Source organism: Bos indicus, chromosome 26 (genome assembly GCF_029378745.1).
Source record: "Bos indicus isolate NIAB-ARS_2022 breed Sahiwal x Tharparkar chromosome 26, NIAB-ARS_B.indTharparkar_mat_pri_1.0, whole genome shotgun sequence".
Classification (NCBI taxonomy): domain Eukaryota; kingdom Metazoa; phylum Chordata; class Mammalia; order Artiodactyla; family Bovidae; genus Bos; species Bos indicus.
This window is the reverse complement of record NC_091785.1, coordinates 32,158,429-32,300,582: the sequence shown is the minus strand read 5'-3', so window position 1 is coordinate 32,300,582 and position 142,154 is coordinate 32,158,429. Positions and strand designations below refer to the sequence as shown.

The window sequence follows — 142,154 nt, the reverse complement described above, 5'->3', positions numbered from 1 at the left end:
AGTCACCAAAGTCTCCCCAGAAACAAGAGATAAAATGCTGCTCTTGCAAATTTCTAAATATATTCTCTTGGAATTTTTAGCACCAGGAAATTTAAGAATGAAAAATAAGAGTTTCTTGTAGCTTTTGTTTTTAGAGGAAAAATAGACTCTTTTATCAAGCAACTGTGAGCATACTGTACAGAAGCCACTATATTAAGCATTTTGAGAAGACAGATGTAAAAAGTGTAGAAAAATGCCCTACAAGCAGGAGTTTACAATGTAGTTGAGAAGGTAAATCCTGCACAGTGCCTCAGAGTTAGAATGCTTGTTAAGTCATTGTTCTGTTAACCTTATCACATTTCGTTAGTTTTAAGATACATGTCTCTCCCTCTGACTGCATGTAATTTAAAGTCTCAGAAACATTGAGGTGTGTCTTATAAGCAATATGAATTTACAATATGATAGAGATCTTTATATCATCAAAATCTATTGTTGAATCAATGGTGTAGCTTACAGTGATGTGAGGTCGCTCAGTCATGTCCAACTCTTAGTGACCCCATGGACTGCAGCCCACCAGGCTCCTCTGTCCATGGGAGTTTCCAGGCAAGAGTACTGGAGTGGGGTGCCATTGCCTTCTCCCGATGATACCTAAGAACTGAGGAAATAGCCATATGGCCAGCCATGATAGATTTTTGTGACTCAGTGTCCTTCTCTGTAAATGGAAGTCTCAGCCCCAACCTCAATTCAGAGGGTGGGAGAGCAAAGATGTAAAGGCTCTTGTAAACTTTAAATTGCTAGGTAAAGAAATAGATGACATAAAATGATGAGTAAAAATTTCTGGCAACCAGTATGCATCCCTGAGTTGATTTTTTTTCCCCAAGGGAAGTACCATGAAGTGCCCATGGTAGAGTCATGCAACATGAGACATGTCTATATTGTATAACACACATGCAATGAGTGTTTTTTTTAACATAAAGACTGAATGGGCTGAAGAGGGGAAAAGGAGGGAACACATTAATGCTTCTAATACTGGCATCCAGTTCAGTGTGACCTGGAAGTATCAGCATGTTTTTACTGGTCTCTGCAACTCATTTGGAGAAGGCAATGGCAACCCACTCTGGTACTCTTGCCTGGAAAATCCCATGGATGGAGGAGCCTGGTAGGCTGCAGTCCATGGGGTCGATGAGAGTCAGACACGACTGGGCAACTTCACTTTCACTTTTCAGTTTCATCCATTGGAGAAGGAAATGGCAACCCGCTCCAGTGTTCTTGCTTGGAGAATCCCAGGGACGGGGGAGCCTGGTGGGCTGCCATCTATGGGGTTGCACAGAGTCGGACACAACTGAAGCAACTTAGCAGCAGCAGCAGCAGTTGCAACTCATTACAGGCATTACTTCCTGAGCAATAAATGGCACTTGAATCTCACAGGCATGCGTGGATTCTGAGTTTCTCTTTCCTAGGACTTAGCACTATCTCTGAGCTTCTTCCTCCATCTACTTTTTAAAACATATGTTGAGTACCTACAGTATACCAGGGATGAGGCCCTGGGAAGACAAAGGCAAGTTAGCAGAACTAGGAACTGGGCAGGTGGATGGGGTGGGTGGGATGCACAGAGTGATGGGAATCTGTACAGGGAACATGCGATGGGAGGAGGGGAAAGGGAGGGTCAGCATGCTTGACAGAGTAACAAGTAAGCCTAATGGCATAAGAACAGCCACTCTGATTGGACACAGATGATTATTGATCACTGATAATTCAGTGTTGATCTTCCATGTATGTTAGGATCCTTGTTTCCATTTCAAGATAATTCTTTTTTAAAAAATTATTTATTTATTTTAATTGGGGGCTAATTACTTTACAATATTGTGGTTTTTGCCATACACTGACATGAATTCTTTTCACCGATCTTCAATATGTCCTTCTTTTCAGCCAACCTTGGCCCAGTCCAATCAATAGGATCATCTGAACTCATAAGGAAGGGCAGAATTCACTCACGAAAAGGGTATCAGGGGAACTACAGACCTCTCCCATATCCCAGTGCAAATATCTGGTGGATGCCTACAAGATGCCTGGGATCAAAAGCCCCCCTCTGCCACTTACTAGCTGTGTGTTCTTGGGCAAGTTACTTAGCTTCTGGGAGCCTTAATTTCTTCCTTTCCTGAATGGCTATGATCATATCTATGATAACAGTTACTCAGAGTATTAAAAGAAATATAAATCAGTTTACATATAGTGACTACTTTTTAAAAAAATAAGATTGACTTTGTTTATTTTAAAAATTTATTTCCTTGTTGTTTGCTGTGCTGGGTGGTTGCTGCTGCGTGCGGGCTTCCTCTAGTTGCGGTGATGGGGGCTACTCTCTAGGTGCAGTGAGTGAGCTTCACATTGTGGGGGCTTCACTTGTTGCTGAGCCTGGGCTCTAGGTGCCTGGGCTTTCAGTGGTTTTGGCCTGTGAGCTCGGTAGTTGCTGCATGTGGGCTCTAGAGCATGCGCTCTGTAGTTGTGGCACATGGGCTTAGCTTCCCTGAGGCATGTGGAATCTTCCTGGACCAGGGATCGAACCCACGTCCCCTGCATTGGCAGTGGATTCTTAACCACTGGACCACCAGTGGGAAGGACCAGTGGTAAGTCCTAGAATGTCTTATTGTCCTCTACAGGGGCAGAACATCAGGGAAAACTTTGGTTTTATGTGCAGTTCTACTTGGAAAATCTGAAGCGGGAAGCCTCTTAGGAGTGGATTGTCACTGGATGGTACATGTTAATGTCATTAGTGCTGAATTATGTCATAGGTAACTAAGAGCACAGGTTCTGGAATTAGAGGTTGCGGCTCTGTCACATTTCCAATTGTGTGATATTGGGCAAGGAAATTGACCTTTCCAAGCCTTCAGTTTCCAAGTCTGTATACTCAGGCTCCCCATCTCCTGTGGCTGTTGCAAGGGCCTGATGAAACTATGCCCCTGAATTGCCTAGCACTGTGCCTGGCACACAGTAAGTGCTTGACCCACATTCACTGGTTTATTCATCTGAGGTTGGTGCCTTCAGGCTGGGAAGACGTGTCAGTTGTGTTCCCGTATGAACTCCAGCCATTTTTCTAATGGGAATGTGTCTCTCTTTAGAAGCCCACCTTCACAAAGGGCAGGTGCTTTTGATTTCTAAAGAAGCCCGATGATGATAAGATCTTGCCTACAATTTCTCGGAGGGGGGATCCAGCTAACAGTCAGGTACATGATACTCCTTTCAAGGACAAGCTGAATGAAGTCAGGGAAGCAGAGTTAACTTTTGTGGCAGGCTGGTCTCTAGATGTTTAATTTGCATAAGAAACAGAATGGGACAAAACGTACTCGGGCCAAACAGTATTTGATACTTGCTCTGATCAAATGTAGGAGGCTCCTATTTTTTTCTTGGTAATTACCCACCATTCCATGACCTTACCCCATCCCCTCTCTGCTTTTCACCACTCCTCTCCCTTCCTGAGATGATGGAGTGAGAGGGGTGCCACTGGGAGATGACCCCAAAGCAACATCGCCCACTGAGGTCCACAGCTATGTCTCCATAAAACACAAAATGGATGGGAAGATTTTTAAAATATCAGGATCTTAAAAGAGCCCCTCCAAAATGGCTTTATGGCAGGCTCATCTGAAAGATGTTTTGTCTCTCTCTGTGTCTTTCTGTTGTGAATTGCCAGGCAATAGGAGGTACCAGTTCTATTCAAAGGTCTTGCATGATTGTTGCAAGCTGGCCCAGATGCAAAAGTGTTGCCATCTGCAGAATTCCAATCAACGTTGTCATTCATAGCTCAGGAATCTTATAGGTGATGAATCATGATGATAAACAAACCAGTAAACTCTTACTGGGGTAACAGATGGTACTTTGAAAATGAGACCAATAAGCGTGCAGTAAATTTAAAAGGCTGCTTTGTTAACTCTGTTTTTAAAGCACACTGTTTCAGGTTCTTTAAATGTTGGCTTTGTTGAACGGACTCCATTGTTTCCTTTAAGTCCTGAATCAAGCCTTCTTCTACTTTGTGGGAGACTCTCTTCGCCAATTTGCAAATGAGTGGGTGTTCCCTTGCAGGCCTCGATGGCCTAAGCCTCTCACAGTTCTCCAAAGAAAGTGGTGTTTCTCTCTTAGCAAATGCACTTCATAAAGGAGAATTGAGAAATGAGTAAAGACCCTCTTCTGACAGAGCCTCCGAAAATCAGAACAAGGAGCTCCACCGCCCCCATCACTCCCCAGACCCTGTAACCACCAGTTACATCCATACAAATGTAACTACATACTAATTGGCTTTTCCAGGCTTATCTGGCTCATCTCTAAGCAGGAGATAAAGCTTTACTTTCTTTCTCTGAGGACTAGAACCCTCCTCCAATCATAGGACTGAAGAATTAAAACAGCTCCTCCTAAGATCAAGATTAGGGATATTATTGCTGGTCTAAAACATTCAAGGCAAATAATTTGTTCTGTTCTGAAAACTTCTTAGAGTATCATCTATTTATTCTTTCATTCATTTACTCACTCATTCATTCACCAGATACGTAATGAGTGTCTGTAATGTACCAGGTAGTAATTAAATACATATATATATGAATATCTACCTATCCATCTCCTACTTGGGCTAAATGTAAGGATATTGATAAAGGACACAAGAAGGCTTTAAAAATAAAGAATAATGAGACAGAGAAGAGGCATCTAATTTAGATGATTGAGGAAATCTCTTTGAAGAGACTTAAGATGGGACCTGAAGGATGAGAGGTTGCGGTAGATGCTGATGGGATGTGTGTGTGTGTGCATGCACGCTTGTGTGCATGTGTGTGTGTAGGGACAGAATATTCTAGGCAGTGGGTAGGGGTATGGCACTTAAGGAGGCTCTGATGTAGGATGGAAATAATACATTCACCAACCACCATATAGTTTTTATTTTAAAGCTCTTTTCCCAGACACCCAAGCAAGCTTTCCTTTTTGACTTGAAGCACATTTCCTCTTGCTTGGGCTTTCATATCTTCAGCATTTCCATCCTTGGTAGATAGTGCCAGTCTGAGTTTTCTTTCTCTGGCAAATTAGTGTCATTCTGGTTATGTACTCATTTATGTCTGACTCTTTGCTACACCATGGACTGTCGCCCACCAGGCTCCTCTGTATGTGGAATTCTCCAGGCAAGAACATTGGAGTGGGTTGCCATGCCCTTCTAAGGGATCTTCCCAACCCAGGGATTGAACCTGTGTATCCGACATTGGCAGGTAGACTCTTTACCACTGGCGGCATTGGGGAAGCCCCCATTCTGGTTATAGATTTATAATTAAAATTGGAGTAATTGTTCAATGGATCTTTAGAAACTTAACACTGATTCACAGACTTGCCCTCTAGGATCCATGTTTTGGTTGACTGATTTTTCTTTTCAAAAACTTCATGGGGAGCCTTCTCTTACCCAATGAGCCACTTGTGACTTCTTCCTCACTCCCGGACAAAGTCTCATGAAGTCTGATATCTGTGTAATTGTGCCAGAGGTGGAGTGAGTTTCATCTTCCTTACTGTCTGTGACAAGTTAGTGTAGACATACTGGCTAGTCCAGTTCTCAGGTAGCCAGAGATGGGTGGAAGTAAGAAGCAGCAGAAGAAAAGAACCTATATAGTGATCTTGTCTGCTACTGCTACACAACTGTGCAACTGTAACCACATATCACTTTGTTCTCAAATGCCTATATGCTCTTGATGGATACCAGGTACATCAGGTATATGGCACACATACAGTCACTTCCCCCTCTGTATGCATGCCAGATTCACTCATCAGGAAACTCTTTTCCTTTGACCTCAAACAAGACCTTAGAAGCATTATTAACACTGTACTTCAGACACTGTTTGAATCAGTTAGAATTAGCATATGAGTTGAAACCCATTCAGTTATCTGCAGTATAAGCAATTGGATTGCTTCTTAGACAGAATTACACCATTAGAATGAATACACTTCTCCTATACAGCATGTATCATAGTATGCCTTCAGGTTTTGGAATGAACGTCCTTCACCAGAATGAAACCTTCATGAAGGCAAGGGTTATATCTGGGTGTTTGCTTAAAATTAAATCCTTAGCTCCCAGCACAGTAGCTAGCCAATAGTTGGTTCAGACAATAATTTTTGAATGAGTGAATGACACAAAGTTGTTTTTTGGGAGAAGCCAAAGGACATTTCAAACTGCAAAGCAATTTCCGTCAGACACAAACCTCTATTGAAGGCATTCTGGATTTCTTTGTTGCTGTTGTTATTTGATTGCTAAGTTGTGTCCAACTCTTTTGAAACCCCATGGGCTGTAGCCCACCAGGCTCTTCTGTCCATGGGATTTCCCAGGCAACAATACTGGAGTGGGTTGCCATTTCCTTCTCCAGGGGATCTTCCTGACCCAGGGATTGAACCTGTGTCTCTTGCATTAGCAGGGTGATTCTTTACCGCTGAACCCCCAGAGAAGCCTTCTGGATTTCTATGTGAACTCAATTCGATTTGGCTAGTTAGCATATAATGACCTGATCAGACTTTCCCTGAAGCCCTGAAAATGTGTGTCTCTGGTTTTCCTTCAGCCAGATCTTTGCAGTCAGTACTAGTTCTCAGTACCTGGTATGATTACAGCAGCATCTGCAGGCATCATTGTTTAAGTGTTTCTGAAGAGAGGATCATTTCCATATTGCATCAAAGTGGTTTCTGTAGTATATATACCCACCAATGTTCCCCCTTTCCTCTAAGAACCAAATAACATCCTGAGGTGGAGAAGGAAGTGTTTCAAAATCCTGCAGCCTGCTTAGCACTCTCCTGTAAAATGCATGCTGAATGTTGTGATTAAATGTTTTAAATGGTCTCATGTACCAAATTCTGAGTAGTCCTGTTTTTCTGTTTTCCTTGACACTGTATGTGTGGATCCCATTTGTCTAATAAGCTGGCTGAACAATGTCTTTAAGTCTAATTTGCATCTCAGTGAATACATTGTGCTTTTCTGAACCTTGAGAATTACCATGTCTGTGTTCAACATTTGGGGAAAATTGAAAACTTGGGAAGTTACAAAGGTAGTTTCTACTATTCCTATAAAATAGGCACTCAAAATAGTTTTAAAGACTAAAAGGCAGGGTAATTCCTGGCAGTCCAGGGGCTAGGACTCCGTGCTTGCATTGCAGGGGACATTGATTTGATCCCTGACTGGGAAACAAAGATCTTACAAGTTGCATGGCATGGCCAATAAAATAAATACGTTTTTTAAAAGACTACAAGGCAATAGTTTTGATTAAAGCAACTAATAAATCATGGCAAAATTCCCATCTTAGCATCTATAATTCATTACTTACAGAAGGAAATTAGAGCAATAAGTTTATATTGTAGACTTTCTGTGTATGGTAATGACCAAAAAAGAAAACCCTTTCATTAGGTTGATCAATCTTTTGATTAAAACAAAACCCTCTCATTGAATTGATCAGTCTTTTGATTTCTGAAATGAAGCTCTTTGCTTGTACAGCCAGAGGAAAATGGTAATGCAAATGGATTTATTGATCAATAGCTGCAGAAAATGAAAGCGTTAGTCACTCAGTCATATCTGACTCTTTGTGACCCCATGGACTGTAGCCTGCCAGGTTCCTCTGTCCATGAGATTCTCCAGGCAGGAATACTGGAGTGGGTTGCCATTCCTTTCTCCAGGGGATCTTTCTTACCCAGGGATAGAACCCAGGTCTCTTAGATTATAGGCAGATAATTTACCATCTGAAACACTGCTGCTGCCACTGCTGCTAAGTCACTTCAGTCGTGTCCGACTCTGTGCGACCCCATAGACAGCAGCCCACCAGGCTCCCCCGTCCCTGGGATTCTCCAGGCAAGAACGCTGGAGTGGGTTGCCATTTCCTTCTCCAGTGCGTGAAAGTGAAAAGTGAAAGTGAAGTCGCTCAGTCATGTCCGACTCTTAGCGACCCCATGGACTGCAGCCAGGGAAGCCCAATAACTGCAGGGAGCAAGGCAAAAACCTTGAGCAATGTACACGCATAATTACAGTCTCACTGACCAGTGGTTGACCAGTGGTTTTCTAAAAGCTGTAAATTCAGGGCTGTGATAGACCCAAGAAGAGGAGATTCAAAAATTCTGAAGTGCCTGTCCTTCCTTTCTTGAGTCAGAGTTTTCGGAAGTTAGGTGCTTTCAGAAAGTGCAGGTGGCTGGCATAGCAACCTGGGCCAGACCACATTCGACATCATTAGCAACAGACATGAAGAACAGAGAAATATTAGGTAAGAGTTGAAGTGTTCTACAGACTACAGGGGTAGATACTTAATTATGGGGAGTTTTTTGTTGATTTCTTAAAATGTTGGTGAATGAATGGAGTCTGCATTATCCAGGCAATTTATAGCCAGTCTCCAAAGACAAACTCAGTGCTGCCTGCTATGTGAGGCTGTCTCAGATCTCCCTCCTGGGGATTTGAACTTCCGTCATCTGCATCACATATACTGTGTGCTGCTGTGTGTATCTTGTCTTCTTAAACTGAGAACTTGTAGGTCTTTGTATTTCTGGTAAAACAACCAAAACAGGCATAATGATAATTTATTGAGGGATTACAATGTCAGGTTGAGTGCAAGAATAGAAAGATAGAGATCAGGCCCAAAATCTGAGGAGTTTTTACAAACAGCTGAGACAATAAGAGAAGCAAAAGGCAAAGCAGAAAAGGAAAGATACATTCATTTGAACACAGAGTTCCAAAGAATAGCAAGGACAGATAAGAAAGCCTTCCTCAGTGATCAGTGTAAAGAAATGGAGGAAAACAATAGAATGGGAAAGACTAGAGATCTCTTCAAGAAAATTAGAGATACCAAGGGAACATTTTATGCAAAAATGGGCTCAATAAAGGACAGAAATGGTATGGACCTAACAGAAGCAGAAGATATTAAGAAGAGGTGGCAAGAATACACTGAAGAACTACACAAAAAAGATCTTCATGACCCAGAGAATCACGATGGTGTGATCACTCACCTAGAGCCAGACATCCTGGAATGTGAAGTCAAGTGGGCCTTAGGAAGCATCACTATGAGCAAAACTAGTAGAGGTGATGGAATTCCAGCTGAGCTATTTCAAAAAGATGATGCTGTGAAAGTGCTGCACTCAATATGTCAGCAAATTTGGAAAACTCAGGAGTGGCCACAGGACTGGAAAAGATCAGTTTTCATTCCAGTCCCAAAGAAAGGCAATGCCAAAGAATGTTCAAACTACCGCACAATTGCACTCATCTCATACGCTAATGAAGTAATGTTCAACATTCTCCACACTAGGCTTCAGCAGTACATGAATCATGAACTTCCAGATGTTCAAGCTGGATTTAGTAAAGGCAGATGAGCCAGAGATCAAATTGCCAATATCCGTTGGATCATAGAAAAAGCAAGAGAATTCTAGAAAAACTTCCACTTCTGCTTCATTGACTATGCTAAAGCCTTTGACTGTGGATCACAACAAACTGTGGAAAATTCTTAAAGAGATGGGAATATGAGGCCACCTTACCTGTCTCCTGAGGAATCTGTATGCAGGTCAAGAAACAACAGTTAGAACTGGACATGGAACAACAGAAGGTTTCAAATGGGAGAGGAGTATGTCAAGGCTGTATATTCTCACATTGCTTACTTAGCTTATATGCAGAGTTCATCATGCAAAATGCCAGGCTGGATGAAGCACAAGCTGGAATCAGGATTGCCTGGAAAAATATAAATAATGTCAGATATGCATATGACACCACTTTTATGACAGAAAGTGAAGAGGAACTAAAGAGCCTCTTGAAAGTGAAAGAGGAGAGTGAAAAAGTTGGCTTAAAACTCAACATTCAAAAAACTAAGATCATGACATCCAGTCCCATCACTTCATGGGAACTAGATGGGGAAACAATGGAAACAGTGACAGACTTTGCTTTCTTGGATTCCAAAATCACTGCATCTGGTGACTGCAGTCATGAAAGCAAGAGATACTTGCTCCTTGGAAGAAAAGCTATGACCAACCTAGACAGCGTACTAAAAAGCAGAGACATTATTTTGCCGACAAAGGTCCATCTAGTCAAAGCTATGGTTTTTCCAGTAGTCATGTATGGATGTGAGAGTTAGACCATAAAGAAAGCTGAGTGCTGAAGAATTGATGCTTTTGAAGTGTGGTGTGGAGAAGACTCTTGAGAGTCCCTTGGACTGCAAGGAGATCCAACCAGGCAACCCTAAAGGAGATCAGTCCTGAATATTCACTGAAACAACTGACGCTGAAGCTGGAGCTTCGGTATTTCTTCACCTGATATGAAGAACTGACTCATTGGAAAAGACTCTGGGAAAGACTTTGGGAAAGATTGAAGGCAGGAGGAGAAGGGGATAACAGAGGATGAGATGGTTGGATGGCATCACTCAATGGACATGAGTTTGAGTATGCTCCAGGAGTTGGTGATGGACATGGAAGCCTGGCATGCTGCAGTCCATGGGGTTGCAAATAGTCGGACATGAATGAATGACTAAACTGATGGAATATAATAGAAATTCATTTCTCATGTAAAGTTTCAGACCATTATTCCCAGTTGGTCAGTAGTCTTTCTGTGATTGTCCACAGAATTGGGCTTCTTGCATGTCATGGCTCGGTTCTCTGAGTCCTCAGAGATCTCTGCATTAAGCCAACAGATGGAGAAAGAGTATGGGGGAGCTCCAAGGGGGGATCTGTAAAGGTCAGGCCTGGAAAGAGCACACATCATTTTTACCTACAGTTTATTGACTAGAACTCAGTCATGCAGCATATAACTTCAGCTGTCTGCCCACAGAGAAGAAAAAATGGGTTTTGGTGAACAGATAGCAGTCAAATACATAGAGCTACCTTTGGGAAGAGTCTGTGTGTACCTGTCTGTCTGTCTATCTGTTTATTTTTCTTTCTATCTACCTACCTATCTTTCTAGCTATGAGTGGGTTTTGCTATTCTCATTTTACAGATATGACGACTGAAGCCTGGGATGATTATGTCACTGCTGGAGTCAATGCTGGTGTTTGAATGTGATCCATGATTGTCTAATTCTACAGCCACCACACTATATTTGCCTATTAATGGGTTTATGCCACTGTTCCATGGTTCTCTATGTCCCCTGTCGTCATTTTTATTCATGTCCCACAACATCCAAACTTAACTGCTAGAATAGTCACATCTGTGTTCCTTGATGTCCATCAACCAGGCAAATTATTGACAGATCAATCTCCTTAAGAGACAACTCCAACTTTATCAGTTTATGACCTGAAAAATCTTTAATAAATGCTCAGTAAATATTGGTTAACTGACTGCCTAATGAACACGAATCAAGGGCCTTGGACTTGGTTCAAGGCCCCCAATTAGAGAATTTTGGGAAATAAGCTGAGATTATGCACTGGGTCTTAGACTGTCCTAACTTCTGAAAGGCTGCTCTCAGAAGCATTGGTTCTGGGTTGTTAAAGAGTGACTTCTTTCCTTATCTCATTCTAGAAAGGGTTGGGTATCTTACTCCCCGAAAATCTTCAGGTTTGGCAGAGAGAGTGAGAGAAGAAATCACCTTTGGACATGCCACACTGTTCTTGAATCCACTGCTCTGCATATACTCAGTGAATACCAGCCTCGGCACTTGTTCTATGCAGGGAAAGGATCACAGCATGTTCCGGAGCCTGAGTAGGGGTTCTGCAGAATGAGCCCAGTGATGTACCAGGAAGAACTAGCTTATACACAGTGGTGGCGAATTTTCCATAAGGAAAATATTTAAAGCAGCAATAAGAACGGGATGTTTCGGTGATGGGTAACTTACATAAGACTGAAAAATCTCAGTTGTTCATTTTGAAGACTGACATGGTTGATGTGGATTATAGATAAACTGAGGTCTCCCAATCCTCTCTAGTTTTTTGTACATCTGTCCAGGAAATAGATGTGATGCTGAGATTCTCTGCCCTTCCTTCATCCCCTCTGCCCACCTCTGCTTCCTTTGGCAACATCGCAAGGTTATGCCTGTCAACCCAGGCTGCATTAGAAGTGCCTGCTGGCGGCCATCTCCTGGGCTCTGGCCCAGCAGAACTCCAGACAGTATGATGGCTTTTTGATGGCAGCCGACTGTGTGGGAAAAAAAACATCAAACAAGCCAACTGAAAAGGTCTCATTTTCCCTTTTCTTCCCTCCACCGCTGAAATCTAAAGAGCAGGCAGGCCCCACAGAGATAATGAGAACACGGTTCAGCAGAAAGACTACACACATTTCAGACAGGCCTGGCTTTCTGAACAAAGCAGGTAAGCCTTAGGCCTCAGAGTTCAGGCTGGTGAACTCTGGCCTCTAGGGGACAGAAGAAGTTGGGGTCCTGGGCTGGAGGTTTCATGGGGCTATCAGACCTGGCAAAGGTTTTCATGATCATCAGGCCAGAAGAGTAAATCTCGGCACAATGCTGCTGCATCTCCTTCTAGTTCCCAAGACATTCTGCTCACCTGCTCCTCTGCTTGCAGAGCCCCATGTATTTTCTGGGACAATCCCAGGAGAAGACGTGATTGGTTAGCTAGTTCCTTATTGGTGGAGCTCTTTGCCAGGCCAACTGTCTCAGTGGTTGCAAACCAGCCCATACATTGACCAATCTCTGGTCCAATCAGTGGAGATTAGAGAGTCAAGTTCAAATTGGTTAAAGTATGGTGATCAGGCATAAGGCAATGTTGCCTTTCCTTTCCTTCAGAAGAGGGTTATAAGTGGGAGGCCCTCAGACTGTTATGTCTAGGACATTCAACAGGCCCTAAGGACTGGCTTCCTTATCTTCAAAGTAAACATGTTATTGAAAGAGATTTATTTTTGAAGTTGGATGATGTTAGTAAGATATCTTATAATCCCAGCTGATAGTTATGCCACATTTACAAGCTTAGCACTATTATAAACACTTTTTGTGTATTAACCAATTTATTCTTGGCAACAACCCAATAAGGTGGATATGTATATTTATCTCCAATGTACAAGTGAGGCTATTGAGACCCAGAAAGGTTAAGAATCGTGCCTACATCACACAGTTAATAATGAAAGCCTAAAGATGACCCTATGCTGTGTGACTCTGGGGTAGGCATTAACTAAAGTGCTTATGAATTCAATTCAATTTGTAAGAGGAAAAGGAAAGCAAAAAATTCTGTAGGTCTTATTGGCAAAAGTAGTAGTTAATAATGATCATATCAGGTGACTGGTAAATATTTATTATATGAATAAAATAGCAGAAATGAACAAAACACAGAAGCCTTGGAATGGCAATACTTAGGTATTCAAGTGGTTATTCCTCTCTTTAATAATTTTATTATTGACCACATAGATCCAAGTCATCAGTTCTCAGAAGTTTTGGTCTTAGGATTCCTTCAAGCTCTTAAAAATTGTTGAAGAGCTTTGTTTTTGTGGTTTATGTCCATTAGTATTTTGCCATATTAGAAATTAAATCTGAGAAATTTAAAAAATATTTAAAAATGTATTTAAACATAATTTGTTGTTCTTGCTGTTTAGTCTCTGAGTCATGTCCAACTCTTTTATGATCCCATGGACTATAACCCATGAGGTTATAGAGGAGCTACCCCACGTCCAAGGTAAGGAGCAGTGGCTGCGCTTTGCTGGAGTAGCCGTGAAGAGATACCCCACGTCCAAGGTAAGAGAAACCCAAGTGAGTCGGTAGGTGCTGAGAGAGGGCATCAGAAGGCAGACACACTGAAACCACAATCACAGACAACTAGCCAATCTGATCACACGGACCACAGCTTGTCTAACTCAATGAAACTAAACTGTGCCATGTGGGGCCACCCAGGATGGGCAGGTCATGGTGGAGAGGTCTGACAGAATGTGGTCCACTGGAGAAGGGAATGGCAAACTACTTCAGTATTCTTGCCTTGAGAATCCCATGAATAGTATGAAAAGGCAAAAAGATAGGACACTGAAAGATGAACTCCCCAGGTTGGTGGGTACCCAATATACTACTGGAGATCAGTGGAGAAATAATTCCAGAAAGAATGAAGGGATGGGGCCAAAGCAAAAACAACACCCAGTTGTGGATAGGACTGGTGATAGAAGCAAGGTCTGATGCTGTAAAGAGAAATATTGCATAGGACCTGGAATGTTAGGTCCATGAATCCAGGCAAATTGGAAGTGGTCAAACAGGAGATGGCAAGAGTGAACATCAACATTCTAGGAATTAGTGAACTAAGATGGAATGGAATGGGTGAATTTAACTCAGATGACCATTATATCTACTACTGTGGGCAGGAATCCCTTAGAAGAAATGGAGTAGCCCTCATAGTCAACAAAAGAGTCTGAAATGCAGTACTTGGATGCAATCTCAAAAATGACAGAATGATCTGTTTGTTTCCAAGGCAAATCATTCAATATCATGGTAATCCAAGTCTATGCCTTGACCAATAATGCTGAAGAAGCTGAAGTTGAATGGTTCTAAGACCTACAAGACCTTTTAGAATGAACACCCCCAAAAGATTTCCTTTTCATTATAGGGGACTGGAATGCAAAAGTCGGAAGTCAAGAAACACATGGAGTAACAGACAAATTTGGACAGAATGAAGCAGGGCAAAGGCTAATAGTGTTTTGCCAAGAGAATGCACTGGTCATAGCAAAAATCCTCTTCCAACAACACAAGAGAAGACTCTACACATGGATGTCACGAGATGGTCAATATTGAAATCAGATTGATTATATTCTTTGCAGCCAAAGATGGAGAAGCTCTATACAGTCAGCAAAAACAAGACCATGAGCTAACTGTGGTTCAGATCATTAACTCCTCATTGCTAAATTCAGATTTAAATTGAAGAAAGTGGGGCAAACCACTAGGCCATTCAAGTATGACCTAAATCAAATCTCTTATGATTATACAGTGGAAGTGAGAAATAGATTTAAGGGACTAGATCTGATAGACAGAGTGCCTGATGAACTATGGACGGAGGTTCGTGACACTGTACAGGAGACAGGGATCAAGACCATCCCCTAGAAAAGAAATGCAAAAAAGCAAAATGGCTGTCTGAGGAGGCCTTACAAAGTTCCAAAGAACAGCAAGTTTCCAAAGAATAGCAAGTTCCAAATGCAGAGTTCCAAAGAATAGCAAGGAGAGATAAGAAAGCCTTCCTCAGTGATCAGTGCAAAGAAATAGAGGAAAACAATAGAATGGGAAAGACTAGAGATCTTTTCAAGAAAATTAGAGATACCAAGGGAACATTTCATGCAAAGATGGGCTCGATTATGGACCTAACAGAAGCAGAAGATATTGGTGGCAAGAATACACAGAAGAACTATATAAAAAAGATCTTCATGACCCAGAGAATCATGATGATGTGATCACTCACCTAGAGCCAGACATCCTGGAATGTGAAGTCAAGTGGGCCTTAGGAAGCATCACTACGAGCAAAGCTAGTGGAGGTGATGGAATTCCAGCTGAGCTATTCCAAGTCCTAAAAGATGATGCTGTGAAAGTGCTGTGCTCAATATGCCAGCAAATTTGGAAGACTCAGCAGTGGCCACAGGACTGGAAAAGGTCAGTTTTCATTCCAGTCCCAAAGAAAGGCAATGCCAAAGAATGCTCAAACTACCGCACAATTGCACTCATCTCACACGCTAGTAAAGTAATGCTCAAAATTCTCCAAGCCAGGCTTCAGCAATACGTGAACTGTGAACTTCCAGATGTTCATGCTGGTTTTAGAAAAGGCAGAGGAACCAGAGATCAAATTGCCAACATCTGCTGGATCATGGAAAAAGCAAGAGAGTTCCAGAAAAACATCTATTTCTGCTTTATTAACTATGCCAAAGCCTTTGACTGTGTGGAATACAATAAACTGTGGAAAATTCTGAAAGAGATGGGAATACCAGACCACCTGATCTGCCTCTTGAGAAACCTGTATGCAGGTCAGGAAGTAACAGACTGGTTCCAAATAGGAAAAGGAGTTTGTCAAGGCTGTATATTGTCACTGTGCTTATTTAACTTATATGCAGAGTACATCATGAGAAACATTGGGCTGGATGAAGCACAAGCTGGAATCAAGATTGCCGGGAGAAATCTCAATAACCTCAGATATGCAGATGACACCACCCTTATGGCAGAAAGTGAAGAAGAATGAAAGATCCTCTTGATGAAAGTGAAAGAGGAGAGTGAAAAAGTTGGCTTAAAGCTCAACATTCAGAAAAGTAAGATCATGACATCTGGTCCCATCACTTCATGGGAAATAGATGGGGAAACAGTGGACACAGTGCCTGACTTTATTTTTCTGGGCTCCAAAATCACTGCAGATGGTGACTGCAGCCATGAAATTAAAAGACGCTTACTCCTTGGAAGGAAAGTTATGACCAACCAAGATAGCATATTAAAAAGCAGAAACATTACTTTGTTAACAAAGGTCCATCTAGTCAAGGCTATGGTTTATCCCATGGTCATGTATGGATGTGAGTTGACTATAAAGAAAGCTGAGTGCAGGAGAATTGATGCTTTTGAACTGTTGTGTTGGAGAAGACTCTTGAGAGTCCCTTGGACTGCAAGGAGATTCAACCAATCCATCCTAAAGAAGATCAGTCGTGTGTTCATTGGAAGTACTGATGCTGAAGCTGAAACTCCAATACTTTGGCCACCTGATGCAAAGAGCCGACTTATCTGAAAAGACCCTGATGCTGGGAAAAATTGAAGGCAGGAGGAGAAGGGGATGACAGTGGATGAGATGGTTGGATGGCATCACCAACTCAGTGGACATGAGTTTGGGTAAACTCCGGGAGTTGGTGAGGGACAGGGAGGCCTGGAGTGCTGTGGTTTTTGGGGTTGCAAAGAGTTGGACACGACTGAGTGACTGAACTGAACTGGACTATTACTCACCAGGCATCCTCTGTCCCTGGGATTTCCCAGGCAAGAATACTGGAGTGGGTTGCCATTTCCTTCTCTAGGGGATCTTCCTGACCCAGGGATCAAACCTACATCTCCTGAATTCGCAGGCAGAATCTTTACCACTGAGCCACCAGGGAAGCCCAAATATAACAATACTGAACACTGTTAGCATAAATAATGTATCTTACTGAAAAATAACCATATTTTTGAAAAGAAAAAATTTCATAGCAGTTCTGTTTCAGATAGTTATAAGTCTCTTTAGCATCTAGCTTTGTAGAAGATCGCTGGATTCTTGTACCTGCTTTTGAATTCAGTCTTTTGTGATGTGTTGTTTTGGTTGAAGCATAAGAAGAAAATCTGACTTCACACAGGTTTACAGTTAGAAAAGAAAGGAGTGTTTTGATAGAGTCTTTGGATAGTTGTGGATGTTCTTTTCTGATATAACACCAAAACTCGATGAATTGTAATTTCCTATAAGTTAGCTGCAACATGGGGCTTCCCTGATAACTCAGTTGGTAAAGAATCCACCTGTAATGCAGGAGACCCCAGTTCAATTCCTGGGTCGGGAAGATCTGCTGGAAAAGGTATAAACTACCCACTCCAGAATTCTTGCACTTCCCTTGTGGCTCAGCTGGTAAAGAATTCACCTGCAATGCAGGAGACCTGGGTTCGATCCCTGGATTGGGAAGATCCCCTGGAGAAGGGAAAGGCTACCCACTCCAGTATTCTTGCCTGGAGAATTCCATGCATTGTATAGTCCATGGGGTCACAAAGAGTTGGACACGACTGCAAAAGAGTCACAGCATGGAATCTGAAACCTATAAATAAATTTTTTGTACTCTGCAACTCTGAGTTCATTGGTCTACCTTACACTTTAAGAGATTTTTACTTATGCATGATTTATAACATTTTGAATTGGTCTTTTCAAAAATCTTAGTTCATGAAGTTTTGCAAATTCTCCAAATGCTGACACATTCATTGTAAGTATTTTTTAAAAATCACATTCATTAAGATCACCAACATCTCTTTGGAAAATTCAGTGACTATCAAGAAGCTGTTGAAATCCTGATGGTGGATAGTAGATTTTGGAAATTCTACTTCTCTAGCAGAAGTTCAACTTTTATCATTGACCACAAATATTATCAATTATTTTCCTGTAGTGATAAGCTCACTTAGTTTGTTTTAGAGAAAATTCCTGCCAAAGATCCAAGTCTGAATCATTGTAGTTTGTCTGCCAGTTGTTTATTCAAGTAAAAGTGCTATTCCCTGAAAAAGTGACTAGTTCAGCTTTTCTTGAAAATAATCCTTACACTTTGGTATGTAACAGAAGTGCTTTATACATGTCTCCCATTCTGTTATATGCAATATTAATTTAATGTTAAAAAGTTAAGTACTCAAGTGTTGGTTGTTTAAATTAATAATTTTTACTGCTTCATTAAGCATATATTATCCTTTAGTGAAAAACAGCTTTTTTGCAAATCTAGGAGTGTATTGCTTTGACAGTTACAAAGACTTTTGATATTGTTGGGTGCTAGAGCCTTGATTCTTGCTGAGGCACCAGTTTTATCCACCATTGTTTTTGCACTATTAGTGTAAATGTCAGCTTAGTGAAAAAGGCAATTAATGCCTTAGTATTATTATGAAAAGGATTTTCAATTCAGTTCAGTTACTCAGTCATGTCTGATTCTTTGCTTCCCCGTGGACTGTAGCATGCCAGGCTTCCCTGTCTATCACTAACTCACAGAGTTTGCTCAAACTCATGTCCATTGAGTCAGTGATGCCATTCAACCATCTCATCCTCTGTTGTCCCCTTCTTCTCTCGCCTTCAATCTTTCCCAGCATCAGGGTCTTTTCCAAGGAGTCAGTTCTTCATATCAGATGGTCAGAGTATTGGAGCTTCAGCATCAGGCCTTCCAATGAATATTCAGGACTGATTTCCTTTAGGATGGACTGGTTGGATCTCCTTGCAGTCCAAGGGACTCTCAAGAGTCTTCTCTAACACCACAGTTCAAAAGTATCAATTCTTCAGCGCTCAGCTTTCTTTATGGTCCAACTCTCATATCCATACATGACTACTGGAAAAGCCATAGCTTTGACTAGATGGAACTTTGTTGGCAAAGTAATGTCTCTGCTTTTTAATATGCTGTTTAGGTTGGTCATAGCTTTTCTTCCAAGGAGCAAGCGTCTTTTAATGTCATGGCTGTAGTCATTATCTGCAGTGATTTTAGAGCCCAAGAAAATAAAGTCTGTCACAGTTTCCATTGTTTCCCCATCTATTTGCCATGAGGTGATGGGACTGGATGCCATGATCTTTGTTTTTGGAATGTTTTCACTTCACTTACTCCCAAAAATGGTCTTGGGAGCTCAAAACGGCCTGAAAACAAAAATCCCTTGTGTCATCATTTCCTACGCACTCTGAAGCTATCAACTGCGTGCTTTCACAATCACATTATTGTTTCTTGTTGACTGCTTCTCTCTCCCACTCTGCCGTAAGTGCTGTGACGGCAGGGGGCCCATCTTTGGATTATCTGCAGCCCAGTTTCCGTTATCTGGTGTCTAGCATTCAGCTAACTAAATATGTGTTAGATGATGACATGAAATACAGTGATTGCTGTTTGAGTCTCATCCTGTCTGGGAGAAAGCAGCCCAGCCTGGGTACCTGAGCATGATGTAATTGTTCCAGGAGTGATGGAGGGGCATGTTGATAGGAAGGTATGTGTGGTTGTTAGAGCCAAGGCACGAAAGCGAGAGAAACCAACTGTGGTTCCTTGGATACATTTCTTAACCTCTCTTTTCTCTGACCTCCTTCATTTGGGAAATGACAGGAATCCCCACACCTGTCTCCAAAGAGTGTTGTAATGACAAAATGAGAGAAGGTAGATAAAGACTTTGGCGCCCAGTAAGCACTCAGTAAATGGCAGTATTGCTGAAACATTATCCCTGTTTCTCCAAGTCCTTGTAGGAGGGAAGTTTTATCTGGCACCTTCTTTTATGGAGTTCTGTTCCCTTCATTTAAAGGACATATTTCACTGCAAATAATTTGGAGTCTGTTATACTGAGTGAAATAAGTCAGAAAGAGAAAAACAAATATTGTATATTAATGCATATGTATGGAATCTAGATAAATGGTACAGATGAACCTATTTGCAGGGAGGAATAGAGATAAAGATGTAGACAGTGGACATGTGGATACATGGGGGAAAGAGGAGGGTATGATGAATTGGGAGAGGAGCATTGACATATAGCCAGTGGGAACCTGCTACGTAGTGCAGAGAGCTCAGCTCAGTGCTCTGTGATAACCTTGAGGGGTGGGATGGAGAGATTGGGAGGTTCAACAGGGAGGGGATATATGTATACATATAGGAGCTTCCCAGGCAGCACTAGTGGTAAAGAATCTGCCTACCATACAGGAGACATAAGAGACACAGGTTTGATCCCTGGGTCAGGGAAGATCCCCTAGAGGAGGGCATGGCAGCCCTCTCCAGTACTCTTGCTCGGAGAATCCCATGAACAGAGGAGCCTGGCAGTGTATGTAGTCCATAGGGTGGCAAAGAGTTGGACACAACTAAAGTCAGTCTCTCCCATCAGGAAGCTTCCATAAACTTCTTATCCTTCTCCATCAGAGGGCATACAGGATGAAAACCACAATCACAGAAAACTAATCAAACTGATCACATGGACCACAGCCTTGTCTAACTCAATGACACTATGAGCCATGCTATGTAGGGCCACCCAAGACAGATGGGTCATGGTAGAGAGTTCAGACAAAACATGGTCCACTGGAGAAGGGAATGGCAAATCACTTCAGTATGCTTGCCTTGAGAACCCCATGAACAGTATTTAAAGGCAAAAAGATAGGACACTGAAAGATGAACCCCCCAGGTTGGTAGGTACCCAATATGCTACTGGAGATCAGTGGAAAAAAACTCCAGAAAGAATGTAGAGATGGAGCCAAGGCAAAAACAACACCCAGTTGTGGATGTGACCGGTGATGGAAGTAAAGTCTGATCCTATAAAGAAGAATATTGCATAGGAAACTGGAATGTTAAGTCCATGAATTAAGGCAAATTAGAAGTGGTCAAATAGGAGATGGCAAGAGTTGAACATTGACATTTTAGGAATCAGTGAACTAAAGTGGATTGGAATGGGTGAATTTAACTCAGATGACCATTATATCTACTACTGTGGACAAGAATCCCTTAGAAGAAATGGAGTAGCCCTCATAGTCAACAAAAGAGTCTGAAATGCAGTACTTGGATGCAATCTCAAAAATGACAGAATGATCTCTGTTCATTTCCAAGGCAAGTCATTCAATATCACAGTAATCCAAGTCTATGCCCCGACCAGTAATGCTGAAGAAGCTGAAGTTGAATGGTTCTACAAAGACCTACAAGACCTTTTAGAACTAACACTCAAAAAAGAAGTCCTTTTCATTATAGGGGACTGGAATGCAAAAGTAAGAAGTAAAGAGATACCTGGAGTAACAGGCAAATTTGGCATTGGAGTACAGAATGAAGCAGGGCAAAGGCTAATAGAGTTTTGTCAAGAGAACACAGTGGTCATAGCAAACACCCTCTTCCAATAATACAAGGGAAGACTCCTACACATGGACATCACCAGATGGTCAATGTTGAAATCAGATTGATTACATTCTTGGCAACCAGATGGAGAAGCTCTATACAGTCAGCAAAAATAAGACCGGGAGCTGACTGTGGCTCAGATCATGAACTCCTTCTTGCCAAATTCAGACTTAAATTGAAGAAAGTAGGGAAAACCACTAGACCATTCAGGTATGACCTAAATCAAATCCCTTATGATGATACAGTGGAAGTGAGAAACAGATTCAAGGGATTAGATCTGATAGACAGAGTGCCTGAAGAACTAAGGACAGAGGTTCATGACCTTGTACAGGAGGCAGTGATCAAAACCATCCCCAAGAAAAAGAAATACAGAAAGGCAAAATGGTTGTCTGACAAGGCCTTACAAATAGCTGAGAAAAGAAGAGAGGCTAAAGGCAGAGGAAAAAAGGAAAGATATACCATTTGAATGCAGAGTTCCAAAGAATGGCAAGGAGAGATAAGAAAGCCTTCCTAAGTGATCAATGCAAAGAAATAGAAGAAAATAGTAGAGTGGGAAAGACTAGAGATCTTTTCAAGAAAATTAGAGATACCAAGGGAACATTTCATGCAAAGATGGGCACAATAAAGGACAGAAATGGTATGGACCTAACAGAAGCAGAAGATATTAAGAGGTGGCAAAAATACACAGAAGAACTATACAAAAAAGATCTTCATGACCCAGATAACCATGATGATGTGATCACTCACCTAGAGCCAGACATCCTGGAAGTCAAGTGGGCCTTAGGAAGCATCACTATGAACAAAGCTAGTGGAGGTGATGGAATTCCAGCTGAGCTCTTTCAAATCCTGAAAGATGATGCTGTGAAAGTGCTGCACTCAATATGCCAGCAAATTTGGAAGACAGCATTGGCCCCAGGACTGGAAAAGGTCAGTTTTCATTCCAATCCCAAAGAAAGGCAATGCCAAAGAATGCTCAAACTACCGCACAATTGCACTCATCTCACACGCTAGTAAAGTAATGCTCAAAATTCTCCAAGCCAGGCTTCAGCAATACGTGAACCGTGAACTTCCATATGTTCAAGTTGGATTTAGAAAAGGAACCAGAGGATTTAGAGGAACCAGAGATCAAATTGCCAACATCCACTGGATCATCAAAAAAGCAAGAGAGTTCCAGAAAAACATCTACTTCTGCTTTATTGACTATGCCAAAGCCTTTGACTGTGTGGATCACAATAAGCTGTGGAAAATTCTTAAAGACATGGGAATACAGACCACCTGACTTGCCTCCTGAGAAATCTGTATGCAGGTCAGGAAGCAACAGTTAGAACTGGACATGGAACAACAGACTGGTTCCAAATCAGGAAAGGAATACATCAAGCCTGTATATTGTCACCTGGCTTATTTAACTTATATAGAGAGTACATCATGCGAAATGCTGGACTGGATGAAGCACAAGCTGGAATAAAAATTTCTGGGAGAAATATCAATAACCTTAGGTATGCAGATGATACCACCATTATGGCAGGAAGTGAAGAAGAACTAAAGAGCCTTTTGATGAAAGAGAAAGAGAAGAGTGAAAAGTTGGCTTAAAACTCAACATTCAGAAAACTAAGATCATGGCATCCGGTCCCATCACCTCATGGCAAATAGATGGGGAAACAATGGAAATAGTGAGAGACTTTATTTTTGGGGGCTCCAAAATCACTACAGATGGTGACTACAGCCATGAAATTAAAAAGGCATTTGCTTCTTGGAAGAAAAGCTATGACCAACCTAGACAGTGTATTAAAAAGCAAAGACATTACTTTGCCAACAAAGTTCTGTCTAGTCAAAGCTTTGGACTTTCCAGTAGTCATGTATGGATGTGAGAGTTGCACCGTAAAGAAAGCTGAGCACCGAAGAACTGATGCTTTTGAACTGTGGTGTTGGAGAAGACTCTTGAGAGTTCCTTGGACTGCAAGGAGATCAAATAAGTCCATCCTAAAGGAAATCAGTCCAGAATATTCATTGGAAGGACTGATGCTGAAGTTGAAACTCCAATCCTTTGGCCACATGATGCGAAGAACTGACTCCTTGGAAAAGACCCTGATGCTGGGAACGATTGGAGGCGGGAGGAGAAGGGAATGACAGAGGATGAGATGGTTGGATGGCATCACCGACTCGATGGACATGAGTTTGAGCAACCTCCAGGAGTTGGTGATGAACAGGGAAGTCTGGCTTGCTGCAGTCCTTGAGGTCGTAGAGTCTGACATGACTGAGCAACTGAACCAAAAGTGACTTAGCACACACAGTTGATTCAGGGTGGTTATAGCAGAATCTAACGTAACATTAAAAGACGCTTACTCCTTGGAAGGAAAGTTATGACCAACCTAGATAGCATATTGAAAAGCAGAGACATTACGTTGCCCACAAAGGTCCGTCTAGTCAAGGCTATGGTTTTTCCAGTAGTCATGTATCGATGTGAGAGTTGGACTGTGAAGAAAGCTGAGCGCTGAAGAATTGATGCTTTTGAACTGTGGTGTTGGAGAAGACTCTTGAGAGTCCCTTGAACTGCAAGGAGATCCAATCAGTCCATTCTAAAGGAGATCAGCTCTGGGTGTCCTTTGGAAGGAATGATGCTAAAGCTGAAACTCCAATACTCTGGCCACCTCATGCGAAGAGTTGATTCATTGGAAAAGACTCTGGTCTACGGCCATACCACCCTGAACACGCCCGATCTCGTCTGATCTTGGAAAAGACTCTGATGCTGGGAGGGATTGAGGCAGGAGGAAAAGGGGACAACAGAGGATGAGATGGCTGGATGGCATCACTGACTTGATGGACGTGAGTTTGAGTGAACTCTGGGAGTTGGTGATTGACAGGGAGGCCTGGCGTGCTGCGATTCATGAGGTTGCAAAGAGTCAGACACGACTAAGCGACTGAACTGAACTGAACGTAACATTGTAAAGCAATTATACTCCAATAAAAAAAATAATAAAAGACATCTTTCTTCTGAACTCTAAGAGCTTCCACTGGAGAGGCTCAGAGGTCCCCATGTATGTGGTATTGTGAGTCTCTTTTGCACGAAATCCAAACCATTGTCTTCAACACTCTGTGAGCTTCAGACCTTAAGGTACTTCTGGCCTGCAGTCCAGTATTTCTGACGTTGAGTTCACTTTCAAATCCCATCCTAAGGGACCATTTATCCCCCAACTCTGTCTTGTCAGCCCACATTTCCTCATCGGTTGGGAAATTGGGTCAAAGCAAAAGAACATGCATAGTTAGAACTTATAGGATGAATTTGGTCCAAATCCCTACCACCTCTCACCTGCAAGATTGGGACACCAATGAGCTGTCTTTCTGGTTTCATTCCCATATGTTTTTATTGTCATTAGCTGTCTTTATGGAGCCAGCTGATTAAGTGATTTTTTGTGGTCACTGAATATTTCTCAAGCTGTGAGATATTTTATGGGAGTATGTGGTACAATAATATATATTTTTTCCTTTTGAAAACAAAAGAGTAGCTCAATAAGTTGAATTTGAGCAATTTGGAGAGTTGCATGATCAGGCCTGGACTTGTTTCAAGTATTGCAAATGCTGAATGGTTCTGTGGCTTCCTGCCCTGACCTTTGCACCCTATGGCCTTCACTAGTTACTTCATACTATTTACACAGCTTTAGTTTTGGATTTGCAATCAACCCTATTCTCTTACATCTTACATTGGATTAAAAAGCTGTGGACATCTATCCTCCCCAGTGGACTTAAAAGATGGTTAAAATTGATAGGAAATCCATTTGCTGCTCTGTGCACACTCCAAGGTAACCACAGGACATCATGGTCTGCCCTTGGTCTTGGGAAGCCTGAGTTTCCTCCAACCCAGCCCTCATGCTCAGTTTGGTTCTGCTCTTAACTCTCTGTGCATCCTTGGGCAAATGGCTCCACTTTAAAAACTATAAGTTCACACACACTACAGAGATAACCATTTCCAACACTAAAGCTGGCCTTGTGGCTGGTGGTGTTTTTATCTTGTGGGAAGGCTAGACTGTTGTGCACATTACAATTTACTGAATGTGCAAATAGAGATAAGGCTTAAGTAGTGACTCTGAGCTGGAGCTTGCAGGCTTGGGTTAGGTTAAAGTTAAGTTTAGGTTGGGTTAAGACATGGCTCTTAGCATCCTCTATTGTCCTCTTCTTTCAAATTTCTTACCTTCATTCTCTCTCCCCTTTAGCTTCCTTTTTACTTGTTCTTTCTATAGAAGTAATATTTTCTCTTTGCAGACTATCTAGAAAGTCTATAAAATATTAAGCTGAGAAAATGAATAATTCTAGCCCCTTGAGGCAACTCCTACACTATTCTGTATTTTCTTTCTTTTGTTATTATTATTATTTTTAAGCTATGCATTTAAAAAACATCATTAAGAGTCTATTATTTATGAAATTTTGGTATCCTGATCTTTCTTATTTCTACTGTAGTAGAACCTTGATAATCTTTAGGGATGGATCTCAGGAACTTTTTTTTTTATAAAGATATTTACTTATTTATTTGTTTGGCTATGCTGGGTCTTAGTTATGGCAGGCAAACTCTTAGTTAGCACGTGGGACCTCGTTCCCAGACCAGGGGTTGAACCCAAGTCACCTGCATTGGGAGCAGCAGTCTTAGCCACTGGACCACCAAAGAAGTCCCCCACACCTTCTTGAATCCCAATTTTGATAATACTTGCATAGAATATGGTTTCCCCAATAATGATAAGAGTAGTATCTGACACTTTGCAACCCCATGGACTGTAGCCCTCCAGGTTCCTCCGTCCATGGAATTCTCTAGGCAAGAATACTGAAGTGAGTAGCCATTCCCTTCTCTAGGAGATCATCCCCACCCAGGGATTAAACCCAGGTCTCCCACATTGCAGGCAAATTCTTTACCATCTGAGCCCCCAGGGAAGCCCTATTCACTTTCACCTTTTAAATAAAACTTCTCTATTTCACCAGCAATTGACTCTGCTCAGGGTACTTTCCACAACTTGTCATTAACTAGTACCCACGTGACAATAAACTGCATTGCACTCTGACCTGTTGATGGGGCTCCACCACTAACTATGGAATCAGATCCCATAACCTAGTCCCCCACTACTTGAAACTCAATTCACTTGACTCGAAAGAGCAAATGACTCCATGTCTTGGACTTTCAGGATCACTTGTGAATAGTTTCAACCTCAAATATTCCTGTGTCAAGAATGCCCGCGTCCCCACACTGCTGAGTAGGAGAGGGGCAGTACCAGATTCTGTTTCTCATCTCCTAGGTGGAGTTTGGGGAATTGGAGCCTTGAAGAATCACCTCACTTAGCCTCATAGCCATCCAGGGAGTGGGGGAGCACACATCTTTATTTCCCAGCTGGTGAAAGGGGTTGAGGTAGGGATAACAGCACTGTGACCATAAACTACATGCCTGAATCTTTCATCAGGGTCCAGGAGAGGGTCCCTATCAAATGGCCACTGGAAAAAATGCAAATATCAGTCTCTCCCCTGTGCCCCTGAGCTTATCCTGAGTGGGGATCGGAATTCTTTCCTTCGCATCACTCAAGCCCATGACTTTGCGCCAGGGCCTCCTTTTCTGAATACACTGAAACCATTATCCTGCTGGGCAATCCCTGTTTTTCTACATTTATGGTTTCAAGGGAGCCGATCACGTCATCCCCATTGTCCCAGGCCTTTCAGAGCCCATATTAAGTAACTCCTAGGTGGCCCTTAGAGGCGGCTTACACATTGCAAGTGAGAGAATGACCAGAAAGTGGCTTTTGGGAAAAAGAACAAAGTCAAGTTGGCAAGTTTGCGCTTGGGTTTCAGCTGTGCCTGTACTGCCAAAGAGGCTGCAGCTTCCACTGCTTTCCTTTAATTGTAGTCAACTGGTTTAATTAAGGGGAGGGAGGCAGTTTCATTCTTCAGAAAAGGAGATTCTAGGGATGGCCTGGAGAAGGCAATGGCACCCCACTCCAGTACTCTTGCCTGGAAAATCCCATGGACAGAGGAGCCTGGTAGGCTGCAGTCCATGGGGTCGCTAGGAGTCGGACACGACTGAGCGACTTCACTTTCACTTTTCACTTCCATGCATTGGAGAAGGAAATGGCAACCCACTCCAGTGTTCTTGCCTGGAGAATCCCAGGGACGGGGGAGCCAGGTGGGTTGCAGTCCATGGGGTCGTGAAGAGTCGGACACGACTGAAGCAACTTAGCAGCAGGGATGGCCAGATTTTCAAAGATCTTTCTGCAGGACAATGCCAATCATTTTCCTGCTCAAACATATTTAATGGCTCCTTGTGAATTTCCAGGATCAAATCAAATCCCTGGATATCAATATTAAGGTCCCTCAATGGCCTCCCTTAACTTATGCTTCTGGTTTTATTTCCTTCTTCTCCATCCCTCTTAGTAAATTAATCACAGTTCCTCCGCTGTGTGCCATGGACTAATAACCCCCCAACTCTTGCTCAAGTGTTTCCACTCTGTTGATAGTTGTTCCCTATTTTCTTTCCAGGGTCACTTCCCACTACTTACTGAATCTGTAACTATTTACAGAAGAGCATTCCCTAGATCAGAGGTCATGAGCAGGCAGGCCATTGGCCGATTTAGCCAGCAGGTGACATGACTTGTTTGGCTCTCATAGGGCTTTATGAATTTGAGCCCACATTTTAAAATAAGAATTTACATAACAACTTAACTTTTAATTTGCAATACAGTGCCCACAGTGGTAGCTGTGCACAGTGGTAGCTGTGGTTGCAAAGATGCCCCTGGCCCCCATTGACAGATCACAAACTCTCCAGTTGTCACTGCCACTCAGAGTCTCTAGCTGTGCTTCCACTTGCTTCTGGCTCTCACATTCCTATTTCCTGTCTCAATTCTTAAGGCATTTGTGTTTGCAACTCCTGCTTTAAGTGAAACAATAAAAATTTGAAAATAACATATAACTAAGACACACTCTCGGAGAAGGCAATGGTACCCCACTCCAGTACTCTTGCCTGGAAAATCCCATGGATGGAGGAGCCTGGGAGGCTGTAGTCCATGGGGTCGCTGAGGGTCGGACACGACTGAGTGACTTCACTTTCACTTTTCACTGTCATGCACTGGAGAAGGAAATGGCAACCCACTCCAGTGTTCTTGCCTGGAGAGTCCCAGGGACGGGGGAGCCTGGTGGGCTGCCGTCTTTGGGGTCACACAGAGTCGGACACGACTGAAGCGACTTAGTAGTAGTAGTAGTAAGACACACTCTGTCCATGGAGTTCTCAAGACAAGAATACTGAAGTAGGTAGCCATTCCCTTCTTCAGGGGAAGATCTTCCCGCCCCAGGGATTGGACCCAGTCTCTTGCACTGGAGGCAAATTCTTTACCATCTGAGCCACCAAGGAAGCCCAAGACACTCAGGATATCTTCTAAAGAATTACTAAACACCTAGAACATGACTTTGCAGACTTGGAGGAGATGTCTGGGTTGAGATCTGAGGAAAGCCTGAATCTTCCCATTCTGGCTGGGGCCCATCAGTACTTATGTGGGCAGACCACGAAGAATGAGATGTGGAGTATGGAAGGCAGAGAGGACTCCAGCTCTAGGGGGTTGCCCAGTGTGGACAAGATTTGTCTAGCCTAGAAAGAGACCTAATGAAAGGTCCCAGGTTCTATGGTCTGTTGCAACATGGGAAAAGGTTGCACTTCAGTGAAGGAGGCACTGAAAATTCATTGAAAGTGACTGTTACACCATGTCCTGCCCAAAAAGAAATCAAGTTCATGGCTGGAGGCTTTTCTTGGTCAAAGACAAATGGAACTAAAAGGGAAGGAACTGATAGGAGAGCGATTCCTGGATTGAGTTTTGACTCTGCCCACAGGTGAGCTGAGTCCTCCCTTGGGTTTCTCTTACCTCACTTGTGCAGTGGGAGGATGGCACGCAGAGATCCTGGCCCCACCTTCTTTTATCTCCGTGTAGAATTAATTCTGAACCCTCCTATTCAGGGCAACAGGGGAAATCCCCGTGCACCTTCCGCTTCTCCTTCCGCCACCAGCTTCCAGCACTTTCCACAGCAGAAGGTCCACGAAAATATCACGGGCAGCCTTTTGAAGGAGGAACATGTCACAGGAAGTCAGCATGCACCCCCCACCTGCCCCCGCGAGTGGGTTGTGGACGTGACTGAGGCAGGAGGCAGGAGCGCGATGTTTGACGTAGGAAGAGCTGAGGCCTGGTGAAGTGGTTAAGCACAGGCTGTGTTAAGACTGCAGGGCTTGAAGCTCTTAAAGTCTTATGTCACCTCTTGTCCTATTTGTAATTCAAATATAAATACTAAACAGCAAGATAGATATCAAGAATCCAACGCAGTTTTGAATTTTTAATTTTTTTTTGGAAATATATATATTAAAAAAAAAAGCAAATTCTTTCAAAACTCTCTTCTGGGGTGGTGAGGTGGTGGAGGAGGCTTGTGCATTGCCAAGGTCACTATCACAGCCCTGGCCTCCTCCACAAATGCTGAGGAGTCACCTCCTTCCTGGCCACCACGTCCCTATCTGACCCTGAAACGAGGCACATCTCCTGGTGTCTCCAATGAGCAAAACAAAGAATTTGGAATAAAGTTTCTCTAAAAACACTTGATAGAGTCAGTGTTTTATTATTTTACAAATAAATCTGGTGCTTTGGCTTGGTTTTAAAAGTCTACCGAGGGAGGAGGAATCTGCCTTAAAACAAACATATGCAAAAAAAAAAAAAAAAGTGCCTGGCAGTGTTTTGTATGAGAAGCAATCTGGTTTTCTGCAAGCCCGTCCTATCTGCCCACTTTGCGGGGAGCCGAGGACCAGGAAGTGTGGTGAACAATACTACAATACTACTCTTGGGTGTTTTTTGTTTTTTCTCTTGCAAGTGGATACACTTTGTGGGGCAGGGTGGAGGGGAAATGTGTGAGAATATATGGAACATTCCAGTCTGGTTTCACCTGGCTCCTGTCCCAATATTATGAGAGGGATCTGGTAACAGTTAAAGCATTGTTCCAAAAGGCTTTCTGTTTTCTTCTGCTTTTCAAAAAGCCCCCTTTTAACCTCCCAAAGTGGTGGGAGAAAGAGAGGGTCCTGAGGGAGAAGCTGACAGGTTTGGCCTGTTCCCTTGTTCCAGTGTGACCACCCCCTCCTCCTCTGTCCCAGGGCCAAAATAGAGAAAGGTCTGCATTGGCTTCCAAAAGAAAAACTCTTCTCAGAGTTGGGTGGGAGGGCAGGGGAGCTTCGGGGTAAAAGTGGCCATCTTCCAACTTCTGAAACAGCCTCCTGTGTTAGAAGAAAACATGAGAAACTGGAAGGAAGGAAAATGCGATTTTTATCAGATTTGTAAAAGCGCTAGAGGGTGAGGGTGGTGTAGATGCGGGGGCTGGGGGACGACGGCGAGCATTTCCTCTTGGCTGGTTTCAGGGCCTCCTCTCCACTGGCTGCTTCCACTTTTTCAGGAAGGTTGTGAGTGACTGAAAGATGCAGGGAAATGGTGAGTTGGTTCAGCAACCGCAGTGCCAAGCGCCATTGGAAGCTGAGTGTTAACGCCTTCTCACTTCTTACAGATGCCACTTTCCTAAGGCGCCATCTGAGTAAAGTCCTGGGGCCTCGAGGAAGGTGGTTACCTCCCTGGGATGGTCAATTTTTGGGTTCAAAAATATCTAAGGAGCAGCATCTCTGTCTCTTACTCAGTTCAGTTCAGTTCAGTCGCTCAGTCGTGTCTGACTCTTTGTGACCCCATGAATCGCAGCACGCCAGGCCTCCCTGTCCATCACCGACTCCCAGAATTCACTCAGACTCACATCCATTGAGTCTGTGATGCCATCCAGCCATCTCATCCTCTGTCGTCCCCTTCTCCTCCTGCCCCCAATCCCTCCCAGCATCAGGGTCTTTTCCAATGAGTCAGCTCTTCGCATGAGGTGGCCAAAGTACTGGAGTTTCAGCTTTAGCATCATTCCTTCCAAAGAACTCCCAGGGCTGATCTCCTTCAGAATGGACTGGTTGGATCTTCTTGCAGTCCAAGGGACTCTCAAGAGTCTTCTCCAACACCACAGTTCAAAAGCATCAATTCTTTGGCGCTCACCTAGTTAGAAATAAAACCAAATCTTTGTTTGTTTGTTTTTTCCTGAAAGCAGATTGGATATTTCTGGAGACCTCTGAGAAGGCAGAATATTTACATGGAAAAATGCTCATAATTTAATGCTTAGTGAAAAAAATTGGTTACATTATAAAACATTAGGTATAGTATGATCCCAAATTTAGATTGTACATACACATATACATTATATATATACACATATGTATATTGTATATATATATACTATATAAAATGCTAACAGCTGTTATCTCTGGGAGAAGAGACAGTTATGGACTTAACGTGTTCCCCTAAAATTCCTATGTTGAAATTCTAACCCTGCAGTGTGATGGTATTAGGAGGTGGGCCCTTTGGGAGATGACTGGATCATGAGGATTCAGCCTTCATGAATGGAATCAGTGCCCAGAGAACTCTCTCCCCTTCCACCACATGGGGACACAGCAGGAAGATAGCCTTCTATGAACCAGGAAGTCACCCATCACCTGACATCGAATCTGCTGGTGCCTTGATCTTGGACTTCCCAGCCTCTCAAACTGTTAGAAATAAGTTTCTATTGTTGTAACCTACCCTGTCTCTGGTAGGACTTCCCTGGTGGTTCAGTGGTTAAGAATCAGCCTGCTAGTGCAGGAGACATGGGTTTGATCTCTGGGTCAGAAAGATCCCCTGGAGAAGGAAACAGCAACCCTCTCCAGTTTTCTTGCCTGGAAAATCCTATGGACAGAGAAGCCTGGTGGGCTACAGTCCATGGGGTCACAAAAGAGTCAGACACTACTTAGCAACTAAACAACAGTCTTTGGTATTCTGATATAGCAGCTTAGACGGACTAAAACAAGGATTGTGGGTGACTTTTACCTCTGGTTTATGCTTTCCTATACTTTCCAATTGTACATAAGAAAATGAGTTGCTTTCAAAATGTAAGCAGTGCCTAGAAATGGGAAGACTTCTGTCATCCTTGATGCTTAGTTGACTTGTGAGCTTTCTTTCCATGGCAACATTTATAGCTTCTGGGTTTCCTTTCACACACTATAAGAAGGATGGACCCATTCCCTACCTGCCTTTAACATCATAAAGGCAGGCTGTGGGATGTCCATGAAAGCCTTTCATCCAGGGTACAGAATGGAGATATTCCCCCAGGATCCTACAGCCTGGTGCCAGGAGCTCTTAGTATGCCAGCTGTCCCTGCTTTGGTTGCCTTCAGAGCTAATTCTTCTCAAGGTGAACTTGCATCTCCCCTCACCCCCACTCCCCACCCCCTCCCCCAGCTGTGTATTTTAATGAATCTGTTTACTTTTAGTAAGCTCTGATAGTCCGAGGCAGGCCTGGACCTGACACAGATACACGACCACAGGAGATCTGAGGGAGACTGTTCTGTGCTATGTTTCTCAAATTTTCTCCCTCACAGTGGAATACATGCATGGATTATGCCTCCTCCCTGGTCTTAAACAGCCATAAAAACTTTTGACACTGCATTATTTCTCTCTGTGTGTGTTTTTTTCTAAAAAGCAAAACTAAGGTTTTATATAGCCACTTTAGAAACTTAGCATGAAAAATTAAAGTTGAAAAATGAATTAGAATAAAACTGGTGTCTCAGGAGGGTGAGTTGCTTGCCCTGTGCCTTTGCGTGTCCTCAGCTCCTGCCATATTCCTGCAAGGATACTGGTCCCTTAATTTGAGAATGAGGGTTGTAGCCACTTAATTCTGTCTGTCAAGTGTGGAAAGCCTGGACAATGTGTTCCCTTTGTGGGTGCTAGAGGGGTGAAGGCAGACCTTTCCTATCCTTCAGGGAGTAATAGCTGCAACAAAGATTCACTTAAAAATATCGGCCCGTTTTCAAGTAGCAAATTTTTGTTGCATCATTTTGCTGACAGGGTTTCTGTCTGTTTCCTCCGTTTTAGGAAAGACTCTTCCCAAAGTAACTGGGAGCCACGCTAGAGGCAGGAGGTGACAGAGGCCAACACATGTCTTCTGACCTCGATCTAATTTAACTTTCTCATCTTGATGACCATGAAACTGAGGCCCAGAGAGGGGAATAGGAGGAGACAGGCACCAAAATTCATTTCCATGGGCTGAGCACAGGACTGTGTAAGTCCTTTCCACACCAGTCTTGGTTATTCCTCACAATCCTATGAGTAAGGGGCCATCATTGCCGTTTTTCAGATGGAAAAAACAGAGAAGTCACTTAGCTTCCTGAAGTCACACAGCCCAACATCAAAGCTGAGATGTGCTCTCCTAGTGACCTGACTATAAAGTCACAGTCTCGCCATCCACGCACATTGTGGTTCTTTAGCTCTGTATGCTCACAGTCTGCTGGAGGGATATTACATGAGTTTGTAACACACACTCACCGGAGCACTTGCATCTGGAAACGATTAACTTTTAAATTAAATTGGGAGGGAGTTCTGTTGCTCACCTGTTCATATGCTTTCTTGGATAGAAACAAAAGGAAGGACAGAAGTGGGTGAGAAGCATGGGGACCTGGAAGGATGCAGGTGTGTGGTGTCATAAAGACTGTTCTGGAATATGCTGTTGATGCATGCAGACTGAGTGGGAATTTTTGTCATATTTTACTTTCCTGTACATTAAAAAAAAACACACATACCTGTTTTCCAATGGGAAAGTCATCTGTCATTTGGTTGTGGCAGAATACAGGTTCAGTTCAGTTCAGTCGCTCAGTCGTGTCCGACTCTTTGCAACCCCATGAATCACAGCACGCCAGGCCTCCCTGTCCATCACCAACTCCCGGAGTTCACTCAGACTCATGTCCATCGAGTCAGTGATGCCATCCAGCCATCTCATCCTCTGTCATCCCCTTCTCCTCTTGCCCCCAATCCCTCCCAGCATCGGAGTCTTTTCCGATGAGTCAACTCTTTGCATAAGGTGGCCAAAGTACTGGAGTTTCAGCTTTAGCATCATTCCTTCCAAAGAAATCCCATGGCTGATCTCCTTTAGAGAATACAGGTTAAGAACTGCCATGAATCACCTTGCTTTCAAGGATTTACCTTTGGCTATTTTGACTGATTAACCAACGACTTTAATCAGAATTCAGGTTTCCCAGTTTCCAGTCCAAAACTGTGTAACATTTTCACTTTTAAGATTTGGCCTGTGAATGTTGATTTACATGATACTTGGACTGAGGAAAAGAATTTGGTCACCTAGGAGAACCCCAAAGGCTTTACCTAAGACCAGTGAAATAAATAGTCTGCACTTTGCACGCTTCTCTTCCTTTAACTATTAATCCAGGTTGTCATTGTTTAGTTGTTTCGTCATGTCCAACTCTTTGGATCCCTCCATGGACTTACAGCCACTCCAGGATCCTCTGTCCACGGGGTCTCCCAGGCAAGGATACTGGAGTGGGTTGCCATTTCCTCCTCTATCGGATCTTCCCAACTCAGGGATAGAATCTGCATCTCCTGCATTGGCAGGTGGATTCTTTTATCTCCGAGCCAATTGGGAAGCCCATTAATCCAGGCAGCAAATGGTTATTAAGGAGGCATTCATTCCTCATTGGTTAGATGGATGACTGGGTGTGTACTGTGTACTTAGGGAGGGGGGTCTTCATCCACTCTGGGAATCTGAGTAAAGCTACAAATTCTTGTGGTGGACAAATGAACATCCTCAAAAATACTCACAGACATTTTTAAAGGGTTATTAGACCTGCCAGAGCTTGTGCATTGAGGTCATGGATAAGGGCTCAACCTTGAATCAGATGGTTTCAGCTCTCAAGTCACTCTTAATCTGAGTATTTACTGCTTAACTGTGAATTTCACAGCCCATTTCATCTCAGAATTGACAACAACAATCTGGTAATGAAGTAAAATGTGCTTCTCATTACAGTTCCCATGGTATTGAGAGGAGAGCCATTCATTCTCAAGCTTTAAGAAAGAGACTTTAAGCCAGGTGCCACAGAGGGGGCAAAGATGGAACCCAGACAGTCTCTGCCCCGAGCTGTCCTTTGTCTCTGAGAAAGTGTGGACAGTGGTACTGAAGCAGAGCCATTTCAAGGCCTGGTGAGCGGGACAGCTGGTGAGAGGGAGGGTACCTGGTGGGCTCAGGTGAGAGGAGGGGAAGTCGAGGTCAAATCCTTGCTGTTGGTTCCTATGATGAGACTCAGAGCAGGGCTCATGTGGGGTAAGTGCTCAAATAATGCAGCTGTTAGACTTCACCCCTAGGACCCAGCATCCAATATTACTGGAAATAATTACAGAGTGATCGGGGGTGTCATGGAGCCAGGGCAGCCTGGGTGGGAATCCTGACTCCATCAGTCACTGTCTGGGTGTCCTCAGGCCAGTTCCTTAATTTCTCTGAACCCCTATTTTCTATAAGATCATTGGAAAAATTAGAAATAAGATGTAATACCATAGACATGTGGCTGCCTAACAGGTTAAGGTGTGTTAGTTTTCTCCCCTTAGTAGGTCAGGGGCCAGGGTGATGTTAATTCCTTCAACTTGTCCCCTGTCTGCCCAGCTTCCCAGGCAGCCACTCATTCCTTCCAACCCATTTCACCAGACAGCATTGGGAAGGAGGAAGGAACAGGGCATCTGGAAACTAGAAGTTCGTTCCCAGTCTTCACTCACTAACTTGTGAATAGCTACTTAACATCCCAATCCTCAGTTTCCTCATCTTTAAAATGGGGATATGATATCTGTCTCACAGAGGGCTGTTGTGAAGATTAAACGAGAGACTGCCTGTTGCAAAAAACCAAGCCACTGGGTTCTTATTGTTCAGTTGCTCAGTCGTGTCTGACTTTGCAACCCTATGGACTGCACTATGCCAGGCCTCCCTGTCCATCACCAGCTCCTGGGGCTTGCTCAAACTCATGCCCATTGAGTAGATGATATCATCCAACCATCTCATCCTCTATTGTCCCCATCTCCTCCTGCCTTCAATCTTTCCCAGAATCAGGGTCTTTTACAAGGAGTCAGTTCTTTGCATCAGGTGACCAAAGTATTGGAGTTTCAGCTTCAGCATCAGTCCTTCCAATGAATATTCAGGACTGATCTCCTTCAGAATGGACTGGTTGGATCTCCTTGCAGTCCAAGGGACTCTCAAGAGTCTTCTCCAACCCCACAGTTCAAAATAATCAATTCTTCGGCGCTCAGCTTTCTTTATAGTCCAACTCTCACATCCATACAAGACTACTGGAAAAACCATAGCTTTGACTATATGGACCTTTGTCAGCAAAGTAATGTCTCTGCTTTTTAATATGCTGTCTAGGTTTGTCCAAGGAGCAAGCATCTTCTAACTTCGCGGCTGCAGTCACAATCTGCACTGATTTTGAAATCCAAAAAATTAATGTCTGTCACTGTTTCCATCGTTTCCCCATTTATTTGCCATGAAGTGGTGGGACCGGATGCCATTATCTTAGTTTTTTGAATGTTGAGTTTTAAGCCAGCTTTTTCACTGTCTTCCTTCACCTTCATCAAGAGGCACTTGAGTTCCTCTTCACTTTCTGCCATAAGGGTGGTGTCATCTGCATATCTGAGGTTATTGATATTTCTCCCAACAATCTTGATTCCATCCTGTGCTTCAGCCAGCCTGGCATTTTGCATGATATACTCTGCATGTAAGTTAAATAAATATTGTGCTACTAAGTCACTTCAGTCGTGTCCAACTCTGTGTGACCCCATAGACGGCAGCCCACCAGGCTCCCCCGTCCCTAGGATTCTCCAGGCAAGAACACTGGAGTGGGTTGCCATTTCCTTCTCCAATGCATGAAAGTGAAAAGTGAAAGTGAAGTCGCTCAGTCGTGTCCGACTCCTAGGGACCCCATGGACTGCAGCCTATGAGGCTCCTCCATCCATGGGATTTTCCAGGCGAGAGTACTAGAGTGGGTTGCCATTGTGAGTGATCCACAAAAATGCCTGTTGACATCATGATGATTTCAGGAGGAAGCGTACAGACCAAGGCAAACTGGCCTGGCCTGTTATCTCTAAAGAGAAGATGGGAAAGAGATCAGATGGAGGCCAGAGTTAATGATCTGGTATACTCTCTCTTTCCTTGGACTCATCCAAACCAATTGTGAGGGGCCCTGAAAGGGATAGAATGAATGTTTGCCAAGAGCTTGCTCTATGTCATGCACTGAGGGGGGTGCTTTGTGTATATGAGTTTGTTTCATCCCAAGAGGTCAGTATGCTTATTGCATTTCAGAGATAATCTACCCGAAGCTCAAGAGACCCTTTCAAGAAACTTGTAATCAAAATTCCCCTTGAGTGTGACTGAAAATGATCTTTTCAGAGGGAAGAGATGGAGAGCAGAGACAGGTCAAGTGGAAGAGGAGAGAAGATGCAATCCTGAATCTTTCTGGCATCCTCTTTACAGAGACTTAGATTTCACAGGAGATTAATAGTTTCAGAGCTAAAAAGGAGCATATGGAGATGATTAAGATTAGATGCTGTTTTGTAAGTTGAAGTTCAGAGACTACAGGGAACTTGTGCAAACTCATGGCTACAAAGTATAAGAGGCTAGACTAGAATTTAACCCTCTGGACCCTGAAACCTGCCTTGCTCCTTTGCTCCATCATTCCATACTTCTGTGAGTGTCTGTGTGTCTGACTAGGGAAGAAGAATCTGGAGAGGAAAAGCCTCTTTTGAGAGCATCACTCAAGGAGAAGTTCAGAGATCACTTTTCAGCATTGCTGAGATGATTATTGGTAACACTTAATGGGTTGTGTTTATGTCCAGGACTTGTCTTTCTGGGTTTGGGGTAAGCAGAGTCAGGTGGGCTCTGGGACACTTGGCATTCACACGAGCTAAGAATGCTTTACTACAACTACACTTTGCTGCTTGAACATTATTAGTTGTGAAAGATGCTGTCTGGTCTCAGAGCCTGAGTTAAACTTGGAACTGATAGTCAGGTCACGGGAGTGAAATGCAGTATAGATACAGTGAGCTATGGATGAGACACACTGATTATTCATTCAGCACGTGTTTGTCAAGCACCTATGTTTACTCTTGCCAAGCTCTGCCGTAGACCTTTCTAATGGGGGGAGGTGATCATAAATGAATAAGTAAAATATTTAATAGTGATAAGGAGAAGGTGACAGGAAGTTCAGGAGATGAGGAGTTAAGAGTAGGCCTCACCGAGAAAGGGACAAAAACTTGTAGGAGGCTGGAGAAGGAGCCACATCAGTGACTGGGGAGGAGTTATTCCGTGCAGAGGGAAGAAGAAGCACAAAGTTCTAGAGACAAGAGCCATCCTGGCAGATGGAAGACTAGCCCAGAGGGGAATGTGGCTGGGTCAGTGCCTTAGGGAGAAGTCACACAGGATACGAGGTCAGAGTTGTTGGTACCAGGGGCCAGAACATTGCAGGGACTTAGGGCTCAACCAGAGTGATAGCAGCTGGGGTGGGAGAGATGGTCTGATACTGAATGCATTTTAAACTTATCACCCAACACAATTGTTGCTCAGTTGCTCGGTCATGTCCGACTCTTTGTGATCCCATGAACTGCAGCACACCAGGCTTCCCCATCCTTCGCTATCTCTCAGAGTTTGCTCGAACTCATGTCTGTTGAGTCCATGATGCCATCCAACCATCTCATCCTCTGCCTCCCTCTTCTCCTGCTGCCTTCATCTTTCCCAGCATCAGGGTCTTTTCCAATGTCAGTTCTTCGCATCAGGTGGCCGAAGTATTGGAGCGTCAGCTTTAGCATCAGTCCTTCCAATGAATATTCAGGATTGATTTCCTTAATATTACCCCAAATATTAAGTATGTGATGTATGCTTTTAACATTCAAGATAAATACAGCACGACTCTGAAGCACTCACCATGAAGATGAAGTGATAAGAAACAGCTGCAATACAAGGTTGTGTAAGCCAAGCACCAAGAGGAGCAAATCACTAGGGGGACCCACTCTTGTTCTGGCCAAGGTCAGGATCAGGGACAAGGCTTTACTGAACTACGTAAAAGTTCTAGCCCATGAGGAGCCCTGTTCTTAACAGAGGTTTCTTAGTTAATTCACTTGGGGCCTGAAGGATGCTGCTTTACCTTCATCTACAGAAGGATGATAATAATGACGGTTCATTGTTCTCCGAGTTTTCTCTTTTCCCTTCCTTTTTATTCATTTCTTTCTTTTTGTCTTAAAATAACACAAATTTATTGTCTCACAGTTCTGGAGGCTAGAATTCCAAAAATCAGGATGTCAGTAGATGTGCAGCAGAAATTAACACAGCATTGCAAATCAAGTATATTTCAAAAATTAAAAAAAAAAAAAAACTACTTGTTTGATTTTGTGTTAAAAAAAAAAAGATGGCAGCAAGCCATGCTCCCTGTAAAACCTGTAGGAGAATCCCTTGTATTCCCTGCCCCCACACCACCCCTCTACTCCTCACATACTACCCTCCCCATCTGTCTCCTTCCTTGATTTAGGTTTTCCCCCAGCACATATCATTACCTAACATCTGGTGTTCTTCTTAATCAGCTGTCTTCCCCACCATAACATCATGAGAACAGATTTTGATCTTCTGAGTTTCGTGGTATTGTTCCAGCATCCAGAAGGCTTTATAGGATGTTGTGAAAGTATTTGTTGAATGCATGAATGATGTAGAGGATGGGGAAAGCCTATATTGTCTGGCTTGTCAATATTCACTCTCTACTTTGTGGGCTCAACCCCAGTGGGGATTTCCCAGCCTCTGAGATGCCAGGATCTCCCCTCCCCTCATCTTTTCCACCCCCAGATCTTTAGATGTCTCATCGTTTCCCTTCACACTATAATTCAGCTCCTTTGAATTTGCATGCCCCACACAAGGAGGTCAGTCAAAAGGGGCCTAGAGTTCAGGAGAAGGTGAACTTTACAAAATCTTTTTTTGCTGCTTCCTGTCTGCATAAAGTGCAGAGGCCTGAACCGAAGTGCAAGGGTAGCAAGTGTGCAGTGCTGACGGCAGTCCTGCCCACAGAAAGTGCTCACATGCCTGCTGGGGGAGTCTCTAGAAAAGAGGAGTCAGAGGTGTTACCTCAGCTCACAGCTCGCTCTCAGAAGTGAGGTCCCATTCCAATGTCATGTTTCAGAATCTGAACACATCCCGCTCCACCTTCTTTCAGGTTTTAAAAGTCCATCAAAGAAGGAAGAGGTAGAATCTGGAGGAACTGGGATGCATGTAGATGTTGTGAATCCCTGCTCACCCATCTATCTCTTCAGGCAAACCCTGAAGGGTGTTTATAATGTACAAGGGAGTCTAGTAGAGATGCTGGCACAACGCACAGAGGGTGAGAGCTTTGTCATTTTCTCCTGTGTGTGGTGCTATTGCTTAAACATGCTAAGGCAGGAAGAGGCATAATAACTTAAGATGCTGGGTTGGTTAGGAGCCTGAGTAGCAAGCCATCTAATGGATTGGGACTGGTTTGTTCTAATTCTCTGCTCATCTCCAACTTGCTGTGTGATGTTGAATGACATCCCTTCCCTTTCTGAGCCTTAGGATGAGCCTCTGCAAAGATCATCCATCGGCAAATTACAATATCAAGTGGTTTTCAAAGGCTGGGCTCCTGCTCGGTGCCTGTACAAGGAGATGCCTGGGACACACAGGTCTTTGTGTTCAGTTTGCCTGACACCTAAAGTGGAAGTGAGAAGCAGCTGCGTGTCTGGTGTGTAAAGTTCTCAGTAGAGATGTAGACAGCTTTTGCAAAAACTTCAGGCACTGATGCTTCCTGGGGGTGTTGCAGATATGAATACCCAGCTCAGTTCTCCCTTGTCAGTGGGAGGACCTGTGGACTCACGTGAGGAAGCCGGACTCTGTCCTCAACCCTCTTCTCTGTGCTCACGTCTAATCACTGTTTTTAAGCAATTCCCTGTCCTAAATTTCCTCCAAGTCACCGACTTAGCTCCATTTCCCCAGACACCACTCTAGCCCAACCCCCCACCCCACCCCCTGGTTCCTGCAATAGCCCCCTCTACTGCACTGTCCCTGGTTTGTAGAGTAGTTAGAATGATGGTTGAAGTTAAACTGTGATATTGTCCATCTCCCTGTGTTTTGTTGCATAAGCCCTTCAAAGACTATTCACTGCTGTCCTGTCAAGTTCCGATTCTTCCCAGGACCTTCACCGCCCTCTGTGTTCATGTCTCCAGCCTCTTCTGCCCCCTGCACTTTATAAACTCAGCCACATGGAATCATTTGCCCCCTTTCCAACTCCTAGTCCTCACACGGGCCCTGCTTCTAGCTGGGACCACTATCTTTTCCAACTTCACTTGGGAAACTCCCGTCTGATCCTTAGGCCACTCTGTTTGGGAGGCACCTTTACTCTTGCCTTGAAAATCCCATGGGCGGAGGAACCTGGTAGACTGCAGTCCAGGGGGTCGCAAAGAGTCGGACATGACTGAGCGACTTCACTTTTCACTTTCACTTCTCCACCCAGTCTTCCTGACCCACTGTCTTGGGCTTAGGCTGCAATTTCTCCTCCTGTGCTAACTCTGATTAACTGAAGGCATCTGCCTGAATGCTGGTTTGAGAAGGCTTTGGAGACCCCAGTGAATAGAAAAGAGAGCAGTGAAGGGGTGCAGGCGTTTGCAGTGGGGGGAGGGGCATGTGTGCAGCACAGTCTTCACCGTGGGATTGACCTTCCCCTCACCTGTGTCCAGCCCACTCCCCACCCCAGTCATGAAATCCTCTGACCGCTTCTGCTCACATTGATCTCAGTATCTCCAGATGCCTTTGCGTAGAACCAGAGCCACACAATTTGGCCTTGAATTCCTCCATAGTTGTGTTAGGTGTCGTTTCTGCCTCCTAAGACTGGATACTCCTAGGAAATAAGAAACTTTTAATCAGAAGTCTTCTGTGTTCCCACTCAGCAGGGCTGGAAAAAGTCGCTGAGAGCTTTTCTCCTTCGCTCTGTTCTCCATTACCCTGTTGATGGCCGCTTGTCCTCCTCCCTATAAGACCCCGTGCTCACAGTGCTCTGATCTCACCTCCGGCTGCAGCCTGTCTGTAGCATGCTTGAGCTCCTCACGGCTCCCCCATTCCCACTGTTCAAGTTCAATTCAAATATCATCTCCTGAAAGACCCTTTCCTGACTACTGTGCTCTTTTGTGACTCTCTAGAAACTTGCCCTGCTTTATATTCCTATCCAGTATGAATATAGTTCTTTACATTTCTTATGAAAGCATGTATTGCTGTGTTTCCTGTTTTCTTATCGTCTGGCCCCCCACGCCCCTGTGCCCTGCAAATGTGAAGTCCCGTGTTTTGTTTGTCTTGGTGTTACTGTATCCCCTCACCAGGCACTCTTGTTGAATGGTTAGATGGAAGAGTGAGTAGATGAAAGAAAGAACGAATGCCTGAGGAATGGGCTGTCCATCATTGGGATGGAGCCAGTGGGGGCAGGACTGTTAATTTCCCAGGCCTTTGGGATTACAGCCTCTGCCTCTGCATATTCAGGAGAATTGTAGATGGCCTTTTACTTTCTGGGAGAAAGCAGTAAAGAGAGAGAAAGAACCAGAGAGAGAAGGGAATGGCTGCTGAATTTGAATATGGACTGGGCCATCTGAAGGGCAAAGGAGCCATCAGCCATCTTTCTGGTCCCCAGCTTCTCCTGCTCCTGGGAAGAAAGGAGGCTAGGAAAATGTCCCTTCCAGTGGCCACATTTGCTAAAAAACAATCCGCCATGTTTCACAGCTGATGTACCAGAAAGGAACAGACACCCCTCTGTTGGGCTCTGAGCCTCGGACTTGAGAATCCCCTGAAGATGCTAAAAGGGTTTAATATTTCTCAGCAGAAAGTGCTTTTGGAAAAGGGAAAAGAGGAATGAGGGAAGCTTTTTCCTGTATCCTTTTTGCTATCAGCAAATCAGGCTTGTTACTCTGGTGAATGCTTTTCTTTCTTTCTTTTTTTTTTTTTTGCTGCAATTTTCATTCGCAAATCCTGTTGTTCAGTGATAAGCAAGGCTGTCTTTCCTTCAAGACTAGGCAGAGAACTGCTTAACCTGAGATAGCTGTTTGTTTCTAATATTTTTTACTGTGATTATTTTGGAAAATGCAAAAAAGCAGAAAGAAGAAAATTAAAACTATCCATATTCCCAGCACTCAGAGAAATCTCCAGGCTTTTACTTCTCTCATATACATAATATTTACTTCTGTCATATATGCTTATGAAAATTGGGAACATGTCATGTACTGCTTTTTCATTTGACTATGTCATAAACCATCATAAGTATTCTTATTTAAGAAATTTTGTTTTCCTATTGTAAAATAACAATAATAAAATAACTAGAAAAAATAAAATGAAATAAAAACCCCAGATAGCACAAAGAAATTTTAAAAATCTATGATTTCACAATTCAAAGATAATGACTATAAAATATATACCTAACTATTCTTTAAAAACATATTCCTAAAATATAATTATGTCTAAAAGCTAGCCTTAATAAAAATTCCAATAAAAATTGGGCCATGTTGCACATTTAGTAAGGCCAGGGAAATAATCTCTTATAATATGACCACTTAAAATTCAGTGTGTTTCATACATAACATGATTATTATGTGATAGAATACGGAAGATGCTATTGGTCCAGTGAAACCTATTTAAATCACCTTCTTCCTTTTTTCTCTACTATGGAACCTGGAAAATGAAAGGTACTGTTTCCCTTGCTGCTGGGTGTGAAAGTGAAAGTCACTTAGTTATGTCCAACTGTTTGCAACCCCATAGAGTATACAGTCCATGGAATTCTCCAGGCCAGAATATTGGAGCTGTTAGCCTTTCCCTTCTCCAGGGGATCTTCCCAACCCAGGGATTAAAGCCAGGTCTCCTGCATTGCTGGTGGATTCTTTACCATCTGAGCCACAGGGGAAGCCTGCTGGGTGTGGTCACGTTATTTCTTCTGATCAAGAGAATGAAAGCATATATCTGAGAAAGGCTTCTCTTCCCAAATAAAAAGAAAATAAAATTAGAAAACTTTTGCTGTTTACACTACCCTTTCTTTTTCCTTCTTAGAATGTGGATGTGATGCCTAGAGTGTAGCAGCCGTTTTGAAAATATGAGGACAAATCCACTAGCAAAGAAGAAATTGTTGATAAAATATCATGATAGCGTCTCCAGCTCTGAGCTGTCTACTTTTGGAATTCTTATTGAGTGAGAACTTGTTTAAATCGTCATTGTGAGTTTTACAGCCACTATTTATGATTTCCCTCCTAACTGATTTGAGATTCATATAGAATTCAGTATTAAATAAGTCTGTCCTTTATCTCTCCTTGCTCCATGCAAAATTACCAACTCTCATTAGTGGCTTCCCTGGTGGCTCAGACGGTAAAGCGACTGCCTGCAATGCAGGAGACTCGGGTTCGATCCCTGGGTTGGGAAGATCCCCTGGAGAAGGAAATGGCAACCCACTCCAGTAACCTTGCCTGGAGAGTCCCATGGACGGAGGAGCCTGGTAGGCTACAGTCCATGGGGTCGCAAGGAGTCAGGCACTGAGCGACTTCACTTTCTTTCTTTCTATTATTTAACTTGGTGGGGCCATGTTCACAGTCATGTACTTAATCCAGGAAGGAACCTATTCACATGTTCATTTCAATGGGAGTTCATAACCTCTGGCTATTTTCATTCAATGATTTTTATGTAGGTTTGTGATTTTTATGCCTTTAAACCTCCTTCAGTGACCCACTCACCATCCCCAAATCAAGAGCGAAGCTTTATATTTCAGTGTATCAGCTCATAGCACAGTGCTTTGTGAAATGTAGATACTCAATAAATTAGTGGTTTGATTGTCTGATTTTAACTCTCTGATCTCTTGGTTACAGAATGTCTGAATTAGTCAGAATTTCTGAGACTGTTGATTTAGAGGTCTTCACAGAATGCATGAACACAGAACAATGTTTTTTAAAATGTTAAGCAGAGTGGTCAAAACGACACTACAGTACTCTTTCACTTAAGGGGTATTTTCAGCTGCCCATCATCCATTGTTATTACCTCATATCTCAGTCCAGGGGTAAGATTAACCTTTTGAAAGAAAGGTTTTGTTTGAAAAGATCTGGAAATGATTAGTGAGGAGGCTACGGTTCTGCTCATGTCTACTAACAGGAGGTGGTCAGTTAGTTGAACTATATGCTTGGTGATGTGCTCTCTTATAATTGAGGAGCTGGTGTTCTTGCCTGTCTGAGCAGGTAGTCATCAGGGAGTCTCGTGGCAAGGCAGAAAAAGAAGGCAAGGGTAGTATGGTTGCCCAATAAGTCTTCAGATCACATTGACCCAAACTGTTTGTGGTTTCAAAAGTCACCAAGTGCTTGCTATGCGGCTCTCCTTGGTGTGCCATTGCGCAATGGTTGGGGGTGGGGGTGGGAACCTTGACCTCTGCCTGGCCACTTGCAGCAGCAGGATGAGAGCCAACTGTTCAGTGAATGCCTTCAGTTCATGTCTCGTTTGCCTGGCTCAATCCATCTTCTTCATCCAGGGGGAACAGCACGACCAGGAAGAAATCTCTTGAGAGGATAATCTTAGCTTCCGCTTGGTGGGAGGCCAGAGGGCTAAAAGCCAAGGCCCCTTGGTGACTGTAGGAGCTGAAGGGGCTTTGACTTCACAGCCCATCAGGTGAGTCACTTGAGCAAGAGAAGAAGAAGGACAGCCAATGACTGGGCTCCAGGAAGGAGAGGTGCAGGGGAGGAGGATGGAGCAGGAGAGAGGGCTCAGGGGTTAGTTGAAAAGAATAGAATAGAGAAATCAACTCTGTTATGCTCCTTCATCCCCCAAACTAACTTTCCTTAAGAAGTAAAATGTTTTAAAGACTCTCCTTTTTTCAAGGACCACATTAAGTTAACACCTTAAGTCATTTTTCCTGCAGAGGCATCAGGAGAGGGCCCATAAGAGGTAAAAGAGGAGGATGCTGGCTGGGGTAGATAGGATCATAGATGTCGGCACTTAAAGGGATTTGGAGGCCATTTAGGCCACCAATTGCCCTTTCTGATATGGAGACGCTTAAGAGAGTGAGTTGGAAAAGGCAATGGCACCCCACTCCTGTACTCTTGCCTGGAAAATCCCATGGACGGAGGATCCTGGTAGGCTACAGTCCATGGGTCGCTGAGAGTCGGGCACAACTAAGCGACTTCACTTTCACTTTTCACTTTCATGCACTGGAGAAGGAAATGGCAACCCACTCCAGTGTTCTTGCCTGGAGAATCCCAGGGACGGGGGAGCCTGGTGAGCAGCTGTCTGTGGGGTCGCACAGAGTCGGACATGACTGAAGCGATTTAGCAGCAGCAGCAGCAAGAGAGTGAGTGGTGTGCCCAGGGTCATATGGATTTAGGGTGTAACCTGGATGCCAGGCATCGTAAAACTTCCCCACATCTCTTGCAAGCCTCCTTCTATGTTTCCAATGAGAAACAGCTCCCCACTCCCCTCCAACCTCTGGGTTCTAATTCCTGTGCTCTTCAAATCCCTTTTCCTTCCCCTCTCATCCTCTGCCCACTGACGGCCTTCCTTAATAAGGAAAAAGGAAATAAATATAGAGCCCGGAGGTGGCTTGGTGCTTGAGGAGTGGCGAGTGGTTATACAAGAGGAACATTACAGGAAAATTAATATTACCTAAGATTCAGGTTGCTGATGTGGCATCCAAGACAGGAGTGTCTCCATCTTGAGCCTAGACATTTATTTCAACAGAAGGAAGATCTTATTAGCCTCACTTAAATAATAATAATAATAAACTGAAGCACTGTGAGGTAAAGTGCTCTGCTCAAGGTCTCCATGGTCACATGTAACTGAATAGGGAGCCTTGATTCACTCTACTGCGGCTTGTGACTTCAGCATAGAAGAGAGCAGCTTAGTGTAGTGTGCAATTTATTTAATTTATTTACATTGGTTCTGGTGTCACCTGGGGTCGATAGCATTTTTTACACATGTATGGAACTGTGAAAGTCCCTGGATATTATCAGAGCTCAGGTACTTTGGGTCCTTGGAGAAACAGATGCTAAAGGAATAGATATGCCAGAGATTTATTAGGGGGATGCTTCTGAAGGATAAAGAGGAAGGAGCAGACATAGGCAAACCTTGGACCAGGATGCAGGTCTGAGCCCTGTGGCAGGAGACGGGGACGGTCGTATTCGGTAGGAAGAGCCTCAGACCACAGAGCAGCTTTGGAACATCTCTGCTGAGCTGGTGAAAGAATGTCACAGCGGGCAGGAAGGGACTGGCTCCAGGGCCCTGCCATGCCCAGCCACCGGCCAGCAGCAGCCCCTGGAAGTGTGGCATTGGTGGGAACATGCTGTGGTCCAAGGGGGCGGCACCTAGCGGCTGTCAGTCAACCACGCTGCTGCAGCAGGTTCCCATGACGGTGCAGCTGAGCTGTGCACCTCCGCGGCTACATGATGTGCAGTATTTGCCTGCACCCCTGTGTCAGGGTCCATGCTCAGCCTGGAGGCTACAGGGATCTGAGGAACATGGTTCCCATCCCTCGGAGCTCATTGTCTAGCTCAGAGGACCAAACATGCGCACCTCAGCGATGGAATGTGAATTAAATAGTGGCCAAGGCAATAGTAACAGGAGAGTAACGGAGCAGTGTGAGACTGTGGGGGGTGATGTGTGCTGGTGGTTCAAAGGTGATGTGTGCTGGAGGAGAGCTTAGGATGTTCCCATTAGGCAATGTGATAGGTGTGTGTACAGGTACTCTGCGTCATTTCAGCCTGCCCCACGCCCACGTTTTGCCTCCATCCACTTGACATTCACCCAATACCTATCAACTACCAGGCTCCATGCCAGGTACAGTAATTAGGTGGATCATCAACAAGCTTACGATATTGAAGGGCCTTGTAGACTGATGAGTCATTAAAAAAAACCTATAGAGGCATGTGAGACTGTGTGGGGCTCCTAATGATTGGAATCCTGCTGATATACATGGTGGGTGCAAACAAGGGACGAAGCTATTCAGTACCATGTATCTGTTAAGCTCTGGGAAGCATGAGGTAGTAGTGGGAAGTCTTGCCTTTCCATTTATCACACACACACACAAAATAGGGGAAAACTACATAGAAAAGACATTAAAAAATAGACTAACAGATCATGTAATAGACCATCAACACACTCATAACACAGCTTCAACAATTATCAACTCACTGCAAATTCTGTTTTACCTTTAGCCTCATCCAGCTCCCCCCTCTTGTATTATTTTGGAGCAAATCCCTGCTGCTGCTGCTGCTACCAAGTCGCTTCAGTCGTGTCCGACTCTGTGCGACCCCATAGACGGCAGCCCACCAGCCTCCCCCGTCCCTGGGATTCTCCAGGCAAGAACACTGGAGTGGGTTGCCGTTTCCTTCTCCAATAAATCAAAGTGAAAAGTGAAAGTGAAATCACTCAGTCCTGTCAGACTCTGAGCAACCCCATGGACTGCAGCCCACCAGGCTCCTCCTATCCTAACCTCCTATAATTTCACTGGTGAAATCTCTGAAGAATAAGGACACTGTTCTTTTAAAACATATCCACGATACTATCACACATTTAAATTTCCCGAGCCTCAATTTTCTTATCTGTCAAGTGGGCGTAATGATATCTATTCTGCAGGGCTCCTGGAGTTTAATATAGAGTGCTTAGCCCAGTCAGATCAGATCAGATCAGATCAGCCACTCAGTCGTGTCCGACTCTTTGCGACCCCATGAATCGCAGCACGCCAGGCCTCCCTGTCCATCACCAACTCCCGGAGTTCACTCAGACTCATGTCCATCGAGTCAGTGATGCCATCAGGCCAGCTCATCCTCTGTCGTCCCCTTCTCCTCTTGACCCCAATCCCTCCCAGCATCAGAGTCTTTTCCAATGAGTCAACTCTTCGCATGAGGTGGCCAAAGTACTGGAGTTTCAGCTTTAGCATCATTCCTTCCAAAGAACTCCCAGGGCTGATGTCCTTCAGAATGGACTAGATGGATCTCCTTGCAGTCCAAGGGACTCTCAAGAGTCTTCTCCAACACCACAGTTCAAAAGCATCAATTCTTCGGCACTCAGCCTTCTTCACAGTCCAACTCTCACATCCATACATGACCACAGGAAAGACCATAGCCTTGACTAGACGAACCTTTGTTGGCAAAGTAATGTCTCTGCTTTTCAATATGCTATCTAGATTGGTCATAACTTTCCTTCCAAGGAGTAAGCATCTTTTAATTTCATGGCTGCAGTCACCATCTGCAGTGATTTTGGAGCCCCCAAAAATAAAGTCTGACACTGTTTCCACTGTTTCCCCATCTATTTCCCATGAAGTGATGGGACCGGATGCCATGATCTTCGTTTTCTGAATGTTGAGCTTTAAGCCAACTTTTTCACTCTCCACTTTCACTTTCATCAAGAGGCTTTTGAGTTCCTCTTCACTTTCTGCCGTAAGGGTGGTGTCATCTGCACATCTGAGGTTATTGATATTTCTCCCAGCAATCTTGATTCCAGCTTGTGTTTCTTCCAGTCCAGCGTTTCTCATGATGTACTCTGCATATAAGTTAAATAAACAGGGTGACAATATACAGCCTTGACGTACTCCTTTTCCAATTTGGAACCAGTCTGTTGTTCCATGTCCAGTTCTAACTGTTGCTTCCTCACCTGCATATAAATTTCTCAAGAGGCAGATCAGGTAGTCTGGTATTCCCATCTCTTTCAGAATTTTCCACAGTTTATTGTGATCCACACAGTCAAGGGCTTTGGCATAGTCAATAAAGCAGAAATAGATGTTTTTCTGGAACTCTCTTGCTTTTTCCATGATCCAGTGGATGTTGGCAATTTGATCTCTGGTTCCTCTGCCTTTTCTAAAACCAGCTTGAACATCAGGAAGTTCACAGTTCACATGTTGCTGAAGCCTGGCTTGGAGAATGTTGAGCATTACTTTACTAGTGTGTGAGATGAGTGCAGTTGTGCGGTAGTTTGAGCATTCTTTGGCATTGCCTTTCTTTGGGATTGGAATGAAAACTGACCTTTTCCAGTCCTGTGGCCACTGCTGAGTTTTCCAAATTTGCTGGCATATTGAGGGCAGCACTTTCACAGCATCATCTTTCAGGATTTGGAATAGTTCAACTGGAATTCTATCACCTCCACTAGCTTTGTTCGTAGTGATGCTTTCTAAGGCCCACTTGACTTCACATTCCAGGATGTCTGGCTCTAGGTGAGTGATCACAGCATCGTGATTCTCTGGGTCATGAAGATCTTTTTTATATAGTTCTTCTGTGTATTCTTGCCATCTCTTAATATCTTCTGCTTCTGTTAGGTCCATACCATTTCTGTCCTTTATCGAGCCCATCTTTGCATGAAATGTTCCTTTGGTATCTCTGATTTTCTTGAAGAGATCTCTAGTCTTTCCCATTCTGTTGTTTTCCTCTATTTCTTTGCATTGATCGCTGAAGAAGGCTTTCTTATCTCTTCTTGCTATTCTTTGGAACTCTGCACTCAGATGTTTATATCTTTCCTTTTCTCCTTTGCTTTTCACTTCTCTTTTTTCACAGCTATTTTTAAGGCCTCCCCAGACAGCCATTTTGCTTTTTTGCATTTCTTTTCCATGGGGATGGTCTTGATCCCTCTCTCATGTACAATGTCACGAACCTCATTCCATAGCTCATCAGGCACTCTATCTATCAGATCTAGGCCCTTCAATCTATTTCTCACTTCCACTGTATAATCATAAGGGATTTGATTTAGGTCATACCTGAATGGTCTCGTGGTTTTCCCTACTTTCTTCAATTTAAGTCTGAATTTGGCAATAGGGAGTTCATGGCCTGAGCCACAGTCAACTCCTGGTCTTGTTTTTGCTGACTGTATAGAGCTTCTCCATCTTTGGGTGCAAAGAATATAATCAATCTGATTTCAGTGTTGACCATCTGGTGATGTCCATGTATAGAGTCTTCTATTGTGTTTTTGGAAGAGGGTGTTTGTTATGACCAGTGCATTTTCTTGGCAAAACTCTATTAGCCTTTGCCCTGCTTCATTCCGTATTCCAAGGCCAAATTTGCCTGTTACTTCAGGTGTTTCTTGACTTCCTACTTTTGCATTCCAGTCCCCTATAATGAAAAGGACACCTTTTTTGGGTGTTAGTTCTAAAAGGTCTTGTAGGTCTTCATAGAACCGTTCAACTTCAGCTTCTTCAGCATTACTGGTTGGGGCATAGACTTGGATTACTGTGATATTGAATGGCTTGCCTTGGAAACGAACAGAGATCACTCTGACAGAATGTGGTCCACTGGAGAAGGGAATGGCAAACCACTTCAGTATTCTTGCCTTGAGAACCCCATGAACAGTATGAAAAGGCAAAATGATAGGATACTGAAAGAGAAACTCCCCAGGTCAGTAGTGCCCAATATGCTACTGGAGATCAGTGGAGAAATAACTCCAGAAAGAATGAAGGGATGGAGCCAAAGCAAAAAGAATACCCAGCTGTGGATGTGACTGGTGATAGAAGCAAGGTCTGATGCTGTAAAGAGCAATATTGCATAGGAACCTGGAATGTTAGGTCCATGAATCAAGGCAAATTGGAAGTGGTCAAACAAGAGATGGCAAGAGTGAATGTTGACATTCTAGGAATCAGCGAACTGAAACAGACTGGAATGGGTGAATTTAACTCAGATGACCATTATATCTACTACTGCTGGCGGGAATCCCTCAGAAGAAATGGAGTAGCCATCATAGTCAACAAAAGAGTTCGAAATGCAGTACTTGGAGGCAATCTCAAAAAGGACAGAATGATCTCTGTTCATTTCCAAGGCAAACCATTCAATATCACAGTAATCCAAGTCTGTGCCCCAACCAGTAACGCTGAAGAAGCTTAGCCCAGTAGCTAGTCGCAATCATGTTCATATTATAATGTGGAAGATCTCTGCTAGGCAATGTGGAGGAAAATTAAAGAGCCCCAGAGCATGATTTCTGCCCCCATACTTTCCAGTCTAACTAGAAAGATAAGAAATGTATTGGTTGTGTTTTCTGCTTTCACGGAATAGACAGGAAATGATATTTGGTGCATTTGGTTTTCTGCCATGAAATGCAGTGACATTTTAATATGTTCAGAATCTATTAATATGTCAAGGGAGAAACGCTTGCTTAAATAACTAGCTGACAAAAGACCAAACAGAGTACCAATTCTTGAATTGCCCGATTATTCCAGAATTAAGTTATATCACCTGATTGTTTTAACATGTACACAATACAGTCTTTCTTTCTTGCACAGTCTATACATAACATCACACAAACATACAAAATCCGTCTTGCACACACACAGACCTTGCATCTTTTTTTGCACTTTAGATTTGGAAATGGTGGTAGCTTTTATTACTTCCAATTATGGGCCTTTTGAGTTGAATTTTGCCAGTCTTTTCAGTTTATATTATTATTAACGTTCTTATGTCTCAAGATCTGTATTAATTGCCTCAGCGTATTGGCCATTTGTATAAAATTCCCTGGACATCTATTTATCAGCAGGAAGTGTTCTTCTTTTGGTGGCAAATGCTATTTCATGCTAATACCCTGATGTCTCAGAGTTTATACAAGTACAAAGAAGGAAAGGCACTGAATTCAATAACTTGGACTTTCTTTTCATTTTCTGTCAGCAGTTTTAAGAAGTTGGTTTGTTTCCCTGTAAACTATTTGGAAAACAAGCAGTTTTTGTTTTCTAAATGCTACCAAGCTCCAAATAATATAAATTACAGGGGTCAGTGCTTAGGAATCATGATGAGAGCTAAACAACAAATAAGCAAACAACCTGATTTAAAAATGCGTAAAGGGCTCGAATAGACATTTCTCCAAAGAAGATATACAAGTGGCCAATAAGTGCATGAATGGATGCCCAGCATCACTAATTATTAGGACAGTGTCAGTCAAAACCACAATGAGATACCATCTCTCACTAATTAGGATGGATTCTATAAAAACAAAACAAACAAAAGGTCCAGAAAGTAACAAGCGTTGGGAAGAATGTAGAGAAATTGGCTCCCTTGAGCACTGTTGGTTGGGAATGTAAAATGGTACAGCTACTATGGAAAATGATATGCCGGTTCCTCATAACTATTAAACACAGAGTTGTGACATGACCCAGAAATTCCACTTCTGGGTATAAACCCAAAAGAATACAAAGCAGGGACTCAGTGAGATATTAGACACCCCTGCTCATAGTAGCATTATTCATAATAGCCAAAGACGGAAGCAATTCAAGAATCCGTGGATGGATGAGTGCATAGTCACAATGTGGTCTATACATACAATATGGTTCAGCCTTAAAGTGGAAATTCTGACACATGCTACAACATAAATGAACCCTGAAGACTTTAATGCTAAGGAAAATACAGTAGCTGCAAAGGGACAAATACTGTTTGATTCCACTTCTGTGAGGTCTCTAGAATAATCAGACTCATAGAAGCAGAAAGAGTCAATTGCACGATGAATTCTAGGGTCTGGGCAGAGGGGAGATGAGGTGCTGCTGTTTAATGGGTACAGAGTTTCGGTTTTGTAAGATGAAAAATGTTTCCATGTGGAGAGGATGTGATGATGTTTGCACAATAATGTGAATATACTTAATCCTACTGAACTCTCACTTAAAAGTGATGACGATGGAGAGAAAGGGGGGCCAAAAAAGGGTAGGAGATTAAGAAATGTTGTTCATTCCGTTGTGTCCAACTCTTTGTGAGCCCATGGACTGCAGCACGCCAGGCTTCCCAGTCCTTCACCATCTCCTGGAGCTTGCTCCAACCCATGTCCATCGAGTCGGTGATGCCATCCAACCATCTCATCCTCTGTCATCCCTTTCTCCTCTTGCCCTCAATCTTTCCCAGCGTCAGGGTCTTTTCCAATGAGTCGGCTCTTCGCATCACATGGCAAAGAGGATTAAGAAGTATAAACTATTATATTTAAAGTAAGCTATAAAGATATATTATACAACATGGGGAATGTAGCCAATATTTTATAATAACAATAAATTGTGAATTACTATATTGTACACCTGTAACTTATATAATATTGTACATCAATGATATTTCAATAAAATTTTTTTAAAATAGAAATGATGCTGATATGCAATAACTATTTTACCACAATTAAAATATTTTAAATTCTACAGTAAAAATAAGAGTCATGACGATAATACTAATATAGACCTTAATATATGCTAGGAGCTGTTTTTAGAACTTTTCATAAGTTAACTCATTTGATCCTCACAGTCATCCTATAAGCACCATTATTATCCCCATTTTACAGATGAGAACACTGAGGCACAAAGAGGTAGAGTGGTGTGACTGTAATAACATAAGTGGCAACATTGGGGTTTGAAGACTGGCCATCTGTCTCCACGGAGAAGGCAATGGCACCCCACTCCAGTACTCTTGCCTGAAAACTCCCATGGACAGAGGAGCCTGGTGGGCTGCAGTCCATGGGGTCACTAAGAGTCGGACACGACTGAGTGACTTCACTTTCACTTTTCACTTTCATGCATTGGAGAAGGAAATGGCAACCACTCCAGTGTTCTTGCCTGGAGAATCCCAGGGATGGGGGAGCCTGGTGGCCTGCCGTTTATGGGGTCGCACAAAGTTGGACACGACTGAAGCGACTCAGCAGCAGCAGCATCTTTCTCCAGAATCTGTGGTTTCAGGGACCCGATCCCAGTGCATGGACTCACTGCAGAGGCACTGAAAGTTCATATTCAAGGCAGGACTATTCCATCAACTGTTGAAATGAGAAGAGGCTAAAATCAGAGTGCAAACTTGCTCCTGTGAACAAAAGCTTTCAGAAGTTGTCTGGCCCGACTACTGCCAGATAGGTTGGCTTGAGAAGTGGAGAGCCATAGCTTGAAGCTCCATGGGCAGATTTGTCAGGAGTCTCCAGTGGACCTGAGAGGGTATGTTGTCAACATTTATTGTGAGCTTGGCACATGCTGTGCTCTCTTCTAAGAACTTACATATCTTAACGCAGCCAATGCTTACAGCAATCCTATGAAACACCTGTTTTAAAGATGAGGAGATGAAGGAATTCCCTGGTGGTCTAATGGTGAGGACTCCACTTAAGAACTTGCCCAAGATCGCATATCTTGATACAGAAGTTAGGAGCGCCGTATCTGAGGTTAGTAGAACCATTTCACTGTGGACCAGTGTTTGCCTTTGCTGGTTCTAGGTTTGGGCCAGGATTCTCTGATCTTTCCTTGTTTGTTGAAAATTCTGTTCTTGAGAATCTTAAGCCTGAGTTTCAGGTTCAGAAACCCTTAGGAAAACCCCATCCCAGGACCAGATCTTCAGAAGATGCCTACAGTAGGGAAATTGCCCTGGTCACAGGAGCCAGTTTCTCTACTTGGTTTTGCTGTTGTTCAGTCGCTCAGTTGTGTCAGACTCTTTGCAACCCCATGGACTGCAGCATGCCAGGCTTCCCTGTCCTTCACCAACTCCCAGAGCTTGCTCAAACTCATGCCCATTGAGTCAGTGATGCCATCCAACCATCTCTTCCTCTGCCGTCCCCTTCTCCTGCCTTCAATCTTCCCCAGCATCAGGGTCTTTTCCAACAGCTGACATCCATTCAGACGTCTCAGGACAGACTTATCCACAGCCCCAAGGAAGTTAAAAGAAAAGGCACTTGTTCCCTTCTATGAAGGCAACAGAACACACATAGCTAAAAGCAGGAGGCATACATGTGAATATGTGTACACAGATATATATTCTCACAGATCCATATGAGTATGAACTTAGATGCGTATGTTATATATCACATGCACACACATGATTTGGGGAGTGCTAGAAAAATCACTGAAGGAAGAATGGGAATAAGTGGCAACTTGTCAGAGACAGAAAAAAATGAATCTAAGAAAAGAGTGGTAACAAGAAATAGAAAGATTATAGGCTTTGGAGTCAGATGGTCTTAGGCTCAAGTTCCTGCTCTGCCACCCATTAAGTGTGACCTCAAGTGAACTAATTAATCTCTCTGAGCTCTACTTTTTCATCCTATGAAAGTGTTTGTCCCTCAGTTGTGTCTGACCCTTTGTGACCACATGGATTGTCCATGGAATTCTCCGGGCAAAAATACTAGAGTGGGTCACCATTCCATTCTCCAGCGGATCTTCCCGACTCAGGGATTGAACCCAGGTTTCCTTCATTGCAGGCAGATTCTTCACCATCTGAACCACCAGGGCACCCCTTTATTCTGCAAAATGGGTATAAATATTCCTACTTTATGCATGCATGTATGCTGAGTCATTAAGTTGTTCTGACTCTTTGCAACCCCATGGACTGTAGCCTGCCAGGTTTCTCTGTCTGAGATTTTCCAGGCAAGAATACTGGAGGGGGTTGCCATTTCCTTCTCCAGGGGAATCTTCCTAACCCAGGGAATGCATTGCCTGCTTTGGCAGGTGGATTCTTTACCACTGAGTCACCTGGGAAGCCCATTTCTACCCTATAGGTTTTTGTAAAGAGAAAATGTGACAGGGAAAGCGTCTATTGGGACCTGGCCCATGATGCAGACTTTCCAAAGATAGTCCATCATTTTCCAGAAGTGGATCTTGTAGACAGCTCACAGATTTGAGGGGCCTGGGACTAGTTTAGGTCTGCTTCCTAACCTTAAAGAGATTTTCTAACCCACTTTTCCTGACAGTGGTTTGCCTGCTGTGTACTGAATTCTGCAGATAATGGGCCCAAGGAAACCCAGTACAGTTGGCATGGTCTTGGTGCAGTGAGTCAAGAGCCAGAGCCACGAGAAGCCTGGTTGGTTCCAGACCTCTGGCATGCCCACACCCCTGCTGTTCATGCTGTCATCCCTACTCCCAGGTGAGAAGCGCTTTGCATTGGAATCCCCACCTCACAGGGAGGTAAGCTGTGTCCAGCCATCACCTGTGCTCACCCGGTCTGTTTGACCTCATCTCTCCCCCACAGAGTTCTTTGCCCACCTGCTTCTGGGGGAATCCCTCTTGGGTGGTGCAGGGCTGGGCTCTTCGATTGGGACTGGACAGGGGATGAGAAGCTGGATGGATTCTCTAGCTCTGTCCCTGGTTGATATTTTTCCCACACTGTTGTACCCAGAACATCTGTTCATATTGTTTATCAAGTGACTGCAAGGGTTTGGATGAAACATTCCTGGCCACGGGACAAGCTGGGAACTTGGCCAGCCTTTCAACTGGACTCGCTCCACATTCTTTCTGTTTTGCTTTACTGCTCTTTCCTCCATAGTTGTCTTTTCTCTGCATCTTCAGACTCTTGTGTTGTTTTACCCCCTTCTGCACTCCCTACTGTGTACGGCCTCTTTATCACCCAGGCCCACCCTTACCTGCAGCGCTCTCTCCAAAGTTAATCCTTCCATCTGAATAACCAAGAGCTCTGTGTTTGGAAATCACGTAGTTGCCTTTAAATCAGCAATGGCTGGCTCACTAGTTTTGTGCCTTTAGATAAGATATTTAATCTTCCTGAGCCTTAAATACAAATTTTTTAAATGCAGACAATGACAACTATTTGTTGGCCTAATTTCCACTTTCTCCATAAATAATGCCAAATCTCTTTTTCTTTCATTTCTCTTCTTCTTCCTCTGCACCCCTACGCCCTTGAGCTATGCATCTTGGAAGCCAAGTCTGAGTATATAACAGAAGAATAAAGCCTGTTTTGTGTGTGAAGAGCTGGAGTAAAAGAACAGAGCACTCAATTCTGGCTCAGTTCTTTACTGAGTGACATTTGGCAAGTTACTCAACTTTCTTATTCTTTATGATCTTATCTTTAAAATGGCAATAGACATGAAACCTCCCTCATCCCTAGGGCTGAAGAGAGACTATATGCCAAGAGAGAATATACGACAGTGCTTTACGCGTTGTGAAAATGTACACAGATAGGAGGCCGAGCCACTGTTGTGCTAATCTACCTTCCAGTTAGAGAGATGTCTTTCAAAAGCTAGTTCTCTCACTTGCTTTGTTCCCTTCTTATTCCCCTGCTATGAGATTGTGAATTTGAGGGGAAAAAGGGAGTGGAGATGTGAGCGTGAATGTCCACAGCAGCATTATTTGTAACAGCAAAAAAAGTGGAAACAATCCAAGCATCCATCAATGGATGAATAGAAAGACAAATTGTCATATATTCTTACGATGGAATATTATTTAGTAATAAAAAGCAATGAAGTGAACCTTGAAAACATCGTGGCAAGTGAAACAAGCCAGTCACAAAAGCCCCATAGTATATGATTCCATTTATGTGAAACGTCCAGAAGAGGCAAATCCGAGGGAGACAAAGTGGGTTGGTGGTTGCCGAGAGCTGGCAGAGTTGGGAATGGAGGGCAGGAATGGGGAATGACTGCTAATGAGAAAAAAATTTCTTTGGTCGGGGGGTGGTGTGTGATGAAATGTTCTAAAACTGATTCTGTACAGCTGTGTGAATATACTAGAAATTGTTGAACGATATACTTTAAATGGGAGAATTGCATCGTACGGGAATTATTCTTCACAAGACTGTATATATATATGCTGTGCTTAGTCACTTCAGTTGTGTCCGACTCTGTGACCCAATGGACAGTAGCCTGCCGGCTCCTCTGTCCATGGGGCTTCTCCAGGCAAAAACACTGGCGTGGCTTGCCATGTCCTCCTCCAGGGGATTGTCCCAACCCAGGGACTAAACCCAGGCCTCTTGCATTGCAGGTGAATTCTTTCCTTTCTGAGCCACCAGGGAAGCCCAATATATATAGGACAGTCTTTTTTTTTGTTTTTTTTTTAAGGAGAGAAGATACGATTTTGCTTTTCCTCTCCCCCCCCTAGTCTTTTCCCTTCTTTTCCCTCTTTTCCCTTCCTAGATATCTGCAGGAAGTTCCCTTGGGGAAGATTTGGCTGCACAGAGCCCTCTGACTTGAGTCCATTTCCCTTGCACCGCTGCTGGTTTCTCCCTTGTTGCCCTGGGAGGGGAGCAGATCCTCTGTGACAAGCCCCCTTTACTGCCCTGCCGTTGGCTCCATGCACTGAGAACTCTATTAAAACTGCTGCCTCCTGTACTATAACATTGTTTCATGAGGGTGGAGAACTCACCCCTGGCGCTCCTCCAGCGATGGATGCCGAATACATATTGTTGAGTGATGGCTGATGGGGAGGTTGGGGGAGGGGGAATGACTGCTAGTGGAAAGGGGTTCCTACTGGGGGTGATGAAATGCCCTAAAATCGATGCTAAGTATTCAGTTCAGTTCAGTCGCTCAGTCGTGTCCGACTCCTTGCGACCCCATGAATCGCAGCACGCCAGGCCTCCCTGTCCATCACCAACTCCCGGAGTTCACTCAGACTCACATCCATTGAGTCAGTGATGCCATCCAGCTATCTCATCCTCTGTCGTCCCCTTCTCCTCCTGCCCCCAATCCCTCCCAGCATCAGAGTCTTTTCCAATGAGTCAACTCTTTGCATGAGGTGGGCAAAGTACTAGAGTTTCAGCTTTAGCATCATTCCTTCCAAAGAAATCCCAGGGCTGACCTCCTTCAGAATGGACTGGTTGGATCTCCTTGCAGTCCAAAGGACCCTCAAGAGTCTTCTCCAACACCACAGTTCAAAAGCATCAATTCTTCGGCACTCAGCCTTCTTCACAGTCCAATTCTCACATCCATACGTGACCACAGGAAAAACCATAGCCTTGACTAGACGAACCTTTCTTGGCAAAGTAATGTCTCTGCTTTTGAATATGCTATCTAGGTTGGTCATAACTTTCCTTCCAAGGAGTAAGCGTCTTTTAATTTCATGGCTGCAGTCACCATCTGCAGTGATTTTGGAGCCCAGAAAAATAAAGTCTGACACTGTTTCCACTGTTTCCCCATCTATTTCCCATGAAGTGATGGGACTGGATGCCATGATCTTCGTTTTCTGAATGTTGAGCTTTAAGCCAACTTTTTCACTCTCCATTTTCACTTTCATCAAGAGGCTTTTGAGTTCCTCTTCACTTTCTGCCGTAAGGGTGGTGTCATCTGCACATCTGAGGTTATTGATATTTCTCCCAGCAATCTTGATTCCAGCTTGTGTTTCTTCCAGTCCAGCGTTTCTCATGATGTACTCTGCATGTAAGTTAAATAAGCAGGGTGACAATATACAGCCTTGACGTACTCCTTTTCCAATTTGGAACCAGTCTGTTGTTCCATGTCCAGTTCTAACTGTTGCTTCCTCACCTGCATATAGATTTCTCAAAAGGCAGATCAGGTGGTCTGGTATTCCCATCTCTTTCAGAATTTTCCACAGTTTATTGTGATCCACACAGTCAAGGGCTTTGGCATAGTCAATAAAGCAGAAATAGATGTTTTTCTGGAACTCTCTTGCTTTTTCCATGATCCAGCAGATGTTGGCAATTTGATCTCTGGTTCCTCTGCCTTTTCTAAAACCAGCTTGAACGTCAGCAAGTTCACAGTTCACATATTGCTGAAGCCTGGCTTGGAGAATGTTGAGCATTACTTTACTAGCGTGTGAGATGAGTGCAGTTGTGCGGTAGTTTGAGCATTCTTTGGCATTGCCTTTCTTTGGGATTGGAATGAAAACTGACCTTTTCCAGTCCTGTGGCCACTGCTGAGTTTTCCAAATTTGCTGGCATATTGAGGGCAGCACTTTCACAGCATCATTTTTCAGGATGTGAAAGAGCTCAACTGGAATTCCATCACCTCTACTGGCTTTGTTTGTAGTGATGCTAAATGTTACTAACAAAAGGGTGCTTGGGACTTCCCTGATAGTCCAGTGGTTAGGACTTTGCCTTCCAATGCAGGAGGTACGAGTTCAATCCCTGGTGGAGGAGCTAAGATCCAACCTCCCTTGCTGTCAAAAAACCAAAACATACAACGGAAACAATACTGTAACAAATTCAATAAAAACTTTTCAAAACTGGTCCAGATCAAAAAATAAAAACACAAAAAAGCCAAAGAGGGTGCTCCTTAGGTTCCTTTAGATATTAATCTCTAATATAACAGTACTACTGAAGGGTTTGTTACATCTCCTCAGGGCCTGTAAGAACCTCATAGTGACCTGGAAAAGAGCTGGAGGGCCATTACTCACTCCAAGGCCTGTTAAGTTTCCAGAACCCACCCTCTCTCTATCTATACCTCTGTGGCCTAAGGGAGCAATGATAGTATTGGAAGGGGAGGGTGACTGGGAAGGCTGGAGGATGGAGAAAAGCTCAAAGTCACTGCTAACAAAGGACCCCTAAGAAATGCCTGTGAAGCATCTCAAACACACGAGGGTGAGTCACAGGGGTCCCCACCACCTCTTTGGGTCACAGTCAATGAGTCAAATATGTTCACCCCCTGCTGACCCCAGCTGCAGCGAGGACTCTCGCCGGTGAGGTGGGAGCGCCAGCGTGGGAAGCCGGGTGTCACGTGATCACGCGGGGTCCTCAGCTGCAGCCCCTTGGCCGGGTGCCTCCCGTGAGAGTGAGGTTCCTGAGTTGCGAGCTTCACTTCCTAGTCAGAAAGCCCGGCCAGGCAAAGTCCAGAAGACACCCGTGGCAGCATCATTAAATTATCACAAGCCCTGAAACTCACTCCGGGATGAGTGAGAAGCCTGGGTCTGTTTGTCCTTGCAGTGGGAAGGGAGTATGTGATTGGCCGGCTGGGCTCGGCCTAGCAGGCCTTATCTCTGGCTGGTTATTATTTGATCAAAGGGGGCTTCCTCCTCCTGTAGTGTTTGACAACTGTGTTGGGAGAGTTTGTTGCTGCCTGGGGATTTTTTTTTTTTCCAAGGTTACTACTGAGCACCCAAAGTCCTTCCATTTCTAGCCATACAAACAAGCACCCAGAGGAGATTTTCTTTCATTCCCCACTCAGACTGGGGCAGTCTTCTTCAGAATCTCCATCGGCTTTGCTCATCAGCTGTTTGGAAGTAATTCCTCAATCAGCACAGAGTCAAGGATACAGGTATTTAAACAAAAAAATTGGGGGTAGGGTGGGGAGGGGATTCTGATTTCTTAGGAAATGGGGCTGGGGTGGGAGGGCTGGGGCAGGGCTGGGGTGGAGAACTGCCCGGGAAAGGCAGAGGACGTGGAAGAAGGAAGTAGAAGGAAAGAGATGTCAGGATCTTGAATTCTATGGAAAGGCAGAGCCAAGGCATGAGATGTTTGCACCTGTAGAGGTGTGAGTGCAATGGTAGGTAATGCGCCGCCATTAGGGCTGCGTGCTGCTATCCCCATGAAATCCTTCCAGGTCTAGCTGCTCCCTTGGTCTCTTTGTCATCCTCCTCCCTGGCTCACTGCTGAGAAATCCATTTGCTTCAGCTTGAAACATTGTCACATCTGATCTTCAGAAGTGTTTCTTGGTGGTACCGATCCTTGTGATATTGGCATCAGAGAAGGAAGAGTGGACTGAGTTCCTTGTTTAGGAGAATTTGTTTCCCACTTTGTCTGGGATCTGTGTTTGATGTGCTTTGTCCATTCTTGCCCTCATCATAGTCCCACCTCAGTGGTGTGTTTCGAGCTTGAGATAGACAGACAGAGCTTGATGTCAAAGAACTTCCTTGCTACGGATGGAAGCAGGGCTCCTTGTGGTGTGAGGAGGGACGTAACCAACCATTCTTGGAGTGAAGATGAAAGAGAGACGAAAGGATGGATTCTGTCTTGTCTAATTATTAGGTTTATCTGGAGGTGGCTGAGGAGGGGGGATGTGATGCAAAAAAAAAAAAACACACAAAAAACCTTATTTTGGCATTAAGTGGAAAAGAAGCCTTTTATGGTAGGTGGCTCAGTGGTAATGAATCCACCTGCAATGCAGGAGATATGGGTTCAATCCTGATATGGGATCAGGAAGACCTCTTGGGGAAGGAAATGGCAACCCACTCCAGTATTCTTGCCTGGGAAATCCCATGAACAGAGAAGCCTGGCTGGCTACAGTCCATGGGGGTCACAAAAGAGTCAGATATGTCTTAGCAACTAAATGATGAATAGTAAATGGTTATTCTTAAAACTGATTTTTCCCTATGCACTTTAGATGAAGAAATAGCCATGCCGAGTGCATTGCCCTTCTCCTGTCTCCGTGGCTGTCTTAATCTCCAGATGTTTCCATCTGTGTTGTCTTAATTCTCAGGTGTTGGTATCCAGGTTGTCCCTGCTGTTAGTTGCTGTGGGAGGGTATCAGGGCTTAGTCCCATAAAGCTGCCCCACAGGATGGGAGTTTGTTCTTCCTGCTGACATTGGGTGGTTCCCAGGGAGTTTTCTCTACTGAGCCCGCTGGATTTCTTGAGACTGTTCAGAGTCATTGGTCTGAGAAGTTCATCAAAGTGAATCCTGCTTCCGCTTCATAATTTTCAGGGAAATGTGAAGAGGTAGAGGGTGAGCCCAGTGCACAGACTTATGGCTCCTGATCCTGATCTAGCACCTGACGTGGCGAGACCAGGCACCAACCTGGGGACACTGAATTTGAGCTGCTCTCTGTTCTCAAGAGACCCCTCTCCCTCCTCCCGCCTCCTCTTTTCCAGCCATATTGGGCGTCTGGTCCTACAGCATCACAGCCTGATAAGCCTAAGCCAATGCCCACAGCTTAAGGGTATCTCCCTTGTCTGGTCATCTGGTAATTTTTGTTACAAAGGTAGTAGAGCATGGGGGAAGGGCCATTCAGATCCACGGCTGATGTTTGCCTTTTCCACTTACTGTTTAAATTGTCTAAGCCCCTGTTTCCTCATCTGTAAAAGGGTTCTAAGACTTCTTTCATGGGGTTACCTTGGTAATAGAGACTCTGCTTTCAATAAATAGCAGTGTGTGTCTACTGTGTGAGGGGCATTGGGATGTAGTGGAGAATGAGGCAGAGAAAGCTCCCTGCCCTCAGGGAGGTTACAGTTCAACAGGATGGGGGATGAGAGGTGGTAAACAAACGAACAAAACAATCACATAAATAAATAGGTCATTCCCATTTGTGATGAGAAACAAGAACAAAGGACTTGATTCAGACGAGGGTGGAGAGCTAGTTGAGAAAGTCCTCTTTGATGAGCTGAATGATTCCTGACTGAGTTGCTGCTCTCTGGTGTTTGACGATTCCTTGACCTGCAGCAGGATTGAGGCAGATGAAACAGGGGCCTCCTGACTCCCTGTCCAGTGCTTTTCTACCTGGCTGCCTCCTCTGCTGGAGAGGGGCGGGCGCAAACTCCAGGAGGATAGAGGAAGAGCTGGCTGGTCGCTGGAGTCCAGTATCCTCTCTCCCCTGGGATTGTTTCTATCAGCTGAAAATCCCTAATCCCTTCCCAGGGATGGCAGGGGTGACTGGAGGTGCAGAAAACAGGTTCTCTGTGTCTTCCTCCCCCAGGTTCCTACACCTCCATCCTGGATGATTAACCCACCCGGGGCGGTCATCTCTGGAGGTGAAATGCCAAGCATGGACAGGCTGGGAGGAGAGCGGCAGGGGAGGGGCGAGTGTTTCGGGGCGGGCGCATCATCATCTCCGGCTGCCTAGCAGTGCACTCAGACTGCCCCCCTTCCCCACCCACTCAGCCTCCCAGGAGCACCACGTTCCCTTCCCACTGCACACAGTGTCTTTTGTGAGCCCTCTGGCCGGGGCTTCAGTGACAGCTCTTGTAAAGGAGCTGGTTAGCATTTTTTCCAGACAAAGCCAGAAGTTCCGGGAGGTGACGGGAAGCCTGAGCCTGCAAAGAGTGATGAAAGGAAATGGTCAGTCTCAGGTTCCTGAAAGAACAGTGTCAACATCTTCAATTCTTCTCCACCTTCCCACTGGGGACCTTGTGCCCATGACCTTCAGAAACAAATCAATTCTCTGCCCATTCCCTCTCCCTTATCTGCTTTCATGTCTGCTAGCCAACTCCCACCTGTTGCTTGCTGGTCACAACAAGGCTTCGTAGGACCTCCCAGGGCCATCAGTGTTCTAGCCAGTGATGGCTGAAGTGAGCAGGCATGGCAATAGGTAGCAGGCAGCAGGATTGATATCTTAAGGCACGTAACTGTTTTCACCTGGATTCAGAATTTCAGACCCTGTTTGGTGGGAGAGTCACAGAAGACTGGATGTTGAGAAAGGAAAAGAGATGCCATCCCGTAAATAATACACTAGACAAGACCATTTCCAATAAGACTTTAAATAGCAAGTGGTACCCTGAGGTCAGTTCTCCCCAACAGGTCAAAAGAGGAAAATGGCAGGATGTTTGCAATGGGAAACTCAGCTTCAGCATTCAGTTCCCAGAACCCACACCATCGCTAATCCCATCAACGTGGAACCTAGTTCTTCAGCCGCTGAGCAATATTTCAGATGTTTGACGGGGCTCCTGGTGTCACACTGAGTCAGCTAATGAAAACGCTCAATCATCACTCCTGGGCTCCTGTGCTGTCTCCCCATCCTATCCTCCCCTTCTCTCAGCTCATTTGCTGGGTGTTGCATCTGGCTTCCATCCAGTGGCCAGTGGGGCTGGCAGGAAGTTCAGCTGAGGTTGGCTCTGTCTATTGGGCTTCAGCGTCCTGCCAGAAATCAGGTTGACCAAACCAAACCAAACCAAACAAAACACCCAAAATGAGTCTTGAAAGAAAGCAACATCCATTTCCCTGTGGGCTTGACCTTCTCTGCAGGGAAGGGGAGCTTGTTGTGGAGCTTCACCCTGGGAGCTCCTGGTAACAGCGTCAGTGGCGTTTTCCTTTGAGTCAATTCCAGAATGTGACTATGAGGAACAAGGGCCTGGGAAAAGTGTAAACCTTGGAACTGAGAACGCTTCTCAGTCTTGGCAGTAGGGCAACAGGAGGATCGAGCAGCAAGTGGGCAGGAGGCTGGCTGCTCCCACTTGTAGCCCTGCTCCTGCCCAAACAGCTTCAGGGATCAAGGGATGCGACCTGAGCCATCGCTCAGTGGTCCCCTGGCACCTGCCCCGAGCAGCAGCAATCCTGACCCCCACCAAGCTCCTCTGGGCACATTTTAATTATCTTGTGGGCTGATACTCAGGATGAGTCTGCCAGGTAGGATGGAGGTGGAGCCCCTTTCACTCCAGCAGGCAGAAACTGCATGCATAATTAGATAATAGAAAATGTGCCCTCCAAATCCTCAGATCATATGGGTCCTTGGAGCAGCACGCTGTGTCCCTTGTGCTTTGCCATTGCTCCTTCCAGTGCCCCCTTGCCACACAACCACATCTAATTAGCTCTGTGACTCGGGGCAACAAGGCACAGACACTGCTCTCAAGGAACTCAAAGCCCAATGGAAGAGATGGGTAATTAAGCAAGCAACGTACCGTGGCCTTACAGTGTGCAGAGTGCCTCCATAGAGCAGAGCAGCTTATTCTCAGGGAAACTGCTGTCCCCCCATTTTCACCCCCTCACTGCTCCCTATCCTTGCCCTGGAATATCTTCTCTGTTTAAGCTGAGTCTCAAGCCTAATTCTTCACACAACTCCAGTGGCTGCTCACAGTACCCAGACTCCAGACTGAAGATAGGTGCTGGTCTTTGAGGTTTTTCTAGTCTATGGTGACATAAGAACTGAGGACACAGTAGCAGCTCTTTAAGATGGCCATGGATATTCAATTTTAGAAATTTCCCATTGTTCTGAGAAGCTGTCGTCCTGCTTGTTGGGCTGTTAAAACATTCTTTTCTTTTATTACATGATGATGTTTGTAGACTGTCAATTTCTGCTGAGTTGAATTTGAATGTTTTGACTGGGCTGAATAAAAAAGCAATAGTTCAAGGCTTGGGAATCACTGCCCAAAAAGCTGCTCATCACTGAAATTAGCACCTATGTCCAAACCCAAGCAGGAGCCCCTGGGGCGTCTGTCTTAGTATCTGATTTTCCAGTCTGCAGCAGAGTGGCCGAGCTGCTGTATTCAAATTCCACTCACTTTCTCAAGACACTTAGCTGCCTGTGGCAGCCCAATCCTTAAATAGACTCTACTGTTTTCTTGGCAGCCCAGGCTCCTGTATGTTTAATGCCTTGAATATCCAATTTCTGGGTCAAACTCATGAAAATCTAAAAGGGAATTATCCATCTCAGAAAGCAGTTGCAATGGAAATAAAAGCCATTAGTACTCACTGTTATCAGGATGTTTAATTTTTCATTAAAATTTCAAGATAAAAGTTGATCTTGCAGAATTGTGTTAACTGAGATCCCCATCTTCCACGGAGATGCAGCTTAGAGACTGACTGGAAAAGATGCTGGTACTCTAGCTCACAGTTGCCTCTGCCCTCTGTCTACATTCTTAGGTTAGAGGGCCTTGGGGTGCAAGCATCTGCTCTGGTTAGATGAAGTCTCATATTGCACTTGCTTACCCTGCCATTCCAGGTATTACTAGGGCATTGAAAATCCCCCCCGAAGCTTGATGGATAGAAGAAAATGTCCACCAGGCAAACCAAATCCCAGTAATATTATACAAGGTGGTAAAGTCCAAATTCTTGGGCTAAAGTTGAATGTTTGTGTTAAAAGGTGTTTAAAATGAGTGACTCATACAAGGTCTAGCTAGTTAGCTGTAAGAAGTGCTTTGTTTGACCTATTTTGCAATGTGGGCTTTGCTCTGTGCTGGCATTCGCAAAGGAGACCCTCACATTTGGACTTAGTGCGTTTTGGGGTCAAGGATATGACTTCTGTGTGTTTTTGGTGGAGACCCTCTTCTCCTTCTGCCCATCTCTCCCCTGGGTCCCAGCATGTCTCTTAACACATAAGAGGTCAAAAAATTGTTGATGGTGACAATGACAATGCAAATGACTAATATGTTTTAGAGAGACTCAGTTTTTGGCAATTTCTACTTGACCTAATATGACCACTTAATCATTAATATTTTTAACTTGCCTATTTAATTATTAAAAGAAAAAAACAATTTTTTTTTGACTTGATGGTTGTGTTTGGTTTGGAACCCTAAGGAAAGGAAGGAGTGGGAAGATGAAGCTGGTGAGCAGTAAAGGCTTCCAGGTGAATACTCTGTTCTGAGTTCTGGTCTCCTAGTTCCAGAACCTTCCTTGCTGCTTATTCAGGGGATGGCCCAGACTGAAGAGTTGTGGTCCTTTTGAACTGGTGTGATTATGTTTGGTTTACCTGGGCCATTATGCCAACATGACCTTTCCTTCCCACTGAACCCATCTCTCTTACCATAGGCAGCCTTCTGGCTGGTTAGCCTTGAGGTCTGGCAAGAAACAATTGTAGAAGGTTCCAGGGGATTGTCACCAACCAGCTGTTGATGTATGGCCCTGGACAAGTCTCTTCATATCTGGGTCATGGTGTCCTAGTGAAACACGTTTGGTTGGATTAGAATGTCTCAACCTTGGCACTATTGACGTTAAAGGTCATCATTTTTTTGTGGACTTCCTGTGCATTGCATCCTAGTCACTGGATACCTGTAGTACACCTCCACTGTTTTGTGTCAACAAGAAGTGTCTCCAGATATTTCCAAATATCCTCAGTGGGGAACTATTGGATCAGATGACATCTAAGTTTGAGAAACCACATTAGGAGTTGTTAATTCATCCTATTTTATTGAGCTCTGACTGTATGTTCTGTACTGTATTAGTTTTTACAGCCTAAATATACTGATGTTCTACTGCCATTTGCTTCATGAAAATCTGAATTAGAGTAGGAAAGTGTCTACACAGGCACTGAGGTAAAGATTAAAAAAAAAAAAAGAGCTAGAAGTCCTATTTGGGTTTTTTTTGTTTTTGTTGTTGTTAGTTTTTATTGAAACGATGTTCTTTTTAAAAAATATTTATTTTTTAAGTGAAAGATAATTGCTTTATAGAATTTTGTTGGTTTCTGCCAAACATCAACATGAATCAGCCATAGATATACATATGTCCCCTCCTTCTTGAACCCCCCCCCCCATCTCCCTCCCCATGCCACCCCTCTAGGTTGTTATAGAGCCCCTGTTTGAGTTCCCTGAGTCATACAGCAAATTCCCATTGTCTATCTTGCTAGCCTCATCTGTAAAATAGAAACGTTATACATTATTGTGAGGACCTAATGCTTAGTGTATATAAAAGCACGTAGATCATAGTAGACATTCAATAATTAAAATCATTCCTTGGTTCTCTCCCCCGCCCCAAGCGCCAGCTCTGCACAAAGCAGTAACTTTGCCAGCCTTGCTCTTCTGTTTCTGGGAATCTGCTCTTATCCTACCACGTGCCTGCAACTCCTCCCTGTCAAGCCAATATGGATATGCCATTTCAAAAAATAAATCTCTAACTGTTTGTTTCAAGGAGGGCTTGTATCACTAGACTGTTGACTTGGTCCATCCATAAAGGGACTGCCTCTCCTTAGCAGAGAGAAAAGATTTCTCCAGTATCCGGAGATTTGCAGATGCCATTGCTTGCTGTTGGTTTAGCACAAAAATGACTATAAGGAATTGAGGATGAGAGAACCCTCACTTTGTGGGTTATCAGGACTCCTGGGGCATGGATAAAGTCATGGGTTTTATCATCTCTCCTGGGGTTTAAGTGTCTCAAAGGGCAAAGACCATGCACTGAACATCCCTGGCAGGTCCAGCACTATCTCTCCAGGAAAAACACCCTGGGCTTTTGTAGACTGACCCAGCGAGAGAAATTGTGGTGTAGTAATAAAAAGTTAGGTAAGAGAGTTTGAATCTGCATTTTTCCTCTCCATTTAGACCCTGACCAGGGGCGCCAGGGCTCATGAAGACAGTGCAATTCCCAAAGAAAAAAGGTTCATGCTCAAATTCCAACTCTGCCACTTACTCTCCAGTTGATCTTGGGCAATTTATGTTACCGTCCTGAACCTGAGCTGTCATACTGGTGAGTCTGCAATCAGAAGGGTTCCTTCTCATAGGGATGTTGTGAGAATTAACTATAAGAACATATGGAAAACATATGGCACAATTCTGGTAAATACCAAGTATTTGATAGAAATCAATTTTTATAATAGTAGAAAGGAAATTAAATATGACTATTAATAACAATACATATAGTAGATGTTAAACAGACAACAAAAACGTGGATGAAAAGGTATGAAATTGACTTGCTATGTTACTGATAAGAAAATAGGCTCAGAAAAAGAAAGAGAGTAGGAAGAGGTACCCAGGACATCATTGCTTGTTAATGCAGATCTTGCATCTCTAGATTCCCCTTCAGATGCTGGTTCTACCATGCTGGAGCTGCCTTTCTGTGTTAGAAGAAAAAAAAAAACGTACTCAACAGCACTTGTTCAAGGTGACAAGGCAGGCTTTACTCAAGACCACTGTGATAAATATGGGGACCACTGTAATGGGATTTTGCAGTAGGGGAGAGAGACTGGGCTTAATTCCAAGTACAGCCTGGGCAAGTGGGGATTTATAGCTAAGGAGCAGGTTGGGGATCAGTGGGTAGAAAATTGCCAAGAGGAAACATCATGGATGAGGGGGGTTCTGGGTGGACTGACCTCATAGGATTCTTTGCTGAAAGTCTAAGGTGTCAGATGTCACCTGGGGGTGATGGCAGAGGATAAGGAACCTAATCAGATGTCAAAGGTGGGGACTCTGGTTAAACTGACTCAGCAGCATTCTTATGAGAATTGGATTTTATAAGAAAGCACACATGCAGGCCTTGGAGAAGAGAAGGTTCAGGAGTCTGACTAAGGTTTGAATCTTTGTCATTCTTCAAACATTTAAAGCCCATATTTAGAAAATTGCATACAGACTGAGGAAAATTCACCTACTGGTCTAAGATAAGAATCATATGTTGTTTCCAGAGGGATTCTTTCTTCAGCGTAAGATAGAAATAAGAATTTTTATCTACCGTGTTTCTAATGCCTTAGGGCTGCCCGAGAGAAAAGCTGTGCAGTGAGGAGGCCTTGTCCTCCACGGCTCCAGCCCACACCAGCCTTTGCTCACACACCAGCTAAGCACTACAGAAACCACCTTGTTCCTGCCTCCCACCTTCCCAAAGTTCAGCTCTTACCTTTCAACCCAGGCTCAAGGTTCTGGAGAGCTGATCTTTTGCTTTAATGCTGATATTCAGTCTCCAGAGCCACTCTGATTAAACAGCTGGGCAACCCATATGTTCACTTCCTCAACGAGGCTTCAAGAGGTGTCTCTGGGTTGGCTGCGACCTGTGAGTCACATCTTTCACCTCTTGCCAGTGAACTCAGACATTTGCTTGGGAAGAAAAGACTGAAGTTTTCAGGCTTGGTGGTGGAGAGAGGAAGAGTTTTAGCAATCAGAATGCCTTGGCTTACTTTGTCCTTCAATCTTGCCTACCTTGGGCCTGCTGGGATGGAGGTTATGTGGGTCTGTTCGCATGTTGGCAGGTGAGATAACCTGTCATTACAATAAAATAGGACCGTGGTTCAAACAGAATACCTTGTTGTGGGTCAGCTGCTCAGTCATGTCTGATTCTGCGACCCCATGGACGCAGCACACCAGGCTTCCCTGTCTGCATCAAACTCTCCTGTTATCTTCAGTGATGGTTTTAATTCAGTTGAAAAGTTGAATCAGGAGAGTCATAACTCCCACCAGAATTTCATTGTCTATTTTGCCTTTTTAAACTTAGTTAATTCACTTGCTGTCTTTCTTATTTGATGAGCACACATTGTGATGTTTTTCTTGGACTCCCCTCCTCCTCTTTTGTTTAATCCCCTTCTAGGAAAGCATAGCTAGAATTATGACTTAAAGGAGGGGTCTGTAAATTGGAGGCCAAACCCTTCCCCCGCTTGTAAACAAAGTTGTGCTGGCACGCTGCCACATCCTTTTGTTTATGTCTTGTCATGCTTGTTTTCTACAACAGAGTCAAGTAGTTGTGACAGAGACCCTGCAAAGCCTTAAATATTTATGATCTGACCCTTTACAGAAAAAAAAAAAAAAGCCTACTGAGTCCTAATTTAGAGTGTCTGCGTTGGAGTTAAATACACCTTGGTTCAAATCAGGTCTTAGTTACTCACTCACTTTGACATTGGAAAAGCCTCATCACCTCTCTGATACCTAATCTGTACCATGGGGATAAGAAAGACTCACCTTGGAGAGTAGCTGTGAGACTTCAGTGAGATAGTATTTATAAAAAGTTGCAGCTCTGTGCCTGGCACAGAGCAAGGGCTCAATAAATGTCGCTATTATGATGATCATTCATTCCTTTGGCCAACAGATACATGTCTAGTGCTTTCTCTGCATTAAGCCTCGGCTGCTGCAGCTGTGACCAAGGCATAGATGATCCCCACCCTCATGGAGCTTACATTCTAGTGGGGAAGACAGACAATATGAAGAAAACAAATCAAGAGGTTATTTCCAGCTAGTGACGAGTGCTTTAAATAAAACAGGATAGTATGAAGGCAGGGGACAGAGTCAGCTCAGTTGCTACCTGAGCTGAGACCTAAATGTAAGAATGAGTCAGCCATGCAAATATCTAGAGAAGGAATGTTCCTGGCCGAGACAATAAATACAGAAGCCCTGAGCCAGAGGTGAGCTTGGGATGGTCCAAGAACAAAGTGATGGCCTTGGGGACTGGGGCACAGTAAGCAGGGGGTGATGATGGTAGAAGATGAAGGAGCAGAAGTCAGCGCAGGTAAGAATATGTCATTGCTTGGAGACCCTGGGAAGATGGCTTTTAGAGGAATGGATGCAATCTAAGATCGTAATGGGGCAGAAATGTAACCGAGTCCTTGGCCTTGTTATGTGACCTTTGTTGTAAATATATTATTCTTCCTTTTTGGTTTCGGCATTCATCACTGTTAGAAACAGGAGAAGAGTAGGGGGCCTAGTGAGCTGGAATCAGAGTGGCAAACACATCACACCACCCCAGCTGGGCACACCTGCCTTGCTTGGGCTTTTCTCCTTACAGTGCCTTTGACTCACCCCAAAGGTCTTCTGGCCAATGCTATTACCTCTTTGAAATCATTCTTTATCAGGAGACTTGAATGCTTCTCCAGGTGGAGCACTTAAGGTAAAAAACAGTTAATGTAATTTTAAAACCTCCTAACAAATTTCCCACAACTTAAGACATCCAGATAATCATTTGGTCCCTAGGGTCACTCAAAATTCATAGCTCAGTTCCCATAATTAGCATTTCTTTTGTATGTGAGCCAAGGAACAGGGGTGAAGAATCCTAGTGATAATATTGTACCTGTTTGGGGTTGAAAAGAAAGCTGTGATACAATCAGATAAACTGCCTTGAGTTGCCAATAATAACAGTCATACAGTATTTGCCAGTTCAAAGCCCTGCTGCTTATGTGGCTCACTTACACATAAAAATGTGCATTTAGTTTATCAACCTTGATTCACTTGGGGTGACTCCTCCTCCCTCTCATGTTCTCTTCTTCATTCTCCTCCTCCTTTGTCATCTTTATCCTCATCAAAACCCTTTATTTATTGACCCTCTTCGCTCCTGGCTAACAGTAATTAATACTTCCTTTACAATGTGCGAGTATGTGTTTCTGTCTCATTTGGTTTCAGACATTGTTAAAAGAGCAAGATACGAAGGTGGCTCTCTTCCAAGCTATGCTTTCAAACACTGATTCTTAAAATCTGGGGTCCATAAATGATCACGGATGGGGGTCACGAACCCCCTGAAATGGAATAGAAACTTTTTACATATACATTTTTTTAAAAGGAGAAAGTCTAGAGTTTCATTAGACTCTCAAAGGTTTCCCTGATTCCAAGAAGTTACAAACTACTGCTTTAAAGACTTTACTGACTCAATCTATAGTGTGAGTTTCAAAGGAAAATTCTAGAACTTTTGTAAGTGGAAAAGGAAAATTTGTTGAGTTGGAGCTGGGGAAGCCGGTGATTCTCAAAGATCACATTTATCAAGCATGATCTGTGAAAGCAAGTGGGATTGATAACTGGATCAAATGCAGCCTTCCTTTTAGAGGACCCGCACATTTTCCTGGGAATATTTATCATGACTGCAAACATTATATAGTTCTCACAGACATCGTCCTAGAGCCGTATGGATTTTAACTTTTATTCCTCAGAGTAACTCTATAAAGCCTGCACAATTATTGGTCTCATTTTACAGATGAGGGAAATGAAGCACGCAGAGATTAAAACCATACATTAAGTTTTATATTCAGCATCCCAAGACCCTTCATTGTTCTGGATAATATAGTTTGTCCAGCTGTAATTAATAGTTCAGAATAAGTATCATTTTGGATGTGTCTGAATAGTGGCCATGTTGTAACCATGAAGCCCAGAATTCATTAATGACAGGATTTTTAAAGGTGGCAGCTCTGGTTTCATAAATAAAAACAGGTCATTGAAGGTCATGACCTGATTGCAGGTCATGTGAAGAGGAGAGCCAGCTGACTACTTAGTTTGAATTTAGCTGAATCACAATGGTTTATAAAGTGTGGTGAGTGAGCAAGTAGATAATTTTATTATTGTAGCTATTATTATCACTAAGAAATTTCTGCTGTGTACGTAAGGCATACTATTGCCCTGTAGAGCTTAAAGATAGCTAAGCCTTATCTTTGGGAGGCTAAAGTTCTTTCATTCCAGGAGTTGATCAGTTGATGGGACTTTAGACATAATTCACCCTTTGCCTAGATTATATTTATTCAACAATTAATGAGAAGGTGACCTAGAAATTTAGATGGCCTGTTCGCTAAGAAAATCACGTATAAATAATCTATAGGAAAACCAACATTGTGGATATTAAGGTTTGTTTAATCCCACCCATATCTTCTAGTGGCTACTAGGAATTCTACAATTCATGTATGTGGGCTAAATTTACATACAGAGGTAAGATAGGAACACAGGGCTAGAACAGAGACCCTGAGAAAAAATCACTTGACATAATTTCATAAAGGGGGAAATGTTTTGCCATCTTCTAAGCAAAATTGAATATGCAATGGGAACAGGTGATGTATAATCATCTTAATTGAGTGAAGGGTCAGACTTAATCCCACACCAAGCCAGCAGAATGACAAAGTGGAGAGAGGATTTCAACCTATGACCCTCAATTACAGAAAGCCTGTTATTTAATTCCTTACTTCATGTTGAAGGTCATCCTTGCAACAAATTTCAAATATTTTATGGAATAATATGATGATGACCAGCAGAATATATTAGGTTAAAGCCACAGTCAACTGTATTATGCTTATTGGGGTTTCACTTTATATCAGGTAATTTAGATCACTGGCAACTGGGTTGATAACACTCTTTACTTTGAACAGATTTTCTTTTGGGAAAACTGTAAGTTAAAAGAGATAGTTTTAAGGAGTATGTTTAGAATACACAGGAGAATAACTTTCCCAAAAGAAAATCTTAGAACGTCTATGTCCCCAAAAGTAATGAAAGTAAATTTATTTAAAAATGTTCTAAAAATGAGCCTTTGTTAAACTGCAATTGATCCTTCCTCTAATTAGATTTAATAAGTAAGTTGCTAGCTGACTTTGAACTCATTAGAAAAAAAGAAAAAAATGCAGAGTAGTTTTGTTTCCGGAGAAGGCAATGGCACCCCACTCTAGTACTCTTGCCTGGAGAATCCCATGGACGGAGGAGCCTGGTGGGCTGCAGTCCATGGGGTCGCTAAGAGTCGGACACGACTGAGCGACTTCACTTTCACTTTTCCGTTCATGCATTGGAGAAGGAAATGGCAACCCACTCCAGTGTTCTTGCCTGGAGAATCCCAGGGACGGGGGAGCCTGGTGGGCTGCCGTCTCTGGGGTCGTGAAGAGTCGGACACGACTGAAGCGACTTAGCAGCAGCAGCAGCAGTTTTGTTTCTCCTTGTCCTCTTCATGATTTTTTTTTTCCTTTTTGACAAAGACTGATTCTAGGAGAAGAAAATAAAAATAAGTCTGTCTCCAGCCATGTCTAGCTTTCCCTTTTAAGTGTTTTCCAGTTCCTTCCTTTAGGTTTATAGGGCACTTGTGCGCTTCGCCTCGCTCTCGGTCGTGGCGTTCTTATCCATGGTGGGCCACCTCCCACTGTGTTGCTGGTTACCACTGAGGAGCTGGGCCCCTGTTCTCCCTTGCATTATATTGTTCCCACTACTATGGCTCAGGAAGTGGGTGTGGGAGAGGAATGGGAAATCTGCTTCCTACCTTCCTATCAGATTGGGTACATGCCTTCCCCAAGACACGTAAGTCCTGAGCCCCTAAAACTCTAGGTTCATATACCTCTCCTTGAATACTTCTGTCCCTGGAGCTATCTGTCCAGGACTCTTGACAGGTGTAATAGCCACTCACACCTCCTTTATTAATTGTTAATTAATTGTGTCTTGTATTTAGACATTTAACAAATAGATTCTTAAACATCTGTTTTGCACACGGCACTATTAGGCGCTAGGGATACAAAGGAAGGGGATGGGAGATGTTAAGATAGACATTTAAGAGGGAGAGACGATGGCTAATTATATATGGCTAATTCTACAATTAATTAACGTTCATTATAATTGTGATACGTTCCCTGGAGAAGAAGCATATGACAGGGGACCTGCCTTAGTCTGAGGGTCAAAAAGCTTTTCATGAGGAGGTGAGATTTGAACTATGTTATGAAGCATAAGTGGGAGGAAAAAGAGAGTTGTGGGGGAGATCACTGCTGGCAGAGAAGGTAGTTTGTGCAAAGGGAGAGCAGAGTCCCTTTTTCTTAGGAACCAAAAGAAAGCCACAGTGACTGAAGTCAGAGAAAAAGAGGGCAGGTGGAGAGAGATGAGGGTGGTGAGATTAACAAGGATGGAATGTGCCAGGCACTGGCAGTTCTAAAGGAATAATTGAAAAGATTTTCATCAGTTGGAGTGGGGATCAGGCAGAGAAATGGAGGTGTTTGACACTGTCTGTGTTGTACTTTCAAATGTTCATCCTGGCTGATGTGTGGCATGTTTGGGAGGGTGATGGGTAGAAAGCAGACCTGAGGCATCCTAGTCGTTAGCTGTTATGCTTCCAGGGAAGATGGTGAGGTCCTCAAACAACACGGTTCAGGTAGAGAGGAAGATAAAAGGAGATGAGTTTGAAAGCTGAGGTAAAATTGTCAGATGTTAGTATTGGATTGAATGTGGGAAGAAGTTAAGAACAACTCCTAGGTTCCTGGTCTGCTAAGGACAGAGTGTGAAATGAGAATGAAGGAGGGCCTTGAGCTAGCAAAAGATGCCAAGAAAAAATACTCAGGTAGGTAGAAAGCAATCCAGCAGGACATGGGGTTGGTTGTGAAAGCTGAGAAAAGGCTTACACCCATAGCTTGAGCTTGCTCAACACTACTCAGCAGGTTATGCAACAGTACAAAAGTCCTCGGTAAGTCTGGGCAAGCACAATCTAGCCCACACTAGGATCCCTCTTTCAGAAGACAAGATGCTTTGTTTTCAGTCAGCAACTCAGCTCCACAAACCATCTTGGATCATATGTTCCAACAACCGACAGTGATTTTCAGAGAAGTGGTCTTAAGCAATATTTAGAAAGAAAAGGTTTTCCTAAAAGACATAATGTCTTCAGAGGTGCAATTCTAGGCACAACGAAGGCAAACTTTTAGAAAAAATAGCAGAGGTGAACTTATTTGCAAAGCAGAAATAGAGACACACATATAGAGAAAGAATGTATGGACACCAACAGGGAAAAAAGGGGGATAAATTGGGAGACTGGGATAAGCATGTACACATGGCTATGCATAAAATAGATTTCTAATGAGAACCTACTGTGTAGCAGAGGGGGGAAGAAGAAACCTAATTGTAGGGCATACATTAAGTCAACCTAAAAACTGCATTCTAATACACAGTAGGTACAAATATTGTTTGATTCCACTTATATGAGGTACCTAGAATAGCCAAATCCATAAAGTCAGAAGGTACATTGGTAGATGCCAGGGACTGGCGTGGGGGAGTGGGGGATGGGATGGGGGAAGGGGGACTTTGTGTTTAATGGGGACAGAGTTTCAGTTTAGGAAACTCTTCGGTTTAGTGAAAAATTTGGGAGATGGATGATGGTGAGAGTTGTACAACATTGTGAATGTACTTAGTGCCACTGAAATGTAGTGTTAAATATGGTTAAAATAGTTTTATGTTGTGTGACTTTTACCACAACAAAAACATTTCTCAAAAGAGACAGACTTTTATAATGTCATATAGGGTAGTTCTGGCCTGTTAGAGGCTCCTGAATCTTTTCATTCCAGACTGGGGCCTTTGCTTTATCCAGCCCAATCAAAAGATTCACTGAGGTTGTTCTGATAGTCACTAGGGTTGTTCATAAATGTTTAGTTACCTTGTTTTGGGCACATGGTGGGATTACACTTCTTCACTCTCTTGCTTACATATGATGCTTTATCTAATGAAATGGGAACAGAAGTGATGTGAATTAAGACCTACTGCATGGCTCACTACACTCTCTGGTCCCAGCCTCAGCAATCAAGGAAGCACGTGTCAAGTTGGAGCCTCCCTCAGTGACCTTATAAGCCCTTGTAATAACCCACAGTTTCCATGTAGCATAGGTAGATAATCTTTGTTGCAAGACTCTGAGACATTTGTTACTGAATTGCAACCTAGCCCATCCTGACCAATACCATGACATTCTCTCCCGAACAAAGTAACCTTAATGGCTCAAATGAGTTTGGAAGGTTTCAGGACAAATACTTTGCCAGGATTTCAGCTCAAAGGAATAGGATATCTCTTTTGTCTCTTGAGTCTATGCAAGAGGAGACTAACAACAATCATAATAATAGCTGCTGCTGCTGCTGCTAAGTCGCTTCAGTCGTGTCCAACTCTGTGCAACCCCATAGACAGCAGCCCATCAGGCTCCACCGTCCCCGGGATTCTCCAAGCAAGAACACTGGAGTGGGTTGCCATTTCCTTCTCCAATGCATGAAAGTGAAAAGTGAAAGTGAAGTCACTCAGTTGTGTCGGACTCTTAGCGACCCCATGGACTGCAGCCTACCAGGCTCCTCCGTCCATGGGATTTTCCAGGCAAGAGTACTGGAGTGGGGCGCCATTGCCCTCTATCTAGTAAATCTCACCACTTGGCAGGCAATATGCTAATTATTTGTATACATTATTTCATTTTACCTCAAAGGAACCCAGTAAGTAAGGTTTTGTTAGCAAATCCACCTTTTAAAAAATTTTTTCTTTATTTCGAATTGAAGGATAATTGCTTTACAATATTGGTTTCATTTCTGCCATGCATCAACATGAATTAGCCATAGGTGTACATATGTAGCAAATCCACTTTTTAAATGAGAGAATAGGGACTCAGAGAGGTTAAATAACTTTCCCAGGGTCGCACAGCTGGTAAATGGCAGAACTCTGACTGGAACCTAGTAGCTCAGTTGGTAAAGAATCCACCTGCAATGCAGGAGACCCTGGTTTGATTCCTGGGTCAGGAAGATCTGCTGGAGAAGGGATAGGCTACCCATTCCAGTATTCTTGGGCTTCCCTTGTGGCTTAGCTGGTAAAGAATCAGCCTGCAGTGTGGGAGACCTGGGTTTAATCCCTGGGTTGGGATGATCCCCTGGAGAAGGGAAAGGCTACCCACTCCAGTATTCTGGCCTGGAGAATTCCAGGGACTGTATAGTCCACGGGGGTCACAAACAGTTGGACATGACTGAGTGACTTTCACTTCACTTTCATGACTGGAACCTAGGTGGTCTGTCTTCAAAGTCCTGGTATAACTCTCAGACATTCTGCTGGAAGGACTCGGGGTTAGTCCACTGGGGATATCCTGACTGGCAGCAGCTCAGTTTTTACTCAGCTGAGTGATACTCAACCCCCTCTGAGTATCACTATCCTCAGCTCCTTCATGGAGTGCAGTTTAACATGAAGATATGCTTTTCACACCTGGGATCTGGTGGCCCAGTCCTAACTCTCCAGCTCTCATCTACACTGACTAAATAACATATCAGTCGTACATTTGCGCTCTAGAATTGGAGGCAACTGATTTCAAATTGGGGTTCTTCCACATACCAGATCTACCTCTCCCTGTGCCTCAGTTTTCCCATATGGAAAATGGGGATTTATAGTTCCTGGCTCTTGGGGCTGCCAGGAGGACAGGCACCTTATTTGCCTGTTTGCTTTCAGATCCAGTCGCCACCCTCCTCGACTCTACTGCTTGTCTGGGGAGGGGCTGGGGAGCGAGTGGGGGAGGTAACCCCTGCACCTTCATTCCTTAGACTCCCTTGATGTTTACTTCAGCCAATAGGAGGACTGGCAGGTGATGGGAGGCCGGAAAGGGGTTAAAGCCAGGGAGGGTGGCCTCCTCTTTCTCTAGGGACATGTCCAGTGTGATTTCGGCTCTTCGTGGGCGGCCTGTCTCTCCTTGGTCCCAGCTGTTGCCTGGTTGGTTCTGGTTCCTGGCTCTGTTAGCACCTGGCTTTGTCCCTCCAGCCCCAGGGAAGGTAGTGATCTTCTATTGCTAAGAAGATCACGTTCCCTTTGGTCCTTTCTGTTCTTCTAAGAACTGTCTGAGTAGAACTCTACTCAAGTTCTCTAGTGGCTGTCTGGCACGGGCTCTTTTCCATACTGCACTGTGACTAATACAAAGAATTGCTTGCGATCATGCCTATGAAGTACTAAGAACTGTGCTTGGCATGTAATAATTGCCTTGTGAGTGGCAGCTTACAAAATGTACTGACTTACCTCTTACCTAGATGCTCTGAGGCCAATTTGCACCAGGCAGGCCTCTGCTTCCCCCAAAGCTCCTGAATCAAGGCTCATTTCTCTCTCCAGGCTGTCTGAGTCCTGAGACCTGGGTTTGTTTTGATGCATTCTTCTCTAATCTTTATAGGGTAAAGGGCATGTGGATTCCTCCTCAACATTTGTGACACGTCATCACTTTCTTTCTGATTTTCCAAACTTCTTACAATGGCTTAAAAAGCCCTGCTCTATCTGGCCCCTTCCGTCTTCCCAACCCCTCCCTCCACCACCTTCTCCCTCACTCCCTCCAACCCGCACTGGCTTTTGTCCAGTTCTCTCTGCCAAGCTCTGTCTTCCTTTGGGGCTTTGGCAGGTATAGTCCCTTCTTCTTGGAAAGATCTTTTCTGGTCTTCTTTCCCATGCTTCTCACATCCTCGCCTCAACGTAGCTGCTCCTCACTTGGAGAGGCCCTTCCCATTACTTTATCTAATATTGGTCACAGGTGACCAGGTGCTCTTGGAGTTTCATTGCAGCGTCCATGCCTCGTGGACTCTCCCCACCCCACCCCTTCCTACTCAAGACAACCTCTCCCTCTCACCCAATCTAGCTTGATTGCACAGGGAAAGCAAAGGTCCCTTCAGATTTTGTCTTCTTTCAGGAACAGAAAGACTGCTAATGGCACTGACTTAGGCTCCTTCAACAGAACCTTGGGACTTAAACCACAGAGCCTGGCTACACCCCTAGAAGAAGGAGAAATAATTTTCCTTTCTTAAGAATGAGCTAACAGTTATAAACTGAAAACACACACACACACACACACACACACACACACACACACACACACACACACACACACACAAGTAACTGGGAAGCTAATTCCTTAATTTCCCAGTTCTAGCAGTTACTGATCCAGTGTCCCACTTCCAACTCTAGAACCAGTGTCCTGCCCTGAGGCCCTAACATCCATAGTCACTCAGTCATGTCTGACTCTTTGTGACCCTTTGGACTGTAGCCCACTGGTCTCCTCTGTCCATAGGATTTTTCAGGCAAGAATACTGGAGTGGGTAGCCATTTCCTACTCCAGGAGATCTTCCCAACCCAGGGATCCCACCCGCATCTCCTGTGTCTCCTGTAGTGCAGATCTTCCCAACCCAAAGATCCAACCTGTATCTCCTGTGTCTCCTGCATTGCAGGAGGATTCTTTACCTGCTGAGCCATCAGGGCCTGAGGCCTTGCTAGTGACCAAAAGCCTGGAACCCTACCTAGTTTCTGCCCACCTTCCTTCCTGGGTCAGGGTGGGCTATCAAGCAGAAGCTCTGTCAAGCAGAGGCTTGAAGGCTTCTGCCAAGCTTGAAGGAAGTTGCCAAGGCAACTTTCCCAGAAGCTAGATTGCCTCCTACCTGGCTTATTTGAAGTTTTTAACTTAGTCTATTGTGAAGCCATTTTCAGTCAAATTGAAGTACCGGTTCTGTCATAAATGTTGTAAATGTGAATCAGGGAAGGGGGCGGGGTCCCATTCTCTCCTGGCCTAAGGTATTTTCTAAATGGCAGGCTCCAAGGTCACATCCATCGCCATTCCCCAGGGTGATACACTAGCAGGGACTATTTCTCAACACTCTTTCCCCTCCATATACCTGAGTTACTCTAGCAGCCAGGACTGTGCTTAAAAATTAAAGATGAGTCAGGAATGCAATTTGTTGGGAAGATAACCTGCAGTGGGAAATGGCAACCCACTCTGGTATTCTTGCCTGGAAAATCCCATGGACAGAGGAGCCTGGTGGGTGACAGTCCATGGGGTCACAAAGAGTAAGACATGACTGAGCGACAGAACATGCAACAGAAAACAAGATTTAAGTGGCTTAAAAACCAGTCTTGTGTGATTAGTAGTGTGGGGTTTGGATAATAAGTTGCAGAGCAAATACGGAAAAGATTGAAAAAGAAATATGCCAAATGTATCGGTTATCTTTACCAGGAAAGAAAGGCTTTTCCAGAAATCCTCAAGTTTGATTTTCTTTTAGGTGTCATTGCCCAGAACTGGATCATAAGACAATCTCGGCTGCAGGAACAGTTAGAATAGTAGAAAGCAAGAGTATCATCATTAACTCAGATACTTTGATTCACTATTATCTCAGGGCTGGACAAAAGATCACCCTGAATAAAATCAGGCTTCAGATAGCCAGGAACCTGCAAGGAATGGATGGCAGACTGAGGGGTCTCAGTGTTTGCCCCAAATCAACAGAGTTCTAGAGGCCACAGTCTACTGAACTTCATGCTGCTTTTAGAATCTTTGGGGACACAATAATCAAACAGGAGTTTGTTTTCTAGACGGTCTCATTCTATGCTGCCTGGCAGGCAGTAGGAGTTCTATACATATTTATAAAAAAAGGAAATGAATCTAGAGGAAAGCAGATGATGAGAACAGCATGGATTCAGTAAGAGTAAGACAGGACAAACTTTATTTCCTATAAAAGTTTCTGATAGAGTAATTGTTATATCTCAGATCATGGAATGTCATAGATATTTTATCACTGAATTTTGGCAAGTCAGTTGACATTGTTGCTCATAATACTATCACAGAGGGAAAAAAAAGCACGTGTCATAATTTGACAGATGTAGCTGAAGCCATACTCAGCGAGACGTTTATAGCAGTAAAATATCTGTATTAGAAGAAAATACAGTTCTCAATTCCAATCACTGATTTCAAGGTGGTATTTCAAGGTGTTAAGAGTCCCAGCCTTTATAAGGGGTGTTCTCACCACCATTCAGTTCAGACTAGTTTCTAATTTTCATTCTTATTTGTTCAAACCATGGGGTGTTTTTTGGTCTGTTTTTGTTTTTTTAAAACATGTTAGTTTCCAAATATTTGGAAATTTTCCAGGTATGTCTAAATTAATGATTTCTAATGTCCATTGTGGTCAGAGTATGTTTCATGTGATTTGAAACCTTAAATCTATTGAGTCTTGTTTTATGGCAAGTTTTACTAAAACACGTTCTGTATTCACTTGAAAAAATGATATTCTATTGATGGATGTAGTGTTCTATAAATGTCAATTAGGCCAAGCTGGTCGATGGTATTGTACAAGGTTTAAATATCTTTACTGATTTTCTGCCTACTTGCTCGGTCATGGAGAGAGAGATTGAACTGCTGTTTATAGTCATGGATTTTTCTATTTCTCCTTGCAAGATTGTCAGTTTTTGATTCATATATTTGGAAGCTCTGTATTAGACGTAAATATTTAAAATCATTTCCCCCCTTGTTGGATTGATTCCTTTATCATTATGAAATGATCTTCTTTATTTCTGATAATATTCTTTGTATTGAAATGTATTTTTTATGACAGTAATATAGCTACCCATATTTCTTTTGATTAGCATTAGCATGGTACGTTATTTTTCTTTTTTAATATAATTTTATTTATTTTAATTGGAGGCTTATTTTTCAATTGTTTAACCAATTTGTCTTTACATCTAAAGTGATTTTAATAGCTGACATACAGCTGATTCTTTCTTTCTTTCTTCTCCAGTCTAACAATCTTTGCCTTTTGACTGAGATAATTACCTACATGCATGAATTTAAATCTGCCATCTTGCTATGTGTTTTCTCTTTATCAATCCATTCCTCCCCCTTTCTACTCACTTACTGCCTTCTTTTGGATTCATTGAGTGACTTGTTAAAAACGATTCTGCTTTATTTTCTTCATTGATGTACTAGCTACAACTCTTTATTTTGCTTTTATGGCAGTTGTTTTAAGAGTTGGAGTATACATCTTTAACTTACCACAGTTGACCTTCAAGAGTTGGGTTGGCCACAAAGTTCGCTTGGGTCTTTTTAGGTTTTCCAGATCTACTTAATATGCTTAATATTTCCTCTACTTTCTTGGACTTACAGAATATAGTTGTAAGTATTTTTTAGTGTCTGTATTTACCAATTCTATCACCTCTGTCATTTCTGGGATTCTTTCAATTAATTAACTTTTCTGCTCACTGTGGTTCATTGCTGCTTCCTGCTTCATTTTGCATGCCTGATGACTTTTGATTGGAAGGACAACATTTTGAATTTTACCTTGTTGGATGCTAAATATTTCTGACTTCCTATAAGTATTCTTGTGCTTTGTTTTGGGACATTCTGCTTTGGAAAGTTTGATTTTATTTTTATTTGTTAGGTAGGACCAGAGCAGTGTTTATTCTAGGATTAGTTTTACCCCACTACTGAGGCAAGGGGCTTCCCAGGTGGCTCAGTGGTAAAGAATCCGCCTGCCAATGCAGGAGATGCAGGAGACATGGGTTTGATACCTGGGTCAGGAAGATCCCCTGGAGGAGGGCATAGCAAACCACTCCAGTATTCTTGCCTGGAAAATTCCATGGACAGAGGAGCCTGGCCGGCTACAGTCCATGAGGTCACAGAGTCAGATGCAACTGAGCACTGAGGGACTTTCTGAGTTACAAATTATGAGATTCTCCAGTCTAGGGGCCAGAATCAAGCCCTATATTCCTGGTCCTGTAGGTTCACTGGGCATCTTTTCCCTCTGCCTTGTGGGAACAAGAACACCTCTCTGGTACTCTTCTCCCAACTCCAACTGTTTTGGTCTTCCTGGTCTCCTGGTTCTAACTCCTCAACTCAGAAAGTCTGCCTAGTTCTTCCTGGATTACTCTGTCTGCACTATAGCCTGGCAACTCTTTCTAGGCAGTAAGCTGAGGCAATCACAATGTTTAACCTTGTTCATCTCCCTTCCCTTATGGAGCACTGTCCTGCACAGCTGCTTTTTTTTTAAATATATTTTGCTTGTTTTGTTTTTGCTCTCGTGTTAGCAGGAGAGTAAATTTAGTTCTTGTTGCTCTGCCTTGGCTGGCTAGACTGCATCTAGATTACTATAAATTATTGCTGTTCTGTTGATGAAAGACTGCCAAGGTTGTCACTTGTTTCCAAAACAATCCTCATTAAGTAATCTGTGCTTCACAATCCACATCTCCTTTGGGTGAAGTAAACTCTTGTGCAACGGGTGTTACAGAAGAGTTGCATACAAATGAAGTCTATGTAAGACAACTAATTTTCCCCTCTAGCTTACATTTTCATTCCTGTGATACTGTACTTCATTTCTCATTACTTTCTCTTTAACAGTGACTTCAAATCCTGTGACTTTCCTCTATTTTCTTCCCTCCTTTTCTTTCTTTCATGTCAGGGGCCAGTAGTCTGTACACAAATTTCATGATATTTGGGGATGAGAATTCATCTTATTCTAGTCAACATTGGCCTTGAATACTTAGGTGTGTGCTTGGGGCAAAGGTGTGTGTGTGTTTGTGTGTGTTTGTGTGGAGAAGGGTTGAATAAAAACAGGGTCCTTGACTTCAAGCTCAAAATCTTTTTTAAAATGAATAAGCACTCCTGCTGTTTTGAATTGTTTGGGGATGGATTTATAAACAGTAGAAAGTGCAAGGGAAGTAATGCTTCTTTCACTTCTTGTTCCTCAGCTTCAACAAGTATTTACTTAGTGTTTCCTACAAGAATACATTGTAGCATTACCTGGGAAACAAGCACTGATGATGAGTTCATGATCTTGTGGAGGAATGACACAAACTGATAAAGACCCAAGGTGTGGTACCACAGGAAATCTGTGAGATTTCACTTGACAGTGTGAGTATAGAGGGCGGACAAGATGAGGGAAGGCTTGGAGACCTAGTTTAGCAAAGAACTGTCAAATTTAGGGGAGAGTGGTGTGAGCACAATTAGGAGTACCAGTGCCCAGGGCTTGATGAGGGAAAATCAGAGAGGCTAAAAGAAGGGGCTCCTGATGGAGAACGGTGGGGAAAGAAGAGGCTTCTCTGTGAAAGTCTTCGATGCTAGGCTTAGGCATTTGGACTGTGGGGAGCTCTGGATGGTTTCTGATGGGTGGACAGAGACAGAGATTGTCTGGCAGAGAGGGTTAGGGTTCATGTGTGCAGAAGAGGTAAGGACTGGTGGCAGAGGCGCCAGGACAGGGATTAATCATCTTTGTATCTCCATCTGCTGCCTATGTGGGTGCTCAGTCCAGTCCCACTCTTATGCTATGTCGCCCACCAGGCTCCTCTATTCATGGGATTTTTCCAGGCAAGAATACTGGAGTGGGTTGCTATTCCCTCCTCCAGGGGATCTTCCTGACCCAGGGATTGAACCCATGTGTCCTGCATTGTAGGCGGATTCTTTACCTGTGAGCCACCAGGGAAGCCCATCACCCCTCCCCATTTGCTACTTCACATGGCATGCCTTTGTTCAAGTGCAGGTAAAAGGTTATCTTTTACCTTCTATCAATAAATGATTAATCTCTTTATAACCACTGGCCTTGTCAATGGCAAGACAAATATTGTGGAAAAAACTCTTCAGGCTCCTTGCTATTTTGTTTCAAGGACTCAAGGCCGAGAAATCTGGACTCAGGTTCTTCCAAGCCTTATTTGTTTCTATTTGAATTCCTCGGAAAATTACCCAACAGGGCCTTTCCAGTCCCCACCTCTCTCATGCCCAGTAAGTTCTGCAGTCTTACAAATCTCACAAAGAAGACGGCCCACACCTATACAAGTAAACTCAGACGGCCCACGTGCATGCTCCCAGAGGAGCCGGGCAGAGATTCAAACTTTCCGAAGAGCAGCGTTCACAAGACGCAGACAGGCCCACACACACTCACGTGACTCCGCGCCCAGGCAGAATCGCCACGCGACTAGGCAGCACACGCCTGGCCACACACCACACAGACACACTTGCGAGCACACCTGCTAATCTCAGATCCACCCCCTGCGGTGCACGACGCCCGAGTGGCCCGCAGCGTGGGTCCCCAGCCCTTGCCCGCCCGGAACTGGCCAGTGTGGGCTGCGCCTGTCACTCTCGTCCCCCTCGTTGCGTCATCAGGGCGCGACGGCGCAGCAGCGCCGGCTGAGGCTTGAAATGCTGGCAGCTGCAGCGCTATAGCCGGCGGAGCTGCGGGTGCGAGCGGCCAGGGCGGGAACGGGCTGCGGGAGGCTGCTGGGGCCGGGAGCGCCGGGACAGGTGCGTGATCGCCCTTTCGCCGGACCCAGTGCGGCTCCCGCCAGCTGCCCGGCAGTTCGCTCGCCTCGGCGCTCTCTCTCTCTCGAGCTCCCTCCGGGTTTCCCCCTGAGCGGTGGGCCCGGCTCGTGCCGGCGTGGGGGTCGAGCTCGTTCTCTCCCGGGAACCCCGGGTTGCGGCAGGGCTTTCCCCCGGGTGGGAGGGAAGTCCCTCTCGGCTCAGTCCCCCCTCACACTCGAAGGGGACGTGGAGGCATTGACTTTGGGGTTGAGGCTGCAGGGGTACGCTGAAAGCAAGCTGGTGCAGGGGACAGTTCCATGACAGATGACCACTGATTGAGCTGAGCACTCACTGGGCGTCAGACACAGTGCCAGGCGCCCTAGGGGTATTATGCACAACTCCCGCAACCCAGGAGGTAAGATTTATCGTATCATGCCCATTTGCCAGATGGGGAAACCAAGGCATGGGAATGAACCAGCTTGTCTAAGTTGTTGTTAACCCATCTGGTTGGTGACCACAGATGGTAAACAGAGGAGGGATTCGAGCTCGGATGTATTTGGCTTCAGAGTCGGCCCTCCTGCCTCTCTCGCTTTCAAAACCCACGGTTGGCTCCCCTCAGCGCATAGGCTGGCTTTTCTTTTTGGGTGGGGTGGGATCGGGGCACTTTTCAACCTTGGACAAACGTGTGGAGGGAGGAGCGAAGCGTGGGCTTCTTATTGGCACAGGACCGTTTCCCCCTCTCGTCCTCCCTTCATCACTGGGGCCAGCCAAGTCTTCATTTTCCCAGGCAGCCACCGGCTCCCCCTGTCGTACCTACATTTTGCGCCTGAAACTGATAGCTGACTTTTATTTTATAATAAGAAGAGCTTTCATGCCAAGTGCATTGGTTTACTCTTCCTTCCCCTCGCCTATTTGTTAGATTGTTACCTAGGTAAAATTGTGAAGAATGTGTATAGTTATCCTGAGAATTACAGTTACCACTATAAATCCAGATGGGGATTGTAAAGAAATGGGAATCTGCCCTCCAAGGAACTGTGTTAACCTGAACATGAGTTTTTAAGGTTTTAAAAACTGATTTAAGGCCAGGTGAGAAATAATCAAAAGCTGAAATAATTTGAGGATTAGGTTAGAAAATTCTTATATTTTAATATCTTATTTATTTATTTATTTTTTAGCAGTTCACTGTTAGTGAATGTTTTTTCTGAGGGTGGGAAAAGGCTTATTGCAAAGATATGAAAACTTATAAATCAGATATTTCAGAACAGTGTTTTCTTGTTTTAGAGCTTTGTAGATGTATTAAAAGTGCAAATACCATTTCATTTAAGGCAGCACAAGAAAATAAACTTAATTCAGTTTAAGTGGGAAACGTTAGAGGTGCACTCATTACCTTTGTCCATTTTACATTGCATGGTATGTATGACCAAAAATTCCCAGCACATAATTTTTCAAAAATTATCTACTTGTGTGCATACATGTAACTTTAAATTAGTAAATGCATATTTGCATCCTTCCAGGAACTATTCACTTAACACAAATAAAATATTATTTGTCACATACCTGAAATAGGGTGATAATTACCCTTGTGAATTCATAGCTGTTTTGTTCATGAAGTCTAAAGATACAAAAATTTTTTTAAAATCTGGATGACCTGAGTTCATATATATACATCAAAGTCCAGTTTTATACAATGACTAAGAAGTCCTCCTTAGTTCATTTGACATCCTACCCTGAAGCAAAATAACATAGAAATCAGAATTTTGAGTTCTACTATTTACCCTCTGGATCCCTTATTAACTTAAACGGTATACATTTTTTACAGCACATGATTCGGGAGTTACGCTGTGTGACATGGATGAATCTGCATTGACCCTTGGCACGATAGATGTATCTTATTTGCCAAATTCTTCTGAATACAGCATTGGTCGGTGTAAGCATGCCACCGAGGAATGGGTAAGTTTAAGATACAGGTTAAAAGCATCCAGCCTAAAGATGTTCTTCTCAGTGTTAATGAAGGAGGATGTACGGGAAGCATAAATTCAAATAGACATTAATAGCTACAGAAACTGCCTCCAGCTGTTTGAAGGTTAGTTTATGAAGTCTAATATTTAAAAGTTCTTATGGTATTATGTTATTGGGAAGAAAAAAAATGGGTAAGAAGTGTAAGGACGGGGATTATGTTAAAAAGCAAAATACTTTTGCAGAGGAAAAAAGCCTGTTTGTTCTTTTGGGTGGTGTAATTTAACCAGAATTTTTTTTTTTAAATTCTGTATCTGTTTTATATAATTACATTTCAGAAGTGTGAATTTTGTAGTGGAAATGAAGTTTATTTAAATAATGGAAAATAGAAATTTTAGTATGAATCCCAATCCAAAAGGCATTTTTTGGCGTTTTTTTTTTTTGTTATTGTTGTTCTTGTATTGTTTTCTCTATGTCAGCATAACATGGGATGTTTTCAATATTTCTTCAGATATTTCTTCAGTCTGCTTCAGATTAAAAACAAAACTTTTTTGGGGGGGTTGGAGTTTTAGGTGGTCTTTGCGTTTCTTTTTGAGAATGTTATATCACTGGGATTTGAGCAACTGATGAATTCAAAGTTAAGAGAAAATTTTTTAGACAGAAGAGCAGAATTTGACCCTAATTGGATAGTATGGCTGTAAATTCAATTCTAGACTTTAAACTCACTTGTTAGGATAAAGGAATGTTATATAAGTTGACCTTGTTTTTCATTTAAAGTGAATTATTTTAAGCTATGGTATAACAACTTGCTTACTCTTAAGTAAGGTCTTTGTAGTTCTTTTGTAGGAGTGTGTGATTTAAGAGGGAGGGAGATGAACTGTTAGCATAGGGCTCCAGGGGTCTGGCTTTACTCCTCCTGCTACTGTCAGAAGGCTGTCTGACCTTTTCCAACTTAATGTTTAAACCTTTGAATGCTGCTTTGAGTGTTGCCGGCTGTTGCTATTCTTAGGTGCTCGGCTTTTGCTTATGGTCCAAGCTCTGTTCCAGGTGTCGGTCGTGGACGGAGTCCTTGAAACGAAAAACAGAAATGCGGGCTACCAAAAGGAAAATGTGTCAGAAATTTCTCTTCTGTCTCGAACAGCTTAGTTTTAAGAGATTTTTAGAGTTTTGAGATCAAGTAGACAAGTAGAATTTTCTTGCCCATTCATACACTACTTTTCCTTAATATTTATTAGGGTGAGTGTGGTTCCAGGCCTACTGTCTTCAGATCTGCAACCTTGAAGTGGAAAGAAAGCCTAATGAGCCGGAAGAGGCCCTTTGTGGGAAGGTGCTGTTATTCCTGTACTCCTCAGAGCTGGGTAAGAATGTTACCTTTAATACCTTTGTCGACCTTTAATAAACAGAGTCTGTCCATGGAATTCTCCAGGCGAGAATACTGGAGTGGGTTGCCGTTCCCTTCTCCAAGGTATCTTCCCAACCCAGGGATGCACTGTAGGCAGATTCTTTACCGTCTGAGCCACCAGGGAAGCCCAAAAAAACAGAGTGAAATATGTGACATGGATTTCCAACTTTGTGTAAACTTTATTTTTGCTTAGTCTTAATGGACTTAATGCATTTTTGGAACTTAGGTCCACGTTTATGAACCAAATATCCCAAGTAAAAATGTTGATCTAATTTTTCTTTCTATTCGTTTATTCAATGAATATTGGTCTAATAGTTGGTGCCAGGCAATATTTTGTTTTGTTTTTGTCTTAGTATGACTTTAGGGGGAGAGTAGGTCTTCCTTTCAGATAACTCTTCCAAAGAGTTAATGGGATCCTTCATGTAACTTCAAGACATTGAAATTTAGCACTGAACTTTAAAATGCTAGCAAGATGAACGAGAAAGAGAGAAAGAAAGTGTGCATACACATATGCACATACACACACATGTGAGTGTGAGTGGGACAGAAAAAGAAAGTAAAACTGTGGCTTTACCCTTTTGCTAAGTGTCTGTTCCCACAGTGGAGGGGAGTGCAAGGGGGTTTCTTTTGACTCTGTGATAGTGAAGGATGGTCATTAAAATGTCAGCATGAAGATTTAAGAAAGGGTGTGATGGGTTTGTTGTTTGTATTTTGGTGGGAAAAAGCCATGCAAAATCTTCCACATAGTATCTCAGTTGATTGGATAAGTATGCATCTGAGGGCATTTTGCCAAGAAGTGTGAGCTCGTTCCGGAATGTAGACTCTAATATGGCTGTGATCTCAGGCAGTAGAGTCACCTGGATGGTAAACTCTCTCTGGGATGGGCTAGTTATTAGAGCGTTTAAGTGCTGTTTATTAACCCTGCCATTTATTGAGGTTGCTTCTAACCTGTGTGGATAACTACTGGTGCTGTGTGAGTTTTCCACTCAGGGTTGGCTGGGCAGGAAGTAGAATTTCTGACCCAGCATAAGGAGTTTATTAATCTGGGAGAGATTTGTTTAACAAGCGGTTTATGTTAAATATTCAGGTCTGCTCAAGAACATCACGATAGAAATAGTGTTCCTCTTAAATCACACATAACCTTGTTGAAATAGTTTGGTGGACGTGAAGGATCATGGAAATTTCTAGTCTAGGAGTAAGGCCAGTTCTGATTAATAGGCCAGTAGAAATAAAGATTTAAGTAGAAGGTCATGTGGCTTTTCTTTTAGATCTGGCATCTCATCTAATTCTAATTTTGAATGGTTAAAAGAGCAAAACAATACTTTAATGTGTTCTTCAGTCAGAAATTATTTGGTGGTGGTAATGGTTTGGGGTGGGCAGAGATGAGTAGCATAATAGATAAATGATTTTTGCTTAAATGTAGTACCTGATGGTGCTGAACTTGATCTTAAGTTCTTCCACGGCCTGTTTATATAAAATAATTTTTGACAGTATTTTTATAGTGATTTTCTGCTACCTTTTCTCTGAAGTCCTATTTCTCTAAAGAGATAACACTTAAGTATTTTGACATCTTCTTTTGTGGGTCTATTATGCTTTCAGCATTTATTTGTGGAAGGTTTACCTTTTTTGCCTACATTGTTAAAGTTATGGCCTTTATCTGTTTAGCAGAACTATTTCTGGATTATCTTCCAGGATTATTCACAAAAAGGGTGACCTTTAGTCATATGTTTTCTCATTAAGTAGACAATCATTTTAGGGGACTGGAAAGACCCCACACTTTGAAGCAAGATCTGGGGTTGACTACTAGCTTCTGCCAGCCTCAGTTTTCCTCCTCTAAAATGGGCATATGGGTTACCCTGAGGATGAATGAGATAATGTATGTTATAGTCCTCAAGAATTACTGTTATTAGAGTGAATGATTTGTCCTTGCCAAGTCATTTAATATATAAAAGAAATATACATGTGTGCATGCTGAGTTGCTTTAGTCCTGTCCAACTGTTTGCGACCCCATGGACTGTGGCCTGCCAGGCTCCCCTGTGCGTGGGATTCTGTCAGCAAGAGTACTGGAGTGGGTTACCATGCCCTTCTCCAGGGGATCTTCCTGATACAGAGATTGAACCTGCATCTTTTATATCTCCTGCGTTGGCAGGTGGATTTTTTACCACTAGAACCACCTGGGAAGCCCAAAGAAACATATAAAATATATAAAAACAGACAAATAATATTAAAAATAAAAACTGTTCTTATATTCACAAAAGTCCTATTATTATAATTCTCCTTATTCAGATGAGAGAACGGAGGAAAAGCTTGCTCAAGGTCATATAGCTGATCAGTGGCATAGTTGGGATTCATCTCCCCTCTCTACTGCTAGTCTGATTATGATGGAATGTGAAGATATTTATTTATGATTTTCCATTCTTCCAATTGTACTTTTTCATATACTTCATAAAGCCATTTACTACATTAAGAAAAGTTTTAAAATCATGCTCCTCTTAATCTCTAAATAAACTGAAGAATATGTTAGCAATTATGGGCAGAAGTCATTTCTCTGACGGCCACAGATAAGATGTTGATTTAGAATACATTATTATCCACTCAGCTAGTAAAGTGAGTGAATTAAACCAAAATTGGCAGAAAAGAGAGTTCCTAAAAAGAGACTTCTAATGTCTCTTAATATTAAAATACCATTAAACTGAGAAAGGCAAAAAAATAAAATAAAATGAGGGTAATAATTCTTATGTGTCAGGATTATTGGAAGATTTAGTAATCTCAAAATAATAATACATGGTACTTAGCATAGACTGAGCAATTTTCACTACTACTACTTAGCATAGTATTTTTGTATTTTGAAAACAGTGAAATTTCCAGTATTCCTTTCAGTGACAAGCCATCGTGACTTTAACTCTTTCTGATTGAGGGTGGGGGGCTCGGCAAAGGGAGAGGCACTATTTCCTTGCAAGATGCTGAGGAGTAGTTTTGAGTTTGTGACTTTTGAAAGCTAAAAAGTACTTTTCAATAACACATTTTTCTTCATCTCTGATTTTTGAAAGTCCTCAAAAACTATTAATTTGAGTGAGCTCAACAATCCAGTTGTATATTTATGTCTATATTTATTTTGTTTTATATAGGATAAATTTTTCAACCCCAGTATCCCGTCTTTGGGTTTGCGGAATGTTATTTATATCAATGAAACGCATACAAGGTAAAAATAAATTTCTTATATTTCTAATGCATGTCAAGAGAAAGACTCCATAATAACCAACCAGTGTACTTTAAGATGAATCTCTTTATATTTTTTTTGAAGAGTTAATAGGGTATTAACTTCTAACATATAATACTTTATCTAAAAATTGGAACCTGAGAGACCTATTACTATTCTCCTGCTGTATTATATAATATTTTCATGAGACTATAGATATTACTTAGAGGTTTCTTTAACTTATTTATATAATGATGTTGCTGCTGAAATGTGCCAAAATGTGATAGAAATTTGTCGGAGGAGAGGTGTAGGTTTGAATGTCTTATGTTATATTATTATTTTATACTTAAAAAAGTATCACTTTCTGAAATCTGCCTGATCTATAGAGTGAGTATTCTTTGATTTATTACTGGCTTAAGTCTTTTTTTAGAATTCTTACTTCCAAATTCTAGGCATCAGAGTGAGAGAAAAAGAGGCTTTATTCTCAGTGGATTTAGGCTGGGGGATGAGGAAGGAGGGTGAATGTCTGCAAGACAAGAGCAGAATGGGAGCCAAAACCACTACCAGTCCTTGTAGTTCCAAGAGTAAATTCCTGGAGGCTCAGGAGATGAGAAATACGTGAAATCTCATGAAAAAACTGGCCCAAGAAGTCAGATACTTAAATTTTAAGGCTTTCTGATGTTACTGCTCATATTTTAATGTTTTTATAAATGAGCATATACTTGCATATATGTTAGCTAAATTTTTTTTTTTTAATAGAACTAAGATCAAGAGATGTGGTTTTGCCAATTTCTATGCTACCCTTCCTTTCCTTTCTCTCTTGTTTTCTTAAGTTAAAAGGAAAGAGCAACTTTTTTTCCTCTGGTTGACATGATTAAAATCCTAAGCAAAAGAATCCCATTCAGTCTCTTCCTTATGTAAGTAGATATTTTACATACAAAACTGAGGAGTTCATTTGTTGTCTTCACTTGGAGGCAGTCAAGGAAAAAAAAAAAACAAAAAACATGTGAGATAAACATACACTTTTTAGCATGTTATATTGACTAGACAATATGAAACTATTCAGTGTAATAAGCTTCCTGTACAGGTGGATTGGCTATTTAGCCCTTCTCTGTGTTGCAGGGAGCAAAGCCTAAACAGTTTTTGCACACACACACACACACACACACACCGCTTTCAGTCTGTTGCAAAGGGATTTCATCAAGAGTGTGGACTTTGTACATTCCAGTAAACTGTTCACTGAAAGATTTTAGAATTAAACACTTAACATATTGGGCCAAGTTGTTCAGAGAACTGAGACAAAGGGAAGGAGGAAGAAAAAGAATGCCAGGAAGGAGAGTTGAAGGAACATGTGATTCATAAACAATTCTCCCCCAAATTACTTTTTCTTGATTGAAGACTTTTGTGTATTTTCAGAATTAATTTGTAATTGAAATCTTCTACTGTCTGGATATCTTTATGGAGGAAATGATAATGAGGCATTATATAATCATTACAAATGGTTTCAAATCGTTGCATAATGAAATCTTACAGGATTCTTGTTCTGAGATCCCTGTCTTTAACCCTCATTCAGTTAACACATAGTCATTGTCACTGCTGGAAGTTTGTCCTGTTTCTTAGGTATGTTGAGTGTGTTTTATAAAAAAGCCAAAAACAAAAACATAGCAAGAAAACTCAGTAAGAGCTTCTGGCTTCATAAGTCCAGAGTACAAGTACTCAGACTGCTGTCTAGTTAACCTTGACTTCTGTCAACTGATCAGCCTTATCAATTCACTTTGTGAGTCAGTGATCACCTTAGAAGAATTACTGTAATGACAACAAAAAGAAAATTAGCCTTTGTGGTACAAAAAGATTGCCGGATTACTTTTTATAGCCTGTAGCTGTAGCTATAAGCTATATAAGCTTGCATATAAAGCATCCAACATATTTAGTTTTTAAGTGGTATTAATAAAGTAAGATGCTTACATTTCTTTTGTTTTTATATTTGGATTATTAGTTTGCAGAGCAATACTATTCAAGCATTGATACACAAATTCCAAGTTTAAATTTTAGCTGAGAGTACATGAAAGAAAAGAAATAAAACTGTCTTCATAGCATCCTGAACTACTTACTAAGGAGAATTTGCTACAGGAAAACCCTAAATCTCTGGAACAGGTGAAATGAGGATTTGTTTTTACAAAAGGGAAGCCTCTGAATAATAGGTATTCCTAGAGTACTTCTCTGCTAAATCGTTTTCATGTTGCAGGCACCGAGGGTGGCTGGCAAGACGTCTTTCTTATGTGCTTTTCATTCAAGAGCGAGATGTCCATAAAGGCATGTTTGCCACCAACGTAACTGAAAACGTGCTGAACAGCAGTCGGTAAGGGTGGGATACTGTTGTAAGGGGGAAAGGCAGGGATGGGAGTGGGGAAGTAATTTCCTTTATTAACCTTTAGTTTCTCTGGGACTCTGTCCCAAGAGCAGTTTGTGTTTCCAAACATTAAACGTTATAGCTCCAGAAGAAAGCAAGGAAAGGCAAGAGAACAGATGGTTTTGGTGCCATGTGGGAAGAGCAGCCTTGTTTTATGCATGAATAGTGGAATGGGGTTCTAATATGAAAGGCGAGCTGGAATTCAGATAGGCAGATATTTCCAGAGTTCTCTGTTAAGTGTTCTGTAATGTGAATATTGGAGACCATGCAATTCCTACTTTACAGCCAGAAGAGAAGCTCATTTCATATTTCTGTCAAATAATTGTTAAGCACGTAGGCACAAATTGTTTTATTAGAAAGGCATTATTAGAAATTTGAAGAGAATAAAGTAATTGTCTTTGCCCTCAGAGGATCTTGATTAAAAATTGGAGAGACCTACCTGAACTCTGATGGAGTGGGGAAATCATTAAACTGTGGGAGTTTGGGTGAAGGTTGATCTCTATTCCACCGCATTGCTGTGGCCCGTGTTAGATACCTATCTGGATTTGGGGAGCTGGAGACCAGAGTGGATTGAAAAATGCTTAGAAATGCAAACCCAGTGGTACAGTTGTTAAGGGCTGAGCAGTAGTGGCGTGTAGTAGGTACCTTGATATTTACTGAATGAACAAGTGAATAGTTGATCATGGTGGTGTAATAACTACGTGAATTACTTGTGAAAGCATTCCTGGTCATACTGATATAAATGCTGTTCAAGGATAGGCTTAGGGATGGTATTTCAGAGTCCTGTGGAATCGGTCTTTTTGTAGTAATGAATGATGGGGAGTTTTGCTGTACATTATTCTAAAATCAGCAGCAGTGAAAAGAAAAAAACAATTGTTTGAGAAACTCCTTTGGATTATTCTGTATTCTGTTTTCTAGGTAAAGCCCATCAAGTGTGTTTCATTTCATCCAGATGTTTTGACTTGTAACTAGGATGTTAGAAGTTATTTTTAGGAGGTTTAAACCTCATGCATTCTTCCCTAAGTTATGTGGGAGATTTACAAGATTGGGTTAAATCTTCCCTTTTACCTTATAGCTTACTGGTCTGTGCTGTTTAAATCTAAAGCTGTGCCTTTTAAAATTACTGACTTGGTTTGGAAAACGCTTGTGACTATTTATGTCCACCTTCAATCCCTCCTAGAGAGTTTTGCAGATATCCCACTCATAGAGTCATAATATAAATGAATAATAAGTAAAAGAAAAAATTATGTTACTTTGGCAGTGGGTTTGGGGTACCTCTGAATTACATATCTAGAAGGATAATCTTTCTTTCCTTCCCTTCTGCCAGAGTGTAACTTTGTGTCCCTCACAGCATAGCTGGAACATTTAAATTCACATGGTTGTTACCCAGTGAATTTGAATTAAAATTTTAAATATGCCTTCCAGCTTCCTCAGGGAGTCATTGATTTAGGAATATAATATACTTGATATTGAATAAACAGCCAAAGAAAGCACTTCTAACTTGAGTTTATTCTTCTGTGTTATCACATTTAAAAGAGAAACTATATTTTGCTTTGTGATTTGTTTTATTTTATTTTTTAACTTTACAGTATTGTATTGGTTGCTTTGTGATTTGTATCTGTAGTTTATAAAATAATACAGACTGTAGCATAGAGCCAGTTACGTTGTCTGTCTTTCCATTTTGAAATCAGAGTACAAGAGGCAATTGCAGAAGTGGCTGGTGAATTAAACCCTGATGGTTCTGCTCAGCAGCAATCAAAAGCTGTGAATAAAGTGAAAAAGAAAGCCAGAAAGATCCTTCAAGAAATGGTTGCCACCGTTTCACCGGCAATGATCAGGTATTAAAAGGCAAAGCAAAAAACTTTAATCAGGGGTCATCTGGTTTTGATCAGATAGGACGGAACCATTGGACTTTCCTAATATACTGCTCTTGGTCCAAAAGAGGTTTTTAACATATTCTGATGTTAAAAACTGACTCCTCCATATATTCTTATTTAACTCTCAGGAGAAGTGGCGCTTGGGATGCTTCAGGGTACCTCAGTCTCTGTCAGTTGATAGCAGCTCTTGTATTACTGCTGCTGCCTTCTATACTAGTTGTGAGTTAGGTTTCACATGCTCGTGTCTTTTTATTTTCTTTTAGTTTCATTGAGATATAACTGAAAGACAGCACTCTGTAGGTTGAAAGTATACAGCATAATGACTTGACTCACATCCCCTATGAAAACACAATGAGTTTACTGAACGTTTCTCATCTCATATTGATACAAAATTAAAGATATAGAATGAAATTTTTTTTCCTTGTGATGCGAACTCTTAGGATTTACTCTCAACAATTTTCTTATATAACACACAGCAGTGTTAATTAATATTATTGTGTTGTATATTATATCCCTAGTCCTTATTTATCTTATAGCTGGAAGTTTGTATCTTTTGACTACCTTCATCCAATTCCTACCCCCGGGCCACCTTTTGGTAACTACAAACCTGACCGCTTTTTCTGAGTTTGCATGGAAGTACAATTGATCTACCACACCATACAGCTCCTGTATGTTGTGTAACCAGCTCCTGTTACACAACATTAGTAGTTCAGTATTTCTGTACATTTCCAAATGATACCACTATAAGTTTAGTTGTGATTTGCCAACACACACAGATACTACATTATTGACTAAATTCCCCAGACTGTACATTTCATACTTGTGGCTCATTTATTCTACAACTGAAGCTTGTAGCTCTTGATCTCCCTCACCTATTTCTTACCTCCCCACCTGCCTCTCCTTTAGCAACCACCTGTTTTTTTCTGTATCTGTCTTGTTATGTTTATAGTTTCGTCTTGATTTTTAGTTTCCACGTGTAATCATACAGTATTTGTCTTTCTCTGTCTGACTTTTTTCACTTAGCATAAGTCCAGCCATATTGTCACAAACGGCAAACTTCATTCTTTTTTATGGCTGAGTAATAATCCATTGCACATTTTTGAGTGTGTGTACACACCACATCTTTTTTATCCATTCATCTATTGATGGGCACTTAGGTTGCTTCCACATCTTGGCTATTATAAATAGTGCTGCAGTGAATATAAGGGTGTATATATGGCTTCTAATTAGTGTTTTCATTTTCTTCAGATAAACATCCAGTAGTGGGATTGCTGGATTATGATAGTTCTATTTCTCATTTTTTGAGAAATCTCCATATTGTCTTCCATAGTGGCTGCCCCAATTTAAATTCCCACCAGCCACGTACAGGGGTTCCTTTTTCTCTACATTCTCTCCAACACTTGTTGTTATTTATTGTCTTTTTGATAACAGCCATTCTGATGGGTGAGGTGATAACTCATTATAGTTTTGATTTGTATACTCCCAATGATTTGTGCTGTTGAGCATCTATTCATCTGCCTGTTGGCCATCTGTGTATATTTGGAAAAATGTCTATTCAGATCCTCTGCCCACTTTTTAATTGGATTGTTTTTTGTTGTTATTGTCTTGTTTGAGTTTTTTGTCTATTTAGGTGTTAACCCCTTATCAGATATATCTTTTGCAATTATCTTCTCCCATTAATAGGTGGCCATTTTGTTTTGTTGAGAGTTTTTTCACTCTGAAAAAGCTTTTTAATTTGATGTAATCCTATTTCTTTATTTTTGCTTTTGTGTCCCTTGCCTGAAGAGACGTATCCAAAAAAAAAATTACTGACTGATTGCAAAGTGAATATTGCTTATGTTTTCTTCTAGAAGTTTTATGGTTTCAGGTCTTAGATTTCAGTCTTTAATCCATTTTGAATTTATTTTTGAGCATAATGTGAGAGAGTAGTCCAGTTTGATTTTTGCATGTAGTTGTCCAGTTTCCCCAGCACCGTTCAGAGACTCTTTTCCCCATTGTACATACTTGCCTCCATTGTCACCAATTTGTTGCCCATACAAGTGTGAGTTTCTTTCTGGGTTCTCTGTTCCATTGATCTATGCATCTGTTTTTGTGCCAGTACATGCTGTCTGTCTTGATTACCGTAACTTTGGGGGATAGTTTGAAATCGGGGAGCGTGATGCTTCCACTTTCGTTTTTCTTAAGATTGTTTTGGCTATTTCAGATGTGTTTCCATACAAATTTTAGACTTACTTATTCTAGTTCTGTGAAAAATGCCTTTGGCATTTTGATAGGGATTGCATTGACTCTCTAGATTGCCTTGGATATATGGTCATTTTAACAATATTAGTTCTTTCAGTCCATGAACACAGTATATCTTTCCATCTACTTGTGTCATATTCAATTTCTTTCATGAGTGTCTTACATATTTCCAAGTGTGGTATTATACTTGTTTAGTTAGATTTATTTCTAGGTATTTTATTCTTTCTGATGCATTTGTGAATGAGATTGTTTGCTTAATTTTCATTCAAATAGTCTGTTGTTAGTGTATAGAAATGCACCTGATTTCTGTATATTAATTTTGTATTCTGCAGCTTTACCAAATTCATCGAAGAGTTCTGGTAGTTTTTGGATGGCTTTAGGATTTCCCTAGTGTCTTTGTCATCTGCATACAGTAATGGTTTCACTACTTCCTTTTCATTTTTTGTTGTTATTCACTTGCTCTGTCTTGTCTGACTCTTCATGACCCCATGGACTAGAGCACGCAGGCTTCCCTGTCCTTCACTATCTCCCAGAGTTTGTTCAAGCTGTCTATTGAGCCCATGATGCCATGCAACCATCTCATCCTCTCTCACCCCTTCTGCTCCTGCCCTCGATCCTTCCTAGCATCAGGCCTTCTACCATTGAGTTGGCTCCTCACATCAGGTGGCCAAAGTATTGGAGCTTCAACTTCAGCATCGGTCCTTCCAATGAGTATTCAGAGTTGATTTCCTTTAGGATTGACAGGTTTGATCTCCTGGCAGTCCAAGGGACTCTCAAAAATCTTCTCCAGCATCACAGTTTGAAAGCATCAGTTCTTTAGCGCTCAGCCTTCTTTACGGTCCAACTCTCACATCCATACATCACTACTGGAAAAACCATATATTTGATTATATGAATCTTTGTTGGCAAAGTAATATCTCTGCTTTTTAATATGATGTCTAGGTTGGTCACAGCTTTTCTTCCAAGCAGCAAGCATCTTTTAATTCCATGGCTGCAGTCACCATCTGCAGTGATTTTGGAGCCCAAGAAAATTAAGTCTGTCACTGTTTCCATTGTTTCCCCATCTATTTGCCATGAAGTGTTGGGACCAGATGCCATGATCTTTGTTTTCTGATTGTTGAGTTTTAATCCAGCTTTTTCACTCTCCTCTTTCACTTTCATCAAGAGGCTCTTTAATTCCTCTTCACTTTCTGCCATAAGGATGGTATCTTCTGCATATCTTGAGGTTATTGATATTTCTCCCAGCAATCTTGATTTCAGCTTGTGCTTCATCCAGCCTGGCATTTCACATGAGGTACTCTGCATATAAATTAAATAGGCAAAATGAAAGTATATAGGCTTGACGTACTCCTTTCCCAGTTTGGAATCAGTCTGTTGTTCCATGTCCTTTTCTAACTGTTGCTTCTTGACGTGCATACAGATTTCTCAGGAGTCAGGTAAGGTGGTCTGGTATTCCCATCTCTTGAAGAATTTTCCACAGTTTGCTGTGATCCACACAGTCAAAGGCTTAATGTAGTCAATGAAGCAGAAGAAGATATTTTTCTGGAATTCTCTTACTTTTTCTATGATACAGTGGATGTTGGCAATTTGATCTCTGTTTCCTCTGCTTCTGGGCTTCTCTGGTAGCTCAGATGGTAAAGAATCCTCCTGCAATGCAGGAGACTGAGGTACAATCCCTGGGTCAGGAAGATCACCTGGAGAAGGGAATGGCCATCCACTCCAGTATTCTTGCCTCGAGAATTCCATGGACAGAGGTCCCTGTCGGGCTACAGTCCACGGGGTCACAAAGAGTCAGACATGACTGAGTGACTTTCACTTTCCTCTGCCTTTTCTACATCCAGCTTGAACATCTGAAAGTTCTCGGTTCACATACTGTTGAAGCCTTGCTTGAAGAATATTGAGCATTACTTTACTAGCGTGTGAGATGAGTGCAGTTGTTCTGTAGTTTGAGCATTCTTTGGCATTGCCTTTCTTTGGGATTGGAATGAAAACTGACGTTTTCCAGTCCTGGGGCCAATGCTGAGTTTTCCAAATTTGCTGGCATATTGGATGCAGCAATTTCACAGCGTCATCTTTTAGGATTTGAAATAGCTCAGCTGGAATTCCATCACCTCCACTAGCTTTGTTCAAAGTGGTGCTTCCTAAGGCCCACTTGACTTTGCATTCCAGGGTGTCTGACTCTAGGTAAGAGATCACACCATTGTGGTTATCTGGGTCATGAGGATCATTTTTGTATAGTTCTTCTGTGTATTCTTGCCATCACTTCTTAGTATCTTCTGCTTCTGTTAGGTCCATACCATTTCTGTCTTTTATTGAGCCCATCTTTGCATGAAATGTTCCCCTGGTATCTAATTTTCTTGAAGAGATCTATAGTCTTTCCCATTCTGTTATTTTCCTCTATTTTTTTCTTTGCATTGATCACTGAGGAAGGCTTTCTTATCTCTCCTTGCTATTCTTTGGAACTCTGCATTCAGATGGGTATATCTTTCCTTTTCTCCTTTGCCTTTAGCTTCTCTTCTTTTCACAGCTATTTGTAAGGCCTCGTCAGACAACCATTTTGCCTTTTTGCATTTCTTTTTCTTGGGGATGGTCTTGATCACTAACTCCTGTACAATGTCACGAGCCTCCATCCTTAGTTCTTCAGACACTCTGTCTATCAGATCTAATCCCTTAAATCTATTTCTCACTTCCACTGTATCATCGTAAGGGATTTGATTTAAGTCATACCTGAATGATCTAATGGTTTTCCCGGCTTTCTTCAATTTAAGTGTGAATTTGGCAATAAGGTATTCATGATCTGAGCCACAGTCAGCTCCTGGTCTAGTTCACTGATTACTAAAATGTCGATGTTCACTCTTGCCATCTCCTGTTTGACCACTTGCAGTTTACCTTGACTCATGGACCTAACATTCCAGGTTCCTATGTAGTGTTTTCTTTACAGCATCAGACTTTACTTCCACCACCAGCCACAACCACAGGTGGGTGTTGTTTTTGCTTTGGCTCAGCCTCTTCATTCTTTCTGCAGCTGTTTCTCCACTCTTCTCCTGTAGCATATTGGGCACCTACTGACCTGGGGAGTTCATCTCTCAGTGCCATATCTTTTTGCCTTTTGATACTGTTCATTGACTAGATGGACCTTTGTCAGCAAAGTGATGTTTCTTCTATTTAATATGCTGTCTATGTTGGTCATAGCTTTTCTTCCAAGGAGTAAGCATCTTTTAATTTCATGGCTGCAGTCACCATCTGCAGTGATTTTGGAGCCCAAGAAAATTAAGTCTGTCACTGTTTTGATTGTTTTCCCATCTATTTGCCATAAAGTGATGGGACCGGATGCTGTGATCTTCGTTTTTTGATTGTTGAGTTTTAAGCTGGCTTTTTCACTCTATTCTTCCACCTTCATCAAGAGGCTGTCTTCACTTTGGATTTCTTTCATACGTTTTTCTTTTCTGATTGCTATGGCCAGGACTTTCAATACTGTGTTGAATTAAAGTGGCAGGAAAGTGCATTCTTGTTATGTTCCTGATCTTAGAGAAAACGCTTTCAGCTTTTTACCGTTGAGTCTGATGTAAGCCACGGGCTTGTCATTCATGGCCTTTCTTATGTTTAGGTATGTTCCCTCTGTATTCACTTTGTTGAAAGTTTTTAATTATAAATGCATGGTGGATTTTGTCAGGAGCTTTTTCTGAATCTGTTTAGACGATCATATTTTTTTTTTAATTTTTCAATTTGTTAATGTGATGTATCACATTAATTTTACAGATGTTGAATCATTTTGCATCCTGGGATAAATTCTGCTTTTCATGGTATATGATGCTTTTAATGTACTGTATTGTTGAATTGGTTTGTTAATATTTTGTTGTGGATTTTTGCATCTAGTTCATCAGTGATACTGGCCTGTGATTTTCTTTTTTTGTGATGTCTTTGGTGTTGCTATCAGGTGATGCTGCCCTCTTAGGATGGGCAGAATCAGAAGTGTTCCTTCCTCTGCAATTTTTTGGCATGGTTTGAGAAAGGTTTGTGTTAACTCTTCTACAAATGTTTGGCGGAATTCACCTGTGAAGCCACCTAGTCCTGGACTTTTGTTTGCTGGAATTTTTTTTTTATTACTGACTGTGTTTCATTACTGGTAGTTGGTCTGTTCATATTTTCTATTTCTTCCTGGTTCAGTCTTGGGAGATTGTACATTTCTAGGAGTTTGTCCATTTCATCTAGGTTGTCCATTTTATCAGTATTTGGATACAGTTGTTTGTAGTGATCTCATATGACCTTTGTATTTCTGTAGTGTTGATTGTAACTTCTCATTTTTCACTTCTAATTATATTTATTTGAGCCCACCCTCTTTTTTTCTTGATGAATCTGCACGTACTTATGTCTTAAAGGGAGTGATTTGTATTCAGGAATGGGATCACTCTGCTCACCTAACTATTTGCTTGACTATAGCTTCTGAAGTATAAATTATGCAAGTAGAGTAAAATATAAGATTTTAGTACACAATAAATGGATGCTTCTGAGTAGTACGTATGTAAAATCAGTTCTTTAAGTCCATAATTCAGATGTACATATTCACATATATACACGCACATGTGCTCATAACTTGAAGTCAGTTACAATCACGCTTAGGTTTTAGGTTCAAAAGTTTAGGTAGATAGCTGTCAAACTATGTATGTGTATATATATAAATATGTGTATACATTAAAAAACTTTTTAAACTTCCTTTCAGACTGACTGGATGGGTGCTGCTGAAACTGTTCAACAGCTTCTTTTGGAATATTCAGATTCACAAGGGTCAACTTGAGATGGTTAAAGCTGCGACTGAGGCAAGAATTATGGGAATCTATCATTCTTTTCTCTCCACATTTTGCAGAGTGATTTTGGAATTTTTGGGGAATGTTTTTTTGTATACTCTTGTGCAGTCCCACACATTTGCAAGTTTCCCCCATGTGAGATAACTACAGTAGCTTTGTATCTGGGGGGACAAGTGGTGTAAAGAAGGACCTGTCAGCAACATGCAGGATTCCTTCTGTAAGTTACCTTGCAATAATTCTGAAAATCAGATAGAACAGTCCTTATTTTATGAATGAGGAAATAAAGGCACATATAGATTAAGAAACTGTCCCAAGTTATGGCCAATAAGTCATTTCTCTAGAATTTCAAACCAAACCAACCTTGTGTCCAAAACCTACATTCTTTTTATATAATTAGGGCTTCCTCTCAGAAGATATATGATGGAGTCACCTTGAATTCTTGATTGCTCTCTTTCTTCCCTGATTATTTTTCATTGTTGCAGTTGTTTTTAGCTAGATAATATATAATTGAAATATTAATTGCCATTCTTATTTACTGAAAAATGTTTTTACAGAATGAGTCACTAATTAGCTAGTGTTTGAATTTGTAATTCAATTTTCCATTTTAATTTTAAATTTGGCATCTTTCCTTTTGCTAGATGAATTTGCCGCTTATATTTCTGCCAGTTCATAGATCACACATTGACTATCTCCTGCTCACTTTCATTCTCTTCTGCCATAACATCAAAGCGCCGTACATTGCTTCAGGCAATAATCTCAACATCCCCATCTTCAGGTAAGATCACCTTATTTTGAAAGTTAAGGTATGAAGATTATGTTTTGAATTTTTATTTTTCTATTACAACTTTAGATACATTTTATTGTAATGAGGACATTAGGATTTTTAGCTTTATTTTAAAAGAATGCATGTTGTGGGAAATTTGAAAAGTACAAAAAAGACTGAGCAACTAACACTTAGATCAATTCTGACTGTATTAGTTCAGACAAAAGATGATGAAGGCTTAAAGGTATAATAGTTCTCTCAGAGAAGCGGTCATAGATTTGAGAAGTGTTTAGTCTCAAACTTCGGAGCACAAAGCATCGCTCAGGTCAGCTGTGTGAGGAATAGAGAGCGAGAGGAGGATGAGTGTGAGAGTGACCCGAGGGGAGCAGGCTGGCGGGTCATGCAGGCAGGGCCTCACAAGGGGGCGGTCACTGCTTTGCATGCCAGGGAGTCTGATCCTCAGCCTCACAGTCCAAGGAGTTCCTTCGTAATTCCCTCGGTTCAGAGTTCTGTAGCTAATCTGACTCACATGAGTGAAGAGAAGCCATTCATACGTGCAGTCAGCCGATGCTTGCCCACATGTTCTCCAGGCAAGGGTGAATAAGACACATAGTTCTTGCTTTCAAATAGTTCATATAAAACAGTGGGGAATATAGACAAACAGCTAACTCTAATCCACTGTGATATGATGGTACAGACTTTTCCAAGTATCATGCTTTTCCAAGGATCAGAATATCTATGCTTTTCCTCATGGATACCTCTTCCTAGCATCAAGGAACCTGGAAAGTTGAATTAGAAAGTCATCAAAAAATATGTCTTTTTTGAAAGGGAGCTTCCCTGATAACTAGTTGGTAAAGAATCCTCTTGCAATGCAGGAGACCCCAGTTCAATTCCTGGGTTGGGAAAATCTGCTGGAGAAAGGATAGACTACCCACTCCAGTATTCTTGGGCTTCCCTTGTGGCTCAGCTGGTCAAGAATCCGCCTGCAATGCGGGAGACCTGGGTTCAATCCCTGGGTTGGGAAGATCCTCTGGAGAAAGGAAAGGCTACCCACTCCATTATTCTGGGCTGTATAGCCCATGGGTTACAAAGAGTTGGACATGATTGAGCGACTTTCACTTTCACTTTTTCCAAAAAGTGTTTAGGCATAGACTGAGCATGAAGAGGGCTATTTCATCTGGGCTCTAGAAAGCCTTGCCCATAATAGTTTGCGTCTTCTATAATCAGAACAATTTATGTCCTCATTCCCTCTATGTTGGATTGGTTCTCAAGGTGGCTCTCTGGGAATTGCCTAATAAACACTGGTAATTTCTTCCCTTTTCGTGACCTCTGTGCCAGTTAGCTTATTATTCCTTCAGCTATGACAGACTCTAAATAATCTGACCTGTTTATTTGCAGTGTTCTTTTGTTGCATGTCAGTCTGTACAGTCACAAAGCACTTTTCAGGAGGGGTTATTTTTGTGGATGGTTCATCTCCTTAAGAATTTGTTCTGCAAAGTTTAACTTTCAGAGAGTTAAGTTAACTTTCAAAGACATTAAGTTCCAGGGATATCTTACTGTCCTCCTTATGCTGACTATCAGATCAGATCAGTCGCTCAGTCGTGTCCGACTCTTTGCGACCCCATGAGTCGCAGCACGCCAGGCCTCCTTGTTCATCACCAACTCCCAGAGTTCACTGAGACTCACGTCCATTGAGTCAGTGATGCCATCCAGCCATCTCATCCTCTGTCGTCCCCCTCTCCTCCTGCCCCCAATCCCTCCCAGCATCAGAGTCTTTTCCAATGAGTCAACTCTTCGCATGAGATGGCCAAAGTACTGGAGTTTCAGCTTTAGCATCATTCCTTCCAAAGAAATCCCAGGGCTGATCTCCTTCAGAATGGACTGCTGACTATAGAAGGTGCCAAAACTGTGTATTAATATTTACATTAATATCACACTATTTGAACAGAGGAGGAGGCTCTGAGCTTGGAAAGGTTGACAAGTATTGGAAAAATTCTGCCTCCTATCAAAATAATTCATCAGTTTTGTAGGCAGAGACATGGGGTTATAAGAATTGTTTGTTCTATGTGTGCGTAAATGAAGCAAATTTTTATTTCATGCTTTGGGAGGATGGTTATGCTTGGTTCCAGTTTGATAAACTTATCCTTATCTCACTGGGATACTCTCTAAGAAATAACTTATTTGAGAAAATTTCCCCAAAGGAGCTTTTTTAATATCACATTCATCTTGAAGTGAATGTGCCATAGGAAAATTTGGGGATGTCTAAAGATCAGTGTCTTGAGACCCTGGACAGGGTTTTAAAATTGAGCAGTATTTTATAATCCTCTTAAAATCTGTACCAGCACCTTTGCAGGGTAATGTATCATGGAAACTCCTTTTGGCATATAACAGATGTAACAGAGCTTCATTATACACAGCGACATTCTGAAAGCTAATGCATAATGTAAATGACAGAAATGTGTCAACTATATGGGTAATGTCCAGATTTTCATAATCAGCAGCTCAAACAACACCTGTGGCTTATATCCACACTGGAACTTGAGTCTTCTTTTTACATTTTTTTTTAAATTAATGCATTCTTAAATTTATAGTACTTTGATCCATAAGCTTGGAGGCTTTTTCATACGACGGAGGCTAGATGAGACGCCAGATGGACGGAAAGATATTCTCTATAGAGCTTTACTCCATGGGGTATGTGTAATCTCTAATTATCCTTAAAGTTGTTATGGTAGTGATTATAGCAGAAGAAAGAGAGACTTGATTGAGATTTTTAAAAAACAGTTGTCTGAGTAATTATTTCAATGATTATTGCTTGGGTATGAGTTTGCCGATTACTTTTTGTTATCATCAAAATATAACATTGGAGATGCTCTTTTGCTATTATTTGTGTAAAATATTTTGTCTGTAGTGAATTTTAAGGGTTTTTTGTTTTTAAGATTTGACTTTGCTGAGCTTATTCTGAGTTCATGAGTTCATGTTTTCCTTTCTTCTTATATGCCAGCATATAGTTGAACTACTGCGACAGCAGCAGTTCTTGGAGATTTTTCTGGAAGGCACACGCTCAAGAAGTGGAAAAATCTCCTGTGCTCGGGCAGGACTTCTGTCAGTTGTGGTAGATACGCTGTCCACCAATACGATCCCAGACATCTTGATAATACCTGTTGGGATCTCTTACGATCGCATTATTGAGGGTCATTACAATGGCGAACAACTGGTAAGAAGACCACCTGCACAAAAGTCATCTTTGCTTTTTTAGCCTTTTGCTTTTAGACAAGTGCTTTTAGAATTAGTTGAGAATATTCTTGGTACTGTCTAATTTTATTAGACATGGTAGGCTGGGCTTTCATCTCCTATCGCAGCCTGGTTGGTAGTGCTAATGTGTCTTCCTGCATTTGGAGGAATTGCCATTAGATTAATCAACACCAGCCTTAGTCATAGAGTTGGGAAATGAAAGAATACTTGATACTGAGTTACCATCTTTGCCCTGGGAAGGGTATATGTGGCTTGGTGTAGTCAGAGCTTGTTGCTTATGTGTAGAGTTTTAAGTTAAACCTGAAGAATTGGTGGGATCATGTTGGCAAAGCAGCTACAAGTTAATTTAAAAAGTGGCAGTGATTTTTTTGTTGAACTTTCTGTTGAACAGTTATGAAAGAATGCATCCATCATATGCGTGTAGCTTGAATTAGCACAAAGTGAACACACCTACATAATCGCACTGAGGTCGAGGACTCTAGAAATCCCCCTTATCCCTTCTCTCATTGCTGTCCCCTCATGGGTAGCCGGTTATCTTTACTTCTTACGGAATAGATTGACTTGCCTGTTTTTGATCATTATATAAATGGAATTATGTAGTGTGTGGACTTTTTGTCTCTGGTTGCCTTTGCTCAAGCAACAACTTATTACAGATAGTTAGAATTTGTTCATTGTCATAGCTGTGTAATATTGCAGTGTATGAATATTCTACTGTTGAAAAAAAGGTTTGGTTTCCTGGTTTTGGCTGTGATCATTCTTAAACCTTTCTCTTGACCATATGTATGCATTTTGTTGAGTATGTACCTAGCAGTGGAATTGATAGATCATAAAGCATAGGTACATTCAGTTTTGTAGTTGCTGCCAGTTTTCCAGAATGGTTTTACCAACTTACTGTTCCCCCCAGCAGTTTGCAAGTTCCAGAGGGGTTTAGTTTTGTTCTTATTTAGTGTGAAAGTCCTGGTCATGGTACTTAGGTCAAGCTTATTGCTCAAAACATACTAAAAACTCAAGGACTCCTAATAAAAAATAAAGTGATAGACCTGGATAGTTATCTGTATCTCTCTTGTGAGACCCCCTCCTTGTGTTGCCTGTGCACATCCTGAACATATGCTCCCGCACCCTGATGGGGTCTCATGATGTCATATTTGAGTCCTGTGTCCATTCTACAGCTGTCATTGTGCCTTATGCATGTTAAATATTCAGGAAACACTCACTGAATGCACTCTGGGGCTGAATTTGGTGTTTGGTTGCTTAATGTTTTGAATTTGGACCATCAGGATCATCAGATCACAATAAGGTGGTCTCTTTGATTTTATCTGAGAATGTAGAACAGATTTTCAGGCCATTATGTCATCTTTACCCTTCAGTAGTTTGCAATTGTATTTTTGTGAATGATGTAAACAATGCATTAAAAGAAGTTGTGTTAAATGTTTCCTTTTTCATTGGCCAAATTACCTTCGCAATAATATCATTACATCTTTTAGCATCTTTGAATGCTCAACATTTTCTGACAGGTCTCAGCAAATGGATAGGTATTTTCCTCCTTCGTTCATTATTTTTCCAGATAAACCTTCAGTTTCCATAAAAAAATTCGTAAACTTTATCTTTGGATAATAATATTTGCATATTTGTTAGCTTTGTTGCTTACCATACTATTCTTTCAAAATTGCAAACTAGGGAAAACCCAAGAAGAATGAGAGCCTCTGGAGCATAGCAAGAGGCGTTATCAGAATGTTACGAAAAAACTACGGATGTGTCAGAGTGGATTTTGCACAACCATTTTCCTTAAAGGTGAGTGTCTATTGAGCTGAAGCTGTGTGGAAGCATCAGTCTAGCTCAGTGTCAGAAAATCTGGGCTCCAGACCAGCCTCTGATGCCTCTTCTCCATGTGAGTTAGGGCCTCAGTTTCTTCTCTTGTAGAACAAGAGTCAGACAAGAGTAGTATTAACTGAATTTTCCCACCAAAATATGCCTGTTGACAAAGGAGACTAAATGTCTGTCTTTGGGAAACACCAGTTTCATAATTTTTTGCTATCTTTTATAATTCATGAGAATTTTGCATATTGCTTTACATATATCAATATTTTATATGTTATGTCTTAAAATTGCCTTCAGGAGACATTTTTAAAAACATGTCTCGCAGCTGGGTAACACTGATGGTCCAGGGTGATGCTCTGTTCTACTGGGTGGAGTCTGATACCCACATGTTCAGAGGAAGAGTACCATCCTCATGAGAAGCCTGGGGCTGCTGGGTCTTGGAGGTCCTGCAGCTTTAAATTCTTCAGATTTTCAAATTGGGAAAGGAGAAAGGAGGATGGGGAGTTGGGAACCCCAAGATAAGGCACAGAGGTCCTGCCTCTCCTTCTGTTCCACTTGGTTTTATTTTAAGGAAGTCTAACTGCTATGCTATATGCTTTCTGGTTAAGGACCTTGTCATTTCTTACCACTTTTTTTTTTTTTTTTTTTAAATGCTGCAGAGCTTCTCGTGTTTTTGCTTTTGAATTGAGATTTTTTGAATATAATATGACCTTCGGGTTGTCAGATTTCCTTTAAAAGGGTATAGTTGGTCAATTATCACTGTTATTAATATTGGGAATGCCAACTAATTTCATGAAGACGTGAGAAAAGTTAAATTTTGCACTTAATTTTTAAATGATTTTTCTTAAGCGTCATCCTGTCTTTGGAGCTTCAGTTCTTTGATTTCATGCTTAACAACATTCTATGAGTCATTCTGCACTTCTGAAGATAGTTTAGGCTAATAGAAAGTATTTCTCATGTTATAGATCAATAGTATGGCACATTTTATTAACAACTCACTTTTAACTTTTTGAAGATGAAATTATATTTTATATATGTTTATGGAAGTGAAACAGTGGGAATAAATGGTTGTGTTTTATTTTTCCAGGAATATTTAGAAAGCCAAAGTCAGAAACCTGTTTCTGCTCCACTTTCTTTGGAGCAAGCATTGTTGCCAGCTATACTTCCCTCAAGGTAAGATTTATCACCAGATGGTCAATACCAAAATCAGATTGATTATATTCTTTGCAGCTAAAGATGGAGAAGCTCTATACAGTCAGCACAAACAAGACTGGGAACTGACTGTGCCTCAGATCATGAATTCCTTATTGCCAAATTCAGACTTAACGAAAGTAGGGAAAACCACTAGACCATTCAGGTATGACCTAAATCAAAATTCTTACGATGATAAAGTGCAAGTGAGAAATAGATTCAAGGGATTAGATCTGAAAGAGTGCCTGATAAACTATGGACGGAGGTTCTTGACATTGTAGAGGAGACAGGGATTAAGACCATCCCCAAGAAAAAGAAGTGCAAAAAAGCAAGATGGCTGTCTGAGGAGGCCTTACAAATAGCTGTGCAAAGAAGAGAAGTGAAAAGGAAAGATATATCCATTTGAATGCAGAGTTCCAAAGAATAGTAAGGAGAGATAAGAAAGCCTTCCTCAGTGATCAATGCAAAGAAATAGAGGAAAACAATAGAATGGGAAAAACTAGAGATCTCTTCAAGAATATTAGAGATACCAAGGGAACATTTCATGCAAAGATGGGCACAATAAAGGACAGAAATGGTATGGACCTGACAGAAGCAGAAGATGTTAAGAAGAGGTGGCAAGAATACACAGAAGAACTATACAAAAAAGATCTTCATGACCCAGATAATCATGATGGTGTGATCACTGACCTAGAGCCAGATATTCTGGAATGTGATATCAAGTGGGCCTTATGAAGTATCACTATGAACAAAGCTAGTGGAGGTGATGGAATTCCAGTTGAGCTATTTGAAATCCTCAAAGATGATGCTGTGAAAGTGATGCACTCAATATGCCAGCAAATTTGGAAAACTCAGCAGTGGCCACAGGACTGGAAAAGGTCAGTTTTCATTCCAATCCCAAAGAAAGGCAATGCCAAAGAATGCTCAAAGTGCCGCACAATTGCACTCATCTCACACGCTAGTAAAGTAATGCTCAAAATTCTCCAAGCCAGGCTTCAACAGTACATGAACTGTGAAGTTCCAGACGTTCAAGCTGGATTTAGAAAAGGCAGAGGAACCAGAGATCAAATTGCCAACATCCGCTGGATCATGGAAAAAGCAAGAGAGTTCCAGAAAAACATCTATTTCTGCTTTATTGATTATGCCAAAGCCTTTGACTGTGTGGATCACCCCAAACTATGGAAAATTCTGAAAGAGATGGGAATATCAGACCACCTGACGTGCCTCTTGAGAAATCTGTATGCAGTTCAGGAAGCAACAGTTAGAACTGGACATGGAACAACAGACTGGTTCCAAATAGGGAAAGGAGTACATTAAGGCTGTATATTGTCACCCTGCTTATTTATCTTATATACAGAGTACATCATGAGAAACACTGGGCTGGATGAAGCGCAAGCTGGAATCAAGATTGCCGTGAGAAATATCAATAAGCTCAAATATGCAGATGACACCACCCTTATGGCAGAAAGTGAAGAAGAACTAAAGAGCCTCTTGATGAAAGTGAAAGAAGAGAGTGAAAAAGCTGGCTTAAACTCAACATTCAGAAAACTAAGATCATGGCATTTGGTCCCATCACTTCATGGCAGATAGATGGGGAAACAGTGGAAACAGTGGCAGATTTTATTTTTTTGGGCTCCAAAATCGCTGCAGATGGTGATTGTAGCCATGAAATTATAAGATGCTTACTCCTTGGAAGAAAAGTTATGACCAACCTAGACAGCATATTAAAAAGCAGAAACATTACTTTACCAACAAAGGTCCGTCTAATCAAAGCTATGGTTTTTCCAGTAGTCATGTATAGATGTGAGAGTTGGACTATAAAGAAAGCTGAGCGCTGAAGAATTGATGCTTTTGAAGTGTGGTGTTGGAGAAGACTCTTGAGAGTCCCTTGGACTGCAAGGAGATCCAACCAGTCCATTCTAAAGGAGATCAGTTATTGGAAAGACTGATGTTGAAGCTGAGACTCCATTGCTTTGGCCACCTGATGCGAAGAACTGACTCATTTGAAAAGACCCCGATGCTGGGAAAGATTGAAGGTGGGAGGAGAAGGGGATGACAGAGGATAAGATGGTTGGATGGCATCACTGACTCAATGGACATGAGTTTGAGTAAACTCCGTGAGTTGGTGATGGACAGGGAGGCCTGGCGCACTGCAGTCCATGGGGTCGCAAAGAATCAGACGTGACTTAGCAACTGAATTGAACTGAACTGAAGATTTATGGAACTTCTTTATACTGAATATCTGTTATTTTCTATATCGGACTTCCCAGGTGGTGCCAGTAGTAAAGAGACTGCCTGCCGATGCAGGAGACATAAGAGATACTGGTTTGATCCCTGGGTCAGGAAGATCCCCTGGAAAAGGGCACAGCAATCCACTCCTGTATTCTTGCCTGGAGAATCCCATGGACAGAGGAGGCTACAAAGTCCATAGGGTTGCAAAGAGGTCAGACATGACTGAAATGACTCAGCACACACAGATTTCTTATATTGCATGGAAAAAATTGGTTAACTTTGTTAAGGACGTTTATATTCTTGTTTTTACTTCCTCACTTGAGTAATTTTTCTCTTGGTCTAGTAAAGGATCTTGAAATAATGTTTTTGTGTATTAGTTTGAAGGTTTTTGATTATTTGGATCTTAAAATCCTTTTGATTTTGTGAATCATATATGAGTTCTTATTTGATTTCTGTTTTTGAATACTTGAAATGTTCTTTTTGGTAGTAATTTAGCTTATCCATATTGCACATTCATGTAACATGTAAAAGAGTTTCTTATGTGAATTTTCCAGAATTCAAATCAAATGGTCACTGAGAGAAATATTAAGCCTTTCTTTTTATATGTTCAAATATCGAATTTTTGAAACTTTTAAAATGGAGCATCTTGTTTTATGCATTCTTTCTGCCAGTGAGTTCTTAAAGTGATGTACCAACAGATTACTTAGTCATAAATAAATAACATGTGTTCAGGAGACTGTCTTAAATATAATGAGGTATGTGTGTGTTAGTTACTCAGTTGTGTTCAACTCTTTGCGACCCCATGGACTGTAGCCTACCAGGCTCCTCTGTCCATGAAATTCTCCAGGCAAGAATACTGGTGTGGGTAGCCATTCCCTCTCCAGGGGATCTTCCTGACCCAGGGATCGAACCCACATCTCTTGCATTGCAGGCAGAATCTTCACCATCTGAGCCACCAGGGAAGCCTATAATGAAGTATATTTTGGAGTAAAACAACTCATAGAAATAATCTATTTGTGGTTTAAATTTAGAATATGTAGTAGTTTAAAGTATCTAATACATTTGTATCTCATGTCATTTGCTTTGTGAAAGATTGGGGTTATAGAAGTCTAATTAAAAAAAACACAAAAAACTTTTTAGACCCAGTGATGCTGCTGACGAAGGTACAGACATGTCCATTAATGAGTCCAGAAATGCAACAGATGAATCCCGCCGAAGACTGATTGCACATCTGGCTGAGCACATTCTCTTCAGTAAGTAGAATTCCACTCTTTCATTCCGTAATTCAGATTCAGTGTGATGCAGTGTAAACCATACAGGTTTTGGAATCTGCCAAAGTTAGATTCTACTTCTGGTTCTAGAACTAACATGCGGGGGGTACTAAGTAAGTTATTAGAAGGAAGATCATGCTGAGAGGATTTGAGATAACTAAATGAAACATCTCACACAGTGCCAGATAATTAGTAGGTGCTCATGAATTAGTCTCTTTGAACCCATTTGTGGCACAGCTTCTGGGTTTATGGTGCATGTCCCTTTCCCCTGTGACCTCGTGATCTTTTTATTTGGTAAATATTGTGTGTCTTTTGCATGTAAAGCTTTTTTCTGCCTGTGGGGACTACACATTGAGTATTGGCTCTGTACCTAAAGAGGTTCTGCTCTTCTCAGTGGGGTGGTTGTACACTAATAATGCAAGTGGGAGTGAATCAGAGTGGAGTGAGTTACATGCAGAATTAGCCATTCTTAAGTTGCAGATGGCAGCGTTGTATTACATTGTAGAGGCTGCTGTAAGGTCCGAAGCAGCAACAGCTTGGGACGTCTTCACCCTCCCCTGTGCCTCCTCCCCATCAGGTTGGGCCCTCCGCTCTTGCTGGGATGTCTTCACCCTCCCCTGTGCCTCCTCCCCATCAGGTTGGGCCCTCCGCTCTTGCTGGGATGTCTTCACTCTCCCCTGTGCCTCCTCCTCATCAGGTTGGGCCCTCTGCTCTTGCTGGGACGTCTTCACCCTCCCCTGTGCCTCCTCCCCATCAGGTTGGGCCCTCCGCTCTTGCTGGGATTTCTTCACCCTCCCCTGTGCCTCCTCCCCATCAGGTTGGGCCCTCCGCTCTTGCTGGGATTTCTTCACCCTCCCCTGTGCCTCCTCCCCATCAGGTTGGGCCCTCCGCTCTTGCTGTCAGTGTGGAGCATCCTCACCTCATCTTGCTCCTTTCTGTCTAGCCGCTGCTGCTACTGCTTTACGCTGGACCAAGATCCTCTTTTCTGAGGATGTCTGATGGAGTCTCTGCTTAAATCCTGGATGCCGAAAATAATACATCCTTAAATGTTGAAAAACTGGAAAGTAAAGATAAAACCCACTACCCAGATGACCAGATGGGTTGCTGACTAGTGTATAAAAATATTTTTTTTTTTGCAGTTTTGTGCTGTTTTCCATTTATAAAACAAGTATTTTGAAAGCTTTTTAAATATACTTTTTAAAGGCCAAATATATGTGGTACTGGGAACTTTTTCGTTTCTTAAACACTGGAGGTAACATTAATTATGAATGAAGTATTCGTGAATTCATTATCATCTCAGAAAACCCATAAATGGTGTCTTTGTCTTAGATTATTCCATAGACGTTCTCATATTTGATATGTATGATTATAAATTTCTACCAATTTGGAATATTGAGTTTGGGACTATAGTCATTCTCAGATGTCTGTCTGTACCCTTCCTTCCTACCTCTGACTTGCCTCTGGTCCAGGTTGAAAAGAGGAAGTTAAAATCGATTTCTGGGTTGAGGGTAGACCTATCTTAGACTGAATTCTATTATATGAGCAATGATCTCTAATGAGCTTCCACTGGTCCAGAGCAAATTGTGATTTCCCTTTGGTGAATCAGATATAAGAGATATGGTAGAGGTCTTTTATAGTTTTATATGCTCCTAATTATGATACTTTTTTTTTTCCAAGATTTAGGTACTTTAAAAAAAAGTTTCAGCTATATTAAAAAAGCAGAACTAAAAGATTTGTGTTTGCCTTCCAGCTGCTAGCAAGTCCTGTGCTATTATGTCCACGCACATCGTGGCCTGTCTGCTCCTCTACAGACACAGGCAGGTACGTCTGCAGCGTCGCTGGAGTTCAGCCGGAAGCAGGGAAATGCTGTGTCAGCTTTTCAGATGCTTGTCCACTGATAGATCTGGCCCCCTTTCAGCTAGTCCTGTGAGTGAAAATCACTCAGTCGTGTCCGACTCTTTGCGACCCCATGGACTGTAACCCTCCAGGCTTCTCTGTCCATGGAATTCTCCAGGCAAGAATACTGGAGTGGGTGGCCATTCCTTTCTCCAGGGAAATCTTCCCAACCCAGGGATCGAACCCAGGTCTCCTGCATTGGAAGCAGATTCTTTACCATCTGAGCCACCAGGGAAGCACAGTCCTGTGAGGTGAACAGTAAAATAATCTAAGGACTCTGCCCACAGGGGCTTACAACCCAATGGAGGAAGACATCTATCTGAAAAAAGCCTCAGAACTGTTTTATCTGACAGGAAGGCATTCTTTGAGGAATACAGTTAACGGAAATAAGGCATGTCTTTCGACACATAGAAAGTATTCTGATTGCTAATGGTTTCCAAGCTATTTGACTTGTATTTAGGACTTGCGCTCTGCTTTCCTACAACACACTTGTCTAAGCCCTGTGATGGGAAAGAGACTGCCTGTCTCTGTCACAGTCATGTTCTGAACACCAAACGCAGTACCATTACGTAAATACCAGCTAAGAAATTTGAGAAATTCTTGCTAAGAAATAAGTAGTGCTTCTCTCCAGAAGGTGGCTTTTTTCCTTTGAGATCTTACATGCTACATCATGTTTTGTGGCTAGAGTATGCTCTGGACATGAAATATCTTGACATTCCTGGGGGACAGCTTTTTAACCAGTTTTCTAACTTTCTTTACACTGGTGTTCTGGCTTTTTTTTTTTTTTTCCTGACAGCAAACTTTAGGAAAGCCAAGGCAAGGGGAAAAAAAAAAATCCATGGGGCAGTCTTTCCATCTTTTGAGAAGTGGGTTTTGTGTTCTCATGAGACCACTTCTGTCTGTTTTTATAGGGAATTGGCCTCTCCACATTGGTGGAAGACTTCTTTGTGATGAAGGAGGAAGTCCTGGCTCGTGATTTTGACTTGGGTTTCTCAGGAAATTCAGAAGATGTAGTCATGCATGCCATACAGCTCCTGGGAAATTGTATCACAATCACCCACACCAGCAAGAATGATGAGTTTTTTATTACTCCTAGCACAACTATCCCATCAGTCTTTGAACTCAACTTCTACAGCAATGGGGTGCTCCATGTCTTTATCATGGAGGCCATCATAGGTATGTCAGGCCCTGAAGTATTTTCATGGCAAATCAAGTGGCCAGAAGCACGTGATGGTGTCTACTTCAGTTTGGATGATAGTCCCTTGTTTCAGGGAATGTGTTGCTATAGTTTTAAAATAAAAGTGTCATCTGCTATTTCACTGATTATAGCTTATTTTTGTATTTGCTATTCAGTGAGTAGTAACTGAACTACTATATACATAGTATTACCTGATTTACCAAGTAGGAGAGGTCAGATGTCTTGCTGCCCAGGAGCTGGAAATCTAGGTGAGATGAGACATACTTGTAGCAGTGGAGTGAGCTGGGGGACAGGGGAGACGGAGAGCAGAGGGCATGGAAGGTTTGACAGGGTTGGAAGCACATGGAATCCGAAGAAGTAAATTCTGGAGGGAGTTTCTTAAATTTCTCCAGTGAACGCAGATAATTATTTTGGATGTATCAGTGATCTTTTGTGGTAGTCCAGCCAGTCTGAGCCTCTCTGAGGTTTTTCTTGGAGATCTAAGGCTGCAGCTTTGCTGATGCTTTTACTTTCTCAGCCTGCAGCCTTTATGCAGTTCTGAAGAAGAGGGGCCCAGGAGGACCCGCGTCTCCCAGCTTGGTCAGCCAGGAGCAGCTGGTGCACAAGGCTGCCAGCCTGTGCTATCTGCTCTCCAATGAAGGCACCATCTCTCTCGTAAGTGAAGACTCTTTAGTGTGTCCTCTTCTCTTATTCTTGAGCATCTTAATGAAAACATAAAATGCTTTCCTCTTAGAGAAGTTTTGGTCTATTACTGAAGCTTTACATCCTCCTCCTGGGTCTCACTGACCACCAGACCACTGGGTTGTTACTGTCTTGGTTTGCTCTTGGGGTCACTGCTCCAGAGAACCCTTCCTGTGCTGTGATGGCTCCAAGGGCTCAGCGTTCTCTGTCACTCAGATCCAGAGGCACAGAACCTCTTATCATGCATAAGCCACTGGGTTAAGGGTTTGCAAATGATTAACATGCCCACCCACAGATGAGAGAAACCTAGACGATGAGAGTCAGAAACAGTCTTAAAACTCATCTGCTCAGCCCCTCCTCCAAATGGGGAAACTAAGGCCCACCAGAACTAACGAGCATTTATGTTATATTTAAACACTTCTAGACATTTATACGGAGAAAGCAATGGCACCCCACTCCAGTACTCTTGCCTGGAAAATCCCGTGGATGGAGGAGCCTGGTGGGCTGCAGTCCATGGGGTCGCAAAGAGTCGGACATGACTGAGCGACTTCACTTTCACTTTTCACTTTCATGCATTGGAGAAGGAAATGGCAACCCACTCCAGTGTTCTTGCCTGGAGAATCCCAGGGACGGGGAAGCCTGGTGGGCTGCCGTCTATGGGGTCGCACAGAGTTGGACACAACCGAAGCGACTTAGCAGCAGCAGCAGCAGACATTTATAATGAGGCATACATATTAAGCAGTAGAGAGATTTTTTTTTTCCCTCAAAGTCATCAATGAGTAAAATTCTTATTTTAAAGTCTGTTGTTTTCCACTTATGGGAATGTGTCCTGCAACATTTCTGAGCACGGGTGTTGGGAGTACTGCCCTCCTCCACAGCATTGTCTGTATATGTTATATTTGTGTCCTGTTGTGGAATCTGTTTTGTATGAATCTGGGGGGCAGGATGGGAGAGAAAAGGGTAGATAAGGCTCTCAAGGTGGTGTTGTCTTTCACTTGGGTTTTTTTTTAATTACTTGAATACATATTGCATTTCCTCATCCACCACCTTGTGCACAGCATTTACTGTAAGATAGATTTTGCAGGGAAATTGTCTTATAATGGGAAAAAATAGGTGTAGGGGCCGGACACATAGCCCTTCGGAGGCCACACTCTCCTGGAGGGGTGGGGCTCGGGGGACTCAGCTCAGGAGCTCCGTCTGCAGGTGGTGCCTCACTGGGCGCCCTGCCAGTCAGATAACAAGGTCTCTTCTCAGACTTTGTCCACAGTGTGAGCTTGTCAAGAGGGTGGCGTCGGAAATCTTAGTGCTTGACTAGTGGAGTGAGGCAGGGGATACCATGGAAGTATTTGGCAGCCACTTTGTACGCTGTCTTCTGTCTCTAAAAAAATAAGTGGGAGACCATGACATTTACACTGAAATGCCTTTTCTTTGCAGCCCTGCCAGACCTTTTACCAAATTTGCCATGAAACAGTGGGCAGGTTTATCCAGTATGGCATTCTTATAGTGGCGGAGGTAAGAAGACGAGTTTGCCTTTGTTTGCCTTTAGTTTCTTATTCTTTATTATCTTTTCTACCACCTGCTTTACCAATGATTCCGTTTGATGTGTGTGTGTGTGTGTGTGTGTGTAGAGAGAGAGAGTCATGTCCAAGATGAGATGAGAAAAATAGGAATGGAGAGTAAATGTCTTTTGAAATGGTCTAACATTATTTTGGGTCCTTTTATGTAACTGGTGTTGCATAAAGCATATCTTGACTTGGTTCCATGGCATCCAGAAGCCTGTGTTCCAAGACCAGATCTTCTGCATATCTATGTGCTTGTAGCTTTCATGTGTACATTTTTCTTTTTTGAGATTGTGTTTTAATTTTGGCAGCTTTTGTATAAAGGGTGTGGCCTGGGAAAATAGATACCAGTTTAGCAGAGCTGATGGTACTTTAATTGACATGCTGGTAGCTTTCACCCTCACTCTCCTTTCTTCTTTCCTCTCCTGCTGTCTCCCGAGTGATTTTAGGTTTGGAGAGGGTGGTGGGCTGATCTCATGACTGGCTGGACAGAACAGAGTAGGGGAGGGCATGAGAGAGGGCAACTTTGGGGTCCAGCCGGGCGGGTGTTTGTGTGCCTGTGCATATTTATTAACTGTTGGTCATTTCCCTGGCATAGCAAGATGATCAGGAAGATATCAGTCCTGGTCTTGCCGAGCAGCAGTGGGACAAGAAGCTTCCGGAACCTTTGTCTTGGAGAAGTGATGAAGAAGATGAAGACAGCGATTTTGGTGAGGAGCAACGAGATTGCTACCTGAAGGTACTTGGGTGAAGAATCTGGGTGGACACCACAGTGCTGAGTTGAGGCTCATGTTGCCACAGATTGACAGGGTGCTTAAAAACTGGGCCTCTGGTGATGTACTCAGAGAGCTCACAAACTGGCCGTGGCACTTTCTGCCCAGTTAAGACAATGAAACTGAACTGAATTAATACCTGAAACGATTCAGTCTGGGGTATAGATAAATGGAAGAAGAGATGAAAGTCTCAGCTTTCAGGAAGATGAACGTCATAGATGATACCCTTCGTGACACTCTCACCAGAATGCACGGGTACAGACCGGTAGCCATCCCTGCACTCACCGCTGAAGAGGCAGAGGTTCTGTTCAGGCATCACCAAGGCAAGGCAGTGCTGTGCCAGGTGAGGGAGAGGAGTCGTTCACATTCTGCTGCCGCTGGCCTAGTTGCTCTGCTTGAGTCGTGTTCCATCTTGCCATCGCTTCCAGAATTTCATGCATCAGGCTCTTTGCCTTTTTTTAAACAAATCCTATGAGAAAATTTGATTTTTAAAAGATTGATTGTCCCTGCTTTAGTAAAAGCGATTTTGTCTAATTTTAATTTTAGCAATTAGTAATAATGACCCTACTTCCCTGAATACCCTAAGTGGATTGCTTTCTTTGCAGTGGGTAATACACACACACACACACACACACACACACGCATGCGTGCATGCACAGGCACACACAGACATACATGTGCATACAGAGTCAGGAGAGTCCAAGTGACTTTGGGGGTTTTTTCCTTTTAGGTATTATTAGTTTCAAAATGGGGCAGTAATCTTGCCCCAGGGAGGCTTATGCACCCCATCACCACCACCACCTTTTCCTGCGGTGCTGGACTGGGCCAGAGGCCACGTGGGAGTGGCGGGCCATGAGGGCTGGGAGGGACTGAGATGACGTCAGGGGTCTTAGCACGTGGTCTTTTGTGCACTTGAGTGACTGCTGAGCCAGGCTTCAAAGCCCAGAGGGTCCAGCCTGGGGACCAGCCATTTTCGGTGATGACAGTATGTCATAATTATGTCATTCATGTACAACCGTTTTTCCTAGGCAGCTATTCAATGAACGTAAACCTCAAATACCACGAAAGTCACCGGTTACAATAAAGAACACATTTCAAAACCAGCAGTTGTCTCCAGGGGCGATTCTGAGCCCACGGAGCAGTAGGCTGCTTCTGTGTGGGACAGCGAGGGACCGCCTTCTTGAGCTGCTGGTGCTCCAAGGCGGTGTGTCTGTCCCCCCACAACTGGGTCTCCCACTCTCGCCTCCCAGGTGAGCCAGTCCAAGGAGCACCAGCAGTTCATCACCTTCCTGCAGAGGCTCCTCGGGCCTCTGCTGGAGGCGTACAGCTCTGCCGCCGTCTTCATTCACAACTTCGGCGGTCCTGTCCCCGAGCCTGAATTCCTGCAGAAGCTGCACAAGTACCTGATCACGAGAACCGAGAGGAGGGTTGCCGTGTACGGTATGTGTGCCCCTCTCTTGGCTTCTTTTGAAAGCTATGTCGGTTTTGTTTACAGGAATCTGCTCATTGCAGATAGTTGGAAAAAAAGAATGCAGAATTTATCCTGACCTCTCACTCCATGGATCGCTCCTCTTTGGGTGTGTTGTATAAATTGAATTACACAGATTATATACTCATGTCTGGCAGTTTTCTCCTAACACTGTAAGCGAGATTCATACGTGCTGTTGCGTGTAGTTGTCTATTCTTGCTGTGTTGTAGTATTCCACTGTATAAATGTTTACCACATTTCGCTGATTCGTATCCATCACTGATGGATATTTGGGTTTTGCAGTTCAGAGCTCCTCTGAATAGTGCTGCCGTGAAGATGTTTGAGTGTGTCCTTGGGTGAACAAATGGACTTATTTATGTAGGCCTGTGTAGGAGAATTGCCTGTTGGCAGGGTGTGGTGTGTTTGGCGTTAGTTAGGTGTGGTCCAACATTCCCGAGTGCTAAACCCGGGAACTCCCAGCAGCAGTGTGCGCCTCTGTGGCCTCCCCCCGGCTGACACCTGGTTCTGTCTTTTATGGAAAAGGTGTGATTGGGGTGGGAGTAGCATTCTCTACAGTTATGCTTTAGGACTGCAGCTACTTTGATTCAATAATTTTTAAAGCCGTGACGGATCTAGAGATAATCGATGACTAGATATTTATCTAGAGATATCTAGAACTCTACAGATTGGTATATAGAGAGATGTATAGCTACATCTATAGCTGTATCTCTAGATTGAGATCAAGACCCAGAATCACCTCACTTTAGAGATGAGGACACTGTTCCAGATCATGCAGCTAGTTAAAGGGCAACCTGGGTTTAGAATTCCTTTTTTCTGACCTCTGGGCTTGCGCTGTTTCTGGTTTCACTGCAGTAGGAGTCACCTATGCATTCCTGCACAGTTTAAAAGAACTTCTACCTTCTGGCTCATTTGAGTCTCACAAAAGGCCTTCAAGATGGATGTTTTGGGTATTTCTGTTTCCCTTCCTCTTCTCTCTGTGCTTCCCTGCTTCCTCCCCTTCCTCTCTCCCTTTTTTCTCTTTCTCTCCCTACCCCTCTCTCCAACCCCACCACCCCCCTCCCCAAAAAGATGACAGTAAATTTAAAGAAAGAGCAGACCCTTCACGGCCTCACAGGTGACTGGTAGAAAAGGGAGCATGGCGCAGGCCTCGGACTTGCTCTGACCTCCTCCCAGCCTCCTACACTCTCTTCCTGTGGGTACTGGGGTTTTCTTTGTCGCTGGGCCTAAACATCTGACGGGGCCTGATTCTGTCTCCACAGCTGAGAGCGCCACTTACTGTCTCGTGAAGAATGCTGTGAAGACGTTTAAGGATATCGGGGTGAGTGTCCACCGCTTATGGTACGAGAGCGCGTGTTCACTTCTGTCCTCTCTCTGTTTAGATCTAGGCTGTCTGAGTCACCTTCGTGTTGGGCTGGACCCTGAGAGAAGCAGTTTCTGCAGGATTAATCATGCAGGCATTTCTGGGGATTGGGAGGAGGAGGGGCATGTTGAAGGTGAGGCCCCTCTGCACAGATTTACTTGAATGTTCCAAAATTGTCCTGGTTTTCATCTTCATCCTAAATGAAGGTGTCCATGTGTTTCAAGATTCTACTACAGTTTTGGTGGGAATGTTAATTATGCCATATGATTTTCAGTTATTTTCTTGTGTTTTTACCAGTATTGCTAGAAGTATCCTCAGCTATCCTTTATCTTCACAAATTACTTGGGACATGAGTTCCATGGAGGTACTAGTGGTCTTTGTAAGGAACTCTTCTGTGACTTTACTCTAACATAAAATTTAAAATCTAGTACACTAGTAAACCCCACTCCTGCGCCCATAATCTCCCACCCCCGTAACCTTCCTACCCCGTGCTCACACACACCCTACACGTACATTTTCTTAAAGCCTGGATATGGCTTTATGTACCTTACTGCACATCAAGTAAGGGTTGGTGACAGGAATGTCTCCCCACCCCCTTACCCTTTTTCATTTGTCTTTAATTTAATCTAAACTTTCTCTCTAGGTTTTCAAAGAGACCAAACAAAAGAGAGTGTCTGTTTTAGAACTCAGCAACACTTTTCTACCTCAATGCAACCGGCAAAAACTCCTGGAATATATTCTGAGTTTTGTGGTGCTGTAGGTAACTTCGGGCACCTCTGGCAAGTGAAGGGAGCGGGACCGGTTCCTCGTAGGCCCCGCCTGTGGCACGAGAGTGGACGGCGCCACCGTGTGGTCGGGCCTGACCTGTCCTGACGCGACCTCCTGGAAGACAAGTGCCTTCTCCCCTCCGTGATCTGTGATCGCTGGGCACTGAGGTGACACGCAGCCTGCAGATCACACCACGGGGGCCCCAGCCTCCGTTTGCAGTTCACGATCAATAGATTGCAAAATGAGATTTTGGAGTTTATTAAAGATTTACATTCTAAATATAACAGTTAGGGACTTATTACTGTGATGGACACACAAATGTAGTTGATTCTAAAACTGAATCTTGTTTAGTACACTTAATGCTGTCAGGTAATTTATTAGTATATGTTCTGATTAATGCTTCCTTTAAAAATAATTGAGTCATCCATTCACCGTTTTTTGTTTTTTTCATTTTTTTCTGTTTTTTTTCGGTTTTATCTATGTCAACTGTAGCTAACTGTTAAATGGGAGCATTTTTTTCCCTCACAAAGTGCTTTACAAATGAATGGGCTATTCACACATAGGTGTCACTGTGCTGTCTGTTGTAGTCAGGTATAGAAGTGTTTAAGAGCTAAATGAAAACACGATATTAATTTAGGTCAGAAATAGAGATAATCTGACCAGTCAGCTTGTACCAGGAAATAAATTTGGCTGGTGAAATTCAAGATAAACTAAGCCGGAAAATTGACTTTGAAAATGTTTGCTCATGTGAAAAAGTGCCATTGAGTTTTAAATGACAGGCAAGTGTTTGGGAGCAACTCCTGTTTCGTGTCTGTGTCACTTCCCTGCCACCCTCCGCCCACCTCCTGCCTCAGGCAGTACCTGCCTCTCAGGTACAGTTGTTTCTTGGAGATAGCAACTGTTCTAACCTATTAGCTTGGCCTGATTGCCTGTGTAAGTGTGAAGCACTCTGGCTGCAGCCTCATGGCCCAGGCCTCTTACGTCCTGTAGACTGGTTGTACGCTTTTGAGTGGCTGGTACCCACTCAAGTTGGGCAGAGTACCAACCTGTGGGTTGTACATCACATATGTGATGGCCCTGCGGCCTGGCATTTGTAGATGTTTTTAGCTTTGAGAAAAAGAAAACCATGGTTCTTTAAAAATACGCATGGGTTATTTTCCTAAACCCTGATGCCATATAGTGGCAGATAATTATGAAAAATTGTTCATAACAGGTAGGTGCCTTTTTTGTGAGCAGGGATCGTAATTGTTCACTAATTGTGGTAATGATGGTGATTTCTTAAAGATCATGTGATAGAAAACGTTTTCTAACAGCTGACTGTTTCTTCTTCTCTCCGTAGTATTATGGAATTAGGAATTTTTCCTGACAAATACTGCAGGTAATCTTTGAATTTAATAGAAAGGTACTGAGAATTAAGTTTGTACTTTTATCAGCTTGGATTTTAAACACTAATAATGTCTTGTGAGTATTCTGTGTGTGTTGGGAGAGGGAAAAATACTGATTGGTGTTTCACATTGTATGAAATTTTTGAAACTCGGAGCAATAATGCCATGCCGTTGTGATTTTCTTCCACTCTTCTCAAATTCCGCATTTAAAACATGTTTCTTTATAGGAGCTCACGTCCCATTAAGCCTTGTCAGTGTTGCAGCGGCTCTGATGTGGGGTGGGATCTTCACTGTGTTACATTCCATTTTACATTCGAAGTAGGATTGAGCTCTGTGTTTTGGGGAACAGCCAGGGAAGCTTATTTATCCCCTTGTGTGTTCCTTATCTAGGTAAGCAAACGTTCCACTAGTCTTTTTTACTCATCCATGAAATTGTAGACCAAGGGTTACTCAGACTGTCTGAGTCAAGGTTGGGACTGACCTCTCTGGACTCTGCTGCCCCCGCCTGTGACTTCCACTAAGAGCTGCTGCTCCGCCAGCCTGAGCAGGAGCAGTGGCTTCTCTGGCTCTAACTTGCCCTTTCAGTTGGTTTGTTTTCTAGAAATCTACTCAGATGCTTTGGGGAATGCAAGGTATGATTTGCTAGCTCTCTCACCACTTAACTCACTGTGAGAATAAATATGCATGCTTTCTGTAATTAACTGGTGCTTTGAAAACCTTTTTTAAGGAAGACAAATCTCAACCAAAGTTCTGCTCATCCAGACAAGCTCACCCTCTAGTTAATTTTAGCACAGCTCATTCTTTCGTGCCTCGTTACTGAACAGACATCCATCATCCCAGTAAGGCTTCCAGATACCACTGTTTTGCTAAAAGATTTATTCTCCTTGTTTTCCAAAAGCGAATGGCTTTCACGTAAGATTAAACGAACTAGGTGCTTGTAAATAATTTATTACCGTTTACTGCATTTCTATAATACTGAAATGCATGCCCTCCAGGGGAAGACAGACTGTGAGTCGAGTTAAAAAGCAAACAAAAGGACCCAATAATAAGCAATATGAAGCTACACTCTTTCAAAATGAGAAAGTCCTAAGAAATTCAAGAAATTCCTCTTAAGAGGAAGGAAGTAGCGTGAGGTGTGTAGAACTAGTAACAGAGAAAGGACCACAAGTCTGAAGTCTCTGAAGTCATGAGGGTGACGAGAAAACATACCAGGGACCGCGGTGAGTGTAAGCTCAGGTTGTGGCATTTCCAGTCTGAGGAACAAACCATTTCCCAGAGTTCTCCGTGTGTACGAAGGCTCTATGAGATGTTCTTAGGTGTTTTGTAGAAAAAGTGTTGCTGATAAAATTAATTTGCACATGAACCCTCATTCCTAGAAACTCACAGTGCACTTTAGCACAGTAAGGGCTCAGGGCCCGCCGGTCCCAAGCCTGTATTAACCCAGCATTTCCGAATCTGTGCGACCCCAGAGCCTTTTTCCCCTTTGCAACACCCCTACGGACCTCTCCTGAGGTTCACAGAAAACATTCCGGGAAACACTATGTTATGTATTTCTGTAAGAGGACAAGACAGCAACTGCAACAGAGGCACATCTGCATCGTCTTGTACGATCAAACATTGTGTTTCATGGATGTGTACTTCCTCCTCTGGAGACAATAAGCACAGGAAACTATCATATAGGTGGTCAGAACTCTTCGATGAAAGATCAGCCCTCAATGTGTCTGGGTTTTTACCTGAAAGGAGCAAAATTAACACTAGGATTAATTGGGGTAAAAAATTAAGATTTTAAGTCAGACCTGGCAGAAGACATTGCACAATCAAATGCAGCTTTTTATCCACAAATAGTTCTAGTGTTTAGAAATGACAGGACCTACCGCTGAGGTTCATAAGACTTAATTTGGATGTCAATCTGTTTTTTAAAGCACTCTTTTTAGGAACTTGAGACTTGGCATCTGGCATTTCAGTTTAATATAAAATGATGGCATTTGAAAGAGACTTTCAACTTTATTTCTAAACATCTAGAGTTCTGAAATGCCTTGATGGAATATGTTAAACTGTTTGCCTGTTGTACAAAGAAATGTTAGATTGTTGTAAAAAGGCTGATTATAGAGTACCATAAAATAGCATGGTGTGATGATGTGAATGAACTGATTTGGAAATGTGGATTGATTTTTATGCCTGTTAATATGTTGTAAGAAGCACAGAGGTGTAGCTTTGTTTTAATAAACCAAAAAGTGAATATATTCTTGATGTCTTGTATCTGTAGTTAAAAGTTCCCTACATAATTCGTTATACAAACACTTCTTGTTTGACTTCACATAGACCATGATTAAAATGCTTATAGGAAACAATCTTAAATACATTTGTGAACCTGCAGTGCATGATTTTATTATTGAGCCAGAGCTCTTCAAATTTGATCAAGCATTTGGGTTTGTAGATATCTACAGCTTAGCTACTGCCTTTCTCAGTAAATATTCACATCACAGAAATATTCTTTGGGTTTCTGTGAATATTCCTTTAAACATGGTGCTTCTGTCATTTTAATATGTTTAAGTTTATAAAAGTATGAATGGAAGTCTTGGGTTTTTCCCACTAGTTCATAATAGTTGCTCAAAATAGATTACTTTTTTGACAAATACGACAAGTTCTTTATTGGAGCAGTTTTCAGTGGATGCTTTGGGTTGCTTAGATGCAGCCTTCTGTCGACAGTGTGCCCCCTGGAAAGTGTGGGTGCCTGGCGACACCATCCATGCCCTTGGGGTGCATGACAGCGCCTGATGGAGCTGTGAACACAAGCAACACCCAGGGCCATCCCATCTGTTCTGTGCCAGCCCCTCCGTCTGAACTTTGTACCTGGGCCCCTTTGGTCTCCTCTGGGTGTTGTTGCCATGACTGTGTCCTCACCCTTGGGTGTACTCGTTCTTTCCTTTGCATTAGCAACTTTCTTGTTGCTGCCAAACACGGCCTTCCCTTGATCAAAGCAAAATGCCCACTTTTACAGCCACTCGTTGTCTTTAACTGGATATTAATTTTGAAGCCTGGTCTTTTCATGTTTAGTCCTGTATTCACTGATTTTAGTCCTGTTTATTCCCTTTTTAAACACCTGTCTGGTACACACACAGCTAGTAAAATTCTAGCCTCCAAATACAAAGCATCATGTTGTCCACAGCACCTGTGATGGCCATAGGATGGCCAGTATTAGCCATCTCTGTAGATACCAGCGTAGCGCCTGCACTTTGTGACTTGTACCAGAAAGCTTGGCATCTGGACGGTTCTCAGCCCTCAATTGAGGAAAAGAAAAACTTGTCAAAGTTGTGTTCTGTGTGTGGATTTTATATGGCCTTTCGGATCAGTTTTTATTATTTTTAAAGAAAAGGAATATATAGCAGAAAGAGCATGGGGTCTGGGGAACAGAACTTAGAGGATTGACTTTGGCTGGCTTGGCACGTGCTGGAAGCCTCTGAGCTGGTCACCTCGCCCCAGTGAACTTGGGCATCCTCTGTGTTGTATGGGGACACCTGGATTTTGATGAAATGAGGTGGAATGAATGCAGAAGTGTTTTGTAAACTTAAAAGTGTGGCAACTGTGTGGTATTTGTTTTCTCCATTTCATATTTAGGGTTTCCCTGGTGGGTCAGATGGTGAAGAATCAATCTGCAAAGTAGGAGACCTGGATCAATCCCTGGGTGGGGAACATCCCCTGGAGGAGGGCATGGCAACCCACTCCAGTGTTCCTGCCTGGAGAATCCCGTGGACATAGGAGCCTGGCAGGCTGCATTCCATGGGGTCACAAAGAGCCAACCAAGACTAAGTGAATAACACTTTCACCTTCATTTTCATTTCATATTTAGGAAAGAAAATTTAGCTCTGAAAGGGAACTTAGGAGTCACTTGGCATTCGGCACTCATGTTTTACAGTAGAGAATACCACTGGTGCTCACACAGTAAGTGATGACAGAATCTGGAACAGAAGCAGCATTGTCTGACTCTTCAGTCCCTGCCAGAGTCCAGCTCCAGCAGCCAGGGATTCAACCTGAAGAAATGAACGGTGTCGGTGATGAAGCAGCCTCTCAGTTTTCTTGGACTGCCTATTTATTTCAAGTTTAAGATTTTCTTTTATACTTTTACAAAATGGTCAGAGGTTTGACATTTTCAGTTCCCCCTCACCCAGATTTATTATGTCCGTAGATCATTGTTTCTCTTCAAACAGTTCCTGCTTCAGTGATTCTCTGGGAATCAGCCTTACCATCTTTTATCTACTTCCTCTAATGTGTCCTATAGTTAACTTGTGATTACATTGTAACTCATGCTACATTCCTCAGTTTACTACTTATCTTCCTAAATCCTGTTTGCCCCTAACATCCTGAGCTCACTATCTCTTAAAAAGGCTTCTAGCTATAGTGTCTCTAAAAATTCCTAACTTCTATAATAACTTTACAACATTCCTTAAATCTTTAACTTCTAACTATTTTAATTATTTCTAAGCCCTGAATTCAGTAAACTCCTTTGCCATAAACATTTTCCTCACAAATAGGCTTCAGATAGCAATCCCTCCCATGGCCTCAAGCTGCGGCCTACGTGCTCATCCTGGAACACTCTTTTGTAAAAGTCCTTAAACAAATGTCAATGATTAACTTTATGAATTATTCTCTGAGCACAGCTGCAGAAGGCTTTGTGCCTTCTCATGCTCCTCTCAAGAACAATAAGCACCTTAATATTCCTTTTCAGTCAACTCAGCCGAGGAGAGGAAAAAACAAGTCAGAATTGCAAGGCCTAACTCCTTCATCCCGGGTCCATGCCTGCAGAATGAGGAGAGGGGGCTGGGGCCATGCCTCCATTTTGTCAGTAATGCCTAACGTGGCTCCCGACAAGTCCCATAACCACCAACCAAATGAAAAAGCACAAGAAAATAAAATGATCAAGTCCCATCCGGTGAAGTAGGACAATCCTTGTGTTTGGTGTGGAACTTGGCAAGTTACATAAGGATGTGAAAGTGGAAGGAAGTTAATTGGTTCCAGCAAAACCATGTGTTGGACATGCTGGTACCTGGGACTTATTTGTGGGTACAGAGTTGGGCACTGTGCCCAGCACTTTCTAGGTATCATCTCGGTCCTCTAGGGTTGGTACCATTAATTAGCTCCATCTTTCCACTGATGAAACTGAGGCTCAGGGTGAGGCAATTTGCTGAGGGCTTCTGCCGAGGCAGAATTCAGATTTGTTCTCCATCATAGGGACACACGTTTTCCTGGGTTTGTAAATTCTGCCCTTGTCCTGGAACGACTGACAGGCTCAGAGGAATAAGGCAGAAAGCAGTACATCTCATCCGGGCTGGGGGGAAAGAATGTAAGCATTGTCTTCCTTCATCCCACCTAATTTCATCTTTAAAAGTCCATTGTGAGGGTGTCCCTGTACAGTTCAGAGAGCAACCACGTCACTCAGGTGATGTGTCCAGCTCAAAGGATTTCTCAGAAGCTCTCATTTGCCCAGAGTTAAGCAGGAGGAGAGTTTCTGAGGTTGAAAAGATGGCTAGAATTTGTGACCATTTGCTGTGAATTTGTCATGGTGCAGAGCCAAAATTCAGCAATGGGTTCCAAGGAGATCACGGAGAGGAGATCATTGGTTGATTGCAGAGCTATATCTCAGCAATAGGAGGTTCCTCATCCCCTCCTTTTCCTTGGAATGTCCATGCTGCTTACTATTCCCATGCTGGCAGCTGTGACAAGGATGTGACCTTAAGAGAGTAAGATGCTGTCAAGACCAACTGAACTGAGTGAGTACGTGACTGAACCCAGTTAAAGCCTCCAATATAACTTAAGATTCTGGCCCATGGGGGTGGAGATCCACTCATCTTGGGATCTCACATCCATACATGACCACAGGAAAAACCATAGCCTTGACTAGATGGACCTTTGTTGGCAAAGTAATGTCTCTGCTTTTCAATATGCTATCTAGATTGGTCATAACTTTCCTTCCAAGGAGTAAGCGTCTTTTAATTTCATGGCTGCACTCACTATCTGCAGTGATTTGGGAGCCCCAGAAAATAAAGTCTGACACTGTTTCCCCATCTATTTCCCATGAAGTGATGGGACCAGATGCCATGATCTTAGTTTTCTGAATGTTGAGCTTTAAGCCAATTTTTTCACTCTCCACTTTCACTTTCATCAAGAGGCTTTTTAGTTCCTCTTCACTTTCTGCCATAAGGGTGGTGTCATCTGCATATCTGAGGTTATTGATATTTCTCCCGGCAATCTTGATTCCAGCTTGTGTTTCTTCCAGTCCAGTGTTTCTCATGATGTACTCTGCATATAAGTTAAATAAACAGGGTGACAATATACAGCCTTGACGTACTCCTTTTCCTATTTGGAACCAGTCTGTTGTTCCATGTCCAGTTCTAACTGTTGCTTCCTGACCTGCATACAGATTTCTCAAGAGGCAGATCAGATGAGTGCACAATTGCACTCATCTCACATGCTAGTAAAGTAATGCTCAAAATTCTCCAAGCCAGGCTTCAGCAATATGTGAACCGTGAACTTCCTGATGTTCAAGCTGGTTTTAGAAAAGGCAGAGGAACCAGAGATCAAATTGCCAACATCCTCTGGATCATGAGAAAAGCAAGAGAGTTCCAGAAAAACATCTATTTTCTGCTTTATTGACTATGCCAAAGCCTTTGACTGTGTGGATCACAATAAACTGCGGAAAATTCTTAAAGAGATGGGAATACCAGACCACTTGAGCTTCAAAACTGTGTTTTATAAGCACTCTGTAGAGGCACTCAGGCTTCTCTGAGGGTCCATGTCCAGAAGAGAGAATAATACTGGAACAGGATCTGGAGATGGCGTTTCTTTGACAGGTGTATCGAGCACAGGACAGGCTGTCTGTGCTTGCTCTGACGTCTTCCACTATGTTCGCTGAGTTGGAAAATCTCTGCCTATTGTGCAGAACGAAGAAGATGTAGTTCCAGCTTGGCCGCCCTCATTGCAGACTCAGTCCTGGCCCCTCTACCTGGAGTCAGGAGCTGTCCCCTCCCTCCAGGACACTGCATGAATCACTTCTAAATCTGCAATCCTGAGACAGTAATGGTGGTAGCAGGCCCACACGTTTGTAATGCTGTAAGGCTCTAAACTGCAAGTCAGGTTTTCCATAAAGTTTGCTTCCATCTCTGAACTGGGAATTTTTACAAAATCTCTTTTGTTGGAGCCTTGCAGCCTCATTCACTTTCCCTCATGGAAAACTTTTCCTCCCAATAGTCGACTGAAATAATAATGCACAGTGTGAGAGCTGTGAATTTCAGTTTATTTGGGGACTTCCTAATGATGATATCTTGGGAGATGGTCTCTTGGGTAGCTGTGAGGAACTGCCCCAAAGAAGTAGGGAGGAGATTGGCCTGAGTGTGATTTTGGACTTCGAAGGGGTGCGTGCAACCAGGCACACATCACCGTAGAAGGTTGCCGCTGGTTGTAAGAAAACGGGCAGCTTGTCTAAGTATGAGAAGGTGCAAGAAATTACGTTCATAAAATTTTCTCCTGGAGATAGCTAACTCTCTGAAGGCCTGTTCTGTCTGTTTTCCCGGAGCACAGAGTGCCTCATTTCTGATCTTTGGCCTGATCTCCTTTCAGAATGTGTTAAAGGTCAGCAGTGGCAGTGCCTGGTGACTTAATCCTTATAAAGCCAGATGGTGACATTCTTTCGTTGGCACAATGCAGGCATAAAGCAATAAAATTAATTTGAGAAGTGTGTCTAAAATGGGTGATGAAACATAGTCATTGTCTCTGATCAGGATAAAACTTAATTTTCATTGCCAGCAACCTGCATTTAGATCCTTCTTGATGAAAATTGTTTCTCTAATCTGTTGAACCAAGAGGGTAGGTTTACACGGTATATCCATGGTTCCTGTTTTAAGTCAGTTTTATTAACAATAAAATCTTGTCAGGGCCCAGAAAATACTTTTAGACAAATAAAGGTAAAGTACAGAGGTTGAAAAAGTAATTGTCAGAGAGGGCATTTGGGTCTCAGGATCCTGTGAGGGGCCAGAAAGTGGCAGACCCTCTACATGGGTGTCACTGCGGCGAAGCCCATCGCACAAGCACACCAAGACAGATGGCACCAAGAACCAGGTGAATTTCCTAAAAGCTGTTAGGAAATCAGTTTTAAAAATTACAAAATAATTTCGAAGTATTACGTGCTTTGCTATTTAAAGTAACGCCCTGTGCTATGCTTAGTCATTTGGTCGTATCCAATTCTTTGCCCACCAGGCTCCTTGGTCCATGTGGATTCTCCAGGCAAGAATACTAGAGTGGGTTGCCATGCCCTCCTCCAGGGGATCATCCCAACCCAGGGATCAAACTCAGGTCTCCTGCATTGCAGGTGGATTCTTTACCGTCTGAGCTACCAGGGAAGCCCAAGAATACTGGAGTGTGGGTAGCCTATCCCTTCTCCAGGGGAACTTCCCTACCCAGGAATCAAAACTGAGTCTCATGCTTGCGGATTTTCAGGCGGATTCTTTAGTGGTTGAGCTACCAGGGAAGCTCAGTGTTTCTCTAACCCCTGTCTAAGCTTTAGTGCATCCCACAAATATTTATTGCTCTAAATATTATAGAAAATATCACTCACTGAAAGTAAAAAAAACACATTTCTGCTTAAAATATTCTTTTTCCAATCATAATGGTAAACTGAACATACAATTTTAAGATCTTTAGTTATATGAAGTTCATCAGGTCTGCAAATTAAGAGTTAGTAACTGGTTACACGACTTTCTCCCAGCTGTAAATTAGGGCAAAGATTAACATCCCACATGTCTATCACTGCTGCTGCTGCTGCTAAGTCACTTCAGTCGTGTCCGACTCCGTGTGACCCCATAGACGGCAGCCCACCAGGAGAGTTGAAAGGCCACCAGAGCCAGTGGGCGGTGCTTGGAAAGTGTCATATATTCTCTAAATGTAAACACAGGCTTCTGTGAGGTGCTGGGTTTTCCTGAGGTGGAGTTCTGGCAGAGGCTTCTGTAGGAAACTGCCTATACGCCTGTGGCCACCTAGAGGTCACCTGCACATTCCTGCACCTTGTCTGCCTGGATGTCCCTGCTGAGGGTGGCCCCTGATTTGGGGGCATGGGGAGCCCACAGAGCCTGCTGAAGTTGCTGGGGGGTGGGGTGGGGTCAACACCCCAGGAGTGACCCTCAATCAGAGACAGTTGGGAACTACAAGATAAAAAGCCCCCCACTGGAACAATTCAGAGGGTCCCAATGGGGTTTAAGTCCAGTTGGCCACAGCAGTGATCCATTCATTATTTCCTTTTCTTGGGGTATAATAATCCTTCTTCCCCTCCCATGTCTAACCTTGCCTGTCCCTTACCTGTGCTCCCTGACCTGAGCTCACACATCAAGGACTTGGAGCGAATGTGGTCTCGGGAGCTGTTTTTGGGGGGAATTTAGACTGAGACAGTCCTCATGACTTTTCATTGACTGGATGCTGAGCACAAAGTGATGTCGAGAGCTAGTGCTATCCAAAGACTGTTCAAAGACTGTTAAGCTGGACTCAGCAATGCATTGTCGACGCAGAATAAGTAGAGATGGAGAGAACACGACACCTCTACTTCCCAGTGTGACATCTGTGTTTGAAGATGGTGATGAGGACTGGATCGGTAAACACCGTCCTGCCCCCTTTGCTGGCTGCCAGTGAGAAAGATCCACATGGTGGTTAGAGAGATTAGAACTCAGGGTGGTAAAGATTCGGGGAGTGTTACAGTTATCAGTAACCAAGAATGACAGACTAGAGGTAGGCAGGGGCCTTCCCAGATGGTGCAGTGGTATAAAGAATCCACCTGCCAATGCAGGAGATGCAGGTTCGGTCCCTGGGTCAAGAAGATCCATTGGAAAAGGAAATGGCAACCCACTCCAGTATTCTTGCTTGGAAAATCCCATGGACAGAGGAGCCTGGTGGGCTATGGTTCATGGGGTGGCAGAGAGTCAGACATGACTGTGCAAATGAGCATGCACCAGCATGAGAGGTAGGCAGCGGAGAGGATGCCAAGCGTAAAGCACATGCTCACCTGGGAGCAGTGCCATCTCCTAGGGACCAGGATGTTACCCAAGAAAGGTTCAGTTCAGTTCAGTTGCTGTCGTGTCCGACTCTTTGTGACCCCATGAATCGCAGCACGCCAGGCCTCCCTGTCCATCACCAACTCCTGGAGTTCACTCAGACTCAAGTCCATCGAGTAGGTGATGCCATCCAGCCATCTCATTCTCTGCCGTCCTCTTCTCCTCCTGCCCCCAATCCCTGCCAGCATCAGGGTCTTTTCCAATGAGTCAACTCTTCTCAAGAAAGGTTACTTAACAATATTGTAGTTGGTCCAGGAAAATACAAAACCTGCTGAGGGTGGTGACTGAGGGGGCACTTGGCAGAGTCAGTCTTTAATAGTGCCTGGAAGGAAGGGAAAGACCCAGACAGTGTGAAAAAGAATTATTTCAAAATCTCACCTAATAATTAATACTAAGGCTCATGTGCAAGACCTGTGTCCATGGGTATAATTCAGCCTGCAGACTTACCTCATTTGGTAATTTAGAAATAAATGAATGGAGTCAAAGTTCAAGACATCAGATTTTTCTGCAGTCTAGAATTGTAGCTAAATTGTAGCTTTGGTTAAAACTTGGATCTGGTCCGAGGGGCTCCCGCTTGTCAGGTTCTAGGTATGTGCTGATTAGAAGGCTCAGTTGTGCAGTGTGGAGGATAAGACAGTGCCTTACAAAGATGGGGTTTGGGAGTGACCTGAAAAAAAAAAAAAAAACCAAAAAACCAAACTTGGATCTGGCAGCACTGGGTCTGCATTCAACTTGGAACAATGGATTAACAATGGGGCGAGGTTATTTACAAGGGGCATGCGCATTTCAGTTTGTTACATTTCTGCCTGCAGGATTGTCTGCTAGACAGAGGTCAGGGGTCATTGAGTCAATGGGTTTATACAGTTTTATTTTCCAAAGCAAACAACAATGTCTCTAAATGCACATGTCTAAGTGGAGAAAGAAAGACCTTTGAGCGTGCAGGTGAGGAGAAAAAAGTAATACGTATTGAGCTTGAAACGATCTGCCAATCTCTGTGCCAACAGTTTCGCAGGTATGACTAGCTTCTCCCATTTTAAGGACTGGGAAGTGGAGCCTTGAGAAGTCTTGGGAAGCGCTTCAGGTTTCTTAAGGGAACATTGGCCAGCCTGCTGCACAAACCCCTGTTCTTTCTATGGCACCCTGGAGTTTCCTTGATCTTGAACTTGGTGTGGTTAAGTCCCCTCTGTGACCACATTTAGGGGTGGGATAGGGATGAGGGTGGGAAGGAAAAGAGTGATGATGTGCTAAGATGTGGGGCTTTATGATTGCCTCCTAGGACAGACACATCTTCCTCATATTCCTCCAGCATTAAACCTGCCCAATCAAGGACAAAGAGGCCACAGGTGTTCCGGGAGGGGAGGGGAGGGGAAGGGAGGGGACGGCTGGTTTTGAGCATGATGCAGGGGGCCAGTCCCAGGTGTGGAGCCTCTGGGTGATGAACAGAAGTCACAGGTGAGTCCATCTTCTCAGCTTTCTTGGGGGTACAGAGCCTCCATCTACCACCAAACTAGTATTGAACAGGTAATGTCCCCTGTGGTAGTCTGGGGGCTTCCGGGTTATCTTTGTGCTGTGACTGTAGCCAAAGCGTTTATTGCTTTGTGATTCTGTGTCCAGGATCGGGCTAAAGCTTGGTGGGTTTGAATCCCAGTTATGCGCTCACCAGCCCCAACCTGGTGCCTCTCTCTTCTTTCTTCTTAATTTCTCGGCGCTGCTGCGTCTTCACTGCTGCACAGGCTTTTCTCTAGCTGTGGCGAGCAGAAGCTACTCTCTAGCTGTGGTGCGTGGACTTCCCACCGCAGTGGCTTTTCTTTTCGTGGAGCTCTGGCTCTGTAGCGTAGGGGCTTCGGTAGTTGCCAGCTCCCGGGCTCTAGAGCACCGGCTTAGTAATTGTGGCTAGAGCCTGTTTCTTGATGAATTGCCTCCGCTTAATCGAGTGCACAAGTAAGTGCTGAATGTTCACGAATCATTTAATACCAAGCCTGGCACATACATAGTAAATGCTTCATAACTGTTAGCTCTGTTAAAGGTCTTCCCTTTTTTGGTGACTCAGAAAATTTTCCTTGGGCCCCTCTGCTTTTTCTACTTCCACCCACCCTCTCGCTCTCTCAGCCAGCAGTTCCCAGAATATTCTGGCAAGACGCTGGGGTCCTAACCCTGGTGCTTTGCGCTTCCCCAACCTCCTAAGCCTTCCTGAGGCCGTGGAGTTTCAGGGGCAACTTTGCTTGAATCTGCTTCCCTTGTGGCTCATCTGATAAAGAATCTGCCTGCAATGCGGGAGACCTGGGTTCAGTCCCTGGGTTGGGAAGATCCCCTGGCGAAGGGAAAGGCTACCCACTCCAGTATTCTTGCCTGGAGAATTCCATGCGTCCATGGAGTTGCAAAGTCGGACACGACTGAGCGACTTGCACTTTGCTTGAATCCGGCCCCACCGGGATGCAGGATGTGGCCGCGGTTCCAGCTTGGTCCACGCGGTGGCGCTGGAACTTCATCTCGGGCATCTAATGTGGGACGGAAAGGAGGGCGCAGCCGCGCAGACCCTGGGACTGGAGTTTGTGCTTCCTGGTGGGCCTTAGCAATGAAGCGCCTCACCGATTGTCACAAATGAGGCTCCGGGTTGAATCCCCTAAGTGGAGGAAAGGGAAAGGAAGGGTGAGGTATTGGGGGCTGCAGCGGGAGTGGTTCCTGCAACCCCGGGTTGGCTTGTCTGTGGCCTCGTTTCTGCAACTTGCGCCCTGCTAGTCCAGGCTCTGGTACTTTGTCACTCTCTCCGGTCCCCTGCCCACCTCTGCCTTGCGGTGCATCTTCCATTCGCCTTTCTGCTCCTCTGTGAAGACCTTCAGAGCCCAAGTCCACCTCTCCTTTCTTTGCCCTCACTCTTCCGTGCAGTCAACCCCCACCACACCTTTCCATTCTCCTTTGCTTCTGAGTTTCTTTGTCACCCCCTCTCATATTTAAATCTTATTTTCTTCCCCTTGGGCCACCTGGAGGTGATTGTTCCTTCTTCTGAACCCGTACTGCATCTCTCCTGTGGCCCCGGACCCTTTCATTCAGCCGTTCCAGTATTCATGGAGCGCCTACGGTACGAAGCGAGAGGCTGGGGGCGCAGAGGCAAACAGTGCTGCCATCCCTGCCCTCGTGGAGCTTACATTCTAGTTGCTGAGATAGATCTAAAGTCAGTCAGTGTTAGTCACTCAGTCCTGTCTGACTCGGCAACCCCATGGACTGTAGCCCACTAGCCTCCTCTGTCCATGGAAGTCTCCAGGCAAGAATACTGAAGTGGGTTGCCAGTATTGCCAAGATTCCTTCTCCAGGGGATCTTCCCAACCCAGAGATCAAGCCCAGGCCTCCTGTGTTGCAGGCCAATTCTTTACCATCTGAGCCACCAGGGAAGCCCTGAAAAGGAGGAAACAGATTGTAGTGAGTGTAGTAAATGAAACTACTGGGCGCTGTGGGAGAGGGTAATTGTGAGGTGTGTGTTCAGGGAGTCTCCTCTGAGCAAGTTGACATCAAAGCTGAGAGTCTTGAGGCTGAGAAAGCCAGTTTTGCAAAAGAGGCTTAGGGCTGGAAGAGGCCGGGCAGCCCCTGAGTCCGGAGGCTGCCAGACCAGGAGGCAGGGAAGCCGCTGAAGTGGAACATCAGGGTTGGTGCTCTTTAGAGAGTATAGTTGCTTCTCTGTGCACGTGGCTTGGGGGATGGGGAGGAAATGAAACTGCTATGCAGAGAGAGGATGGCAGCTGGGACTGGGTGGGGGTGGGGATGTTCTAGATCTGCCCTGTGATGAAGGCATGGGACTGAGTGTCAAGTTGGATACTGACTCCAGGGGCTAGGGCCGTGGAGAGGTCACTGCCTCCAGGGCTCTGTGAGGGAGGGGCAGAGTCACGTGATTGAGCACGCCCCATCTAGGGAGGTTCAGGGGCGCTGGAGCATGGATGATGGATCTGACATTTGATTGATGGACGCAAAGCTCCCTGAGGGCAGGAAGTGCACTGGATGAATTGTGACTGTAGAAAGCGTCTCCTAGGTGGCCTTCCTTTGGCAGAATAAACGTAAAGATTTGATACTGTTAGAGACATGGGTGCCCTGGGGACCGAAGCAGGGCCCCCTTTACTGCCTGCCACCAGCGATTGTCCTGGGAGTGCTGAGGATGCTGGTGGTGTCTGCCCTTTGGGAGCACTGAGGATGCTGGTGGTGTCTGCCCTTTGGGAGCACTGAGGATGCTGGTGGTGTCTGCCCTTTGGGAGCACTGAGGATGCTGGTGGTGTCTGCAGAGGTCAGGCTATCACTTTTCTCCTTGGCTCTGTGCCCGGGACTCGAAGTCTTCTTGGTCCTTTTGGTGGCTGCTAAGCAGTGAACCCCAGTCCGGCTTCCTCCCTTTTAATGGTCCACCTGCATACTTCTTCACTTCTGGAAGGTGGGGTGCTGATGGTTTCAGGAGCCCTAGAATTCAGCTTGCCCTGCGAAAGAGGAGAATGGGACCTCCCATGTCTCCCAGAAATGCCTCCTGGATGCCTGAGTTAAATCGGGACTTCACTCCTAACAAAGACTTGGCCAGCTCTAAGCTGACTTCCTTCTGACAAGGCTGTCGTAGTCCGTCTTAGGGTGTCAAGTAACTTAGAATCACAGTCCATCTTACGGTGTCAAGTAACTTAGAAACACTGAGATCCACAGAGCAAGCTGGGAAGGGCTGTAGGGGGAATGGGAACCGCATCTGGGACTGGTGGGAAGATGGAGAGATGCTGAGGAAGGGCCAGGGCAGTGCTGCTGAGGCTGGAAGGCTGCTGTCCTGTCCGTCACAGTTTTGCCCCGGGCTGGCGCCTGTCTGCGAATG

At 43.1% G+C, this 142,154-nt stretch overlaps 1 protein-coding gene across 10 annotated transcripts; it reads left to right on the top strand.

Annotated features, from left to right (window-relative positions):
- Positions 1-45,860: 45,860 nt before the first annotated feature.
- Positions 45,861-129,478, top strand: GPAM (glycerol-3-phosphate acyltransferase, mitochondrial). Of its 10 annotated transcripts, none has more exons than XR_011564291.1 (22): positions 45,862-45,980; positions 56,952-57,124; positions 89,529-89,659; positions 90,901-91,023; positions 94,196-94,269; positions 96,512-96,625; positions 98,368-98,514; positions 105,515-105,611; positions 106,238-106,374; positions 108,954-109,053; positions 109,364-109,576; positions 111,292-111,405; positions 112,520-112,605; positions 115,996-116,108; positions 117,877-117,947; positions 118,934-119,198; positions 119,738-119,874; positions 121,336-121,413; positions 122,059-122,170; positions 123,484-123,673; positions 124,982-125,040; positions 125,726-125,806. XR_011564291.1 is itself a non-coding variant. In XM_070780823.1 (22 exons), the coding sequence occupies exons 2-22, from the start codon at positions 57,082-57,084 to the stop codon at positions 125,840-125,842; spliced, it is 2,550 nt and encodes an 849-aa protein (XP_070636924.1). In that variant the 5' UTR covers positions 45,863-45,980; positions 56,952-57,081; the 3' UTR covers positions 125,843-129,478. The 10 variants fall into 10 exon arrangements, 9 of the variants coding, with proteins under 9 accessions (XP_070636930.1, XP_070636924.1, XP_070636931.1 ...); XM_070780823.1 differs by having other exon boundaries at positions 45,863-45,980; positions 122,059-122,199; positions 125,726-129,478; XM_070780827.1 differs by lacking the exons at positions 45,862-45,980; positions 56,952-57,124 and adding exons at positions 61,960-62,192; positions 69,832-69,976 and having other exon boundaries at positions 122,059-122,199; positions 125,726-129,478.
- The last annotated feature ends 12,676 nt before the right edge of the window (positions 129,479-142,154 follow it).

Excerpts from the sequence above, each read along its gene's own strand:
- GPAM (XM_070780823.1), top strand. The coding sequence starts at position 57,082 with ATGCCCACACCCCTGCTGTTCATGCTGTCATCCCTACTCCCAG. Across the intron at positions 119,199-119,737 it reads TATCATGGAGGCCATCATAG|CCTGCAGCCTTTATGCAGTT; the intron begins GTATGTCAGGCC and ends TTACTTTCTCAG. Across the intron at positions 122,200-123,483 it reads AACGAGATTGCTACCTGAAG|GTGAGCCAGTCCAAGGAGCA; the intron begins GTACTTGGGTGA and ends CTCGCCTCCCAG.